This window comes from Pinus tabuliformis, chromosome 8 (genome assembly GCF_031772625.1).
Source record: "Pinus tabuliformis cultivar Carrire ecotype Pingquan chromosome 8, CPIR1, whole genome shotgun sequence".
NCBI classification, from domain to species: Eukaryota; Viridiplantae; Streptophyta; class Pinopsida; order Pinales; family Pinaceae; genus Pinus; species Pinus tabuliformis.
In genome coordinates, this window is record NC_142294.1 from 535,601,980 (window position 1) to 535,746,158 (window position 144,179).

Sequence of the window (144,179 nt, forward strand, 5' to 3'; positions counted from 1 at the left end):
TGTTTAAGTACAATCCACTTCCTGCTCTGCGCACACAGCAGCAGGGGTCTGTGCACATAGCTGCGGAATCTACCAGGCCTCTGTGCACCCAGCTGTGGAGCCTCTATCTAACTAATAACACCCATGACTCGAACTTACAGACTCAGAGCGAATATTGCTTTCACAAACCCATAACACATCAATATCCAAAACCAAAATCTGACCTTTAACCTTAGAGCCCTAGTCTATTTATACATTTGCATGGTCTGTGGACCATGGGAAAGCCAACTCGCTCTCTATTATATTAGATTATTCTTGGGTGGACAACCCTTTGACTTGACTCATTACAATTCATGCTTTGTTCACTTCACGGAACCTTTAACATACTTTTACCCAAAATTGTGGACTTTAAGCCCCAAAACCGTTACGTGGGGGGATCCGCTGCCCAACAGGTCCCCAACACAATCATCGTGACTCGTCTCAAGTCACTCGGCTAGTATAAAAATCTTCGCGTGGAGGTCATCCAGCAACTTCTGCGCTTCACTTACACTCACAACAAATTCTTCTGCCATTTGTTGTACTCGCTGTACGCGAGCCACCGATGCATCCGTATCAGTTTTAGTTGCTTGTCTGGGTTCATATACTACCTGCATGTGTGCTAACTTTTCATCGATGTTGGTGGAGACCGCGAATGCCTCATCAAGCCAAGGCTGGATGTGTTATTTAAGCACTGCTTCCTTTTACCGAGCGGTGTCAACTTGTGCCTTAAGAACCTGGGCCTCCCTCATCTTAGCCAATTGCTGTGTAATAACAACCATTTGCGTAGTCCCCCTGACATTATCATAGACTTGTTGTAACTCCTATGCTTCTGTCTCTACCTACTACAGCGTTGGGTCTTCCTGAAGGGATGTGATCGTAAAGAGGGACTGATCCAACAATCCCGAGCAATCTTGGACAACGCGTTCTATCACTTCCAATCCTACTTGAATTTCACAGTGGCGCTTCTCTTGAGCTTCCGGGGGTGTAGTAGGCTGCGCCTTCATCCTTAGCTCTGTGATTTGTAAGTTCAATTCCCACTGGACTGGTGCAGCCTCCTCTTGGGCCTTACGGAATCCTGTGGTCATATGATGAATCTTGTCGGCTATTAGGAGTTCCGCTGGCACAACCAACTTTGGTACACTGCTACATACCTCTGCCACAGCCTGTTCCAATTCCTTGTTGTGTACGACCAATTCATCGTGTTGTAGACTAACCTGCTCCATATTTTCCTTGTGCTCCATTAAGCCTTGGAGGGCGCGGCCTTCCCGAGCTCGGAGCTCAGTGGTGACCCCATCCTGTAGCTGGTATAGGGTTTCTCTAGGAAGGGTGGCTAAATTCAACACCCAACTTTGCATGTCACCTTCGGCTTCTACTAGAACAATGCCTGCTAGTAACACTAAAGTGTTCCTTGTGTGGGCGTGCACCATCTGCTTTGCTACAGATGTATCATCTGCTAGGTTTGGTATCATCTCTCCTGGGGGTCACACCTATAATGCCTGCAGCTGCACTCTGAGTGCCCCCACACAATTGTTTGCTCCGTCATCAATTCCTCCAGAGCTCCCTTAGTGATATCGCGCCCTGGTTTGCTGCTAAGAAGATCGCTCTCCAAATTCCTTGTTATCTTCATCTTTTTACATGCAGGGGGCTGCTCCTGAACGTGCAGTCTCTTAAGTTGGGTCGATGCTATGGTTAAGCCTGTGCATTCGTGTGTCTCCACTTCCCCCTGTACATCTTGCTCCATGGAAATTTCCTGAGCCTCCACACTCTCTTTGGGAGGGGGAGCGATGGGTTCTGCTGCTAACTTGGTTGCCCCCTGTTGCATGGACACTTTCTAGCGCATTATTTCTGCCAACTGTGTGATGTGCATCTTGATTCCCTTCTTCCGCTGCTAAGCTACACTCTTTTCTAATTCAGCCATGTCCATAGCGAGCCATTCTGGATGCCACGCCGCCATTACTTCAAAGATAACATCATCTATTACAATGAATGGGATCTTTACCCATGTGTGAGTTGGATCCTTCCATGCCCGTATGTACAGATTATGTATATCCACCTTGAACTCGGCCGCACCTTGCAACCTGTTGTATACTGTCAGGGATAACCATGGTCTACAGTTAATCCATGTCCAGATACTATCCTCCATGAATATCCAAAACACCTTGATCTCACGAACCCTCATGGCGTCTTTTGTAGCCCAAAGCGAGTTATACGACACGGCTTCAAGTAGGTTCTTCTCAATGTTGGGAAGTTCACTACCCTTCGGCAGCTCTCCTGCAACTAGAAGGATTGATAGTAGCAACCATGCGTAATGGAAAGTCTTACCTTTATCCTAGGGTTTCTTACAATTCGTCAAAAATTCGTCACAGAGAAACTGTGCCTAGTTGAACTGAACCCCTTCTGCACACTGCTCCACAAGAATAATGACAAGGGCTGGCACCTCATCTATTCAGCATTTCCTCATGAGTTTACTGGCCAGTAACTGGGTGGCGACTCGCACCTCTCGGTCTTTGATGCTTGCAATTACATACCTCCACTTCCACTTTTCCAGCTTATATTTAGCCTTCATTGCTTTTGCGAGACCCACATCGCTACTTGTTCTGGCTATGTCTGCGGGGTCGTTCCCTTTAGTAGGCAGTTGGGTAATTCAGTGTACTAAATCATTCATGATGGGAATCAGTTCCTCTAGCCAGAGATACCCATCATGTACTAGGCATAGTAACTGTCAGATCACAAAAATCGTGATGGTTGCGCGGTGGTAGTGGGGTATCCACCTCAGATTGAGTAATCCTACCTTATCCACACCCCTTAACCATTTCTTCTGTAGTAATTTAACCTCGGCCAATTGGGGCAACTTCTCTTTGTTCGCAAGATCCCAATCTTCGAACTTGATATTCAGTACTCGACCCAGCGGCGGACCATCAAACCTTATTTCATCCAGAAGAAGTGGAGTCTGGAGCGTACTCTTCATGGCCTCTAGGTCCTTCGGTATCTTGGCCGTCCCTTTCCATGGAGAGATATATGGTGGTAGCGACGGTACTTGGAAAACAGTTTCCTCTTCCTCATCCTGTGCTTCAATCTGATCGATCAGGGCTTGCAAATCTTCCTCTTCCTCCTCGAGTTCAGTGGCGATTTCTTTGCCCTTTTCTGCCATTAATAATTTACTGAATCACGAGGATACCCAGACTGGCCCCATAGTCTGCTTATCATTCTGGGGTCGCAGTGAGCATGGGGACTTTGGAACCTCTGGGGCAATAACTGCTTCTTCTGGCTCCTCCTGGGTCAGATACAGCTCTTCCGCGAACCGGGCTCTAGTTCTAGACATGGTACTCATGGGAGGCTTGGTAGCTGGGTGTTTGTTGTTCTGTGCTGGCTCAAATCTCAAATATGCAAGTGTTGTCCAAGGGTTTTTATAGGATCGCGTGAATTTGAATTTGATCCTTCCATCCACTTCTGAATCATTAATATCATCTTGGCGGCAGATATTTTTGTATCTCTCTCGGAATTCCTGTCTTAATGGCCCGCTGCCTGCTCATTTCTGCCATAATTCGGACTCCTTGTCATGAACAGTGATGTCAACGGTCACCTCCCAGCCTACCCACACGGCAGCGCAGCCTCCTCTGCGCAACCGCAACCTGACAACCGACTAGCCCTGCGTGGAGTCTACTTTCCACATAGCTTTCCTGCAGACTTGTTTATAGTCCCGCACTTCCTTTAAACTGCTTGGAGCGCTGAGACTATGCTTCTCATAGATAGTCAAGTGGTCACACCCAACATGTGAGACCTTCGCTTCCCTGGTAGCCCGGGCTATGGGCACTCTTCAAGTATCTTTTTATTTGGTAGCATATCACGTTCTGCGCTCCTTTGTTCAATATGGTGTGGTCGTAGCCATGATAGCAGGGTTGCAGCTTGTTCTAATGCAGTAGTGGGGCCGACCAAGCCTGGTCCCCTTAGTTCCGTGCGATCTACTTGTGTGACTCCAGCGTTTAATTTTCTGATTTCTTCATCCAACATTACGCTTTTCCTCCCCAACCGTGCCCATTCTTCATCGAGCCTCTGAAGTATCAAGCTCCTGCGCTGAATGTCTTCCTGCCAAATTCTTTTACCAAGGTTCTCGCATCCTGTGAGGGCTGCAGTCTGGGGAGATTCCACTGTCCTCCTGATTCCATCTTGCCTTATCAATGATATGATCATCTTCATCCTACTATTGTTGCTTATGGTCCTACATGCCCTTCGAACCCTTCATACGTGTAGTTTTATTTGGCGTACTTTGTTCATGTTCCCACTTATTTTTCTGATGGCTTTGTCAGGGATAGCCGAGATAAGGCATCACTTTTCATGCTATCGCGGCGGGTTCTGATTTTTTATTCTTAGTTGGTTAGGCGGTTGTACCACATACACCTACATCCTACGCCGCCGATGGACACGCAACCCACTTTGTCCTCCAAACCTTACATGCGCCTGCCTTCTACTTTTGCGCCGGTTTCTCCTAGTCTTTTGATGAGTACTCCACCCATGTGCAGGTGTTTGTACAGCAACCCTGTTTGTGTTCTCTGCCACTTTTGTTCCAGTATTGCCTTCTCATATCAGTCTACAGGCTCCTCCGCGTTTTTTGCACCTGCATCTGTTGGAAGTTCCCTTGCTTCTGTCATTATGCGACATAGTGATCTAACCATTAGATTACAATTCATCATTGTTACCTCAATCAGTCAGTTCTGCCATCGCTCTATTTCTTCATCAGAGTCTGACGTTCAGGAACTATCACTCTCTTGTGAAATTCTTCCGTTCGTCGTGGGATTCTCCCGATCCTGGTCTTGCGCCATTATATGATAAATGCAGCCTAGTTCATCATCATTGTCTACATTGTGCATGGGTTCGGTGTAGCGTGCACCTTCGGCCGGATCTAGTGGGACTATTACACGGAGGGACTTTTTCTCAAATGTCATTTTTCATCTTTTTAGGTTGATGACTCCATTCATGTCCGTGGCCCAATCTATTCCTACCAAGGTAGGGTAAGGGTTACTGTCATCCATAATTTCTGTTACCTCAAAATGTGTTTGTGTGCTCACACCTTCGATGTCCACTATGACTCCTTGCAATCTCCCCATGGGCAAGATCTTTTGTTGGTTCGCCATCTGTAATTGAATAGGAGACCATTGTAGTGCGGGCCTGCCCATGCGTTCCCAGGTTTGTTTAGGTAGCACATTCACATCCAACCCCAAGTCCAGGACAACCTAATCCATCTCATAGTCACCAATCTATGCAATCAATCACATCTCCTGCCTAGTGTGAAACACATGCTTGCCTAGTTTCCGGACCATGCACAGTTCGCCCGGCCCCGCACACCTAGTTATCAGTTCTTGCAATCCCTTAACTACTTTACTGTCCCGTAGTAGCTTCATGCAGGTTTCTAAAACGGTCGTTAGCATAGAGAGATCCATTTCTGGCTCAGTTTGATCCTTACTACCTGAAGTAGAGGCCTTCGCAAATCTCTTCTTAGCTTCCATAAATGTCTCCATTGCACATTCCAAATCCGGTTGCTTTACAGGGGCCTTGAAAACCTAGGTATCCTCCTCATTTTGCTTCCCATTATCCGCCCCTGTGGTTGCACCACTTCTGAGTACCATGTTCACGTTAGGGTCCTCTTCACATGGTTCAGCCTTCATCATTTGGACGTTCTGTGTAGGAGTAGACTGAAGCACCCCTTTTTCATGCATCTGTGTGATTAGTGTGGGGAAATCTACTACTTCATGATCAAACTAGTAATAGTACAGGCAACATGTTCTAGTTGGGTTCATAGAGTCACATTCATAGTGCCCAGGTCCTCCACAATTGTAGCAGATTAATTGTCCCCGCCCTCGTCCGGGTCCCATTCCTCTTCATCCCTGTCCGTGTCCCTGGTATCCATCACGTGCTATTGTTGCGACAGGATCCTGACCTCGCGCCTCAGTCTACATCCTATAGGCAGATGTTCGGTCCATCAACAATTCATAACTCCGACGATCTCATTCATCATGGCCCACTAATCTACAAAAATTGCAAAATAGCTGATGGGGGGTCTGTGTAAATTTCTACAATAGATGACAGTTGTCCGTTGAGTGTTTTCCTCCCACTTGATATATCGCACACTAGAGTGCGGATGCCGCACTTAGCCCCACCTGTCCCTCTAGTCTCAATGGCATTGGTCCTGCGAAATAGTTTGTGAATATCGGACAATGATCCTTATCGTGGCCTTGGCCTTTACATTTGATGCACCATACCTCTCCGCGCGCTGCTAGCCATGGTGCCTTATCCTATTTTAAACTTTGCATCTCTAAGCATAGGTTTTGTAGTTGCGCTTGGATTTGTTGAACTCCCAACCCAGGATCCTGTATTGGAGTTTCATGCAACCACATCGCTATCTCTAAGGCTTTAGCCCGGGTCGATATCTTTTGCTATGATAGCGCCGTTCGCAGATGTGGTGTCAAAGACACCACAAACCACGCATGGTGCTGCGCATCCATCAGTGTCATGTTAGCTTCACGAATCGTACTCTTCAATCTCTGATCCAAATCCCAAGGGGTTTCACCTGGCAGCATCATGATTTCTTTGAACCCAATGATCGACTGTGTCTCTGATTTCGGCCAGCTAAATTCTTTGTTTAATGCATCTTAGATCGCTGCTATTCCCACGTTTGGGTGATTGCTAGAATAATTTATATACCACATCAATGTGCGATCCTGCAACGCGCTTACTAAAGTAGCCTTTTTGATGTTATCATCTATAACACCTTGGGCTTCCCATACTACCTTTACCATGAACCAGAACTGTTCTGGTTCCTCATTTCCTACTCCTCTAAATACAGGCAACTTGATCGCATTTGCCATTCCAACCCTCAGTGGTGGCGGAGGGGGTGTAGGTGAAGATGGGGTTGATGTAGGCAAAGTGGGTGATGGCATGGATGGTGGTGGTACCAGTGGAATGCGTTGCTTTATCAACCAAACCGCGCTTCTCAGAGAGAACCCAGCAAGCTCCTCCTCGCTTCCTTGTGGCAGTGAAATCAAGGGACTGTTCTCTATGCCTTCGATCCCTTGGTAGCCTCTTCTGCTTCGCGTTACCCTAGGCATCAATGGATTCGCATAACCTGTTTTTCGCATAACAACATTTTAATCCAAGTATTCAATGATTTGATGTACTTACCCAATGGTGCCTTAAGAAAACGTCTTTCCGCTTCGTTGTAACCGGTTGTGTCTATCACGAATTCAGTGATAAACCCTCCTATTATCCGACCCAGCCAATGATCTACCACTCGTGCGATCTCATCTTCAGACACCTCTAGCATGCGCACCAACTCTAGAGTCCACACTATCGGGCGATCAAGCTTAACCCTTCCCAGACTGTCAATTGGCCTCATGATCCACTCATACAGTTCTAACGAGAAGGTCACGAAGAAGATCTCGTGGATCTCCATGTATATGTAGTGATCCAGCCACCTCTCCTCAAACAATTGCGGGTTTTTGTTTTCCTATACCACGAATTCATGCAGCTTCTGATCCAATCAATCTTCAATCTCTTTCTTCATAGGGTTCCAACATTCTGACATCAGACATCCCTTAGGTAGATCCCAGTCCTGGCAATGGAACCATTTGTTGGTTTGTTGGGGCCTGACCCAGGTTTGAAAGTGTTTTAGCCAAACAAATCCTGCACTACCGGCCCTTTCGGTAACAATCCATGGAGTGCAGACTGAAGTCTCACCTGAGGTAGTAGGGAAGGGTGTTGGAACTAGGTTTCTTCACCCTAGGGATGTCTTGATGGGGACTGGAAGGGTCGCGAACCGATCTGCACACCCGTGCTCCTCTACTCGTTTGTTAGACCTTTGCGTAGCTCGGCAACGAGGTACTTCTTAGACTCTTATTGTTAAATGTGGTTATTATAGATATGATCTAATACTTAAGGTCTTTAAGAAAACATTTAACAATTATAACCAGTGTGCGCTAGCATAATTCTTAAAGATAGGCATAAATTCATGGACCATAGCAGATGCATAAACTAGAATATAAATAGATCTGCAATATTTCAGAACCAACTTATCTTTATAAATGTCTTTGTTTTAGTACAATCCACTTCCTGCCCTTCACACACAGCTGCAGGGGTCTGCGCACACAGCTGTGGACTCTACCAGGCCTCCACGCACCCAGCTACAGAGCCTCTATCTAACTACTAACACCCACAACTCAGACTTACAAACTCAGAGCGAATATTGCTTTCACAAACCCATAACACATCAAGATCCAAAACCAAAATTTGACCTTTAACCTTAGAGCCCTACTCTATTTATAGATTCCCATGGTCCGCGGACCATGGGTAGGCTGACTCGCTCTCTATTATCTTAGATTATTCTCAAGCGGACAACCCTTTGACTTGACTCATTAAAATTCATGCTTTGCGCACTTCGTGGAACCTTTACAATACTTTTACCCAAAATTGTGGACTTTAAGACCCAAAACCGTTACACGGGGGGATCCGCTACCCAACACCATTAAAACAATAGTGTGCTCCTCCTCTACTCAGATCTGAGTATCACAACTCTCTTTGATACTGTTAATTAGAACAGATCTGCCATATATATGGAAGGATCTCACTATGGACCACTGAAGATCATGACGAAACTATGTGTGGGGAAAGGGAGAGGCAAATTTTGATCTGGGATTCAATTCCAAGACCTTTCGGGCAGAAAATTGTTACTTGTGAAAGGTATGTATCATGGCGAGGAATGGTAAAGGCAGTTTAGTATAGTAAATGGTGGGAAGAGATTTTTCAACAGGTGGTGTGGGAACAGTCAAGTGTGTTAGCGAAGTGGCGAGTGATAAATGGGAAATGAGGACCATATAACAATGGTGTTGACACATGCCTGGCCCGAGAGTCATGGGCGACATGATCATTCTCCCCACTGCCCAGATTCTCATAATCAATGGTGCCAAAAATGGCACAGCCAACTGGCAATCTTCCCGGGAGCCTGCATTGAGTCTGTTTCTCTACACACCCACAGAAGCATTGGGTGATAGGTTCACAGTCCTGGCTCCCACTAAAATCCCAAGGATGTATCATTCCACTGCCAATGTTCTACCTGATGGACGTGTTTTAGTAGCGGGGAGAAACTCATACTATGGATATCGCTTCTCTGGTGTCCCGTTTTGGACAGAGATGAGAGTGGAAGAATACATTCCTTACTATCTGCATCCCCATTATGATTCCCAAGAGGGTGAACATCACTGCCATTTCTACGAGAGAGATCAAATATTTCTATGAGAGGGTCAAGTTATATTCAACGAATTCTTAACCTTCATGAAATAATGAAAAAGAAGTGACCAGAACAATAGCCAAGGGAAGCAAGAGAACAATGGCATTTTTTTAATCCAAATAAAATGTTAGTGATTCAATATAGCACAATAATATTTTATTTAAGTTTAGAAAGGCATCATTTATTCCTGATTCATCTTGTATCTATCAATGTCCTACAATTATATTTACAAAAAATAAAATATACAAAAGATGCACATGCATCTATCTTATATTTTACAGAACCAGGTGGTGACAATCCTCACTTCAAGCCCACATCAAAACTTGGCAAGCTATACGTAGTACTAATATGGATAAGTTGCTAATTTTCAACCCGTGCATGCCAATTGAGCACTGCGAGAACCTCTGGAATGCAATCTCCTTGACAGGACGCCAAGGATAAATAAGCAAAGGCCAAAATGTTTGTTCGCCTCAGCCATGAAGTAGGGTAGTGGAAAACAATGTGCTTCACAAGGGTAGAAACCTTTGAAGTTTAAACCAATGATCTGTAAGCCTATGAAACTACAGGATGATTCACGGGGGTCGTATCAATTGGATAGCTACCCAGTACTCAGAGGAATGTTGCAAACTCCTGTAGGTGAGTTAATGCATTTTGTGCTCGTATATCAATCATAGAGGCTTCAAAGTCAACATATAATAGATAGTCAAAGTATTTTGCAGTCCCATTGTTCCTATCATCAACCGCCCTCAATGCCCACTTTCTTTCGGGTCTACCTTCTGTTAGTGTCAGTATCTTCATCCCTCCATCAAAGATCAAATCCTCTTGTTGCATTGCATATTAGGTGTCTCACTCAGTCAGCTGCATTCCATTAGGAGCATGGATCATCTGACGGTAGTGGTTTGTTGTACATTTACCCTCATGTCCTTTACCTGCTGGCCCATTTCCATTCATCAAGATCATCTGCAGTCACTTTTTGTCTTTAAAATTCCAAGAGTCATTTTTAGGGTTTCACTTTCATTAGGTCTAGGGTTTCATCAAAAAGGTTTTCAGAATGTCCAATAACAGTCAGCAGGTGCATGAGGAGGTTCAATACAGTTCCAGTACCAAAAAATTTCATAATCAATTGCTCAGAAATGTGTTTTTCCTCAAAATTCGGTTTTGAGGAAAAATAAAGTATTTTAAACTTTTATTGTATAAATTGATATAATTTCAGTTCTTTCATATGTAAATCACTTCAGTGGCAACCCTGGTCACCTTGCCAAGCCTCAGTAGCTCCATCCCCTGCAAAGCAAACAAAAATCAAAGTCATTCAGTTCATCAAAAGGCTCAAATAAAGTAAACTGCTCAAAAAACAGAGTTGAAAAGTAAAGTCACATTGCAAACATTATAAAAGTGGGTTTTATGAAACAAAAATTAAAAGCTCTTGTGTATAAATCATTCTTCTCAATTCAAAAGCTCATTTTCATTCAAAGAACAAAGTGTGAGCAAAGTGAAGGTCGTGTTGAGCAAAGGAAGCGAACTTGGAGAAAAACTGTGCAAAATTGGAGGCGCGGCGCACTGGGTGAGAGGCGCAGCACATAGGGTCGCCTTTCTTAGTGTTATTTTGTACTAGCGTGGCACACACAGGAGGCATGGCGCATTGGGTTTGAGACGCGGTGCATAGAGATGCCAAGCCCGATTTCCCCAAAAACTCCCTCAAATTGCCAAAATCACTCAACTTTTCTAATGCGCAAGTAAGTCAAGATTTTTTCCTTACTAGTGAAGGAGTTTTTCTTAAAGTTTATGGTGGTTGTTTAAAAGAAAATTCAAACCCTAATACCTTGTAATTTCTCAAAAGCCATTGCCTAGGGTTTGTTCTTGTCATTTTGCTGCCAAGTTTATTCTTCGAATCCTTCATTTTTTCACTCCACTCATTTTCTCAGCTTATCCAGCCATTCCCTAACTCCCATATTCAGTCATCCCTATCCCCAATTCCCATTTTCTCAAATCCTACTACAAATGCCCAAACCCTAATTATTATCCCTAAAGCTTACATATCACTCCCTAATCCCCTATTTCCCAAACAAAACCCTATCCTAAAAGTCCCAAAATCCCTCATACTCTCTCCCTCCACAGTCCCTCATATACTTTTACCCTTGGTGGCAAAAAATTAAAAACACCATAAATCTCCTACTACTCATCAAGAAAACTCACCCACTAGCAAACATGGAGTCTGATCCTTCATATGACCATGATGAAGAGACACACGGTGACTCTCCTACAGAGGTACATGCACCAAGGAGATGTCATAAGGGTGGAAAACATATACGAGAGGAACCTACCACACTTGCTGAGCTGTAGGCCTGCCCTCTTGCTATCACATGCTTCCAACACCAATCCTGTTATGTGTTCTGTGAGATAGTTTCTAGAGTCCAATATCATCATGAGTTGGCCTGGTTGTTTGTGCTTCATCTACATAATGGTCAAGCCACTCTAGCTAGCGTAACATTCACTTTAACACCAGAGTCTATTTCTCTAGCAACTGGCATTCCTAATATTGGAGAGTAATGGAACAAAAGGCAGCAAATTGATAGGGAACATTGTGAACCATACATCAAGCACGGTTATTTGAGACAACTCAGCAAAGTTTTTCCCTTTCGGTACCTGAAAGATTCATATGCTCCTTTAATGAAATTGATAATGAAATATTTCAGCTGTGAGGGTCGGTTTTCTCGCCTATATTCCTACCATATCATACTATTGATGCACTTTACTAGGGTGAGAATGATGAATCTCCCCTACTTCATGTGCCGAAATATTGAGAAGATGACCACCCTAGTACAACAAAAGACTCCTCAGCAGAAGTTCAACAGTATATATCATTTTTCTCTCATTAAGATTGTGGTCTTGCACCAGCTTGGTTTGCCTTGCATCACATGGGAGGATTTCATTTCTCGTAAGTTCTTCATAGCTCTTCAGGGACCTCTAGAGGCTTTTCATGAGACAGGTGGACCTTCACATCAGCATGAGGGTCATGAGACACAGACCGCTAGTATGTCGGTGTTTGTCACCTATCAAAAGGGCACTAGACGGTTGTTTGCAGTAGCAAAGCGAGTATTATCTCCACCCGGGGTGGAAGGGGTCTTGCTTCCTTCATTAGCACAGCAGGTTCAAGACAAGGGCAAGAGGCCATTACAAGATGAGGGGCCTTCAGGTGAGCAAGAGACTGATTTCATTCTCATTGAGGGTGATGATACTGATTTGGGCCCACAAAGCTCAAATCTCAAAGAAGTCATCCAAGAGCAGCAGGCGGACATCAATGCCTTGTCCCTCAACTTAGAAAGAGCTAAGTGGATAATAAAGTACCTAGAGCAAAGAAACAAGCAGCTTGAGGATCAACAAGTGATTATGGAATTGTAAAACATACGATAAAACTGCCAAGTTGCCAAAAGGAGGAAGGTGAAACTCACATCACTTGAGCAAAAAATCAATGCCAATCGAGAATCATGGCTTGAAAGAGCTAATATCCACTTAGAAAGGTTGTTATAGAAGGTAAATAGGGAGAAGACATTATTGAGGCATATGGCTTATCATTACATGGTGAGAAACAAAGTCTGCAAGGCAAGAATCAGGAGCTTGAAAGCAAAGTTGAAAAGGGCATTTAGGAGGCGAAAAAAGCAAGATAGACTTCAGATATTGGCTGAGGCTTCCTTGGCCCAACATAGCACTTGATGGAGAAGACTCAGCCCAAATTTCAAAAAAATTGGGACACTTTTTTCAGTTTTGAAAATTTTGGGCTAAAACCCAGAATTTTCTGCCCTATGCACTGCGCCACCTGGTGCTCGCTTTTGATGGGAGCCTCCAAATGACAAAAACTCGGCATTTTTGGATTTGGCATGAAAAAATATGCTTTCCTACCAATGTCCAAGAAATTTTTATAGGTTTTGAGCCCTCAAAAAGGTCAAAAACACTCAAAAAATGACCTTACTGCCCCTATTTTGACACACAGGAAGTAGTGTTGGAAGAACTCAGTTTTGGAGGGGCAAATGGAGGCCAAATTCAAAAATTCCACTTGAGTCGGAATTAGACAGGTAGACCTTTCCAACAAGCACACTTGGAGAAAATTTGGACACCGGGAAGGCCTCCAAAAGTGGCTGCAAACAAGTGTTATGCATATGGAAATTAGCGTGGCACATTGGGTAAATTTTGCTCAGTTTGACCAAGAATACTCTATTTTTCGCCTAGCTTTTTGACAGATTGACTTTTCTCCTTCTCAATGTCAAAATTGTGATGCAATTTAATGTGAATTGATGGATATTGATGTAATTCTGTCAAATTTTCACTTATGGAGGTAGATTCATCTATCAAAAATTTGTTTGAAACTGAATAAATCAGTTCGCTAGTTTCTAGAGGCAAGCTGTTCCACTGCCTAATTTCTAGTTCTCAGTTTGGACTTAGTTGGAAAAACTCCTAAATTTATGAGCTCGACCCCTAGAGACTAGGATGAGTTATGGTTTTTCTATATCTTGTGTTTTTTCAGTCATTAGCATGGTTGGACTTTCAAGAAAGCTTGGAGCTTCATTGTATACTCATATCAGCAGTTTTGGCTAAGGAATAGAGACCAGGGTTTGCAGCACTCTTTGGGATTCATGTGGCAATTTGTTTTGGTATAGTGCTTTCCTATGTAATTATGAATTTACTTATGTTTCATGTATGCCATTATCTATCTTGCTTCTTCTTAACTAAATCAAATAAGGGTAAGGATAGAATCCATTGAAATTGCAGTGCTCTACCTAGGGTTTGCTTTAGCTTTTGATGTTTTTAGCTGTTTGAAGAGGATCCCTGAGTTTTCTTGCCCTCTTCAACTCCTCACCTATCTAATCTCTCCATCTCATTCGATTTGAAGTGTCTAAATCAGTTGCCTACCTTGCCCCATAGAGATCTCTACAAAACTGAGCCTCATTCCCAGACCCAAAATCTGCCTTTCCATTTGAGCCAGCAAAACATCTTTAAATTCAATCAAACTCTTTTGCACACATACCTAGCCTAAAATCAGTCAACATATTAGTCATCTCAAGCCCTCATCGATTATATTTTGCTGAGATTGACTAGGAGAGAGCCCTCTCCCGTCCTAGTAGGTAGGGCTAGCTACCAGGTTAAGCGTGGTTTGATGTTGCCCTAGATCCTACCTTCCTCAGCCTGAGGTAGATTTAGGCTCTAACACCTTCAATCTTGATTAAATTAATATTTCTGAAAGCAAATATAGCAAGTGCCTTGAAAATTTCCCTAGGTCTATCCTCAATAGTGAATACAATTCTTGTCTTGAAAGGTCTGTGAGTTCGTGGAATTATTGGATCCCTAGTTAACATTATGAAGCGAGTAAAATTGTAAAAATCATCCTGGATCCCATTTAAAAGAATATCAAGGCCATAAATCTCTGGAGCTTGAGAACTTGCAACAACTCTTGTATCTCTGTAATTATGGGTGGCTATAAACTTAGCAACACTTGCTATGTCATCCACATTTTCCAGTGCAACACCCAACTCGGTTAAAGCCTTCTCACATTTAGCAAGAGCCTGGGGATGACTCACAACAAGAGAATAATGGAGTTTCTCAGGAAATTGGTGACAAGATGCATGTTGTCTATAAGAAACAAAATGCAGATAGGGAGAATACTGTACAGACTCTCCACAACTTGACTGAAGAGGAAGCTGTCAAATTCAATGAAACTTGGGAAACGCATGCAACAAGTTCTCTCCCTGGATCAAGAAGTAGATCAAGGATGCTGGAAGGCAATGGTAGTGGATCATCTAGCAGACCTCAACTTCGCTTGCCCTCTATTGAAGGTCATTCATATGCATGGCCTGGAGTTAGGCGATATTAAGATCTTTTGTTGTTTAAGAGGTTACATGAATGTGTCTATCAGGTCCTTTAGAGAATGGACACTAAGTTGGTGATGAGATAGAGTAACCAAAGAAACACCTAAAAAGAATATGAGAACTCTCTTTTTCGTGTTCATGGTGCTGCTCTAGAAGATGATTATGATAAATTGTTTTTGTATTAAATGCTATGTTTGTTTAGGTTACTAGATATGAATGATATCCCTTTTCTGATACCCTAGGGTTGCCTCTAGTGCTTGAGAAAGGCCAAATCACGTCATTGTCGCTTGGAAGGTATGGTGGACTTCACTGTGATTAGATTTAATTTAGGTCTTGTCAAATTTTCCATTTTTGTTGTCAATTGTTTCATGCTTTTAGGGTTGATTTTCGATTTTTTGGGGCTGGTTTCGGTGTTGTGGTTGTGGAGAAAAAACTTCTTCTATGGAAAGTTGTGTTTTTCTATAAAATAAAGTTTGCAACTCGCTAGATTTACTCATAGCCCAAAATAATTGAAGCTTCTTGTTTGAGCGATATCTTGGAAAGACAAATCTTAGGTGTTATTGATTTACTTACAAACATCTCTTTGAATAACTAGAAATTACCTTAAATGTTGCTATATATAAACCCTGTGACATTGTTTTGCTCGTACATGCTTAAGATGTAGACCCCCAAAATTGATTTTCTATGCTTTTATGGGTCATACTTTATTTTTTTGTATGCATTTTGAAAATTTGTTTACACAATTTGAATTTTTGTTGCCCCCAAATACTACCTAAACTGGCTTTCTCTATTCAACAATCCTTTTTGTGATTAGGAATAATTGGAAATATCATTATTTTCCCTAAATCATTTATATATATTTATGGAACTGAGAATTACTGTCGAACATGTATTGTTGTTGATGTCATTGAAAGATCAATATCATGAAGGTTGTAGCATGAAGCTGTCACCATTTTATTTTATCAATTAAAATATGAGAAGCTGAGATCGTAATTGTCTAGGAATCACTTATATTGACTTGTTACACACCTCCCTCAATAAAATGGAAACAAGTTTGGAGAGCTCTTGATTTAGGGGTATACATAAAATATTTGGGATGAGGTTACCAAATGGTAAGTGATGCAGTTTGTAGCTGTCTTTTCTCCCTTTTCTTATTATCTATCGAAGTTGAAGTAGGTGTTGTTGAGTCGATCTCTATATCTCTAGGTTTGCATTATTTTTTTGGTACGAAATCATAGTCAATTTCTAAACATTCCTGTGATAGCTACAATAACATCTTCAGTGTAAAATTCTTTACCCTATGTCATACGGTCAAAAACGTACAATGTATGAAACAACCAAAATACATATTTCAATGCTCCTCAAAATATTAGACATGCATGGAAACTTTGATATTTTCAGAAAAACTCCCAAACAACAACTTCATGGGAAAACCTTGCAACCCTAAATTTGAAATATTTTCTTGCATCCCCAAAATAGCAATTTGATGGTGAAATCTTACAACCCCAAACAGATCTACCTTTCTTCATGTCTCCTTCAAACAGAATACCTTGATCCACTTTGCACAATGTTCATCAATCTTTGATATTTTCATCTATAGCTTTGGCTCCAACATTCCCTCAATCAATCTTATCATAATCTGTTGAGGTATCTTTAGTGGTTGCAACCATTGCAACATATTTGGCTACAACTTCTTCAGGAGGGGGATGATCAAACTTGCAAGTTGCACCATACTTGCAAGTTCCAGTTTTCATATACAACGGACATGTAGCCTCACCCTCTCGTCATGTGAAGCCTGCAAGAGTCAACTCCATAAGTTGCTAAGCATGACGTTTGTCAAGTGCTCTAGGGGAGGATGGTCAAATTTATAGTTTACACCATATTTTCAAATCTGCAATTTGATTTCTTCCAGCCATGTCCTTCCTCAACGAGCATTTCCTGCCTTACTGCCTAACTTCATACACCTACCTGGTCCTCCTAGGCATGCACATATTAAACTTGAATCAACTCAATCATTAGGTTTATCCTGACTCGGTTTGTGATATGTAGTGACCGATCCCATCCAACCTTGATTTTCATAGACATTTCCTTTTTTTTTTTCTCATAATCCATTTCTAATTATTGGGTTTTTGGATGATAAAGAATTGGATCGGGTGGAAAATGTTCCCATATCCAAACCATCAAAAAATATCCCCCACCTCAAGTTGGTGCTGTACGAAGTGCACATGCCTTTACTATTGATACATTAACATTAACATTAGCACTATACATAATAAAACTTGAGGTTAGTATGAATAGAACTTAGTTGCTTGCATTCCATTTTGGTGTATATACATGTTTCTTTGTAAGTAAGTAAGTGCGGTGGGGTTATCCCATAGACCAAGGGGGGAGAAATGGAGGTACGAAACTCCTAGGGGGAGGAACTATTTAGGGGCCCAACCTCAGAGAGGAAACAACACTAACTAAGAAGGTAAGAAAGAAGAATATTAGATCTCACTCAAAATTCAACAAACTTAACAATTTTCAGGATTTAAGAATTTTAAAGGAGGGCTTGGTTGGTTTGCTTTGTTTGAATCTCCCAACCCTGATTTTAAACTTCACATGTGTTTTTAGGGTGGTTTTGGATTTTTATTTTTGATTTTGATTTGGATTTCATTATTTTTATTTTTAAATTATTTGTGGTAGTTGAAGGAGGTTGTGCTTTCTATTTTTTCCAATATCAGAGAGTAGAGATAAAAGTTCTATAAAAGAGAGATAGAATGACACAGATACAAGTCCAACTCCAAAAATTTGTTGTTTCATAGCAGCAATAGGTTGTTGGGAATGACAACAACAATCTGCCTAATCAATTCCTATCAACGTTTCTGTATGTGGGGAATCTAGACCTCAGTGTTACCGATGGCCAGATTTATGGGCTCTTCCAGCAGATTGGTCTCGTTCTCTCTGTTTGCATCTACAAAGATATCAACACCAAGAGTTTTCTTGGATACACCTATATCAATTATGGCATTGCTAAAAATTCCAGCAAGGCTTGAGATTTGCTGAATTTTATGCCTCTTAATGTAAAGCCCATTTGGATAATGTATTCACATCGTGATCCTAGCATCCGCAAGAGTGGATCAACAAACATGTTTATTAAGAATATTCACAAAGTAATAGAAATTAAAGTTCTCTATGATACTTTCTTTATGTTTGGGTCTATTCTCTCTTGTAAGATTGCAACAGATGTATTAGGACAATCTAAAGGATATGGATTTGTGCAATTTTCCTACTAAAATGTCAATGAGTAATTTGGAGCTCAATTCAATGTTTAGTAATAGATTTTATTCCTGATGCAAAGTTGGATCGTTTCTGTTAAAGCTCCATCCTTTTTACATATATATGTTTATGCCACAATGTCCCTGGTAGTATGTCCTTTCAGGGATAGTGGTAAAGCTTATTTGATGTAATTCTTACTGTATACTTTTGGAGAGATGGAAATTGGATCACATCCACCTTAGTTGCACTGAGAAAGAGTTGAGGTCCATGCTAATAGCCTAGACATGGGTGGGCATTGTAGTGTTTGTATGTCGATGTGATGGGACATTAAATATAAACAATGCATTGACTACATGAATATGATGTTCACACACACCCATCTATATTCATGTTTGATATTGACCTGGGGGTTCCTAAGCTTGAGGATCTATCAAATGCACACAAATCACCGAGTTCTGAAATATATAAATAGGAGATATGCAACTTCAATCTTCACAAACTGGGAAGTGCATCTCAGACTCAGGTCTATATAGATTTGTGCTTTATGTAGGGGCAGTAGAGCATGACACACATCCAAATTATTGACCCATTTATGGGAGTTGTTGGGTCTATTAATCATGAGGAGCTAGGAATTGATTTTGGAACCAAATGGCAAGAAGAGAAACTACAACAAGACCATGAAGAAATATTCCTATGCATTGTTTAGTGGGTCTCTAACACCCAAAAAATGTGGCAGTGTTGGTGTTTGGGTCTTTAGATGTATTTATTTCTAGAAATTTAGGATATAATGATTGTAATCTTTGTGTACAAGGGAACAAGCCTACCTCTATGTAACAAAGATAGAGATAATGTTCTTAGAGGAGCCTTAGTATGCCTGTGGCATTAATCATTGGCTAGAAACCATGGTTTGGACCTGTGTGTTGCATTAAAGATTAGAGGAGGAGCTAATAAATAAAGGGATTGTGTTTATGATGCCACAGGTTGTGTATTCATGTTCATTTATGATATGCTAGAATTAGGTATTAAATATCTCTTGATTCCTCCAATTATAATGTTGTGTGGCAGAATGTAATTCTTAGTTGCTAATAACACTTTTTTAGATCTTGAGAAGTATTATTGGACTTACCTGTGAGCTAGAACAGGGTGTGTAAATCTACACATGTGTAGACTGGAGGTGTCTTCATTAGTTTTGTAGATATGTGCCTGTAGAAGCCAGAGACACCCATTTGGAGTCAGTTCCAAATTTGTCTAGTGTACAGTAAAAAAAATTGCATCAGTTTTGATATTAGAGCAACCCCAAAAACATCCTAGAGGGGAATCCATTTGAACTGGGAAAGGAGAAGCATGAGGAATGTTGGATTTAGAATGATGTGAATGATCACTGTGAAGACGAATGGTAATCGAAGCCCAATTCCAGTAGGATGAGTTTAAATATGAATAGGATAATGTGAGAATAATTGCTAGAGGTGTTGATCCCACATAAGGTTAGCATCCTTGGGCTCATGTAAGTATCAAACTATTATCTTCTGATATGAATTTCTTCTTGTTTAGTTTATTTTATTAGTAGGAGTAATAAAGAATTTGCCACTGCTACAAAAATTTTGTGGATCCATGCATTGCCACAAAATTCACGCATTTCTATAGAATTGACACACTGCTACGGAATTGCTAAAGACAAATGCATGGGAAGTTATTGGGACTGTCAAAGGGAGATTCACCATGCACTACCCCTAGGAATTCATTAAGACAACTCAGGAGGAGGTGAAGTGCCACTAAGACTGTTGGACTACCACATGAAATTAACAGTTTGAGGGTCAATTGTAAATCTAGTGAATGAACTAAAGAGAGTTTAGTTCCAACAATTTTCAATGGGAGAAGAGAAGGTTCAACTCCAATTATGAAACATGATAGAAGGTTCAACTCCAATTCAGAAATAGGATAGAAGGATCAACTCCATCTCTACAATATAATAAGGGGTTTATCTCCAACGAACTAAAAGAAGAAGAATAAAATGAATACCAGCTCACGTTCAGGGAAGTTCAAGACTGATTGGAAGTTTGATCATGCTAGTCTAAGATAATATGAATTGTTGAGAGACTACAACCTCTAGATTGCATTTCACAAGCTCAGATAAAATATTATTCAATAAGGGGTTAGGTTGTCATTTTATTTTATGTTATTTCCATTATTAATTATATCATATTTAGTTTTGTAGCATCTGTATATTGTGGCTTCTTAAGTACACTACTTTTGTGGTCGCTGCACTCTGCAAGTGCCAATATAGTTGTGTCGATGTATTAGGGAATTATATAACCATATCATGCATGGAAGGTTAAAATCTGGTTCAAAATTTGCAGAATTATTAGAACTAATTCTCTCTTAAAAGTTGGTTTCCAGAAGATCAATTCTTGTGCAATTGTGGTAGCAAGGAAACAGGTAGAGGGTTGTTTCAACTTGAATTTACTGGAAGAAGAGTGGTGGGAGGTAGTGTAGAAAGAAAATGAGTTCCTAACAGATATAAAGACTCTACCCTCTTTATATTTAGGGACTCCACGAGCCCTTCCCAACCCAAGGTTACATCTGTTTGCTACATTAAAGTGAAGTTTAATCATCTCATCCTTAGGATATGATGAAGTAACATATGGCATCACATGTATGGATATGAAAGTAAGCATTTTCCTTACTATCCCTAAGGTTGGTAGTGTGCAAGAAGCACCCAAAAGAGTAGTCTGAATATGAGAATGGAGCAGCTGAATGCTTTTGATGCTCTTAAATCCATTAGTGAGAGTTCCAAAACATTTCATTTTGACAACGAAGCCCATGGGTATGGTCGCCTAAAACCTGTAAGTAGTTCTTATGAAATCATGGTTGTAAATTTGTAATCCATAATCTGCTTGCATTTTGTAGGAAGTACAATATATATATCCAATTATAATTTTTACTTTCCAATGTTCCTTAATTTAGGCCCTCCAATTGTAGTGTTGCTAGTATTAGAATTTAATTAGATATGATAGATTTTATCTTCCATGCATTTGTGGAATGATTTAATAATTTCCTTACTTACATTATACTTATGGATATACAAGTCAATTTATACATTTGGTCATGGGTTCATATGTTAGTGTGTCACTCTCTTAGATCATTTTATAGTGTATCATGTGGATTATGCATTGAGGATGATATTTCCAAAAACAGGGAGTTTTGGGAGATCTATTGGGACGGTTTTGAGGACATTTAAATACCCACTATCAAAAATAATGCCCATTTGGTTCCAATTCTCAAATAAAAATATTCACCAAGTGGTTCTACATTCAAGCCGGGACAAAGGTATCTATGCATTGCATGAGTGAATACTATGTAGTATGTTTTTGTAATGAGGACTAATTGCCTTCACAGTTTTGACTCCCATGTTTGGTAGGTTTGTGTATCCTATATCAACTCTTTCTTTTGGGAGAGTTATAACATCCATGTAGACAAGATCTTTAAGATCTATTATCTAAGACTTGTTACTTTTTTTAAGTTACATTAGATCTATTATCTATGGAAGTTACTTTTATTGACTTATATTATAACACTATGTTCTAGAATCTTTGTTTTTAAATTTTATATTTCTTTAAAATTTTATCTTTTAAAAATATTTTTGGTTGTCCAATTGAAATTTGGGGTTAACTCCTAGCCATCCTTGAAACCCTTCCCCTCACCCCATCCTTGAAACACCATGCAAAATAGCCCAAGTTGTTCATAAGTTGTAGGATTTTGTATGCAATGTATTAATTTATTCAAAAAACAAAGATTTGCCCCTTTTTCCCACTTATCATTTGAAAGTTGACATCATTTTACTTTCCTCCCTTGATTTTCTCCTTGGGTTGACCATCCAAAATTTCTCTAGTTACTAGTTTACCTCGCATCTTCCTTACCCCTTTATTTTCCATCCATTCATTTTTTCAAATTTATAAAGTATAATAAAAGGGATATGGAATTGTATCTCGGGTTCTATTAAAACTTCCATCTTATCTTATGAGTTTTCCATTTTCACATAAGACCTTCAATAAATGGAAGCACACATCAATAAAATATGTAGGATCAAACTTTGAGGCTTTGTGAAAATGAATCAATTATTTATTCTTTCTATTTCTTGGAGTTTGATGGATTGGGACAGTGGTGGACCATGTTTCTATGCTTTCCCATTTAAGTTGTTTGTTTGTCCCGTTGTTCACATGCATTCATTTTTCCAAATTTATAAAGGATATGAAAATTGTATCTCCGATGCTATTATAAATGTCATCTTACTTTTTGGGTTTTACATTTTCACATAAGACCTTCAATAAATGGAAGCACAACTCAATACGGTATGTAGGATCAAACTTTGATGCTTTGTGAAAATGTTTCAATTATATATTATTTATATTTCTTGAAGTTAGTGGATTGGGTCATAATAGCGTACCATGTTTCGATGATTTTCTATTTGTCTGTTTGGCCAGTTGTGGTAGAATACTAAAACTACAAGTTGTTATATGGTTTCTAGATAGTTAGCTCAGGATTGAATTTTTTCAATGAAATTACTTAAGATGGTAGTTAGCTTGTTCAACATAAAACTAATTCACATGGTGTTGATGTATAGGGAGATTTTCTGTACCTATTCCTTGAGACAAAGAATTATATCACAATGTCAGGAGACATTGGTGTGGAAAAAAACATTAATCAAGAACCACCTGGAAACATTTAGGCATTAGTTTAGATGAAGAGTTTCATCTTTCTTATCCTTATGTTTTTCACTATGATAGGTAGGTGAGTAAATATATATCTTATTAATGTGATTTTGTAAACATATGTTTCGAAGTGAAGGATGTTTCATTGGGGTTCTTGTTTAATTAGAACTAAAATTTGACTTCTTGAAATATAGGTAACTTATATACAATTATTATCTCACTTTAAGTATAAGATTCTTATTGATACATGCATTTCTTACAACCATTGCTTGCATTCACTCTTCTATGTTATTGATATTTACACGCTCAATGAGCCAATACCTAAATGGGTAGGACATGTACTCTCCTCAAGGTACGTATATGTCAACGAATGGGGTTTTACCATTCACCCTCCCCATTATTATCATGGAAATGTCCCAAGTCATGGTGATTGTAATATAAAGTTATCAAAGTGTTTAGCTTGAACCCCATAAGCTGTGATGAGAACATGGGTGCGTAATAAGCACAAAATTATGTTCAAGCTCTGAGTCTCACCAACTCCAAATCAAAATCAATTTTCACTTTTAAAACTTCATCTTGTCAAATATAAATGAGACAAATTATTTAGTAAATGGTTTTGTGAAAATTTTGAGTGACATTAGGATTAATTAGTAAACTTTTATAGTAGAAAATTGTGGTGCTATGAAAGAACAAATCCATTCCTTGGGCTTTTGGTTAATGCATCTTTTCTTTGTAAAGAAGGTTGTTAATATTTAAAGAATGTTTCTGGAACCTAGAAAGATCAACATTATTTTTTTGCTTGTTTTAAATTTGTTAGCTTGAAATCATGTGCTTTGGTCATTTTATCATCCTCTTGAGGGTACACTTTAAAATAACAACACTTTTGATGATGTTTAGGAGCACTGGTATGAACAAAATGGTAATAAGGGTGACATTTTTCTTGTGTAAATATTGAGATTTGTTTATGATTTCTACTTGACTTTTTCCTTATGAAAATAAATTAGGTTTCTCAATTTTCATTCCTTTTTCTCATTATGTCATTGTTGTCATCTATTTCAATTTTATAGATATTTTTTCTGCACACTTTCCTCTTACACTGTTGTTTTGTATATGCAGATATACATGATTCTTGAGATTAGCCAGAAAGGGGATCTTCATCTTTATCGGGCATTGAATTTTCCTCTTGAGTGGAGAGTGGAGAAGGTGATTCTTAAGAAGTTTCTTGTAGAAACTTTCTTGATCCACTATAATGCTTTTTCTTTTTTGTATTAGATGTTAGTAGGTTTGGTGCAGTAAAAAATGGAGGGTTGCAAATATGGTATGCTAATTCACCACTTGGCTCTTAAAACATGGAACTTAGTTTGCATGATTATGCCTAATTTTTTTCCTGAAGGTTGAATACTAAGTTCCTAAGGTGTTCTTTTCTATAGTGACGTTTTATTTACTTTCTTTATACAAGTCATCTAGCTAGATGGTGGCCACTATCTCCCAACTAAAGAAAACTTGTTCGAGTTTCTAGTAGGGATTCCTATGGTTTTTAATGTTGTGATTCTTTCACCTCATGGTTATTTTGGGCAAGCAAATGTTTTAGAAATGCCCAACAAGACATCGATGGACAGGTAAACAAATTTTTTTATAATTGTAATGTCCATTGCATGATATCCTCTCTTTATTGTTTGATTTTATTTTGAATGTTTCTTTTTATTTTGTTTTGTCTTTTAAATATGAAATTGAAAATACTTGGTATCATCTCCATTCAAATAACAACTAAAGTTTGAGGATGAAATTAGTATTACACTTCATTAATTGAAATCTTTTTACCTCTTTTGTGTTAACATGTTTTCATGGCTATTAGAAAAGTTTAATTTCATGTTGTTATTTGAGCACATGTTGTTTATATACTTGACCAAGTTCATGTGTTAGATAATGAAATGTTGTTGCGAATAAAACAAGGATTAGACATCACACCTCAGATTATTAGTTTTCACAAGTTATCCACAACTTGATATTTTTAGCATGTAACACAGTTGACATGAATGTGCCTAAGCTTTCCCTGAAGGTTGAATACTAAGTTACTTAGGTGTTATTTTCTATGGTGATGTTTTATTTTCTTTGTTTATATAGGTCATCTAGCCACATAGTGGCCATTATCGCCCAAGTGAAGAAAACTTGTTCGAGTTTCTTGCTTTGATGGGAGAAAATGGCTGTGACATTGTTGATGTTGAGGTATATGTTGTATACCTCTTTTATAGTATAGTTTAGTTTATATTCTAGTGTTCATTGTCTTTCATGTCTTATACTCTGTATTGTATATTCTTTTGCTTTCAGAAAAGGAACTTAGTATTGATGTTAAGAAGCAATAATTGAAGAAAGAGGAGAACAGTAACACTGGAGTGACAAATGAAAAAAGAGAGAGAGAAGAGAATCAGTCTAGTGATATCCTTAGAGAAAATATCCCACATAAGGTGCGCACATAGAGACTAATGGTCAAGTCTTCATAGTTGGTGAATTCACGTGCAATATTGCCTTGGCAACACAATGATAATGTTTTAAAGTGATGAAACAATATTTCATGTGTAAATTGTAGTCCAACCAATATTAAGTTGGAAACTCATATTGTAATACTTGACATTTCATATAATATATTTTTTGTGGTTGAAATTATTTATAGTTGCAGTTGATATTGTTTAGTATTGTAATTAACATATGCAACTTTGCGTTTTCATATTAGATGAACATGCACATTGTATGATATATATATATATATATATATATATATATATATATATATTAAATTTAGTCACAAAGTCATACTAATTAATTTATGTTGATTAATAATGAACACAAAATTAATCTAAAACTACTAAATTAATAGTTTATACTAATTAATGATGAATACAAGTAAAATGAATATATCACTAAATTAGTCGTTTATAATGGTTATTAATGAAAGTAAATGAAATGAATATAAACTACTAAATTAGTTGTTTATATAATGAATATGAAACTACCAAGAAAAGATAAATGACTACTGCAATTGATAAATTTGTGATTACAAATTACGACTACATTTTGCATATATACGACTACTAGTAGCTAATTTACAGTATCTTATAACACAACCGAAATTTAGTCATATTTCTTTGGTCATTAATTGGTTTTAAGTGATGACTAAATTTTGCATATATATGACTATTAGTAGCTAATTTATAGTATCTTATAACATGACCAACATTTTGGTCATATTTTTTTGGTCATTAATTTGTTTTCTACAGTGATCATATAGTAGTATATTTTGTTGTATATTTGGTCATTAATTGTGACAATTAATGACTAAATCAATGACTAAATATGAAACTAGATGATAAAATTGAGACAACCAATTAATGACTAATCTAAAAACGAATAAAAGTTGGTCACATTATAAGATATTGTAAATTATCTACTACTGGTCACCGACTGACAAATGGTCGTTTATATGCAAATTTTAGTCATTTTTTTAGTAACTAATTAGCCATTTTGTACTAGTGTATAGCAACTTCATCCAACTCTTCCTTGGTTTATATTTTCTTCCATTTTCCTCCTTTTCCTTCCTTTGCCTTCCTTTCTCCAAAGCTAGAGTGATCCAAAAATGGTCTAAGTGTGAAAGAGTATGGGAGAGTAGAGATAATAGAGAGAGAGCTCCAAAACTAAACTGACAAAAGTTGTGAGTTGATCCTCATAATCCTTTTTATTAATGAGGCCTCTATTTTCTTCAATTTCCATTATTTTCCTTTAATTTCCTCCTCACATGCAACCTATGACCTTTCGCCTTCCTTTTCTTCTAATTTCCTTTATATTCATAAATAAATTGCCAATTAATGTCTCTTTCCTTTCCAAGGCCTTTTCCATTGCCTTTTCCAATTTCCTTTAGCCATAATAAACCAAATGAATACCCACTAGGATGTTTTTCCCAACATTCAGCTTGGAATACATGTTCCATGACCTTGGCCTTATTTTGCCTTTATTACATGAACTTTTAACCTAAGATTGTTACAACATTTTTCTATTAACAAGGGGACAAGATATTTAAAAAACATGTCCTCATGATCATGGCTTAACAATTAAATATCCATGCTAGAAATGAAGCACAATTGGCATAATTAATTACAAATTTAATTAGGGGATCAAAATGGGGACATTACAAACCATCTCCCTTTAAAGGACACTATCCTCAATTCTCTCTTCATATTAGAAAAAATCTCTATGTCTTCCTCCTTCAATTGCTTAAGCAATGTCACCCTTTGCATGGTGTGGACCACCTTCAAACTTCTAGCATTCAAGCATATGCCTATAACAATCGTATATTATAACCACTTCTATGCATAAGTTTTCCATTAACATTCACAACTCAAGGTAAATTATACACTTAAACATAATACCTTCTTGTATGATTATGTATCCACATCCATATGGCCACAACAAATAGAACTTAGCTCATTGTTCTCTTGAACACACCCAATGTACTCACAATCGAAGCTAGCATGTTATTTACTCAAGCCACCTATCTCTTGTAGTCACTCACCCTCCAACCTTATGTATCCCATTATTTTTTACATGGTCACTTGAGCAACCCATCATTTGCTAAGGATTCATTACAATAAAGGATTATTTATAGTTATAGGGTATTATATCCAAGGTGTCCCCTAGCCTACTCTAAAATAGCATAGCACATGTCAATGATGATCATGGAATATCATAGGGTTCCTGAGTCACAACAATAGCCTCTTTTTCATGCTTTTTAGATCAAAATACATGATCTATCCTCCCTAGATAGATCCATTATCTCACCTGCATCATGTCCATTGAATTAGCATGAGCTATCATCATAGTAATTTCAACAAAAAATATTTTAAACTTGTTTCACACACATTCAATTCTAAATTTGTTTCATATAGGAAATTAAATTTTCCAAGTATGATATGCCTCCTTGTAATATTTCAATATTGTAGTAGTGGTAGCACCCAGTATTCATTATGGACTTATACTCATTGCCATATCCAAGACCATTCTACTCGTAACTTGAACTTTCAATCAACCAAACACATGTGGGTGTTTATATACATAGTTCTTGTGCAATGATTTCAAAATTACCATATATTAGAATTTAAATTATTTTCAAAGGAGTGAAACAATCATTCATCATATATGCAATATTAACATACTAAACATTACATAATTCCATTAGGTATTTCTTCCAATCAACCTATGTGTTAATACTCATGCATTTTTAATCACCTTCACTATCAACTCTCTTTCCTGGAGTATTGGAAGGACTTCCCTTCCATAAATAGGGAATCATGTCAATGTCATTCAACATAAACATTTGTCTCCTTAGTGCATTCTCACATTGAGTTATCCTTCATAATTTAAGCTCATGTGTTTTACTAATTCAATCATGATTTATAAAAGTGATGAATGCAACACAAATATTTCACGAATATTTACACACCTACAACTTCCTACCACTACCATAACTTACTTGGGTATTAATGACATACATTCCTCTAATCATTCTCTTATCGATAAATATAAAAAATATACTGAAAGGAATTCTCACCCAATTCGTTTTAGATTACATGCTAGTTTAGTATAACCAATTTCATACATGGCAATAACTCCAATGTTGGATGATTCATATTAATGAGCAATATGTTATATAAAACAATTTATGCAACCTTTGGTCTCATATTCCAAGGTAAAGTGACTCTTTCTATCCACCTATGACTCTTCATTTTCTATTATTTACAACATTTAGCATTAACAAAAAATCCCAAGGGATTATGTGTCCAACATTCTCTCACTTAATCCAAAGAGGTGTTTGTGAGTCCTAGAATCATCCTAAACTTTTTAAACTTTTCTCTTCTAAGTGATTTGGTGAATATGTACACAATTTTATAGGTTGTGGATCAATCTCTGAAATGAATGGTCTTGGACTCTATATGATATTGTATCAAATGATACTTTGTGTTGATGTGCTTGGTTCAATCATAGAATTTGGGATTCTTGGCCAACCTGATTGTAGAAGTATTGTCAACTATAAGAGGATTAGAATTCACTTGTTGATATTTCAAATATTCAAGTATTTTCATCATCCACATAATATCCTTTGTTTCTTATGTTGTTGCCACATATTCTTCCTCTGTTGTGGAATATGTTGGAACTAACTATTGTTGTGACTTCTAGGAGACAATTGTAACACCTCCTCCCACATTTATCCACTTTCACCAGCTTAACCGGGGTAAACATGAGTTGAGGGTCACTATGGTAAGACTCAACCTCCTATACGACCTTAAGGAAATGAAGTCAATAGAATAATACCTTACACACCTCCCTCGAGTGCTATAGGACCCCCAAGAGATAATCCACCACTCCAGGTGCCCAACCCCTGATTTAACCTACCCTTTCAATGAATTAAACCCCTAGTCACTCCCATGACAAGGAATGCATGCAACTGGAACCCTCCAGTCGCTCCCACAATGCCTGCAAGGGAGAGACTTTAGTCTTTTTCAGCCAGTTCTGTGTCAGAGACTGCGAGATTTAAGCCACTTTTTTAGGGCTAGTCTCCAAATCACTGATTGGAACTTGATGAGACATTCTAAGACAATAAATGACACCAAGACAAATCCTCTAACACAAAACTTGATCAAGGAATTGACCTAATCAAGCCCAACCTTAACAATCATTCAATGAAACACATGATGAACATGTAACATACAGGTCATGAATGAAAGTCTAAACATAAGGATCTTAAAATTTATATTAGGTTTAACAAGAAGGGTCACTACCTTCTCTCCTTAGTTATCTTAACACCAATTAGGTATTGCTGTCGTTATTTATTCGGTTATGAGTGAAAGTATGAAAATATCTATGACTAAGATCTGTCATAAAAAAAATTCTTATAACCAGCATATAATGAGATAAATAACCATAAGAGAACATGCATTAAATCCACATAATAACCAATACATTTCCTTACCAAAAGCAAGAGAAACTTAACTTTTGTTAACCATAGGAAAATACCAACCGGGTTTGGGACTTCCACATTCCACTCAACCATAGATTGGATAAGCCAAATCTCTCTTCAACCAATCACCCATGTGCCATATTCCAAGCATGAATGTGGGATCTCATGGGATAAACCAATCCATAAACAACCAAGGGAATCCAGAGGTTAAACCACCTCCACCCTCACCATACCATGATCTCACCTAAACCGGTCCCGAGATCACAAAACCAAACCGAGCTTGGATACCTTTGAATTCCTTCACCATCCTTGAGGAATTTTCCCATATCCACCATTAGGCTTTACCGTGTATCCTGCCATTACCATTCATGGGATTCTTAGGCCTTTGGGAATTTTCCTGAGACCACCTCACTCCAGATTCTGAAACCATCTGAGAATCCAAAGCTCAAACCAACAAAGAATCCCATTACACCATGGCTATCCAGAAATTACAAGTTTAGGCTAAAATCCACTGTTGAATACTGGAAAAATCCATGTCAATGACAACAAAATAACCACATACCAACATGCACATACCATGCATGTCAAAACCATCTAGGAAATCACACATGCAATATGTTACCTGCAAGTATTCCTGTTGAAGCTACTTGACCCTTGCTTTCCTTGTCCTTCTTTGCTTTTCCTTTCCTTTCCTTTCTGTTCTTTTTTACTTTCTTTCTCCTCTTGGTGCTTTCTCCTATTTGAGATAAATTCTAACACTAAACTGAAAAAAGGCTATGAAATGATCCTCAAACACTATGGGAATTTTGAGGTCTAAAATGGGTCTCCTAAGGAGATTATAAAATAATAGTGAAAATAATAAAATAATATTAGATTACATCATCAAATTTTAGAGGGAAAAAAGAAAAAACTATTTTTTCAACTTGTATTTTCAATTTATCTCCCTATCGGCTTACTCAAATTTCAAGCGGAAACACTTGTGGATGCATAATTTAATTCCTCATCCAAGGAGTACCCATGTTGCATACTGTCGATGGACCCTGCTACATGAAAATGAGAAACACATGAAAAACGTGATTGCAATCACGTTTTTTAATGTATTTCTCATTTTTTGTGTAGCAGGTGTTAGCACTCCAGGAAACTCTCCTAGGTTGTAAATTGGAGATGCCTGGTAACATGTAATTTTCAATATTGTTCTCTGAACTATTGGAATAAACGATGGTTTAGATCAAGTTAGATAACCATTTTAGCTCTATTCTCACTCAAGACATGCATGAACACCCCCAATAACACAAGGCTTTAGACCACAAATGCTCAATAGTTTGTAGATTTAATGGATAGATGGAGAATACTAACAGTGCCGACATATTGCATACATGAACATATATGAATGGCTAGCTACAGGTAGCAAATGAACTTACTGACTATATTGGCATATGCATATATAATAACACATATAAATGGCTAGCTACAGGCAGCAAAGAAGTTTGCAAATCTAATATATCAAAGAAGAGATAAGATTATAGTTATCTGGCCATAAACACAAAGAAAACCTGAACAAATTGTTCAAGTGCAAGCATGGAACAGAAGAGAAATGGACATTGAAAATATAATAGCCAAAGAAGCTTGTATTACTAAAGAATGCAGATGAGAAGCTTGAAGGAACAGAGGAATAATCTCCAAAAGTTGAACCCATGTTACATCTACTTTTGTGCCCTTTATAAGCCCTCTACAATGCTCCTGAGCTCTCTAGAAGGCTCAGAGTCTTAACCTTGTCTGATTTGTCCCTTATCCATTTGATTCCCTCAATAGGCAGGCATGGATCGGTGGTTTTCCTATTCTGACAAAGGAATAACCATATTCATATATTTTGGGCAGCCTGCTATGATGCCTCGGACCTCTCTCATGCTCAAGATGTCCCATCATGTTTGTTATGATGGCTGCTATGCTAGCAGGACTGTTAATTCTCCATGATTTTGTTTGATTTGGGTTGTGGCAAGAAGTGGACCTTCTCCTTCCCCTTCTGGGCTCTTTTTGTCGGCCACTGCCTCTCTGCCAAATCCTTCTTTTGGTATGTAACATGACTACAATACTTCTCTAAGTATGGTTAGCTACCTGAATCTACAATGGAGTGGCTATCGTGCCTATGAAATCCCTGCACCAGTCCCTTTCAGATGATAGCCATGAATTTTTTTCTGTTGTTGTGGCTGTTCGGGTCATAAACAGCGAAAACGCTACAATATTGCTAAATCCCACCCATCACTGTCCCTTTTGGGCCTCAAAGGTCTTAGAAAATGGTTCACTCTTTTCTCGGGTCTGCCCTTGCTGCCATCACCAATCACACAAAGCTTGCTCCTGTGTATTTTCCATTTTTTCCATGTGGGAAAAACATTTAAAAACGGGAAAAAGCGGCCCTTGCAGACCTCAATCTTCATAAAATATTGCTTCCCGGACCCTTTTGGATCTGTGTCTTATCGCATATCACAAACCCAACTTCCCTTTGTATTTCGCTCATGAAACGAAAATACACCAAACCATTGAAAACGGCCTTAGCGTGGACCCTTGGTGAAGCACCACTGTGATATGCCGATTTGTGATCCTGCGATGCGAAGTGGGCCCTACAACCCTTGGTATGGCACCGATTACCTCTGATAGAGATCTTGCATCGCTAATTGCAAATCGGAGTCCCACTTGGTCCACGTTTACCCTGCCAGCTTGCCTCCGTCGATGTGATACAATGATGCGATTTGATCACAATCACATATCACTATATGTAAAGGCCCTGCCCCCTGGTCTTCCCGATCTGTGATCCACCAATTAGATCTGGGCCATTGATCGGACAGATCGGACGGTGGCTATGAATTGTTGGGTTTATGCCTGCGGAAAGGTTTTTTGATTTTCGAACTTTGGGAGTGTTTTGAATCCATTTTTGATCCCTTTGTCAGTGGAGCTAACACTGGCTCCTTCTGGGCATGAAAGCCTCCTGTGAGGTTTCAAGAATCACAAATCAATGCCTTTCCTATGAAAACAAAATTAAATCATCGCCCTAGTGTTCCATTAGGAATGGAATCTATTTTGCAAAAGAAAAAAAAAAACTGGAAAAATATATTTACAATGACAAGGCTTTAAAGCCTTAAATGAAATAAAGTTTCAAGAACCGCCCATTTACTGGGTTACCAAAAGTATCTCTTCCTTCCAGATTGTGCAGGATGAATGTATTGTTTTGCTGAATTTGAGCGATGACAAATGGACTTATCCATAAGGATTCAAACTTGCCATGGTTGCCTTTATTTTCCTTCAATGCATCCCATTTGAGCACCCAATCACCAACTTGGAAATTGTCCACTTTCGCCTTCCTGTCAAAGGTTTCTTTGATTTTCTTCTGATAAGCATTGGACCTCTCAACCAGCTGCTCTCTGATCTGTTGTAGTTCCACCAGGCTATTCATTCTTCTTACCATGTCATTCTCTTCATCTTGTTCTTATTGCAAGAACTTAGCCATGGGGAGAATCAGCTAGATCGAGAAAACTGCATCAGTGCCATAAACTAGTTTGAATGGGGAATTCTCTATGGAATTTTTGATGGTAACTCTATCATCCCATAGCACAATCTTCAATTTGGAGTCCCAACTCTTTTTGTTGTCCTCTAATAGTTTTTTGATTACCCTCATCAGACTCTTGTTAGACGATTATGCCAGGCCATTGCCTTGAGGATAATATGAGGTAGAATGAACCACTTGGATTCCCATGGATTCAGTCATGTCCATCAATTCTTTTGCCTTAAAAGTTGTTGCGTTATCAGTGACTAGTTTGGTTCGGCAACCAAATCTAGTGAAAATATTCTCATTCAAGAACTTGATGACAACTTGATGATTGGCATTCTTAGTGGGTATAGCCTCAATCCACTTGGTGAAATAATCAGTGGCTACTAAGATCCATTTGTGTTGGCCATTGGAATGTGGGTTTATTTCACCTATGAAGTCCAAGCCCCACTGCTGGAAGAGACCATTGACATGTATTGGCTTCAAAGGCAGAGATTTTAGATGTTGTCTTCCTGCAAACCTCTGGCACTTGTCACACAATTTTACAAAAGAAAACACATCAGAGAACAGAGTAGGCCAATAATATCCAGCCCTCAAGATTTCGTGAGCTGTGGCTTTCCAATAATGATTCCCACCACGGATGCTAGAATGGAACTGGTGTATGACCTCCATAGTTTGTTCTTTATCTAGAGACCTCAAGAGGATTCCTGATGGGTCTTTCCAATAAAGCAGATTTTTGTCAATGGAGAATTTGGCTGATATGAGTCTAATGGTATGAGCTTGACTTGAGCTAAGTCCTAGAGGGACTTCCAGCTTCTACAAGAAATGAACTATGTTGGAATACCATTCACATGTGGGTAGATCTTTAGCCAAGGACTGATTCTACTTTTGCTCTTCTGATGCTCCCTCTGTCTGCTCATCATCTGAATTCAGACCCATGCAATTTATGTCTAACAAGCTGCAATTTTCTTCAAACATGAGCTTAGCCAAGCCCTGGCCTTTGACAAGCTTAGTGGGCTTCACCTCTATGTCAAATTCTATGAATTTTTCAATCCATTTTGCCCTCTTTCCTTCAATATCTAGCTGAGTTAAGACATATTTTACCGAGGCTGAAGGTACATATGCAAATACTTTGGAATGCAGAATATAAATTATGAAGGCCTTTAAATATTTTAAGAGAGCATAAGATTGCTTCTCAATGAGGTCATACCTTAGTTCAGCATCCCTTAGAGTTTTGCTGAAAAAGGCCACAAGGTGCTCTATGCCTTCATCATTTTTCTGCAATAGAACTACCGCAAGTGTATCATAAGAGGCAAAAGAGAAGATACAAAACTCCTTAGTCTAATATGGGCTGATTAGAGTGGGGGCTTCCATGATAGCTTGCTTGATGGCTTCAAAAGAGCTTCTTGAAGCATCTTTCCATTTGATTTCTGCTCCTTTCTTTAGAATGGAAATGATGTGCTTTACAAGCTCTGCAAAGTTTGGAATGAACCTCCTTATGAAGTTAATCTTACCCAAGAAGGATTGAATTTCCCTTTTTGACCTTTGGATGGACAATGTCTGAATGGCTTGAACCCTCACCAGATCAATCTTCACACCTTCAGCAAAAACAATATGTCCTAGAAGTTTGCCTTCTTCTAGAGCAAACTGCGACTTCTTTGGGTTAACTAAAATTCAAAATTGTCTACACTTCAGGAAGACTTTCTTCAAATGTTGTAAATGATCTTTGTGGCTACTGGAGAAGATTGTTATGTCATCAAGATAAATAAGGGAAAACTTGTCCTTCTCTCCCACAAAGGCTATGTCCATGGCGCTCTGAAACGTAGCCCCAACATTCATCAGTCTGAAAGGCATCTTGGAGTACATGAAAGTACCCCAAGGAGTAGTGAAGGCGGTCTTTTCCTAATCTTTAGGATGTACAACAATCTGATTGTAACTTGAAAATCCATCGAAGAAAAACATGACTCTAGCCCCTGAAACTTTCTGCAACAAGTGTTCCATCTTAGGCAGGGGATAGTTATCTTTTTTAGAGCACTTGTTCATATTTTTGAAGTCGACGCAAAACCTGATTTCTCCATTTTTCTTCCTTACCACCACAAGGTTGTTTATACACTTCGAATACCTTAGGGGAATTATGATTTTGGCATCCAACAGCTTCTTGATTTCTTTCTCGATCAAAGGTAGTAAGAGAGGGCTGACAGGTCTTAATTTCTGCTTAAAAGGGGTGGTGTTGTTTCCAGTGGGATCCTACGCTGAATAATGTCCGGGTCATAGGTTTTAAGATCGTTGTATTCCCATGCAAAAATATCAGTGAATTGCTTCATGACGGTGAAATACTTGGAATTTAGGGCAGAAGGCAAATGAGTGTTAGATTGATGAATTTCAGATGGGTTGGGCTCCGTATATTATGTTTACAAACAACAGACTCATTCTTTGTTTTAGCCGACTTGTTGGGCACGTCGTTATGATCGAAAATATTCTCTAGAGGCACCAGTCCCTTTGGCATGTGATTACTGGGCAGTTGGACGATGCTTTCTCAGCTGATTTCACTTTTTAGCTTGGACTAGTTGGATTCTTCCATGTTCTCATTTTCTTGGTTGACATGCGTTTGAGCAAATTCCTCAACCACTTGTAAAAACCTGTTAATTTCCTCATCATCTTCAAAAAATCTCCAATATTTGACATTTTCTGGCAGGGACGGTCTATATTTTTCATGAACTTCATATGTTAATTTAGGAGGCAAAGGAGGAAAAAACGTGCTAGTAGAGACAACAAGGGAGTCGACAAGTTGGTTCTTCATTCTTGGAATATAAGAAATGCTGAAATATTTGAAAGAATATCTGAGCCTCCATTCCTCATCCCTGAATGCTTTCAGCCTTGGATGCTTTTCTTGGAATATTTTGTTTACTTGCTGAATGATGAGGTCTGCATCTCCAAACACTTACAGGCCTTTGATGCCCATTTCTTTAGCAATGCTTAAGCCAAAAATCAAAGCTTCATACTTTGCTATGTTGTTTGTGACCTGAAAGGTTAATTTGAAAGACAAGTGAATGTATTCCTGTGTTGGGGACACAAGGACTACACCTACACCTGCAGCTTCTTTAGAGAAAGCCCCATCAAAGAATATATCCAAATCTGTGGGTTTCCATCCTCTGCGATCTGGCAAACTGATTTCTTGAGCTACGTGGAGGCCAACTGAGGTTCTTCAATATGAATAATACATGCCCCAAAATTAGTATCCACAGCATAGATGGGATGATTCTTAGGGTTCTTCTCATCGTTGATGATATAAGCCAATTTCACCTCCCTGTATAATCTCTTGCTTTTGCCTCCGAAAACTGGGACAATAGCATAGGACAGATCATTTTGTAATGATTCACCTAGTCTCTTGATCCAACCTCTGGAAAGTAACATGCCAAACTTGGGTGGTACATCTGCTACCACAATATCCATCATCACGCTTTTCATGGGAAGTTGGGACAAAGTGATGGCTATGTCCTTGATTAATCCTAGACATTTCACTTTTCTAGAGTCAAAAAATAACAGGTCATGGTAAGGCTTGGTAATGTCTAGACCCAGCTCATGCATAATAGCCTTGGGCATTAGGTTATGGCTAGCTCCAATGTCCAAAAGGCAGTTGTGAAGGATTTTATCATGAATAGTCAATGAGACATAGAATGATGGGGAGCTATCCTCACCATTTTCAATCATTAGGCTGAGAATAACAGCTGGCTTGTCATCTTGTAGACTTACACAATCATTGGATTCTTTGATGGCTTTAGGCTCAAGAGCCTCGAGGATGGATTTTTCGAAGGGCTCATTTTTCACTAATTCAATCAGAGGCATAGGTATTCTTAGCTTCTGAATTTCTGATTGAAAAATGAAAGGGGAAGGAGACTTGTTAAGGCCTCTTACCTCATGAGTTGGAGCTTTGAGGGTGATGGGATCAACTATTGGCTGTTTTTGCTTATTAGCTTGATGTACTGCCAGCGCAACAGTTTTTTGAACAAGAGTTTCCTTGGCATTATTCATCTTTGACCACAGATTATATATGCGATGATCTTTAGTTTGTAGGACAACTTCATCATCCCATTCTTGGTTGATTTGGTCATTACATAATGACTTTTCATAGGTAGCCGAGGTCAGAAAGGAAGCATTACCCTTGTCTTCCAGACAATGGATCTCATCATCTTCTTCGAACTGCTCTTCTTCCATGACTGCATTTTGAAAAGGAGCCTTCACCCTTTGGTCTTCATTTTCATTTTTGTTTCTTTGCAAAATCTGCAACTGCTCATCTGTTCTTCTATATGGATTTGGATTTGGATTTCTTGGGGCAAAGTTATTAGGCATTCTTCCTTTCCCCGGTTGCTGATCAACCTTCAATTTAGAGATTTCAGAGGCTAATGACTCGATCATTTTGGTCATTTTATCTATCTTAGGATCAGAGGATGATGAATACTCGTCCCTCTGTCTTCTTCTATCAACATTTCCCATGAGTTTCTCTACAGCCATGATGTTTGATTCCACTTCCAAGGCTGCATCCTGCATGTCAGCCAAAGTATCACATCACCTCTCTCTCAACAGTAGGCAGAAGTCAGAATCAAATGCACTGGCATAGGTGAGTTTAGTAGAGGTAGTAGTGGATTTTACTTCGGTTAGTATCTTGTTGTACATACGGTTAAACCTCTTATTAAAATTAGACAACAACTCACCATTTTATCTCTTTAAGTTTCCAAACTTAGTGTGGTAGTAGAGGAGATCCTTCTTATCCCCCCAATTCTTTAGGAATGCATCATCTAAAGCTTCAATGTCTGTTATAGATCTTGGGGTTAGTTCTCTGAACCATTTTCTAGCCTCTCCATCTGGGCTTTGGACAAAGACTCTCATCCACACATCATCTTCACTAATGTCCATATTATCAGCATAGCTATAAAATGACTCAAGATGTTCTTCAGTAGTAACACCTTCGGTCCCAGTGAACTTAGGCATATACTTCTGGTATTCTCCAGTAGGCATAGCACTCAAAGGAGTGGCCAGTATTAGGGGTCCATACCTAGTGGCTATGATTCTTTCCATTTTGGTAGGTGCTTGTGGACCTGCCATAGTTGTGGTGGCTAAAAGAGTATTGGCAGTCTGAATGATAGAGGGCTAAGGAGTGACTAACGGGACTAAAGGAGTATGATGGATAGGAGGTGAGGTTTCCTTTAGGCTTAAAGCAAAAGGAGAACCTAAAGAACAAGGAGCTTTATGCATCTCTGAAAGTTTTTCTTCACTACTAGTGTTAGATGCTATACTCTCAACATGTATTTGTTCTATTACAAGCCTTTCTTGATGCGATATAGGAGATTGTTTAGGTTTACCTGAACCTGATGCTCCTTTCTGCAATAACTTTCTTTCTTTGATGATCTTTTTAGGATCAGGTGCTGGGTCAGCTTGTAGTTTTTGAGGATTTCTCCGAGTATGCCTCACAAACTGAGCCAGAACTATGAAGTGGAGTCGCCAGATAGATGATTACAACCCAAAAAGTGCCCAGACATTGTCTATCATCAAAGCTAGATCTATGTTGTTTCCCAGGGAATCTGAGCTTCAGTTTCCTATCCCCGGCAACGACGCCACTTATGTTAGCACTCCAGGAAACTCTCCTATGTTGTAAATCAGAGATGCCTGGTAACATGTAATTTTCAATATTATTCTCTAAACTATTGGAATAAATGATGGTTTGGATCAAGTTAGATAACCATTTCAGCTCTATTCTCACTCAATACATGCATGAACACCCCCAATAACACAAGGCTTTAAACCAGAAATGCTCAATAGTTTGTAGATTTAATGGATAAATGGAAAATACTGACAGTACTGGCAGATTTCATACATGAACATATATGAATGGCTAGCTACAGGTAGCAAATGAACTTACTGACTATACTGGAAGATGCATATATAATAACACATATAAATGGCTAGCTACAAGAAGCAAAGAAGCCTACAAATCTAATATATCAAATCAGAGATAAGATGACAATTATTTGGCCTTAAACACAAAGAAAACTGAACAAATTGTTCAAGTGCAAGCATGGAATAGAAGAGAAATGGGCATTGAACATATAACAGCCAAAGAAGCTTGTATTACTAAAGAATGCAGATGAGAATCTTGAAGGAACAAAGGAGGAATAATCTCCAAAAGTTGAACCCTTGTTACATCTAGTTTTGTGCCTTTTATAGGCCCTTTACAATGCTCCTGAGCTCTCTAGAAGGCTCAGAGTCTTAACCTTGTCTGATCTATCCCTTAGCCATTTGATTCCCTCAATAGGCAGGCATGGATTGATGGTTTTCCTCTTCTGACAAAGGAATAACCATATTCAGATATTTTGGGCAGCCTACTGTGATGCTTGGGAGCTATCTTGTGCTAGAGATGCCCCATCATGTTTGTTATGATGGCTTCTACACTGGTAGGACTGTTAAGGCTCCATGATTTCATTTTATTTGGGTTGCGACGTGCAGTGGCCCTTCTCCTCCCCTTCCGGGCTTTGTTTGCTGGCCATTGTCTCTCCGCCGAATCCTTCTTTTGGTATGTAACATGACTACAAGACTCCTCTAAGGATGGCTAGCTAACTGAATCTGCAATGGAGTGGCTATCGTGCCTATGAAATCCCTACACCGGTCCCTTTCAGATGATAGCCATGAATGTTTTTCTGTTGTTGTGGCTATTCGGGTCATAAAGAGCGAAAATGTTGCAATACTGCTAAATCCCACCCATCACTGTCCCTTTCGAGCCTCAAAGTTCTTAGAAAAATGGTTCATTCTTTTCCCAGGTCTGGCCTTGCTACCATCGCCAGTCATACAAAGCCCGCTCTTGTGTATTTTCCGTGGATTTCGCCATGTGGGAAAAACATTTAAAAAAAGGAAAAAGCGGCCCTTGCGGACCTCAATATTCATAAAATATTGCTTCTCGGACCCTTTCGGATCCGTGTCTTATCGCATATCACAAACTTGGCTTCCCTTTTTATTTCACTCATGCAATGAAAATACACAAACCACTAAAAACCGCCTTAGCGCAGACCCTTAGTGAAGTGCCACTGCGATATGCCGATTTGTGATCCTGCGATGCGAAGTGGGCCCTACGACCCTTGGTATGGAGCTGATTATATCCGATAGCAATCCTTCATTTCTGATCGCAAATCGCAGTCCCACTTGGTCCACGTTTACCCTACCAGCTTACCTCCATTGATGCGATACAATGATGCAATTTGATCTCAATCTCATATCACTATATGTAAAGGCCCTACCCCCTGGTCTTCCCAATCTGTGATCCGCTGACTAGATCTGGGCCATTGATCAGCTAGATCAGACGGTGGTTGTGCATTGTTAGGTTTACACCCGCGGAAAGGTTTTTTGATTTGAAAACTTTGGGAGTGTTTTGAATCCATTTTTTATCCCTTTGTCAGTGGAGCTAACAGCAGGGTCCATCGAAAGTATGCAACATGGGTACTCCTTGGATGAGTAATTAAATTTTGCATCCAAAAATTACTCCTGCTCAAAATTTGAATAAAACCTTAGGGAGATAAGTTGAAAATACGAGTTGAAAAAGTAGTTTTATTATTATATTATTTTTTATTATTTTTAGTTTTTACTCCAAAAATGGTGAATCATACCCCATGGTTGACATCATCATCTTGAATCCTACTGGTTCTTATAAAGTTCATTTTGGTTGTACACTTTTATTAGGAGGCCCATTTTAGATGTCAAAATTTCCCCAATGATTCTTTTTATCATTGATGCCTCCAACTTCTTCATTTTTCCTCTATTTTCTTTCAATTTCCTCCTCACATGCAACATGTGACCTTTCACCTCCATTTTCTCTTAATTTCCTTTATTTTCATAAATGAAATTCTAAATAATGCCACTTTCCTTTCCAAAGCCTTTGTCATTGCCTTTGCTAATTTCCCTTACCCATAAACACATCAAGTGATGCCCACTAGGATATTTTCCCAACATTTAGCTTGGAATAAGTTTCCCTTTCCCATGGTCTTATTTTACCTTTATTGACTTTTATTACATGAACTTTTAACCCAGTGCTATTATAGACCCCTCTCACTTAGGGTAACACCATTCTTGGTGTTAAATCACACCTATACCCAAAAAATCTACTGAAAAAAAAAAACATACTGCCTCTAGAGCTTTATAACCCAGCTCGTTGTAGTATATACAATGAAAAACCTGCTAAATATATGACAACCATATTCTATACTAGATATTTATAACACAACTCATTACGATATTTAAATTAACAAACGCATATACTTATGCACATTTTCTTCAACCTACAAATAACCCTACTGTTTATGGAGCTTTATAAATCCATCTCAATATAATATTTGCAATAGTATACACATATACATGTGCACATACTCAACCAAATAATAAAATGATATGATGCCTACATCCGCAACAAGGGACTCCAAAGGTCCACACCTCCACCCTCAAAGTAATACCAGGATTCATCTCCTTCCGAGGAAGTCTAAAATCCACTTTCAAAGTCAAACATGCATCCAATGTCCAGTGCTACAATCCTGCGCTACTTGTCCTCTCAATGAACAGTTTTTAGTTCATTGTTTCAGGGCACACTCCCAATGCGAATCTGATCCCATATAGTAATGCTAATGACCAAAACAAATCCATTCCCTGACCTTCCCTTCTCTAATACATAATCCCTCAATAAATCCAAGCATCCCCTTTTGTGTAGTCACCCACCTTCTAATTTCCTTGACATCCCCTATCCCAGGCGATCCATCCCTTGACAAGGCTTTGAATCGGAAGGTCAAACAACCAAGGTATATACCTGCCTTAAAACCATCATATTGGTCATAGCATGCTCATGGAAATCAATGGACACTATTAGGTACCAGTGTCCCATAATGGCCCTACTCCTAAAGTGATTTACCAATATATTGCTGCCTATTCCAATTCCTTTTGTTGTTACTACTAATTCTTGCAACCAGTTCCAACCAACCACCCAAACTGGGAATTTCCAACATGCTTTCCTATACCAAGCACAAAACTGCCATTATACCCAAAAGGAATTAACACATATTTCATTAAAACTAGAAATATTTTATTACAAGGACATCACTAGAATTGAGTTTTTTTGTTATTTTTAAACTCTAGATCCATTGTTTAATTCCATATTTAATGAAATATGTGTTAATTGAAATAAATTTAAATCATGCCTCATTTGTAGCTTGTCAATAAGGCACACTTGCAATTTTGTTTACTTCCTATCACAAAAGTCAAACCAGATCTTTGACCAATCATCATGTATAAACATACCATGTTCGGTTAGCTCAAAACACAACCATCATAAATAAAAATCATAAATCACATGTAACTAGCATAAATCAAAGTCATATATCACATGGAAATATAAAATTGAAATAAAATAATGATACTTATCTTTCAAATGATTCTTTTGCTTCTGCCTTTTTTCTTTATCCTTTCTATACATACATTGAATCGGTTGCCAAACCCAACAAGCACCCAATGCCTTCTCTTTAAACAACAAGGTAATCCAGAGACTAAACCACCTCCTCTGCCAATATAAGCAACAAGGGTATCCCCAGACTAACCCCCTCAACCCTCAATAACAACAAGGCCATCCCGAGACTAAACCGCCTCAACCCTCAATAGCAATCAACACCTAGAGACTAAATAGCCTCAACCCTCAATAGCAATAAGGGTATGTTGAGAGTAAACTGCCTCAAACCTCAGTAGCAACAATAAGGGCTAGATAATACCATACATGTTTGTCCCATCACACTGTACAACACATACACATACACAATATGTAATGCAACACATACACCTACACCCGACGTACAACACAACACATACACCAGCACCTGATGTACAACAAAAAACATACACCTACACTTGGCATACAACACCACACATACACCTACACCCAGTGTACAACACGACACATACACCTACACCTGGTGTACAACAAAATACATACACCTACACCTAGTGTACAACATGACATATACACCTACACCGAGTGTACAACACAATACATATACGTACACATTGTACAATACCACGAATACACACGTTGCGATAAAATGACTACACAATACCCATAACACCATACCAAATATACACAAAAAAAATATGTACAACATGTACCCAATACCACATGTACAACATGTCCACAATACCCCTTGTACACAACGCCACCTGCACAATGTGCACACAACAACACCTACACAACATGTGCACAACATCACATGTACACTGCACCACCTGCACAACGTGTCCACAACACCACGTGTACACAGCACCAGTTGTATGACATGTACATATCACCACATGTACACAACATCATCTAAAAAACATCTACACAACACCACATGCATGCAACACCGCATGTACCACATGTACATAACACCACATGCACACAATAATACATGTACAATCATGCACACCACACCATATGTACACAACACCACATGCACACAACACCACATGTACCACATGTACATAGCACGACATGCATGCAACACCACATGTAAAATCATGCACACTGCAACACATGTACACAACACCGAGTGTACCACATGTACACTGCACCATATGTACACAGCACCACGTATACAACATGTACACTACATAAAATGTACATAGCACCAAATTCACAACATGTACATTGCACCATCTATACATAATACTGCATATACAACATGTACTTAGCACCATTGGTACCCATAACTGCTTGTGAAATCATGCACACAACACTATATATGCAACATGCACATAACATCATATATGCAACATGCACACAACATCATATGTACACAATACTACATATGCTACATGTACAAAACACTGATACTACACATCCTAAGACCACATTGTCATTACCAAGAATCCTTGCTTCTAGTGTCTTATCCATGCTTGTCCCAGCATGTCGCGAATCATACTGCTTTCATTTCGTTGATGTATCCCTCAACATTACCTATCCATAACATAAACATAGACATAATATAATCACATAATGTCCATTCACATCCACATGATACTGACCTCATAGATCTATCAGGGATACCCTTCCCACTTCATTCCTCGTAAACTAGGAACCTCTTCATGCCATTCACTTGCATTAGCTATCATTCCTCCACAAGAATGATCCTTGATGACCCTATCAGAAAAATGGCATACATACATACATATATATAATCATTAGGATAAATCAATCATGATCCCTGATGACCTTTTTAGAAAATGAGATACATACATACATATATACACATTATCATAATCATGATCACCACATAATTACCAGATGTCATAAGGTCTAGGTTAAGAGAATTCCCTTTATTCATGCAACACATGCACAACATTGAGAACAATAGTCCCCAACATATCCAAGGCATTTAACACCTCAAACCCATTTACCTTACCTTTCCTGTTATCTTTCTCATGACTATCTTGCCACCATCCATTTACCCCAACGGACCCCACCAACCGATTTTCATACTCTTGCCTTCCACTACCCTTATACATGCACCAAGCTTCATCCGAGTCTTATATTACATATTGGACTTCATTCATATCTCCCCCAACTCCACTAACTTTCCTCTTTCCCCAACCAATCCCCACGTCCCTCAAAACATAAAAGGAAAGAAACAAAAGAAACCAAGAAGGATCCCATGAAAACCAATAGCAATAGGACACCACAAACAGTGTGGTATGGCCATACACTAGACATAAACAAAGCCACAATCAAACACAACAAATCACAAAAGACCAAAAGCACAATACTAGCAACAAACGCCATGACTCAGTCCGCAAGGCTTCCCAATACTTCCAAAGGAAACCTCAATATGAGCCTTCTCCAATATTTCATGGAAATCTCTTTACCATGCAATTCCATGTATCATACTTCCATAAACACATAACTGTTAGTGTATAAATAACAATATTCTAGTTATCTTACCTTAGTGTACCAAGCACGCTACCTTGTAACTGTGACACACATGTGAACCACATGTTCCAAAGATCAAGACATCATATCTGTTAATTTGAAATCAACTTTTACCAAGTATAACAACCATGTCATCATCAACAATCAATTCACATTCATCAGTCATAATACATAATGCTACAATTATCACCTACTTACACTCATGTACATATCAGTGGTTCTTAGCACATATGTGTTAGTGCAACCATATCAAACAAGAACATTCCTTCATGCAATCTTATAGATACAAACTCATATCATGCAACTAGTGAAACATTCAAATGACATATAGATGACATAATAGACACCAAACACTCAAACACCAAATAGATGACATAATCAAGCATTCAAGCACCAATTATATGACATAAGCAAACTCATACCAAATAGGCGACATAATCAAACACGCAAACACCAAATAGACGACATAATCAAACTCATACCTCAATGTAGCTCAGGGGAGGATATCTTGTTTTCACAATCAATATAGATTAGCATGATATAAATTCACAACATATCAACCCAAACATAATTAATGTCATGATATCCATAGCAATAACTAGCTAACATGTTCACATCATAAACTCATAAGCAATTGTCATGCATGCATAACAATCACATATGCACAATCAGTTTAGATTATTATGACACAATATCGCAAGCATATTGACTCATACCTGAATTTTGTAACCCAAACCATTTGCATAAGCCCAATCCAAATTAGCATGATACATACAACATCAAGATCCTAAGTACAATTACCATAACCATCATGCATACTACCATAATGCATATAACAACAAGTTACTATCCATCATGACTATCAAATGCATATGCATATGACCACACTAATAAACTAGCATCCATCATGCAGGTAACCATAACGACAATAGAATTACAAGAATGTACCTAACCCTAATGTGTATAACAACCATTGACAAACATACATGCATGTCAAACATACAATACCTATATGACGACCTGCTCTTACCCCAAAGTCTAGTGCTGAAACTCACTCTAATGATCTGAATCTCCTACTCTATCTCAAAAAATGTTAGCCTCATAACATACCAATGGAATCCTTATGACATAAACTACATGCAATGAACTCATGCATGACAACCTTAAGCATGATAATGCATGCATAACAACATGCATCTAGCCCATCTAGTCCAAGTGTTGAACCATGCTCTATTACCACTCTGAAACACCTCCTCCCACATTTACCCAACTTCACTGGCTTTCCTAGGGTAACATGAGCTGAGGGTCACTATGATAAGACTCAACCTCCTATATGACCTTAAGGAAATGGAATCGACAAATAAAGACCTCATGGACCTCCCTAAGGTGCTACAGGACCCCTAAGAGATAATCCACCACTCGAGGTGCCCAACCCCTAAGTTAACCTAGCATTTCAATGAATTAAACCCCCAGTCACTCCTATGAAAAGACATGCATGCAATTGGAACCCTCGAGTCACTCACATAATTCCTTCAAGGGAGAGACCATAGTTTTTTTTAGCTAGTTCTGTGTCAAAGATTGCGAGATATAAGCCACTTTTTCAGGGCTAGTCCCCAAACCATTGCTCAGAACTTGATGAGACTTTCCAAGACAATAAATGACACCAATATAAAGGCTCTAACACAAAACTTGATCAAGGACTTGACCTAACCATGCCAAACCATGACATTCATTTTGTCATACACATGATGAACATGCAACCTACAAGTCATGAATGTAAGTCTAAACATAAAGATATGAAAAATTATATGAGGTTTAACAAGATGGGTCACTACCTTCTCTCATTATTTGTCTTAACACCAATTAGGTATTACACTCATTATTTATTCGATTATGAGTCAAAACATGAAAAGAGCCATGACTAAGATATTTCATAAAAACATGCTTATAACTAGCATATAACCAAATAAATAGCCATAACAGAAAAATCATTAAAGCCACATAATAACCAATAGATTTCCTTACCAAAAGAAAGAGAAACTTAGCTTTTATTAACCATAGGAAAATACCAACCGGGTTTGGCACTTCCACATTCCACCTGACCATAGGTTGCCTAAGCCAAATCTCTCTTTAGCCAATCACCCCTGTGCCATATTCCAAGCATGAATGTGGGATCTCATGGGATAAACCAATCCATAAACAACCAATGGAATCAAGAGGTTAAACCACATCCACCCTCACCATACCATGATCTCACCTAAACCGAACCCTAGATCACAAAAGAAAACCAAGCTTGGATGCCTCCGAATTCCTTCACCATCCTTGAGGAATTTTCCCATCTCCACCCTTAGGATTTACCGTGTATCCCACCATTACCAGTCAAGGGATTCCTAGGCCTTTGGGTATTTTCCTAAGACTACCTCACCCTAGATTCTAAAACCATCTGGCAATCCAAAGCTCAAACTGATAAAGAATCCCATCACACCATGGCTATCCAGAAATTTCAAGGCTAGACAAAAATACATTGTTAAATCCTAGAAAAATCCATGCCAATGACAACAAAAGAACCACATACCAACATGCACATACCATGCATATTAATATGTTACCTACAAGTATTCCTATTGAAGCTACTTGATCCTTGCTTTCCTTGTCCTTCTTTGCTTTTCCTTTCCTTTCCTTGCTTTTCATTTTCTTTCCTTTCGTTGTTTGCTTACTTCCTTTCTCCTCTTTGAGACAAATTCTAACACTAGACTAACAAAAGGTTATGAACTGATCCTCATAATACTTTTTATCATTGATGCCTCTAATTTCTTCATTCTTCCACTATTTTCTTTCAATTTCATCCTCACATGCAACCTGTGACCTTTCACCTCCCTTTTCTCCTAATTTCCTTTATTTTCATAACTTAAATGCCAAATAATGCCACTTTCCTTTCCAAAGCCTTTGTTATTGCCTTTGGCAATTTCCCTTAGCCATAAACACATCACGTGATGCCCACTAGGATATTTTTCCCAACATTCAAATTGGAATAAGTGTCCCTTGCTCGTGGTCTTATTTTACCTTTATTAAATTTTATTACATGAACTTTTAACCCAAGACTATTACATAGCTGTTGGTCCAAGACTCATGGGATAACCTAATTTATACACTTCATTTTCTTTGTCTTGGTCAAAGTTTGAATTAGAGTATCCAATCAATTTGAATCCATCTACATTTAAATATTTTAGTCCACATTTTTAAGTTCCCTTTAAGTATTTTAGAACTTTTTTGTAACATACCCATATCACTCATAATGTTTTTTCATAAACTTGGAAAGAATCCCCAAAATAAATGAAATATCTAGTCCAGTGGTAGTAAGGTAGATTAGACTTGCTACAAACTATCTATACTTGGTTGCATCCTCAAATCCCTTCTCTTGTTTTTATGAGAGCTTCAAATTATTTTCCATTGGAGTAGGAAGAGGGTTGGGAGATGAATATGTACTTTGGATGTTAAGTCACTTAAATACTGAAGAAGTAGTGAAGATGTACCAAATATGTCATCTCAAAGCTCCTATTCAATTCTTTCTTTATGGATATAATACAAATTTAATTGTTCTTGTCATCAACACATCATCTACATACACTACAATATGTACACCAATTTTTCTAGCTTTCTTGACAAGCGAAGTTGCATCATCAAGATCAAAGTGTTTGAAATTAAATTTTAGAATATGCTTAGTGAATTTTTCATGCCAGGATCATAATGGTTTTTTTAGGCCATATAAAGATTTGACGTGTTTACATATTTTATATTCTTTCCCCTTCACAAAAAAAAAACTTCCAAGACATTAAGACATTATCTTTCAAATATTCATTCAAGAAAACAAGCATCACATTTATTTGATGAAATTTCTGTCCATTATGAGTTACTACGGAAAATAGAGTCTAGATGGTGGCCCATTTTTTTATGTGGGAAAAGGTCTCCCCATATTCAACACCTTCTTTCCATGGAAATATTTTTCCATAAGCCTTTCTTTGTGATTTTCAAGTGAGCCATTTGATTTTTACTTGTTCTTATAGACCCACTTGCAAACAATTTGTTTTTTACTAAATGTAGTATCCACCAACTTCCTTGTTCCATTATTTATGAGAGCATCATAATTCTTTTGCATTGCTTATCTCCACTCATCATGAGAAGTAACTTTTGTAAAGGAAGTTCGTTCAAAGTTAGTAAATAAATTTAAAACACAATAACATGAAAATCCATATCATCAACTAAATCAAAGGTATCTACATCACCTCCATCTTTTTTAGTGGAATATTTGGCTCCTAACTTTTTGACCTCATCAAGATGAACACTTTCAAGTGTTTTAATGAGTGATTTTGGGGGACATTTCTGAGATGGTCTAGGTTTCTCCACTAATTGACATGGGGCTACATCAAGATTCTGCCTTTCAATCCTCTCAATCACGTCTTTCAAAGGATCTTCCTAATATGATGAAATGTTTGGGACTTCATGAGGGGAAGATAGTGCTTCAAGATGAGATTCCAAAGATTTATCCAAGATAGGTATCCCCCATTCAAGATGAAAAATATCATTATCAAATTCATTATGTGTCTTTACATTAGTGAATCTATCAATATGATTAAGTTGTTGGTCAACAATATTGTTAATGTTGGAAGGTTAAAAAAAAATTACACCTTTAGAAAGAATAAAGTTATTGTTTACCTCATCGTAAAGTCTATATTCCTAAGTTGTATTTGAATCCCTGAAGAATATAGATTTTTGACTCCTCACATTGAGATGATTTCTTTTCTCCTTAGGAGTCAAAGAATAGTAGGTGGAACTAAAGACCCTGAGATTCCTTACAGAAGGAATGTTTCCATATCACATTTTGTGAGGAGTCATATTCTTAAGAGCATGAAATGGACACCTAGTTTTCACATATACTATACAAAGAATTTTATCAACCCAAAATATCAACTTTATATTTTTGAAAAACATCATGGAGTGAACCATATTTAAGATAGTCTTGTTCATTCTTTTAACAACACCATTTTGTTGAGGATTGTGTGGAATGGTGGCTTGCTGATGAATCCCATGTTGGAAAATATAATTTTCAAATTCATTAGATGTATATTATCTTCCATTATCTGTATGAAGAGATCCAATGAGTGATTGTGCTTCATTTTGAATCCATACATGGAAATTTCTAAAAGTTTCAAAAGCTTGAGATTTATTTTTCAACAAGTACACCTAGCATATTTTGGTATAATCATCAATAAAACCCATCATATATTTTTTTCCATTAGTAGATGGGACAAGCATAGGGGCACACAAATCAGAATGTATCATTCCAAGTTTTCTACATGTTCTATAAGTAGAGTCATGAAAGGGTTTTTTTTTGTGGTTTCCAAAGATACAAGCATAAAATTGCTTCATCCCAGGTATAGTAGGAAAAACAGAAACACCATTCATTTTCAATAAACTAAGGTTGTTATAATTAATATGTCCAAATCTAGCGTGCCATGGAAGGCCAAGGGAAACTTTAAGGATGTGATATTTTTCATAAAGTTTATAAATGGAGGTGAATATTATATTCAATGTCCATTTTAAGGTAGGTGAATATTCAATTTTCTCATGGAAAATAATATCAACTCTAAGAATAATTCCTTATTGAAAAAATTCATATGGTGAAATTCTCACAAAATGTGTTCCAACATGGTTTCCCTTTCCATGGTCATCAATTCCTTAAACTCGGTCTCCTATAGGCCCATTCCCATTTTTCATACTTTGTGTGACTCTTGCTCCTCCTCTCCCATGAGCTTTCCCCCTACCTCTAATACTTGCATCTTGCCTCCTTCTATTCTCCCTTTACCCTTTCTTAAAACCCTAATTAGGGATAGAGTTCCTAATAGTGTTACTCCCTCTTCCCCTAGAAAGAAAGTGGTCAATTTCTCAAGTTTTGTTTTAGATAGACACATTTGTAATATTTTAGGAAAAGGATTAATTTTTTCTATCACCCCTAAAAAAATACATATTGAAGATATTATGTGGAGTACTGAGTTTGGTATAAAAGATTTACCAGAAAGCACTAAAGAAGTAATTAGGGAGGATTGTGTTGTTATCCTTAGATTCAGAGCTAAGCCTCCTAAGAGAAACAATAGTAAGCTTGTGTTTCATTTCCTTAAAGGCTCTTAATAATAACCCTAGAATTGTTGTTCTTAAAGCTAATAAGGGTGTACTATTATTGAAGAAATGGTTGATTATGTGACAAAAATGTTGGACCACCTTAATAATAGTGGGAGCTATAAAAATTTTATCAAGGGTCCCCATAAGAAAATATCAAGGGGGATTGCAGATGCTATCTTATCATATAGTGCCCTCAACCATATAAGGAAGAAACCAATTGAGAGAAATCCCCTCACACCTAGAATCTATGGCCTAACCAAGATTCATAAAGAAGATCCCCCCTTGACACCCATTGTTAATATTATAGGTGGGCCCACTTATCTTCTCGTTGAGCACTTGGTCCAAAAACTTAAACCCCTTGTGGGCCTCACCAGCTCCTTTGTTAAGGACTCCCTTTATTTTTCAATGAGATCAAAGATATCAAGCTTGATCCCTCTAAGATTTTTGGTCAGAATTGACGTCGTTTCTCCATTCATGAAATTCTCATTAATGAATCCATTGATGTTAATAACTTCATAACTAATGTTGATATCACTAAGTTAGTCACAATTTTCCAAAATGCCACTTTATTGAGTTTTCAGTGTGAATTATATGAGCGAACTTATGCAGTTTCCATGGGCTCTCCTCTCTCCCTAGTGGTGGAAAACCTTCTCATGGAGGAATTTGAAACTAAGGCGTTGGCTTCTTCACTCTTTTGACCGAAGATTTAGAAGAGGTTCATAGATAATAGCTTTATTATATTTTTTCATGGTCATGATAAGTTATAATTATTGAAGCACAATCTTAATGATTAGTTTTATCGCATACAATTTCTTTTATAATTTTTCTCAAAAAAAATTATAATTCGAGCAAAAATTGGGTGTAATAGGTCAATGTGCTCTCAAGGTTAAGAAGGCTAATCATCAAAAGGTCCTAAATTTTCTCGGGCTCATGCAAGGTTTCATTTACAAATATTGGGCCTTTCGGCCTAATCTCCAAGATTTTTTTAAAACAACATATATGCCTTATGACAATCCACAAGTCAACACAACACAATATTAAAACCCAATGCCCAAGTCAAGCGCCAAGCCCACAGTTGAAGAGGAGAGTATAAAGTGCACAACGCAGCAAATACTTTGTGGCTAAGGAGTATTATAAATAAATTAATTCAATATCTTCGCATACATGTGGGATTAAAGCCATGGAATAAATAAGAAAAAATATAAAACAATGTCTGTCCAAACTCTATGCACCCAAATCATAGTGCCAAATGACAGTAACAAATTTCTTTTTCAATGAGAGACACCCGTGCCTAAAATTATTTTCACCTAGTCATTCTTATTAATGACATGAAGCCTTCAAAATACAAGCCATGTGTGAAGTCTTCTAGGGAGATGTCACCAACATGTAAGGAATTGTGTGCAATTTTTAGGAGGATACTAGAAATAGGGCATTCATCTACTAGTCAACCTGTCGATGCCAATAGTCAATATATACACCTACACAAGATTTGTGTAGAAATTATATGGGAGGTCTTCACATATAGAAACATAAATCAACACAAATATCTTTTGAGATCATAAATTACCTCCAAAGGATGGTACAACTCATTATCATCCAATCTGTTGAAGTCACCATGTTTCAAATATTAATGCAAGTTATACAAAAGCAGCAAAATAATTGGATTATTTTCCTTCTTCTTTAGTTGGAGTTTTCCGACAATCAACTATTTTTGGTAGCAGGGTGCTATTACATATGAAAATTGGTTGATTATTTCACAAGATATTTATGAAGTACAAGTTTGGTTTAAATTTCTTGTGAAAGAAATTCTCAAGGGAAAGGCATAAGTTGTTGAAGACAACCATTTGAAAACCCTTGGAGTTGATTTGGAAATAATTTTTCTTCAATTTCAGGAAGAAGGGAGAACCTTAATTTTGTATGTTGGGCTAGATTCTACAAGACATTACTGATAAAAAGAAGTAATTATTAAGGTCTAGGACTTTGGTATTTAATGAGGTTTCATGTGTTCTTGAAACTAGTTCTAGCTAGGATGATTGGTTGGATCCTTTTAAATCTCTGGGTTGCAACAAAAGCTTTCTAATCGAGCTATTCATTGAATCTTTTAATGATCCTTTTTTTTAGATATTCTTTTGATTATATGTTCTGGATTTTAATAATACAGAGTTTCTTGTTGCAACGAAGGTACACAAGGTGTTGTACAATCATTTGTATCCATTGGAAAATATTTTTCATGATTCGCCAATAAAGATATTCCTGCACATCCCAAAGGTAGATTGAAATCAACAGTTGAGCATTTTCAGGCATAATATCATCAAAGGATCAAAATTGAAGATTTACAGGTACATATTATCAGTTATTAACCATGTGTGGCAGAGGTTTTCAAGTAGAGAACCAAACAGCCAAATGTTACAGACATATCTGGCAATCAAATCCGATTTTTTATGGATGAGAATCAACAGTGAGATGGTAAACTCAAGATTCAAGGGTTATTTAGAGATTTCAAGACAAGGAATAATCAAATTTCCAACTATTTCTATATTGGAAGGCACTTGATTCCATAAATCTTGCAAGTTGTTCAAAACAGTTCTTTTGTTATTTTTATGTATAAGCTAATTTCCTACTAGTAACAACTTATGTAATCTATATATATTTGAGCATTTTGTAATGGGAGAGGGTGGGATTTTGAAAATTTAGAGACCATTATTGTGTATATCTTTATCTGATATTAATAAAAGAAATTCAAGTAGAAGGACTTGACTCATTACTCCAAAGATTTGTATTATGATGTTTTCACAGTCTATTTCTTAGTGTATGTTTTTCTTTCTAAATATTTCATATTTTTATTTCCTTAGTATATGAATGAACATATATGGAATGGGAATTCATCTTGTGATTCTCCAATTCATCGGAATAAAATTCATCTTTGATTCTCTACTCTATCACATTCAGATATTTCTCCATGTATTTATGATATTATTACATAATTCATTGTTGATAGTGTTATGTTTTAATTGAAATGCTATTTCTTCCAATCACCACATTGCAACAATCTTAGGTCTAGTGGAATATTATATATCTTACATTTGGAAAGTAATGTCTCATAAAACAAATATTTAAGACCTTTGATTGATATTTCATGCTCGACTCCATGGCCAATGGTTTATACTTTGTTCAACCCAATCAAACCCCTACATTTCCAATTTTACAAAAGACCTAGCCATTGTACTAATTGAATAACTAGTTGTTGTGGTGACATTGAGTGATTGAGTTATAAGAGAGAACCATCTCTGAATTGGAAGGGATAACTTCCAATCTCCAATAATAGTTTAATGTTAGTGTTGGGCTTTCCTTTCATAGTTGGGAAAATTATGGAGTGATAACATTTTGGCACCATTGCCGAGGAGAGAAAGTATTCAAGTAAATTACCTAGAGAATGACAATGTTTCAGATCTAATCATTGATGGTGAAAAAATATTAGACATAATCAGGCTCTACATCATTCACCTAATGACTTCAATCAAACTAAAAATCAAATTCCAAGACTCCATTGGAGGATGAGCCTTATTGACAGAGACATGAAAGGACATGTTGATGATGTTGGATGTCACCAACATGTAAGGGGATATCGCCAATGTGAAGTCACAAATAGACCTCACATCGTTTGGTGTGGGAGTCCCATCAAACTATACCATATGGCCACCATTGGAAAGGTTTGAAAGATATTCCCTAGTTACAATCACAGAAAAGAGATCACAACACCGCTTTGGGAAGAAAGTGTAAGATTTGTGAGACACCTAATGTAAGGTGCACGAGGGAACTTCCATGACTAGTAAAGGAAAACAAGCCAAGTCAGGTTAGAAAAGAAATATTACTATCCTAAAGGGGGGACCCTGGGATAAATTGAAAGGAATGTTGATTACCTGTAGATTAGTCCACATAATAAACAACAATCATGAAAGAATAACATCACTTATTCAAAAATAGTCGCATCTAAGCAATGAATTAGTTCATTAAACTCATTATGTAATTAAGGCAACATATACTGTAAACATAACAAGAATAGTCCTATTATATCTGTGATACATGTATGAAGAAGTGTCGGCTCATTGAGCTTCTGATTATGAATGAAAGGTCCCAAGAACATTGTTACATGAATGAAACTTTATATCCAGCAGTGGAACATGAAGACACAACTTGATTCTCCAAAGAATGATCTATCTCCTATGCACTACAAGAGAAGCGAAGGCAATTCACCAAAATTCCAAGTCTTAATCTTGAGTATGACAAGTTATTTATAACTAATGATAATGAACTTTGAGCTTCCTCATGACTCTTTAAGTTCTATGATTGTTCATATTCTATGCATAACTCTTTACATTCCATGCTTTTCACATTCCACATGTATATTTTGGACTTCATTACATAACATTTATTACAAAATACAATTAACTTATGAGACAGTGGCCTAATAAGGCAAATTGAGAATAGGACAAAGTCTTATCAAATAGACAAATAATTTGCTTCCTCATGGAGCTCATTTGCGATGTATGTGTTCCATGATTTGAACTCCGTTGAGATGACTTTGACCCAAACTGGAAATTCCCCTATATAACACATCTTCACCTCTAGTGCCTCCATCAATATAGTATTGGAGCTCAACTGTACATTATTCCATGCCATGAGAGATTCATATGAGCTTTGACTCGTGCAATGGCATATTGTAGAATGATGTCTTTGGTAACCTCTAAGACTTCCCATTCCAATGCTTGCTTGATTTGTTATATATATTGTCTGTTCTCCTGGAAGATGATTTCCCTACCTTTGATTTCTTCAAGTGATCCTATTGTGGTCATCTCACGTTTCTGTGTTAGGGACTTGAAACCATTGTGCAGTCGATTATAAGAAGAAATAGTACTAATCGAATGATCTACAAGACACATGTAATTATGGTGGTGGATTCTTAGCTGAACTCTATCCATCTATGTGACAATCTTGTCTTTATTTTCCAATTGTTGTGGAGCATCCGGGTACTTGGCAACCCATTCTTAAAGTTGTTCAACTACTCTATTTTCCACTTTCAATATTTTTACCACTTCTTGTGCTTTCTTATGAATGTGAACAAGAGGAGCCACCACTTGTTATAGAAGTATCATCTAATCATATAACCATGCCATGGTGTCCTCCACTAGCCCCAGCTCCACTTGCATGGCTGACTTCCATTCTGAGGTGTTGTAACTATGTGAAGATAAGTGTTGATTCTTTGTCACAAGGTGTTCCACCTGTTTCTTCAATGAAACCAGTTCTTTCCTCAATCTAGCATTCTCACACTATAGATATTCAAAATTTTCTTGCACTGTTGTATTGAAAGAAATGTTTTCCACCATGATTACCCTAAGAATACTTTTGGTACCGAAAGTTATCACTTTTTCTATAAATATTGAGACTAGGTTTTGAGGATCATTCGAGAAGTGCCTTCGTCTCTATTGCACGATCCTCTTCTTGTGTTGGTCAAATGTGACACTGCACAAATCCATGACTGTCTGCAAGTGGAGGAGTGATTCCCATTTCTCCAAATGGAATATGACCACCTGTGAAAGGAGGTTCTTCAGGGGAACCTGGTTTATCATCCATTAGCTAGGTGGTATCTTCTTCCTCTAACTCTTCCTCTATCTCCTGAGTCCACTATTCTTCCTCCAGTATATGAGATGCTTCTTCCTCTTGGGACTGTCTTTTTTGTTCATCTTATATTCTTCTCCTTTCCTCTTCTTCTTCCCGTTGTTTCGTGAGCAACTCATCCTTGATAAAATTTAAAAATTGAAGGTTTCTTGAAAAAAATTTCAAGCTAGTTTATGTATTGTGGGAAATGGATCTAAATTTCAAAAGCACATAAACTTATTAAACTTTGTTAAGTTTTTCAGATTTAAATAGAGAAATAGACAACAAACAGCATCACAAAACAACAATTTGATGATGGAGTTCACCCCTCCTGGGCTACAACTTCAGGTCCAGCTTCTAATGTTGGCCCTTTAAATATATTCTCAAAATGTCAATTACATCAACATAAAATGCTCAAACCGAAAAAAATAATGTTTCCATTGTATTCAGAACACCCAAAAGCCCCTGTGTAAGCTCTTCTTGTGCTAAAAATTGCTGAAAAATGGGAAAGTTAGACCTCCTTATTCATTTTCCTTCTATTTTCTCTGCAAATTTACAAAAATGGCTAAATTAGCAAACGAAATCCTCCCTTGGTGTATCTTCCAGGTGACAAATTGGTGTAGGTTTGGTGTTGATTCCGTTGTAAATGGTGCAAAATGTCAAACTGTTAGTTGGCACCCACACCCTATTCCTTCGCCCTTTTGTTTGTAATGTGCTGCCAAATGTAGCCAAGGGTACAGGCTAGATGCCACATGCCCAGTGGCTCCACGTTATTATTCATATGATGGACCATGTGGCTACAAGCTAGGCACCACGCATTAGCCCTCTTATGCATCACTCATTGGTGGTTGCGTGGTGTTTGTTCAAACCAGAGGCTAGGGATTCCCGCCGTATCCCTCTTGCATGGAGCCATGGACACCTCACCTCCACATGACCTGGGATTGGGACCACATGCCCCGCCCCTTCTGCCAACACCAAAACTGCTTCATTTTAAATATAAATTCACCACTATGCATTAACAAAGAATTTTGGTGGTGCAATGGTTCGAAGTTTAGTTGATAATTATGAGTTTGTGCGATCGAATCCAGTAAAGGCCTATCAGACCAATAACCAACTTTTGGGACATTTCCCGAGGCCATGTTGCAACCATTCATTGGGCCACGCAACACCCTCTCATTGGTCAATGTGGTGGCCTGGGGTTGGCCCAAACCAAATCTCCTTCAACTAGTAACATCGTGCCACTTTTCAATCCCAGATTGGCTCGTCTAACCAATGTACTACCTAGTCAGCCTATTGACATCATCATATGAACTGCCCAATCAACTGTACAAGTTGACTTTTTAGTTGTTTGCCAAAAAATTCAAAATGTGATAACTTCCTCATACAGTGTTGAATTAAGGTGATTCAAGCGTCGTTGGAATCAAAACAATGAGCTCTACGACTTGGCAAAAATTTTAGGATATTATGAGCACTTTTAGTTTTGAGCATATTTTTTATCTCTGGGATCATTTGTCCCCACTGAAAGATTTTGGACCACCAAAAGTCTATTTTTAGTCATCAAGTAAGTGAGGTTACAACTCCCTCACTTTCCCAATCTCAATACACCTTTCTTTACTTGGATTGGTACCTGTGAACCCCACTTCAATATACTCCACATTGCCTCTGCATAAAGTCCTCATCCTCCTGTCAAGAGTTGAGTCTTTCTGCAACTAATTTAAATATTTAGGAGAAAAATATTCTATAGATGGAATCTGAACATTCTCTCCATGATCATCAATCGCTGGAGGCTCATACAATCTCAAGTTTTCCACATTCACAATAGAATAAATTTGCATGTAAGGTGGAAAATCTAATCGGAAAGCATTGTTACCAATATTCTCCAAGATTTTGAAAGGACCATATCTTATTGGTTTGAGATTTTTACCTTCAGCTTGATGTATTTCCCTGTCGATATAAAACCAAAATTGATCTCCCACCTGGAAATCATGATCAACCCAATGCTTGTCATGTCTTACTTTGTACTTGGTATTGCTTTTCTCTAGTTTCTCTTGGACTCGTTCATGCACTGGATGAATTTTTTCAATGAAATTCTTAGCTTTTTCCATGTCACTATGTCCATCTATTGCGATATATTTACCAAAGAAGAAATCCAAATGAGACTTTGGAAAATAACCCAAACAAGCTTCAAATGGAGATACTTGCGCAGATGAATGCTTGGCACGATTGTGGGCATGCTAGATGTAATGCAAATGCTCATCCGAAAGTTTAGGATTCTTACCACAATATCCACGAAGGAGGCTCACTACTATTATGTTCACTACTTTTGTCTGGTTGTTAGTTTGTGGATGAAATGCGGTGCTCTTCTTCAACTTGGTGTCCATGAGTTCCCATAAACTTGACCAAAAATTCCCAACAAATCGTGAATAGCGATCAGAAATAATAGAAGTGGGTAACCCAAAGTGAACCCATAAATTTTGGAAGAACATCTTTGTGGTTTGTTTAGTTGTAACTTTTTTCTTACATGGCATCAACACACACATTTTTATGAAAATATCCACAAAAAAAAATATAGATAATCATGACCTTTCCTATACATTGGTAGTCCCCCTATAAAATCCATAGAAATACCTTCTCAAGGACGAGAAGGAATAGGAAGCGGAGCATACAAACCCAATTTCCTGTTGCTATTCTTGCTAATAGCACACATGGAACATCCTCTTACATATCTTGAAACAATTTCTTTCATACGAGGCCAACACCAATACCTTTAAATTTGTGCAATTATTTTTCCTAAACCAAAGTGACCAACAGAAAGAGAAGTCTGGCCTTCCCTTATGACATTGACTCTTTCACCCAGTGGAACACATAACTTGCCAAGATGATACAAAAACTTGTTATGAACATGATAATCCAACTCTTCAACATGATTGCCTTGAATCAAAGTTACATAAACATCTTTAAAATATTCATCTTGAGCATATTGTTCAATATAACGTTCATGCATGAACGAGTTATGCTTAAGAATGACATATGCATTAACAATAGGCCTTGATAACATATCAACAAAATTGTTGTATATACCTTTCTTGTACTTTATTACCAAATTAAATTCCTTTAGGAATCCCATCCACTTGAAACTTCTAGCTTGTTGTAGCTTGGTTTGTAATTGTAAATATTGCAAAGATTAATGGCCAGTATGAAGAATCATTTCTTTACCCATCAAATAATGCTTCCATTTCTTCACACTTTGTACCAAAGTATACAACTATTTATAATAAGTTGGATAGTTAATTACTGCATTGGTAAAGGTTTCAAAATGATAAAAAATAGGCTTACCATGCTGCATCAAAACTGCTCCCATAGCATAATCACTTGCATCAGTTTGAATCTCAAATGGTTGCTTAAGATCTGGAAGTGCTAAAACTAGTGTTGTACTAATTTTCTCTTTCAAAGTGTCAAAGGATTTATGTTGCTTTCCTCCCCACTGAAAGACATGTTTCACATTTTTCAAAGCATGTAATGGTGTTGCAATGAGTGAGAACTTAGCTTTATATTTTCTCCCATATTGGCCTTCTCCCAAAAATCTCCTAACTTTTGTTACATTATTGGGTTTAGGTCAATTCACAATGACTTCAATGTTTTAGGGATAAATCTTCAACTCACCCCCTCCTACAATATGAACCAAATAAAACAAAGAGATTTTCCCAAATTCACACTTAAACATCTTCAAATACAACTTTTGTTTCTTCAAGACATCTAAAATTTGTTTCACATGATTGACATGTTGTTCATGAGTCTTATTGGAAATAAAAATATCATCTAATAAGACTATGAAAAAATCATCAAGGAATGGTCTCAACACATCATTCATAACTTTCATGAATGTTGCAAGTGTGTTGCAAAGCCCAAACAACATCATAACCATTCAAAGAAACCTTGTTTTGTCTTGAAAGTAGTTTTCCAAATATTGTTTTCAACAATCCTTATCTGATGATAACCACTTCTCAAATCTAACTTAGTAAAGTAAACATGTTCCTTTAATCGATCTATAAAATCATCAATGTGAGGAAGAGGATAGTGATTCTTTACCGTGATCTTGTTCAAAGCTCCAAAATCCCCACACATGCACCATGTACCATATTTATTTGGAACCAAAATAATAGGAGACCCACAAGGAGATGTGCTAGGCTTGATGACCCCTTTGTCAAGAAGCTCTTGAATTTGCTTCTTATTTTCAGCATTCTCCAAAACTAACATTTTGTACATGCCAATATTTTTAAGTGGTACATCCTTCTGCAAGTGAATCTCATGTTGGATTCCTCTTTTAGGAGGCAACCCTTCAGGTTCCAGAAACATCTTGTCATAAGTGTTAACAACTTCAACCAATTCTTGGTTGAGTTTTGAATCACATGCTGTAAAAGCTTCAGATTCAACAGTATATTTAGCTTTAATCATCAACAACACAAATTCCTTACTAGCACTTACAAGCCTTATCATCTGACTAACACTTACAAGAGATAAGTTCATCCTCTTGCAATGTGCTCTAACAATATAATCAACTCCATCTTTAAAAAGATAATATTTGTTCTCATGATGATAAAATATGAATTTTCGGTCATATATGTATGGAATCCCTAAAAACAATCTGCATATGTCAAGTGGTACAACATCAAGATCTACCTCATCTATAAACTTTGCAGTGATGGCGAATTTGAGTTTACACTTCCTTGTCACTTGCAATTTGGCATCATCACATGCCCAACCCAAAGAGTAAGGTTTAGTATGAGGTGTAGTTTATAGATTTAGTTTCTTGTCAATTTCTTCAGAGATAAGATTTACTTGGGATCCACTATAAAACAATGTATCAAATTTTGTATGTTTTGTAATGATCTTGATATGAAAATTCTCACTTCTTTCTTTATCATTTTGGGACTCAATAGACTTACTAGAATAACTAGTACTTGCATTAGGATCTTTACCTTTTATTCCCATGGCTATGATTTTGGTTTCATCACCCTAATTAGATCCTAGATCTTGTTGAGTTAGCATAAATCTTTTGTTTCCCCTTGTTATTGAACTTCTTTGGTCTCATTTCTGGATGTAGTTTCTAACAATAGTCTCCATCGTGGTCCTCTTTTGAACAATTTTTACAGGTAAATTTCTCTCCCTCTCTCTTGACTGTATCATTCTTTTTCCCTTTTCCTTTAAACTTCCCCTTTCCTTTCTCTCTAGATTTTAAAGGTTTCTTTCTAGTCTCTTGAGGAACATTCTTGCCTCTTGATTCTAAATGAATTTCCTGAACACATACTTCATCTAGATTGGTGGGATTAAACATGAGTATAGTATGTGTCGAATAACTATGTAATCCAGCTATGTATTTAACAGGATTATCTTGTGAAGACAAATCAACACCCAAGATTAAAGGTCTCCTTCTAGATTCTTATGTGTAACTTTGGACACTCTAACCTTTAGATTGTCTAAAATTATGCCAATCCATAATTTCTTTTTGTATGTAAGCTAATGGATAAAATTTCCTTCTTAATGTAGCTATAAAATCATTCCAAGAATAGATAATTCTACCACTTTTCTTCAAATCTTCTTGAGTTCTAGCCTCCCACCATATGAAGGTTGAGTTCTAGTTCCCCATTATACATAGGCGATTCAAACTTGACATAAAGCTTAAGGAAAGGAGACTTTGCATGTCCTTTTGGAGATTTGGGAGGAATATATCCATGAGGTGAAGACAAAGGTGTAAATGGAGGTGAAGATGGAGGTGATGGAGGTGGAGGCTTGCTCCCATCACCACCATTACCTTTTGGATGATTTGAACTTTCTCTTTGAAACTCGTTTTTCTCTCTTCATACAACACTTTCACCATCTTAGACATATCATAGAAATACTTTTTGAAAGCTATCTCATCACATCAGCTCTTGTCCTTCTTCATGTCCCATGACTGGTGGATTTTGAGGAGTTTGTGACCTCCTTGAACCAATTTAAGATTTTTGTTCTTTAAGCACTCCTCCTCTTTTCAATTTAGATTGTAAGCATCAAGAAAAGACTTGAAAAAATTGTCAAACCTTCAAAACAACCATGCTATAATACCAAACTAATATGAAATTAAAAATTGAAAGTTTCTTTAAAAAGTTTGCAAGCTATTTTATGTCTTGTGGGTAATGGATTGAAATTGCAAAAGAACATAAAATTATTAAAATTAGTTTAGGTTTGAAAATTTAAATACAAAAAAATAGACAACAAGCAGCATAAAAAAACATTAATTTGATGACGGAGTTCACCCCTCCTGGGGTACATATTTAGATACAACTTCTAATGTTGTCCCTTTAAATTATATGCTCAAAATGTCAATTAAATAAACATACAATGCTCAAACCGTAGAAATAATGTTTCCATTGCGTCCAGAACACCCAAAAACACCCGTGTACACTCATCTTGGGTTCAAAAAGGTTGAAAAATGGTTAACTTAGGCCTCCTTATTCATTTTCCTACTATTTGCTTTACAAATTGACAAAAAAGGAAAAACTAGAAATGAATTCCTCATTTGGAATATCTTCCATGCAACAAATTGACATGGGTTCAACGTTGATTCCGCCATTAATGGTGAAAAATTTCAGACCATTAATTGGCCCCCACGCCCTATTCATTGCCCTTTTTTTTCAGTCATGTGGCACACAATGTGGCTAGGGGTGCAGGACAGAGGCCACATGTCCCTCGGCTCCACGTTTTTTGTCATATGATGGGCCATGTGGTAGCCGGCTAGGCACCACACACGAGCCCTCCTCGTAGCACCCATTGGTGGCTACATGGTGTTTGTTAAAATTGGGGGCTAGGGCTTCCCACATCGCCCTTCACCTGGTTCCACAATCACCTAGCCTCCACATGACTCGAGGTTGGGGCCACATGTCCTACCCCTTCCGACAATGCTAAAACTGCTTCATTTTAAATATAAATTCGCTACTATGCATTAACGAATTCTGGTGGTGTAATAGTTTGGCGGTTGGTTGATAACTGTGAGGTTGTGTGATCAAACCTGGAAAATGACTATTAGCCCAAAAACCAAATTTTGGCAGATTTTCTGAGGCCACATGGCAGCCTTTCAATGGCCCACATGGCGTCCTTTGATGGGCCTGCGTGGTGGCCTGAGATTAGCCCAAACCAAATCTCCTTCAACCAATCACATTGCACCACTTGTAAATCCCATATTGGCTCTTCCAACCACCATACCTCCCATTCAACCCACTGACATTAGCATGGCGTCATTTTACAAACTACCCAATCAACCCTGTAAGTTTACTTTTTAGTTGTTTTCCAAAAACTTCAAAATGTGATAGCTTCTTCATACGATGTCGGATTGAGGTGATTCAAGCGTTGTTGGAATTAGAATGATGAGAAATACAACTTTGTGCTAGTTTTTGGAGATTTTGAGCATATGTTTTTATCCCCAGGATCAATCTTGCTTCCTCTTCTCCTCTTCTTCTACTTCTCTCCTGTGTTGTTCCAGTTGAGAAACTCTTGTGTTAAAAGGATCAACTTTCCATTTATTGTTTATTTATCCTATCGAATCATACTTCATGATTTTCATAGGAGCTACACTCCTTGCTTGAGGGGTTATCTGTTCTTCCTCCTGGATCTGCACATCTGGAGCTAGTGGATCTTGGGATGAACTGGTCTCCATTCCTAGATGTGTCTTTTTTATTCATTGTACTAATTGTTCACTTGTCATATTCTGCTATAGTTATTAATGAATACTCCAAATTGAAACCGATCCTTTCACAAAGTTGCCTGCACACTCTCCTGGGATCATATTCATGAAAGTCCTTAGTTGCAAAGTGCAAGTGATTCAACTCCTGTATTTATGTAATTTTCACCTTGTGGTTCTTTAACTCATACTATTTGATCCTCAAAGGAAAGGTGGTCCAAGGGGATTTCTTTCTCCTATGAAGGACTCTTGACAATTCCTTGTCCAATTGATATGTTACTTCCTGCATGACCACCTTATTGGTGGCATACCACGACATGAGATTAGGAGATATATAGCATCCTAAATAATGAATGTATGTGCCCTCAGGTGCTACAAACCAATATGTGATATCTTGTAATGACTCCACCTAATCAATCATGCAAGGAGGATCGATCTCAAATATCATGTGGAATATAACTACAAAGAAGTTCTCGATAATGGAAGTAAACTGGGAACTTGTTCTCAGGGGTTGAGTTCCAATAGATTGCTAGGAAAGCATACTATGCACATATTCCATCTAAAATAAATGTAGACATATAGAATTATGATGCTTGATTCACCCTCAAAGATGCTTTTTCTTGCCCCACATGATGCTGTAACTCAAATGAAAATATATCTACCCAATTGAAAGCTTTACCCTGGGTAACCACAACATTGAGCATAGATATCCAATTTTCCTCAAACACCTCAGCATTCTTCCACCCATGCAACTGAGAGCACATGGAAATGAGATACTGATATACATATTTGGGAATCATGGTCAGATAAACTGCGGATGGGCTGTGGAAAAACGTAGCAGGCTCTTGACACCAAGGTTTGATGATATCACTTGTGTCAATATTGACATATTTGATATAGAAGTCATTATTTTGATATTCTTTAGGCCTAAGCATCGTGTAGTAGGTATGCATGTCTTGTCCATAATAAGTGGCAAGCTTACTGCCACTCTCACTGCAAAGCACAAGATGAGAGTCATCCATATGTGTAATGATCCACTCAATCACTTCTTCACATGGGATGACTGAGAATCTGCATGTGATCTTATGCATCATGTACCTCTTGATATTGATATACACTTCCAAGCCCTCCAAGTTCTCAGGAAAAGTTTTCTACTTGAATGTGTCTTGTATGTCACTCCAAGTGACCTCATTAGACTTATCAATGAAGCATTGTGTGTCTGCATATAAGGGAATGGTTGGCTTCATAACTTCTACTACTTCCTTAGTGCTTACCTCTGAAACCTCTTTGGAGGTCACTTTACAGGGAGGCGTGGCTTCAACAGATGATGAAAGGGTGACAATACTTGTAGCGTGAACACATGTTTGTGGAAGCACACTCATGATGATAATATTAGCTCTATGAAATATCCTAACTATTGTAGAAATATCTTATAAAATGTTATTCAAAGAGCCATTAAATGTAATGAAAATGTAAATATATCAACAAAAACACATAATCAATTTCATGCATAAGAAAATAGGTATGCAAATAAGGACCGTGCATTTTCAAAGAACGAAGGGGGTTAAGATTCATTCAGGGATTTGTAGTGCACTCATGTGATTAATCAAGGGAAGACAAACCTTGAGGGTGCATTAACACACTCTGAAGAGGAAAAGGGTTGAGCCTTTGGGCCTTCAAGCCTTCATGGAGTGCTCACACTCTCAAAGAGACAAAGAGGGCACAATGTCACACTCTAAAGAGATGAAGGGACGAAGCCTCAGGCCTTCAAGCTTTCAAGGTGCACTCATGCACTCAGTGGTAAGGAGAGAATACTAGCGCATGCCAAAGGGTTGAAGGAAAAGCATTCAAGCCTTTAGGGTGTGCTCATGTGCTCAAGGAGGGGTGCAATTCTTCATGACGGAGTGTGCTCGAGAGGGAAACTTGTCTTCTTTTAGGAAAAGTTTTCAAATCTGATGGGGCTTCGGGTTCCAGAAGTGCACTCTGCCTGAGGAATGGCTCAAGGAAAAGACTAATAGAAATATTTCATGACAGAAATGAGAAGAATAAATATCTACAAGATTTTATAGATTTTGTCACACTCATGCTAAAAATATGAAAGTTAAAGGAACATGTAGAGTTTTAGCATGAGACAATATATTAACACTTATAGTAGCAAGATTGAAAAAAACCCCCAGTAAATAAATTGAAAAACAAAGAACCGCTAACAAGCAAAGAAATATTGACAGTAAAATCATGAAAGGCAATGAATAGATTCAACATGCAAAACTTACTTAGCAAGAAGATAAATGAAGAGTTTCTTGTGTTGGCATTATTGCATAGGTGTTGTCCTTGATGGAAACTCACATATATGATAAACAGATGTATCCACAGGTCAGTTAAGAAATGATAAAGTGATGTATGATGGAACCCACATTGTAACAGGTCAATTTAGAGGTAACAAAGTAATGGCACAGAGAAACAGGATGATGGGACAAAGGATTACAAATCAAAATCAAGAAGTTGAGAAAAGAGAATGTTTTAAGTTGTATACGTTGTTTAACCTTGTCCAAGTTGTATATGCACGCGTGTACATAGAATAAAAGGCACGTATACATATACACATAGTTTCATAGGAGGAAAAGCGTGTATGGGATGGAAAATTAAGGTTAAAGAATACCAAGGGTCCATACCATGGTTAGCCCACAATATTGAGCAAAATAACGATTACTTGATCCCATCTAAGAGTACCATAAGTTCTAAGTGTTGTTTTGGTGCATGGTATTAACAAAGGCTCTAAGTATATAAGGAGGAGGGGATCAAAGGGCTAAACATGCAAGTGAAAGGGTTTTTCGTGAATACTTCTATCTGAATTATATTTTGTGTTGTAAGGGTGATGGTTATGATATAGATCTGAAATATCTTGTAGACCCTTGGATACAATGTTGGATCATGATCATGTGACCTGAAATGACTTATCATTATATGATCTAATCATGGATAGGCTATATTTGAGTGCTAATGCATGGTTTATCCTTTAAATGCTATGATTTGGGTATACCTGAACTCTTGAAAAGATGCGAAGTTATTAGTCATTATTTGCGGATCTGTACGCAGGTTCACCTCGATGAAGGCGCATATACATGCAGATTGAACACTACCAAGTAGCGTAGCCTAGGAAGTGCTTGTTGTTTAGAAGTGACTGATCTATTTGATCAATAATGATGTTTTACTATTGTTTGTCAATGATTTTTTCATTAGATCTAAATTTAAACTAATTGTAAAAGTAGATTGAGTTTGGTTGACTGATTGACTGAATAAGAAGGGTGATCTTTGCTACTATTTGTTTAGAACTCTATAATATGAAAGTAGATCATCAGAATGTCTTTTGTTAGCACAGTTTTTGGTTCAGAAGTTTTATGATTCAGTATCTTTAGAGGTATATGTAGGTTGGGTTACAAAAAGTGGCGTATAAACATAGTTTGTCCTCATTGAAGTAGCGTATACATTCTTACATATGATTTTTGAGGTTGTAGTTGGTTCTAGTTGTTGATGCAGTGATTTGGGTTCAGCTCTATGTTCTGTTAAAAGTCATCTCACTATTCAGATTGATTGATTATGTTTTACTTCAGAGTTGATGTGTTTCAGTGATTGGTAAATGCAGTATTTGATGGTTGTATTGAAGTGGTGATTGATTTTGAGCTTCAACGTTACTGACGGGTCCAATCTGAAAATTTGATGAAATGTGGCCTACATATTGTGTTGATGTGTACTAGTATTATCCAGTTTGAAAATTTATGAAACATGGTCCCTAGAGAAAGAGTGAAGGTGGTAGAATTTTGTAGGCTGGTTCCTACGTACTGGTGATCATATCAGCTAGTACAAGAGCTAGGGGGTTGGAGCTCCCTTCTAGTAGAAGTTGGAAAATGAGTGAAGGTTGTAGCCTTCAACAAGTAGATGCTTGTATATTGAAAAGAGTCTACACTAGTACAAAACTTGTAAACACATTTTAATAAGAAGATTGAAGACTGAGACGATAGCAGTGGTGGTTTTTTTCCACATTGGCTTTCCACCTAAAAAATCCTGGTGTTCATGTGTGTTGCTTATGTGTGTTGATTTATTATGTTCTTACTGCATTTCTTTACTTCTTAGTAAATGCATCACACTCTAGTTCAACAGACAATGAATTAGCTGTTTTACAAGTTTATTATCTATAAGTTGGTTTCATTCATTACAATTGTGGACATATGTTGTTTGGTTTCTGTAAAATCACTTATACAGTTTGAAAAAGAAAATTATTATTATGAAAGTTTAAATACTAATTCACCGCCCCTCTCAGTATTTATCCCAACAATTGGTATCAAAGCAAGTCCTTCAAAAGAAGCTTGATTGCTTGAAGGAAGATCTTTCAAGATGAGCAATCAAGAAGGAATGGCATCTATCAGACCACCAATCTTCAATAGAAATAACTTATCATATTGGAAGATAAGAACCAGAGCCCATCTTCAGTCACTTCGAGTTGATGTTTGGGAAATTATGGAAGGAGGATACCAATATCCAACAAAAGTCCCCACAGATCCAGCAGAAAAAAATCATATGAAACCAATGCCAAAGTCATCAATGCATTATTGGGAAGTCTATCAGAATCAGAATTCATGAAAGTCATGTAGCTCAATACAATTAAAGAAATATGGGACAAAATCATTCAGAGCTACAAAGGAGACTCCCAGGTAAAACATGCTAAACTCCAAAATCTCAAAATTAAATATGAAACTCTCAAGATGCATAGTGATGAAAGTATTTCTAGTTACTTTTTACGAGTAGATGAGATTGTAAATCGTATGAAGAATCTAGGTGAAGAAATAAAGGAGGCTACTATAGTGGAAAAATTTTAAGATCTCTATCTTCTAAATTTGAGTGAAAAGTATCTGCCATTGAAGAGAAACAAGGTCTAAAATATGTTACTATTGTTCAACTTCATGGAATTTTAACTGCCTTTGAAATGAGGAAAGATGGTCGATCGAAAATCAGAGAAGCTGCTTTCAATGCCTCTGCAAAGGGAAAAGAAAAGGAAGATATCAAGGAATCAGGATATATATCAGAAGAACATGAGGTAAAATTTGTGAAGCAACTTCAACTGGGTTCTAGAGGACTCAGAGGTAAGCCTCCCTTCATATGTTTTTCTTGTGGTAGAGTTGGTCATTATGTTGCTAATTGTCATCATAAAGATAACCATGACAAAGGAAAGGATTATACAAAAGGTAATAGGAAAGAGTTTGTTAATAGAAAGAGTTATTATACTCATGAAGATAGTGATGGCTTGTCTAATAGTGATGCAGGTGAATATGATCAAGATATTAAACTTCTTATGGCTTATGAAAATGATAAGTTTATGGATGCCTTAGAAGAAGAAGATTTTCTTGAAGAAATCACTCAACTCAAAATTTGCTTGGAAGAAAAGAATATAGTCATAGACACTTTGACACATCAACTCACAGAAAGGGAAAAGCACAATGAAAAATTAGAGTGTGAAGTAGTGAGTCTAAGAAAGGAACTTGAGAAGACAAAATCTCTTAATCTTAGATTTTCTAAAGGATCAAAAACCTTAGATGAAATCATCAAGGTTTAACGTTCTCCTCTTATAAAGACTGGTCTTTGATACACTAGAGAAACATACCAACTAGAAAAGTCTTCAACCATCACCAAAAGCTATCATAATGCAGCAAAAACTAGTCAACAATGTGTCAAACCTCAGCAAAATCCTAAAGGTACTCCCTAGGTAAATCATGCTCATTTTATTCCAAGGGTGAACATCAATAGAAACACTAACCAAAAGGTGAACAATACCAAAAGATTTTATGTTCACAGAAACTTTTTATTTATTGAAAAATGATTTTCATGCCATAACTTTCGTCATAAGGCTACTCAAAGTGTTGCTTACAAAACTATCATGACTAGAGAAGCAAGAAAACAAAGAAGCATGATAGGAATCAAGAAGTGATCTTATAATAACTTTTCACCTATTGAAGATTAAATTGAATATTCATTTTTCAATAACTTTGGCCATAAAGAATCTAAATGCAGGAGCAAATTTCAGCCAACATATCAAAAAGAGCAAACATCATCAAACTCCAAGGTATGGAAAAAGAAGCAATTACATTCAGAAAGATGTGGCATAGATCTGTTTGTATAAGGGCAAGAAAATCAAAGGTACATTGATAGCGGATGCTTGAAACACATGACATGTGATAAAGATAAACTCATTTCCTACAATACTTTAGGAAAGGAAAAGAATGTCTATTTTGGAAATGACACACCAGCTGTCATTAAGGGTAAAGGTTTTGTTTATCTAAAAGAAAAGGTTAATGCTGGAAATGTTATGTATGTTGATGGATTAAAGCATAACTTATTGAGTGTTAGTCAAATGTTTGATTAAGGAAATGAAGTTGTGTTTCGATCAGAAGAATGTGTGGTTCGTGAGCTTGACACAGGAAAGACTGTAATCAAAGGTACAAGAACTCCAAGCGATCTATACATACTAGAAGGAGGTCAAGAATAATGTTATCTAAGAAAGAAAAAAAGAGAACTGGTTATGGCACAGAAGATTAGGGCATCTGAGAGTTTCTCAAATAAGAAAATCATGCAGGTTTAAGGTTGTTTGTGATCTTCTAGATATCATCATCCCAGAAAGTACCATCTATAATCCATGTCAATTCGGTAAGAAAACCAGAGTTCAATTCAATGCCAAAGAAGGATCAACAAGTAAGCCTCTTGAACTTATTCATACTGATTTGTGTGGACCAACAAGGAAAAGGTCACCTCATGGAGAAGAATACTACATTTTATTTATTGATGATTTTTTTAGATTGTGCTGGACTAGGTTACTAAAACATAAACTGAAAAGTTTAAGATCTTCAAATATTTAGTTGAAAATGAACTAGATCTAAAAATCAAATATCTCAGATCTGATCAAGATGGAGATTTCATATCACATGAATTCTTTGAATTTTGTGAACAACATGGAATAAAGAGACAGTTCTCTGTTTCAAGAACTCCTCAACTAAATGCCATGGTAGAATGAATGAATATAACAGTTCAACAAATGGCTCGAGCTATGCTTGATGAGTCTGGAACTTCTGACACCTTCTGGGGTGAATCTGCACATACTGTAGTTAATATTCTCAACAAAGTTCATGTTCGTGTAAATAGTGATAAAACTCCATATGAACTTTGGTATGGTAAGATTCCCATTGTAAAACACTTTAGAGTTTTTGGAAGAAAATGTTTCATCAAAAAGACTGATGAAAAACTTGGTAAGTTTGAACCCAGAGCAGATGAAGGAATATTTCTTGGTTATTCATCTAGAAGTAAAGGATACAAATGTTATAATAAGAGACTTCTAAATTTTTTTGAATGCATTGATGTTGTAATCGATGAAGCATGCAGAAATCCGAAACAGGTGACATCAGTAAAAGAAGATGATATTAATGAAGACGGTGAATCCTTTCCCGTATCAAATTGAAATGACATAGAGGAAGAAACAAATGAAGCACCAGAAGAAGATACATCTAACAGTGAGAAGGCTCCATCGAGGTATGTTCAAAATAATCATCCAGAATCTCAAATTCTAAGAGAAAAGGGGCCTCGAGTACAAACAAGAAGAACTCTTGTAGGATCTTCTAGTTATATAGCCTTATTGTCCTCCATAGAACCAAAAAATGTAAATTAAGCTAGCCAAGATGAATGTTGGGTTAAGGCCATGGATGAAGAACTTGACCAGACTGAAAAGAATGATACTTGGGAATTAGTTCCTAGACCTCATGATAAAAATGTTATAGGGAAAAAATGGATATTCAAGAGTGAGTTGAATGAAAATGAATAGGTGATTAGGAATAAAGCAAGACTTGTTTGTAAAGGGTATGCACAACAATAAGGTATATACTTTGAAAAAACTTTTGCACCTATAGCTAGACTTGAAGCCATAAGAATGTTTCTTGCTCTTTTATTTTTTTCAAAAATTCAAAGTTTATCAAATGGATTTAAACTCTACATTTCTTAATGGAGATCTAGAAGGAGAAGTATACGTTGAACAACCAGAAGGATTCAATTTTGGAAATGATGCAAATCCAGTATGCAAACTCAAAAAGGATTTATATGGATTGAAGCAAGCTGCATGGGCATGGTATTATCGCCTTGACAAATATCTTCATCAACAAGGCTTCACAAAAGGATCTGCAGACAACAACTTATATATAGAAATTGAGAATGATAAACTGCTAATTATTGTTGTTTATGTTGATGATATCATCTTTGGAAGTAATGAAGAATCTATAAGTCAAAACTTTGCTTCTATTATGCAGCAAGAATTTGAAATGTCTTTGCTTGGAGAACTAACCTATTTTCTTGGTCTACAAGTGCAACAAACAAAAGATGGCATCTTTCTCTCACAAAATAAATATCTCAAGAAAATTCTGAAGAAGTACAAAATGGAAGATTTCAAACCAGTGTGTACTCCAATGGTAACATGATGTAGTATCAGTTCTAATGATGATTCTCCTTATGCGAATCAACCAGAGTACAGATCTATGATTAGAAGTCTACTTTATCTAACAGGTATTAGACGAGATATCATGCATGTAGTAGGAATTGTTGGAAGATTCCAAGCCAATCCAAAGGAATCACATCTTCAGGCAGTAAAGATAATATTCAAATATCTCCAAGGAACTCAAGACTTTGGTATATGGTATCCTAAAGATACAGATATCACCCTTCATGCATATAGAGATGCGGATTGGGATGGAAATGTTGATGACTGAAAAAGAACTAGTGGAGTTGCATTTTATATGGGATCATGATTAGTATCATGGTTCAACAAGAAAAAAAAATTGATTTCCTTACCTACAGAAAAATCAAAATATGTGGCTGCTGCATCTTGCTGCATACAATTTCTCTGGATGATGCAAATATTACAAGATATTCAAATTAAATTTTCTCCACCCAACTCCATCTGATGTGACAATACAAGTGCGATTAGTATTTCGAAAAATCCTATTATGCACTCCAAGACCAAGCACATACCCATTAAGTATCACTTTCTACGAGAACAAGTGCTTGAACAAAAGGTTAAATTAGAGTATGTTCCCTCCAAAGATCAGGTTGCTGATATATTTACCAAACCTCTTCCCAGAGAAGCATTTGAATATCTCAGACAAAAGCTGGGAGTTGTTTCTACCTCATCTTGTTGTTAAAACCGATTTGACATGTACAAAATTAGAGGATTGTTTTCTATATGCAGATTTCATGAAGCAGAGTCACGTATATATACGAGTTTCTATGCCAACAATAGCATATGTGTTTTTCTGATAGAAAAATAATGGGTCAGACTCAAAATCAGTTTTTGACATGCCTGTTCAGTCTGATGTTGATGGATACAGTCTGCTGATATGATTTTCTCATTGATGTTTATTTGATTGATGAAGATGCCTTGATGAATGAATTGTTGACAATGCACAGGTAGCATAGGTTCAAGGGGAGCATTAGCCTTCAAAATATTATGCATTGTTGGCATCATGGTTGCTAAATTCAGCTATGGCCTCAATTACTAATATCATTTGATAAAAAGGTCATGTAAAGACCTCTGTTGTAATTATGTGTCTCTTTCTGTCATATTCTATTATGGATGAGTCCTTTTGGACACGTGATGTAATTTGTACTGCCACTATGCATGGGAATGATGATGTAATAATTGCAATTTTCAGTCATGTATGAACATTTGATGTATTCCCAATTGGTTGGGTGATTGATGTATGTATGAGTTATTGGTGATAGGATGTTCATACTCACATAGTTGAGTTATAGAGTCATGCTATTCTTTTAAAAAATATTTCTGCAGACTCTGCATGTGCTCAGGGGGAGAATGGACGGTATAGTGCATCTTAGCATGTACTAAGGGGGAGAATATCTTGGTCCGCCCTTTTCCCTTAATGTCAAAGGGGGAGAGTATCTTTGTGTTGTTTAATATATATAACAGGTTCTACAACTTGAAGTGATAAACACCAATATGGTTTCCATCAAGTCCAAAGGGGGAGATTGTTGGCATTATGGTATAGGTGTTGTCCTTGATGGAAACTCACATATATGATAACTAGATGTATCCATAGGTCAATTCAGAAATGATAAAGTCATACATGATGGAAACTCACATTGTAACAGGTCAATTCAGAGGTAACAGAGTAATGGCACAGAAGAACAAGATCATGGGACAAAGGATTACAGATCAGAATCAATAAGTTGAAAAAAGAGAATTATTTAAGTTGTATACGTTGTTTAACCTAGTCCAAGTCATGTATACATGAGGGTACACATAATAAAAATCACGTATATGTATGCACATAGTTTCATAGAAGGAAAAACACATATGGGATGGAAAATTAAGGTTAAAGAATACCAAGGGTCCATACCATGGTATTAGCACACAATATTGAGCGAAATAGTGGTTACTTGATCATGTCTAAGAATACCATAGGTTCTAAGTGTTGTTTTGGTTCATGGTATTGATAAAGGCTCTAAGTATATAAGGAGGAGAAGGTCAAAGGGCTAAACATGAAAGTGAAAGGGTTTTTCATGAATACTTCTATCTGAAGTATATTTGTGATGTAAGGGATATGGTTATGATATAGACCTGAAATATCTTGTGCACCCTTGGATACAATGTTGGATCAAGATCATGAGACCTGAAATGACTTATCATTGTATGATATGATAATGGATAGTCTAGATCTGAGTGCTAATGCATGTTTTATCCTTTAAATGTTATGAACTGGGTATATCTAAAGTCTTGAAAAGGTATGAAGTTATTAGTCATTATTTGCATATCTATATGCAGGTTCACCTTGGTGAAGGCCATGTATACACGTGGATTCGACACTACCAAGTAGTGTGTTCAAAGGAAGGGCTTGTTGTTCAGAAATGAATGATCTATCAAATCAATGCTATTGTTTTATTATTGCTTTTCAATGACTTATTCATTAGATCTGAAGTTAAACTAATTGTATAAGGAGATTGAGTCTAGCTGACTGATTGATTGATTAAGAAGGGTGATCTTTGCTGCTATTTGTTTAGAACTTTGTAATATGATAGTAGATCTTTAGAATGTCTTTGGTTAGTACAGTTTTTGGTTCAGAAGTTTTATGATTCAGTATCTTTAGAGGTATACACAAGTTGGGTTACAGAAAGTGGTGTATACATGCAGGTTGTCCTCATTGAAGTAGCGTATACATTCTGAAATATGATTTTTGAGGTTGTAGTTGGTTCTGGTTGTTGATGCAACATTTTGGGTTTAGCTCTATGTTCTGGGTGACAGTGATCTGATTGTTCAGATTGATTGATTATGTTTTTCTTCAGAGTTGATGGGTTTCAGTGATTGGTAAATGTAGTTGTATTTAATGGTTATTATTGATGGGTCCATTTTGAAAATTTGATGAACGTGGCCTACATATTGTGTTGATGTGTACTAGGAGTATCCAGTTTGAAAATTTATGAAACGTGGTCCCTAGGGAAAGAGGGAAGGTGCTAGCCTTTTGTAGCCCAATGCCTACGTACTGGTAATCATATCAGCTAGCACAAGAGCTAGGGGGTTAGATTTCCCTTCTAGTAGAAGCTAGAAAATGAGTGAAGGTTGTATCCTTCAGCAGGTACATGTCTGCATATTGGAAAGAGTCTGCACCAGTACAAAACTTGTAAACACTTTTTAATAAGAACATTGAAGACTGAGACGACATCAGCGGTGGTTTTTTTCCACATTGGGTTTCCACCTCAAAAATCCTAGTGTTCATGTGTGCTTCTTATGTGTGTTGATTTATTTTGTTCTCACTGCATCTATTTACTACTTAGTAAATGCATCACACTCTGATTTAAGTTCAATATACAATGAATTAGCTATTTTACAAGTTTATTATCTATACGTTGGCTTCATTTATTATAGTCGTGGACATATGCTATTTGGTTTCTGTAAAATTGCATATACAGTTTGAAAAATAAAATTATTCTTGTGAAAGTTTATATAATGATTCACCCCCCCCCCCCTCTCTTAGTATTTTTCCCAACATCTTGATCCAAAATTGTGTGCCCAACCCAAATGAGAATGATTATGAGAATGAATGATTTTCTGGGTTGATTTAGACAAAATTACATGCAAAACTATCTCATTCATGATCGCCACTTGTTGACAAGTGAATGAGACAGTTAAGGGAAGTTAAGTGGGCTCCTATTTTCTAGGAGTCTGCCCACATGCAACAAGGAAGCTCATGTATGCATTCAAGAAGGGTGCATGTCTTCATGTTGAAGGAGTGCACTCAAGGAGGGTGCATTGGCACATGTCAAAGAGACAAAGAGAAAACCTTTAGGCCTTTGGGGTGCACTCATACACTCCAAGAGGGTGCACTTGCTTAGCATGGAGGAGTGCACTCAAAGAGGGTGCAGTTCTTCAGCCTGAAGGAGTACGCTCCACAAAAGAGCAAGTAATCGCAATCTTGGAGATTTCTTTTCCCTTTTCAAGTGATTTTTCTTGTTTTTGTTTGCTTTTGTGTGCTTTTCAAGTGTGTGCATGGTGAAAAGGCTAGTTTCTAAGTCAAGAAAAGTTGTGAGTTCACCTAACAATGAACAATATAACACAATAACTTCTAAAGGTCAAGTGACAACACTTAGGAAATTTTAACTTAGGAAGATGTGACACTAGGATAAAACATCAGAATATCAAAACAAACAATGTGACGACATTAAGGGGCTTGAAACAATAGTTCATGTAGGCTCCAAAGTTGACTTAGGGAATTGTTTTGGAGGGTTGTTGTCGTAGCGATAACATTTGGTGACATACTGGGTGAACCCCAACTTCTCTAAAATGGTGTCATTTAGGAACAAAGTCTCAATTCACTAGGAAGTATTGAGTTAATTAGTGAGTTACCATAGCTCCCCATTGTTACTCAATTAAATATATAGTCTTCCAAGTTTCCAACTGCTCGGTGTAACATATCATTATCTTGTCATGGTAAATAAGGGTAATATATCATGGCAAGTTAAAGACAATCAGAGTGTGAATTTTACATCTTTAGCGTTTCTCTACTACCAGCAGGCCTATATAGTACCTCGGTGGAATCACTTCAAGAACACAAACATTGCTTCACTGCCAATGAGCCTAGACAGTACCCCGACGAAGTCACTTGCTTCACCTCCCTGCAAAAGAAGCCTTTCTCTTCTTTCACCTTTCTTTTTTATTTATTTTTTCATAGAACTATGCATAGGCACTTATTATTTTCAACACGTGAAAGAGGTATCCCAACTTATTGAGAGTAGAATAGATTTCTCCTTTAAAGACATGTTTAAGACCTTTGATGCCTTTTTCGCTAAAAAAATTCCCCTTATCCTACTTTACTCATATAGATAGGCAAGAACACACTATTCATAAATAGACAAGACCGAGTGTAAGAATGATAATACTAAATTAATACGGGTATCATGGTTTACTTACAGCTTCTCAGTTGAAGGATTTTATTTTCCATCAAAAAATTACTTGTTTTAAAGATATGAACCAAAAAAACAAGAGGGTAGAAGATAAGCCAAGGGTTGTGCATTACCACAACTTGCCTTTCACAAAAGATTAGCCACATCATCTGGAAGCTTGGAACTAACTTTATATAAGGACCAATAAAACCAAAATAATAGAATGTATGGATGAAAATGTATAACGAAATGCAATGCATCTAACTAAATGAAACCTATCCTATCCTAAACTAAACAGTATAGGGTCCGGTCATGTGAAATGAAATTTCCAATGCAGCCATAGAAGTTACTCGTGACCTTTGGGTCATATGTGATCGTTTAAAACTAGAATGGAATACAATGCAGTGAAAAGGATAAACAATGCAAACATATGCACTGACAAATAGAAATAGGAAGTGCAATCACAATGGTGTAACACACTTGACTTCTCTATCAAAGGAAAAAATCGATAACAACAGTAACTACCAGGTTAACGACCATACAAGGCTCGATTATAAGCATGTAAGAATAGGACATGAGACATGGGTCCCAACCAATAGGAGTCTTAAAGGGACTCTACAATAGGACCATGGAAACAACCTTTAGGGAAATCTTGACAAGAAATACTGACCAAAGACAAATTCATATCAAAATCAAAATTAGCTGGTTGACCACAATTCATGTTGTCATGCAAGTTAAAATCTCCAATGGATGATGTAGAAGGTAAGCCAGATTAAGATATTTGACACATTAAAATCACTCTTCGTTTCCACATTACAAATTAAATATTTTCTTGAGATGGGATGTATTGATTGAATATCAATAGTCACTTTAAAATTTCTCCCTTAAGGGTTTAAAAATTTAACATGTAGAAAATGAGGATCCCTCAAGAGGTAATCAACATCCCACGAGATGACATTAACAACAAGATCATGCGAGAAAATATTAAACTGATAGAAATTAAAAATACCGTCCAGGTGACAGGATACTGACATAACCAATATCATAGGTTAAAGTGTCCTACTCACCTGACTTAACTTTCAATTCTAAGAAAACAAGCTCAGCTACTTATTTAAACACAAGTCATTATTCAAATCATGAGATTTGTAACTTGATTGAGTGTCATCAGATAGATTTTCAATATTACCAAAAAAATATTTAATGATAATTATGTTGACTTCTTGATCAAAAGGAAACATGCAAAAAAGAAAATGTTCGATAATCGCATCAAACTCCATTTGAAACTTCTCTAGATTTGAATCTTCCTATGGGAACAAAGATTCATCCATGAAACTTGAAAAATCATCATCATACAATTCATAAAAGAGGAAATCAATAGGGTCATGGTTTTCCAAGGATTCAAGTTGGTTAATGGGTTGAGGATCGACGTGAGAAATATCAAAAATCCAAAGATGAATGATTAATACGATTAGAAAAATCATCATCAAGATAAATATGTGAAAGAAAAATCATCTCTTCATCTGCATTTAGTCTTCCGCTTCAGTGATTAATTTATATCCAACATATGGAACACCAAAAGGACGGGGAAAAGGAATGAAAGGAACATTTGATTCTTCTTCAGGATGTCAGAATTATTTGCTAATATAAGAACATGATGACTCAGATTCCAAATATTTTCTTGACATCGTAACTAAGGAATGAAACTTTTCATCTAAGAAATTCTAGTCTACATCCTCGTCTGGAAATACATAACAAAGATGAAGGAATTAGTCAACACAATGTTCAAGAGATTCATTTGATTCCATTCTAAGCTGATCAATTTCATTAAGAACATATTGATGTTCATATTTGTAAAAAACGTGATGAATCTCATTAACCAAGTGATTAAAAGATGAGATATAAGTAGCGGGTAAAGAATAACACAATTTCTTGGCACGACCATCAAGGGTAAGGGTAAGGGTAAATAACCTTGCAAGGATTTCTTCAAAATAAACACCACTTGAAAAAAGAAAATAAAAAAAAATTCAATTACGTAATCAAGGACGGTTGTTGTACCCTTTCGATCAAATTTCAAATGTGATAAGTCATGTAAAAATTTCATGAGGATTGAAATATCTAAAACTTCATAAAAGCACCTCCGGATAATGATCTAGGATGAAGCCATTAAAGGTAAGAGATTAAAATAGAATTCACAAGATCAGCTTGTCATATATCCCTCCTTTTAGTACCAAACATTTTGACGGTGTTGGATGTTACCAAAATGTAATGGGATCTCCCTGATGTGAAGTCCCAATTAGACCTCACATTGTTTGGTGTAGGAGTCCCATCTGACTATACGGTCCAACTATAGTTGGAAAGGCTTCAAAGATATGTCTTGGATACAATCACACACAATAGTTCACAACAAATCTTTAGGAAGCAAGTATCTAATATTTGTGAGACACCCAATGTAAGTTGCATGAGGGAAGTTCCACAGATGGTAAAGGAAAATGAGCCTATGGTTAGAAAAGTAATAGTACTATCCTTAAGGGGGGACCCAGGTGTTATCAGTGAGAAATTTTCAAAAAAATTTGGACAACTGGTTTGGTTGCAAAGTTTTATGATTAGTCCTGGTCAAAGTCATTTTGTTTTGTTTAAGGAGTCTAGAACATAGAGTGGAGTCTTGTTCCCATTAGCAAATAAGGTCAACAATCTTGTTTTACCTATCATTAATCCTATATTGATTCAAAGGTGTCATGTGTCAAGACTGTTTCAAAGATTTCGCTTTCAATTTCATTGGTTTGAATTCAAAAGTTGGAGTGCTAGAAATACCAATTTCTCCTGAGGTCATATCTGCAGTCGCAGAAGAAGAAGTTACAGTCCAAAGAAGAGTAACCAAGAGCCAGCTAGCTAGAGAAAAATGTAAGACAGTGGTTACTGAGGGAAGTCTAGTTTCAAAAGGAAGTTTGAATGATTTGCTTCAAGCTATTGACATTGAAAAATCTCCTATGGTTCGAGCAGACTTAATAGACGCAGGTAAAGGGCCAAAACCTCTTTAATGCTCAAATTTGATGATCAGGTTTCTAAATTTGTTTTTAAGGCAAGAAGACCTGTGACAAGGCATTCAAAGGGGATACAAGAGCACTGCCAGAGGCAAGTGAAACAGGGGAGGTAACAAAATCTCATGAAGAACATCTGTAGCTAAAAAAAATCACACAACAAGTAAGGCTAAGTCCGAAATTTTGATAATTTACCTTTTTGAAGTTTTCCTTGAAGAATGGTAGCTCTGCATTCAGTTTTGAACAGTTTCAGGGCAGATGAAAAAGACAATTCAAGAAAAGAAAGCTCAAGATAATCAAATTTTGGCATTAAAACTCTGTTTTTGTGATTACATAGTAGTTTCGTAGCGCGCTACAAAACTGCTGTAGATGATGCCTAATGAACAGTAGTTTCGTAGCACGCTACGAAACTACTGTAGCTGCATATCATAACTCAGTCGACCAATTTTGAGTGACCAGGGGGAAATATTTTTGAAAGGGAATTTCAAAAAAGGATCATTTACAAAGTGCAAGCATCCAGCAAGGGCGAAACAAGCAGAGGAAAGATATATATGAACTCTAAGGTATTTGTTATAAAAATGATTGCAGCTAGTATTGTTCATGATATTTCAAACAGCTTTGAAGAGGTTTTGTCTTCACACATGTATGTGGGAAAGGTCTACAGTACATGAAGAACATGGTAGTCCAATACATTTTTGTGTAATCAAAGAAGAACAGTAGGGATAATTGATTTCGAATATCCTTGAGGAGACCAAAAGCAGAAAAACAGGGCAGTTTCCTACTTTCCAGGAGTAGTAAAGAGATGAGACATTAAGGGCCAGCAAGGAGTTTCAAACATTCACCAAATCTACACTGAAGGAGACCATTTGTCAGAGAACGAGTTTTGATTGTAATAAATTCTATTACCAACATGATGTGGAGCTATACTCCTAATTGTCTTAGGTCTCTAAAACTTCCAGTTAGTAGTTAGTTGCATTTAATAGTTAGTTTAAAGTGTTAATAGGTGTCATAATAAAAAGAATTTGAGTTCCCCTCATGCTGGAGGAGGAATCTTAGTTATGTAAAGAGCTCTATATATAGCAGAACATCTGATGTACAAAGGGTTGGAAAATTATTCAGAAAAGCTCTCATATTGTGCTTTGTGTAAAGACTTTGTTTTTAGTAATGCAGTATTTGGCTTTGCTTCTCAAGAATCAGAAGGAATTCAATGTTTTGAATGTCTTGTATTGTCTTCTTCCTATTATCTACAGTAATATGAATGTGTGATTACTTATAAATCACTAACAGTGCTCTAATTTCCTTCGTGCATTTGTAAACTGTATTGGTCCTATGTGTATCTGGTGTATTCTCCATATGTTGAATTATTATGCCCTGACTTCTATGTGGAGCTAACATTATTATCAATACTGAAGCATGTTTGACTCCATAAGCCCAATGGATAATTTCTAATTATGTTTCCACCACTTACATTCCTTCATTTTGTTTCATAGAGTTAGCCATCTTACTCATAATCAAAATCTTTAATCTTGTGAGAGATCCCTCTCAGGTTGAGGAGGCTAAGCCTCAGCCTAAATTAGGTTTGAAATAGTTACTTAAAGTCTACCCGATCAGTAGCCTATCAGGGTCTAATTTTGAGATAACATTTTGGTGCGTCTACGGGGAGCTTGAAGTCTATTCATTCCCAAAATTAACAGGCTAAACTTTTGAAGGTATTAGGAGCTTAGACATCTTTTTGAGGCTGCAAAACTACCTTGGCGACTCCACACATCAAATAACAAATTGGAAGGTGACTCCACTACTATAAGATCAGTAGCTTGATGAAGTTCCAAGATGAGTTCCACTACAAGAATGAATGCCAGGTATGCTCCTATGAATCGGTCTCATATCCCTGGTTTTCCAAACCCTATGACAAAGGTTGATTGGTTAGAGGATCTTCAAATATTCAAAGATGAAAAGAAAGACAATGCTGCTCTTCCCTTGGTTAGGTTTCATATGCATGTACGCAGTCTTAAGGTTCAATTCCCTGAAGATTGTCTCATGAGGATGTTTATGACCACTTTAGAAGGAAAAGCATGGTCTTGGTATAAAAGTTTGGAAAGTGGTTCAATATATTCGCTTGCTAATTTTCATGATGAATTCTATGAGATGTATAAAGAGTGTCATCCCTCCTTGTTGCTGGTCCAAGATTGTTATAAACATTCTTTGAGTCTTATTCAATATTTGGAGGATTTTTATGATGATGATGAATTTATGGATGAAGAAATTTTAGAGGCTCTTCATAACAATACATTTCAACACCAGGAAGAAAGTATAACATCCCATGAAATGCAACATGAAAATCAGCAGGGGTTTACTTATGAAAACCATGTTCAATCCTCTGATATGAATGAGAAGATGCATCAAAATTGCCAATATTTTGATCATAAAGATTATGAAATTGATTGCAAACACCAAGAAGAAGTACTGGAAGATAGCTTTTATAACCCTCGGGCAGAGGAAAAGGTTTATTTTTTATGTCAAACTTCTCAGTAGCTTACAGCAATAAATGAACATAATAAGGAGGAAAATTACATTGTTTGTGAGAATCATTCAGAAAAGCAGTTGGATAACATATCAAAGGAATCTTGTGTGGTCAAGAATCAGTTGTTTGAATATGTAGAGTGTTATGATGATCATCAAAATAACCATGTCCTCTTTGACCCTATAAATGAATACATGGAAAAGCTTTGCACACCAGTATTTCACTTTCATTTGCATTATGAAGATCAGGTACATTATAAGTTGATTTGGTCATCTCACTATCATGGTTATTTTGAGGTCGGATGTAGTCAAGAGCCTCCAATATCAGAAAAGATAATTGATTGGATTTATTGGAAATATCATGTTTCCTGACCTAAAGTGGAAATTGCAGCTGATAGGGTAGGTAGGAATATGAAAATAAGCTCAAGGTAGGTTGATTGAGCATATTTTTTTTAAGTGCAGGTTGAGTCCCTCTTGCAGAAATCATTAAAGCTTGGAAAGAAAATTGGGCAACATTTCAAAATTCTATTCTAAAAGATGGATAGCAGCACTGGAACTGCAGGTTCTTAGTGTACCACAAGGGCACACTATCCCAAGTGGAGCCACTGTTATCACTGAAAATTTTCAAAAATTTTTGGACAACCGGTTTGGTTCCAAAGTCTTATGATTAGTCCTGGTCAAAGTCATTTTGTTTTGCTTAAGGAGTCTAGAACATAGAGTGAAGTCTTGTTCCCATTAGCAAATAAGGTCAACAATATTGTTTTACCTATCATTAATCCTATATTGATTCAAAGGTGTCATGTGTCAAGACTGTTTCAAAGATTTCGCTTTCAATTTTATTTGTTTGAATTCAAAAGTTGGAGTGTTAGAAATACCAATTTCTCCTGAGGTCATATCTGCAGTCATAGAAGAAGAAGTTATAGTCCAAAGAAGAGTAACTAAGAGCCAGCTAGCTAGAGAAAAAGGTAAGACAGTGGTTACTGAGGGAAGTCCAGTTTCAAAAGGAAGTTTGAATGATTTGCTTCAAGCTATTGACATTGAAGAATCTCCTATGGTTTGAGCAGACTTAATAGACGCAGGTAAAGGGCGAAAACCTCTTTAATGCTCAAATTTGATGATCAGGTTTCTAAATTTGTTTTTATGCCAAGAAGGCCTATGACAAGGCATTAAAAGGGGATACAAGAGGCACTGCCAGAGGAAAGTGAAACAGGGGAGGTAACAAAATCTCATGAAGAACATCTGTAGCTAAAACAAATCACATAGCAAGTAAGGCTAAGTCCTAAATTTTGATAATTTACCTTTTTAAAGTTTTCCTTGAAGAATGGTAGCTCTGCATTCAGTTTTGAACAGTTTCAGGGCAGATGAAAAAGACAATTCAAGAAAAGAAAGCTCAAGACAGTCAAATTTTAGCATTAAAATTGTGTTTTTGTGATTACACAGCAGTTTCGCAGCGCGCTACGAAACTGTTGTAGATGATGCCTAATGCACAGCAGTTTCATTGCGCGCTACGAAACTACTGTAGCTGCATATCATAACTCGGTCGACCAATTTTGAGTGACCAGGGCGAAATATTTTTGAAAGGGAATTTCAGAAAAGGATCATTTACAAAGTGTAAGCATCTAGCAAGGGAAAAATAAGCAGAGGAAAGATATATATGAACTCTAATCTATTTGTTATAAAAATGATCACAACTAGTATTGTTCATGATATTTCAAACAGATTTGAAGAGGTTTTGTCTTCACACATGTATGTGGGAAACGTCTACAGTACATGAAGAACATGGCAGTCCAATACATTTTTGTGTAATCAAAGAAGAACAGCAGGGATAATTGATTTCGAATATCCTTGAGGAGACCAAAAGCAGAAAAACAGGGGCATTTTGCTACTTTCCAGGAGTAGTAAAGAGATGAGACATTAAGGGCCAGCAAGGAGTTTCAAACATTAACCAAAGCTAAACTGAAGGAGACCATTTGTCAGAGAACGAGTTTTGATTGTAATAAATGCTATTACCAACATGATGTTGAGTTATACTCCTAATTGTCTTAGGTCTCTATAACTTCCAGTTAGCAGTTAGTTGCATTTAATAGTTAGTTTAAAGTGTTAATAGGTGTCATAATAGGAATAATTCGAGTTCCCCTCATGCTGGAGGAGGAATCTGAGTTATGTAAAGAGCTCTATATATAGCAGAACATCTGATGTACAAAGGGTTGGAAAATTATTCAGAAAAGCTCTCATATTGTGCTTTGTGTAAAGACTCTATTTTTAGTAATGCAGTATTTGGCTTTGCTTCTCAGGAACCAGAAGGAATTCAATGTTTTGAATGTATTGTATTGTCTTCTTCCTATTATCTACAGTAATATGAATGTGTGATTACTTAGAAATCACTAACAGTGCTATAATTTCCTTCATGCATTTGTAAACTATATTGGTCCTATGTGTATCTGGTGTATTCTCCATATGTTGAATTCTTATGCCCTGAATTTTATGTGGAGCTAACATTATTTTCAATACTGAAGCATGTTTGACTCCATAAGCCCAATGGATAATTTCTAATTGTGTTTCCACGACTTAAATTCCTTCATTTTGTTTCATAGAGTTAGCCATCTTACTCATAATCAAAATCTTTAATCTTGTGAGAGAACCCTCTCAGCTTGAGGAGGCTAAGCCTCAGCCTAAAGTAGGCTTGAAATAGTTACTTAAATTCTACCTGATCAGCGGCCTATCAGGGTCTGATTTTGAGATAACACTAGGGATAAAAATAAAGGCTTGTTGATTACGTGCAGATTAGTCCACATAAAAAACAACAATAATGAAATCATAACAACACTTATTCAATAATAGTAACATCTAATCAACGAATTCATTCATTGAACTTAGTATGTAAGTAAAGCAACATATACCACAAACATAACAATAATAGCTCTACTATATCTACGATACATGTATGAAGAAGTGCTAGCTCATAGAGATTCTGATTATGAATGAAATGTCCCAAGTACATTGTTAAATTAATGAAACACTATATCCATTAGTGGAACATGAAGCCACAACTAGCTTCTCCAAAGAATGATCTATCTCTTATTCTCTATAAGATAAGCCAAGGCAAGACTCCTAGAATCCAAGCCCTTAGCTTGAGTTATGAGGAGCCATATATAACTAATGAGAATGAAATTTGAGCTTCCTCATGACTCTTTAACTTCTATGACTGTTCATATTCTTTACATGACTCTTTGCATTCCATATGTGGATTTTCACATTCCATATTTGTCTTTTGGACTTCATCACAAAACATTTATTACAAAAGAAAAATTACATATGACATAGTGGCCTAATAAGAAAAACTAAAAATAGGAAAATTTCTTATCAAATAGGCAATTCATTTGCTTCCTCATGGAGCTCATTTGTGATGTATGTGTACCCTTCTTTATAATTTGTTGAGATGAATTTGACATGAACTAGAAACTCTCCTATTTAATGTAACTTCATCTATAGTGCCTTCATCAATATAGTATTGGTGCTCGATTGTAAATTATTCCATAGCCATGAGAGTTTCATATGAACTTTGACTGATGTGATGACACACTGTAGAATAATGTATTTGGTAATCTCCAAGCCTTCCTATTCTAATTCTTTCTTTATCTATTTGATATATTTTCTAATCTCTTGGAAGATAATTTCCCTGCCTCTGATTTCTTCAAGTGATCTTATTGCGAGCATCCCATGTTTTTGTGTTAGAGGCTCCAAACCATTGTGCAGTCAACTATAAGAAACAATAGTACTAATCGACGGTTCTCCAAGACACATGTAGTTATAATGGTGGAGTCTCAGTTGAACTTTATCCATATCTACAAAAATCCTACATTTCTTTTCCAAATTTTACAAATCACCTGGTTACTTTGTATCCCATTCTTGAAGTTGGTCAATTGCTCTGTTTTCCACTTTCAGGAGTTTTACTTCTTCTTGTGCTTTCTTATGAAAGCCAATGATAGGAGCTACCACTTGTTGTAGAAGTATAATTTCATCATATAATCATGCCATTGTGTCCTCCATTGGCCCTAGAGCCTCCTACATGGATGAATGCCATTCTACGATGTTATAACTATGTGAATATAACTGTTGATTCTCTGCCACAAGGTGATCCGCATGTTTCTTTGAAACCATTTCTTTCCTCAATCTAGCATTCTCACTCAATAGAGATTCAAATTTTTCCTGCACTGCTTTAGCGAAAGCAACATTTTTCACCATGATTTCCCCAGAATTCCTTCTGGTATTGACATTTACCACCTTTTTTTGTAGGTATAGAGACTAGGTTTTGAGGATCATTCGAGAAGTGCCTTCGTCTCTACCATATGATCCTCTTCTTATTCTGATCAAACATCATACTGCACACATCCATGACTCGTTTGTAGGTAGAGGAGTGCTTACCATTTCTCCAAATGGAATATGATCAACTGTGAGAGGAGGTTCTTCAGGGGAACCCAGTTCATCATCCATTGGTTGGATGATATCTTCTTCCTCTGACTCTTCCTCTATCTCCTAAGTCCATTATTCTTCATGTAGTCTCTGAGTGGCTTATTCCTCCTCGGACAACCTTTTTTATTCCTCTTCTATTCTTCTCTTTTCATCTTTTTCTTCCTCTTGCTTCCTAAGAAACTCATCCTGCTTCCTCTTCTCCCCTTCTTCTGCTTCTCTCATGTCTTGCTCTACTTGAGTAGTTCCTATGTTCAAAGGATTATCTTTCCATTTCCCATTGCTTTTTCCTATTGAATCATACTTGATCCTTTTCTTAGGAACTACACTCCTTACTTGAGGGGTTATCTATTCTTCTTACCAAATCTTCACATATGGAGCTAGTGGATCTTAAGGTAAACTAGTCTCTATCCCTGAATGTTTTTTTTTATTGCATTATACCATTTCTTTACTTTTTAATCTTATCCTATAATTATCAAAGAATACCTAAAATCAAAATTGATCCTTTCACAATGTTTCCTCCACACTATCTTGGGATACTATCCATGAAAGTCCTTAATTGTGAAGTACAAGTGATCCAACTGTTGTATTTTTGCAGTTGTCGCATTGTGTCTCTTTAAGTCATACTACCTGATCCTCAAAGGAAAGGTGGTCCATAGGGCTTTATTTCTCTTCTGAAGGACTCTGACAATCCCTTGTCCAATTGATATGCTACTTCTTGCATGACCATTGTATTGGTCACATATCATGGCATGAGATGAGGGGATACCTGGCATCCAAAGAAATGAATGTATGTGCCCTTAGGTGTTGCAAACCAATCTACGATATCCTGTTGTGACTCCTTCACTTGATTAGCCATGCAAGGAGGATCGATATCGAATATCATGTGGAATATAACTATAAAGAAGTGCTTGACCAATCTATTGTATGCACCTTTGAAGCTTCATTCTGACAACACTCTGAAGTGGAAGTAAACTGGGAACTTGTTCTCAGGGATCTAGTTCCAATACATTGTCTAGAAAGCATACTACACATAGATTCCATCTAAAAGAAATGTAGACATATATAATTCTAATGCTTGATTCACCCTCAAAGATGTTTTTTCCTACCCCACATGACGCTGCAACTAAAATGACAATATATTTTCCCAATTGAAAGCTTTACTTGGGTAACCACCATATTAAGCATATATATCCAATTTTCCTCAAACACCTCAACGATCTTCTGCCCATGCAACCGAAAAAACATGACAATAAGCTATTGATATATATCACTGAGAATCCACGTCGGATAAACTTCATATGGGCAGTGGTGAAACTTAGTAGGCTCTCGACACCAATATTTGATTATATCACTTGTGTCCAGATCAGCCCATCTGATGTAGAAGTCATTATTTGAATATTTTGTAAGCATAAGCATCTTGTAGTAGGTATACATGTCTTCTCCATAATAGTTAGCAAGTTGATTGTGACTCTCACTGCAAAGCACACGATGAGAGTCATCCATATGTGTAATGATCCACTCAATCACTTCTACATATGGGATGAATGGGAACCTGAATGTGATCGTATGCATCCTGGAACTCTTGATATTGATATACACTTCCAAGTTCTCCAAGTTCTCAACAAACTTTTTCTGCATGAATGTGTCTTTTATGTTGCTCCAAGTGACCTCAATAGACTTATCAATGAAGCGCTATGTGTCTGCATATATGGGAATAGTTTTCTTCTTAACTTCAACTACTTCCTCAGTGCTTTCCTTTAAAACATCTTTGGAGGCCAGTTTATGGGGAGGCATGGCTCCAACAAATGATGAAAGGGTGACAATACTTGTAACATAGAAACCCATTTGTGGAAGCACACTCATGATGACAATATTAGCTCTATGTAATATCCTAACTATTGCAGCAATATCTTAGCAAATTAAATTCAAAGAGCCATTAAATGTACTGAGAATCTAAATCTATCAACTACAACACATAATCACTTGCATGCATAATAAAATAGGCAAGCAAACAAGGAGGGTGCATTTTTAAATCAAGAAAATATTCTAATACACTTTTTTCATTTACATCAAACTCGTTTTGAGGAGTTCAGAAGCATTAGGGTGGCCCTCATGGCATGTACTATAATGAATTTTTTTATTACTGAAAATTTTGTTATAATGGATTTTTTTATTACTAAAAATTTTGTCATTTAAAGAGCAAAAGGTCATAGGGAGAGTTTGTGATCCATGGATACACAATCCGGAATAGGGATTATGACTGCCCAATTTCTCCGCATTTGAAATCCCTTCACTGATATATTTCAATGGGTTTTCATTATTTGGAATTTTGTTTAATTTTATTTTCAATTTAACTTATCATGAGTGAGATTTATCTTCAAATTGTGAAGGCAACGTTTCAATTTATTTTATTCTTGGCGTCACAAGCTTGGGAACAAGAAATTTTCCTTCCTTCATTCGTTGATTTAGTGGATAGTAATCATTCATCCTAAAGATTAGGTGGATGTTGGTAGTCTTAGTTTTCCCACATTAACATCGTTATTTATGAAGAAATTGGAAAATATTTTAATCGTGAAATAAATAAGGGTTTAGAACATAGTTTAAATTAAAAAGATTATTTTATTATATTTAGTAAATTTAGGTTATTATGGATGTTATAAAGTTTAATATAGATGTCCATGTATTTTCAATAAAAATAAAACAAAATAATTATGTTATATGTTTTTTATTATAAATTATATTATTAATAAAATAATAAATATTTATTTATCTTAATTTAAAAATTAAAATTAAAATATAACAATTAAAATATATAGTTTATTAATTTCAATTTTATTTTATTTCATTAAAAAAAACCTAGAAATTCATTAAATTATATATATTTGCAATCAATCATTCATATATATATTAAAAAAGAAATTTATCATGTTAATATTAAACCTAGTAAAAAAAATACAAAAGAGAAAATAAGTGTATATTATATAAGTAGAAAAGAAATACAAAAGAAAAATAACTGTACATTATACAAGTAGAAAATAAATACAAAAGAAAAATAAATGTACATTATATAATTTAATAAAATAAGTTTTTTAATGCTGATGTCATAATGAACAATACTTGTGGTCATGGTGGATTGATTTGTGTGATGCTTTAGTTAGGCTTCCTATTAGGTTTAACAACAATGTTCTTGTAACTTTTCTATGTCTATGATGACAAGCACACACTAGATTAGTGGCTTTTCATAGTAACTCCTATATTAGATTAGAAACTTTCATAATAACACTTATTATTAAATTTACCAACTCTTACATATCTAAAACTTTATAAAATTACACCAAATATAAAACAATACTAAGCTTCCATAAAATTTATAAAACATATATTTTAATATTAAATTTAATAAATAACATTTTATAATATATTATATAAATCACCAAAAACTAATTTTAAATAGATATAAATTTTAAAATACAAAATATTAAAATCAATATATATATATATATATATAAACTTCCACAAATATTAAAGCAAAAAATATGCTTACATATGATGTATCATTGCACCCACTCACCTACACATACTAAATACACTTGGATATGGTGTAAATCACTACAAAACAATAGACACTTGCAAGACATTAACACAACAATGCCATACTTAATCTGATGTCTTATTGTCTTATTTTATGTATATAAAATACGTGGCCGTATGGTATACACCATGGTTAAAAAAATTAATGGTATTAGGGAAAAGAAACAATTTTATTGTACTTAGTAAGATTAGGTTATTATGAGAGGTATAAGGTTTAATGTGGATGTCCATGTATTTTTTATAAAAATAAAATAATTATGCCATATATTTTTTATTATAAATTATATTATTAATAAAATTTAAAAAGTTAATCTAAACCTCAATCGGGGTGCATGTTGGTGGATGAAAGTTCCTATGGGCAGTAATGAAGAGTACGGGTGATTTATGTACCATCACCCCCCCAACAAGCTCAAAGCGATGGGTGTGGTGGACCTTGGCATGAGTACATGAAAGGGTAATGGGAAAGGTGGTAGAGATGGCAAGGGAGAGGTGGGATGTATAGCAATTAAGGTGAGACAGGCATGTAATAATTGTAATTTGGCTTGTGGAGTAAGGAGCTGGAACAACAGAAAGGAAAGGCGATGACAAAAACAACATCAACCTTTGAGTGGAAACAGGTATGTATCTTAGATATTCGCCTTTGTAATGTCAGCCTGGTTTGATTTTTTCTGGGGGGAGAGGCAGATACTTGGGAAGGGTAATTGGGGGAAATGCAAGGGGAAATGGAGGAGGCATCGAGATACAGTAGTTTGGCTATGCATCTTTGTTTTAAGCCTGTCGGGATTTGACCTTGCATGTGGTTGTGTGGACCTTGCTTTGGGTGGTAATGGGAACTCGGGCTTCGCATATTATTGGTTGAGTGGGGCTGGTTGTTGGGGTTAGGTAGGCAACATCTCGGCATCAGAGGTTGAGGGTAGAAAAGGGCAGCTAATATGTTGGGTAGGAGGATGGACTAGTGGTTGTAACCATGGCAATCTATAGGGAACTAGGAGTAATTACCACGCTAAGGGACTAGCTAGGATCCTTATGGGGGAGGTCGGGCATGAAAAAGGCAGAGGAATTTCCTTGGCTTACTGGGTAGAGGGGAATGGGAAGGCACACCGCAGAAGAAAACTGGTCGAGCTAAGGTTAATCTCATTTGCATGGCGTTGGTAGGGGTTTGTCAATCACACTAATTATTTGAGGAAACTGGGAGGGAGGAGTGAAAATTTAGAAGGGATACAAAGTTCGGCCCTGTCTCAAGACTGGCTCTCTGCCCATCCTGCCCCTGGTACTACTAGCAAATGGGAAAAGACAATGAATGGGGAGAATGACGATATTGAAAATTCTAGTCAGGAAAGTAACCAAGGATATAATATGTCACGGTGCTTAAGGTTAACAACTCTTTCCTGTGAACATGTATCGAACCATGTTGATATGGATCAGCCAGCGAGAGGACGAGGATGTGGAAGATGGGGCCAGGAGCCTAGAAAGGCTGAGGACCCGAGCACATAAGAACCCCACACAGGAAGGAAATCGGTGGTGCATCTTATCAGTGAAGCAGCTGTGGCTACTGAGAGGGAATGGATGAAGGAATTCAAAATTTTCTAGAAGAATGGGAAGAAGAAATAAAGCAGGGTAGTGAGACAAAGGAGGAGATGGAGAATTAAAAGACACTAGTCCTGGACCCTGGGAATACCAGAGGAAGGATAACCCAATTCAAGCAGACATTATACCTCTACTAGCTAATGAAAAGCCTATTGGGTAAGGCCATGGAACAGATCTTAGTGGGGATGGTGGTCTTTCTCCAAGGGATGTCGAGTTACAAATAGGGTCTGCAGAGAATTTAGTTTCAACTCCATAAGCAACACATTAGACTGGACAGAATTGAAAGGCACATTCCATGTATCCTGGAATTGTCTAAGATGCCTAGAGAAACTTTCACGGATCCGACACCTGTGGAATCAGCATCGGAGGAGCAGAAGGTCTATTGAGTTTACCATGTTTATTTTTGTTATATATGCAGTTAGCATTTACTTTTAGTCATGCATGTCTAAGGATAGATAGATATATAGAGTTTGGTCATGAAACAAAGACATATATAGCTTGGCTAGAAAGATTGAAACTTTATTGTTTTTGGATGGCTTACAACGAGGATAGGTGGCCAACAGACTTGGTTTCCCATTGGGAAAGTTGAGGCCACCTAGCCAACCTATGTGGTGTAAATTTTTCAATTATAAATAGAAAATGAAAGGTCCTGCCAAGCTTAACAAAAAAAATAAATTAAAAAAATAAATCTACCTAGAGAATACTTTAACAGTAATAAAACAAGAATTGTTAATCCTCCCTATATATAATTGTTAATCCTCCCCAGATACTAAGATATTTTGTCAACCAAAAATCCAAAGGCATTTTCTCCATCATTTTATTCTTTCGAGGAGGGGGAAGAGTGTTCCCTAAATAGTTGGATCCATGAATCAAGGCTACAATAAAAAGTGGGCCTCTCTTTAGAGGCTTTGGAATGGATTGAGCCACTGGTATAGTTGAGAACCATGCAATATTACACAACTAAACAATGTTTTGTGTTCATCCTTAGTGGGCATATTGTCTTAGGATACTATAATTGCATCATATTTTCAATATATTTCTTTTCTATTTTCAATAGTTTCTAAGCATCTTAAAAGATTGGTGTAGGATTTACTACATACATGATATCATCATAACCTATTAACTATTTAGGCTATGCTATAAGAAACCTCGAATAATAATAGGAAACTCTTGAGTACACAACACACCTTAAAAATTTTCAATTTTTGGGTACTACTTTTCTTTCAACGCATTATTGTTATCTTATAGTTTAAGGAATTTATCCTTCTATAGACTTCAAAATTAGGATACTATAATTGCATCATATTTTCAATATATTTATTTTCCATTTTCAATAGTTTCTAAGCATCTTAAAAGATTGATTTAGGATTTACTACATACATGATATCATCATAACCTATTGACTATTTAGGCTATGCTACAAGAAACCTCGAATAATAATAGGAAACTCTTGAGTACACAACACACCTTAAAATTTTTCAATTTTTGGGTACTACTTTTCTTTCAATGCATTATTGTTATCTTATAGTTTAAGGAATTTATCCTTCTATAGACTTCACATGTTTCCTTTAACTATTGATGTGATGCTTCATCTTAGTAGGGAAACCAAAACAAATATTAGATGAAGAAGACCATTAAAGTCCCACATTCCAAGAGAAAAGAAGAAAAAAATCAAATATAAAAATAAAAGCTTAAAAAATCAAATTATTACGCTAGTTGTTAATAAACCTACTAGAGGTTCAAGAAAAAGTAGTGAAGTGTTAGTTTTCTTTAGGTGGTTTTCATAGGTTAGCCAAAATGTACCCATAATCTAGTCTTCTTGTGAGGCCGATAAGTCATTGGGGGTGTGTAGAAAAGTGTAACATAACAAGTTTTCTTTGAGCATCAATACTCATAGGTTGGTGTTTTCATTGGGTGTTGATAAATTTTTGTTTGACCAAAGATTTTATATGCCACTGTTGTTTTTTATGAAGTTCAAGATTCCTATTGACTCTTAATAACCTTCTAGAGTTCAAGGTTCCACACAACTCCTAAAAACATTTTGAAGGTCCAATCATTGTTTTGAGCCTTGATGGCTTTTAGAAGATTTGGGAATTTTTCAAGTGATGATAAAATCTTTCGTCCTTATTCCATATTACATTACCTCACTTGAAAAAATTGGATCTTTTTGGATTAGAATTTAAGTGCATTACATTACATTGTTTCTTTAGTAAAAATTCCAAATAAATAAATGTTTCTTCACTATAATGCGGTTAGTTGCTTACTTTGCGGAAATAAATGAAGAGAACTTTATTCTTATTAGCTTCCTAATGATCCATCAAGGATTTTGAGACAGGTGGGATTAAAATATATCTCACACAGTTACAACAAAAAATATTCAACAATGATAATGTTCTTTTTTCTTGTAATTTATTACGATTCTTCGTTTAGGTGTATTGCATGCTTTCAACTAAAGAGTTTACTAATGAAAATATTATCCTCTCTTCATTGTCCCCTATAATTATTTAAGACTTTGGGGTTAGTTTATTGTACCGAGAGAGCCATGTGTTATACATGGTGGAGGTTGGGTTCATTGAATCTAGCGTCCATTGAATATGGACATTAGCAAAGACTCTTGTAAACCAAGTTTAATATCAATGTCAGGTTGCATTTGTTGACGTTGAGGTGTTGTACTGAGTGAGGTTAAAGGATTTAAACACTTTTTGTCTCTATAGGTGAATTGAAGGTACATTGCACTGAATATGAATATTTACACGTATCCATTTAAACCTTCTCTAATATGTATATTTGGGTTTTGAATCTCGACTGTGTATTTTGACAACATAGAAATGGTTCATGTATGAAACCTGAATATGCATACTTGGGCTTCACAATCTCGATGTTTTTATCAAGCCCATATTTAGATGGGTTAAATGATATGCATCTTGTTGCATTTGGAATTGTTGTTGTTGCTTCATTATATTGCATTGCATTGTTTATTGCTATTTTGGTAACTCATACCTCTTTCGATGCAGAGAAAATTCCAAACCAATAGTGAAATCTCCAGAGGGAAAACATATCACTATTGAAGGATGTCACTCAGAGACAAAAGTGATATAGAGACAATGTATTTATAAACAAGAGACAGTTGGAATTTAGATAGAGCTATGGGAAAAGAAACATTCTAGTTGTAAGGTGGAGTTAGAGTTCCATGAGTAGTATTTCATTGAACATAATTCTCCACCCCTTATTATGGAGGAGTTAGAACCGAAAAATTTCCTACTACCTCATCAATTGAAGAAGGCTCACATGAGAAAATCTAATGGTACTCCTCAATGTGATTTTCATTTGACACTCTTCTCTTTTTTTTCTAGCAATCTCTTTACTGCTTCCCTTAAATTCAATTACTCGAAAGAACTAGACAAAAGACACTTACCTATTTCAATTAGTTGAAAAAAAAGTGTCTTTCTGATGGGTTTTTTGGAGAGGAATCTATTATTTAAAATATGAAGAAAATAATTCATTTTAAAACCAAAATGTACTATCACCAAGGAAGGGAGTTCTTACATTTAAAAGTTTCTACCATTCTTCTCACTAGAAAATTTGATTATTTCTTTTTATTGATGGGAAAATAAATGATCTTTGAAAGGCACTAAGGTCTTGAATTATGATCCTTAAACAAGTGACTAGATTCCCTTACTACGAGAATTTTTTTTTTCTTACTTTTGATTCTTGATGATGTTTGTTATTATGACTGGGGTGCAAAGTTCCAAAGCAATGGAATATTGGTCGTTCAAAGAAGAATTATGGCAAGATGATTGTAGATAATTTACTAATATAAATTTATCTGAACATAGATTTATTAAGCATCCCCAAGGGTTAAAAAAGGCCCAAATGTCCCTTATCCATAAAAATTGACGATTAATATAACTCTTTTCTCTATATTCAAATGACAGGTGAAGATGGATAACGTAAATATTATAATTATATACCATACTTAAGCTTCTTAGTAGTCTGTGACTTTGCTTTATGCCATTAAAGCATTTTGGTCATAAAGTGGAGTCAAAGTTCCATGAGTAGTATCAGAGGAATTCAACATTGGGAATGTGATAGAAGGAAGTCATTTCCTGGAAGGGTGAAGTCTACCCAACCTAGTCATAAAAACCAAGTGCATCCTTCATGTAGAAAAAAATAAGCATGCAAATTTCCTCATATAGAGGTCCTGAGTACTTTGCCCAACTACCTCATCCATTATGAAAAAGTGCATCTTACATGAAATCAATAACAAAGAAGTTGTTGCATAGCAGTCACCAAGATGGATATTTTGATTTGAGGTCTAGTAGTTCACTAAACATAATTCTCCACCCCTTATTCTAGAGGATTTGGAGCCGAGAAAGTTCCTACTACCTCATAAGTTGAAGAAGGCCCACATTAGAAAATCTGAAGAGATTCCTCAATGTGATAGTCATTTGACATTCACTTGCTCTACTCTTTTTTGTCTAGCAATCTCTTTCCCTGTTCCCTTAATTTCAATAACTCATAAATCACTAGACAAAAGACACTTTCCTATTTTAATGAGTTGAATGAAAAGGGTCTTTCTAAAGGGTTTGTTAGAGAGTAATTTGTTATTTAAAATATCACGAAAAGATGTTTTTTTGAAAACTAAAATGTACTATCACTAGGGAAGTGACTTCTTACATTTAAAATTTTCTACCATTCTTCCCAGTAGCAAATTTGATTGTTACTCTTTGTTATATGGGAAAATAAACTATTTTTTGTTTTTTCTTAGAAAAACGCCATTAAAGAAACAAAATTGCATAAAAATTGTACTTCTTTCATTTATGCTACCACATTACAAGGTTTCCTTTGCAACATATGGTGCAATTGGTAGTTATGAAATTTTAAATTGGTTTGGTTTTATGTATTTGAAAATGTATTGACACTAAATATATATATAAATAATTCAACTTATCACATATAAATTTAAAACAAATAGTGATGTTATAGAGAGTAGTGCGTTTAAATAGTTGTAGAGTATAGTGTGCTTTATTTAAATAGTCCTTTTCCAAAAACAACAAGAATGTTCCATAATTATAAAATAAGAATCATTATTATAATTTTTTTCAATCACCATAACAAGAATATTATATTAAATATTAATATTATGTTTTTTAAATGGATTTTATATTAAATATTAATATTATGTTTTTTAAATGGATTTTATATTAAATATTAATATTACATTTTTTAAATGCATTTTATATTAAATATTAATATTATGTTTTTTAAATGGATTTGATGTATAGAGAGGATATTTAAATTTCAATTTCAATTTTCAAATATAAAATAACTATTATGTATTTTTTATTTGTGATGTTTTGTTAAATATATTTTAAATTTTTTTTTGAGTATGAATAATTAATTAATTTATTTAAAAGTTAAAATATTAGATTTATAGTATAAAATATAATATTGAAAATGAATTTTATAATAAAAATAAATTGATAGTATATATATATATATATATATGAAATTTGATGCTATGATATAATATAATAACAAAAAAAATTAAAGCTCAAAACCTTAATATTAAACATAGAGTCTGCAAAAAGAATGTAAAATAGCTAAATTAATATGTGAACTTTTTAGAGTTATAACTCTCCCATACAAACTCTCTATTAAATGTTTATCATGGTTTTTAGATTTGTAGATATATCACATGTGTGGCCACCCTAAACAATGATTTTTTAAAAAATATTAAAAAATACATACAAATTTCATTGGAATTTCAGGACCTATAATATTGTTGTAATGCTAACAACATTTGAACCGTGGTAAATTAAAATAGATATAATAATAAATATTATATTTATAAATTTCAATTATTATTAATTAAGTTTATTTGACATATCATTAATTATAATAATAATAATAAATTGATCACAAACTAAAATAAAAATAAAATTATTTTATATATTTCACTTATATTTATTAATAATAAAAAAATATTTATTGGTTAATTATAAATAATTTATTAATAACAAAAAAAAATTAATTATAAATAATTTGTTTCGGGGTTTAATTAAGTAATTTTATTTTATATTAAGAGATAAAGTATGTGTGTGTGTTTCCTTTATTGTCTTTAAAAATATTTTAATACCAATTTTTTATTATATATACCAATTTTAAATTATATATATAGCCTTAGAGTTTAGTTTAATTAGTGGAGTCCCCATCGTTAAAACACCTTTTCTAGTGAGAGGTTAATAATTTAGTTTCTCAAAACCCTAGGTGTCATGCCCCTACACTAGCGGTACTCTTCCAACTCCACTATAGGAGGTGCGGCACCACTAACCACTTTCTTTTCACCAATACTTGCGATCATAGACTACACCTACTTTCTATACTTGGTTTATTTTCTTCTTTTACCAAGTACTTTCTTTCATTATAAAACAACAGTTAAACATTCATTAGCATTAACATAAATGCACAACAGTATAACTGGGAGGGGAAATTCCCTGTAATGAGCTTGCCCACAATAATAATATATATGTATGTTACAATCTTGAAGAAACCCCAAATTTACACTTAGAATATTTTTACATTCACCGGCACAACTCGGTTAGCCTAGCTCATCGGCACACCCACACGGTTGTCCAAAGGACTCTACCCAACTTTTCGTTTGCCTCCGCACATTCACCCGAATGTGTTCTGTTCAACTCGTCCAACTCGTTAAACTCATCGAGCGCTCCCACTGAATGCCCAACTCGCCAAATCTTCACCAGTGAGTCGTTCACTATGCACCCGTTCAAGACTCCGGACGAACCCCCGTTCACCAACTTGTGTCGTTCGGGTGAGCGCCCTGCCACGCCCTTGAACGACCTTCCGAATGGTTCTCCGAATGACCTCAAATGACCTTCTGCACGACCTCTGAATGACCTCTAAATAACCTCTGAACGACCTCTGAACGATCCTCTGAATGACCTCCGAACGACCCTCTGAATGACTTCCTGCACGTTCATTCAGCCTTACACGACCGTTTGTTCAGCCCTACACGACCTTTCATTCAGCCCTACATGACCATTCATTCAGCCCTCCGAATGACTTCCTAAATGACCTGTTCAGAATCTCATGTGCGCCTGCCCATGCGCCCTGGCTCACCCTGCGGTGCCCTCGACCTACACCTTAGCTCACACCTCTATTTTTGGCGTGAGTGATTCGGCCTACCAACCTCTTGCACTACGCCTTCTTCTTCAGTTCACCAACACTTCGCACTTCCTACTTCACGTTGAAGACTTATGCGTTGTTGATTTCTTGCCTTAGCTCCACGCCAAGTTTCTAACATATGTATGGTTTGCCATCCTTGAACCGTCATGTCCTTATGCTGGCCAACCACCACATAACTCCTTTCGAATGAGTTGGCTCACCCCTCGACCGACCTAACTCTTTACCTTTCGCACGTCAGTTAGTTGGTTAGGTGCCCCCACCTGGGACCACCTCACACTATAAACCAACCAACTTCCATATTTAGTCACATTTTCTCCCATCGCGCTTCTTCTCCCATCTCGTCCCCTCCGCGCGCTCTTGCCTGCAACTCGTGGACGGAACATTCTCCCCCACTTGAAGTCATTGTCGTCCTCTACAATCTCCCACCTCAACAACCATTTGTCACCAAGATACCCATACCAAGGCATATAATCCATCGGTATGTCATACATCAGAAAATCTTCTCAATCCATGATCATCAACCACATTCGCTGCAATCTCCACATGCTGCTCCTACTATGGAATGTTGGCCCCTCCATCTCAAGCTACATGCTTACTGCAACATATCGTGTCGACCTCGTCATGTACCATCATCGTGTGAACTGCTGTCATGATACTCCAACATAATGCCAACACATCTTCCATACACTGCTCGAGCCCCATGATTTGAACTAGTCGAGTAGCTAATCCAACTGTCATGCTTAAACCATGAGAATGCACATTCTCATGTCATCATCAGTCGTTTCTCAAACTCCTGTCACAACATCAACTCAATCAAGAATCCATCTCCATCCAAGTAAGCCATGCCCAGGTCCATGAAGTAGTCCTCATCTCATCTGCAACATGCTGTCCATGATGTTTGGTATCAATGTGCTGCATGAAATCAGTCGCATCTATCCAACATCAACATCCATATGTGTAGAATCCATCTCCTCAAAATGAAGAGATCTTCTCATCAAACCTGACCCTCGATGTGTCACATACAAGTTCATGGAGCAACCTCCATATATGAGATGTGCCATCCCTCACGTCTACCATAGAAACAAGTATACACCTATCTCATCTCCCATTTGCTGCCCATGACCATAGATCAATAAGCTCCCATGTGTCAAAAGTGGTTAAGTCTCAGCTCAACCCATGCCCAAGTGTTGCCACCAAGGCATCATCATCATTGCAACTCTATCACTCCAAAGTGTCTCATATTGATCCTCCTCATCAAGTCACTCTTTCAAGCACATCCATACATGTACCCAAAATTATGCACCCCATCCTGCATCATAGTCCCTGACCTCATCTCCTCAATCCATCAGATTCTCTAAGTCCACCATAATATGAAGTCCCCAAAAGACAACCACATGTCATCATGAGCTCCATGAGTCATCTCCAACCAACATCCCAACAAGCATACATGTCTCGGCCCAGAGGTCTCTGCAAGATGCGTCAGCTCTCCATGTAGTAGGAATGCTCCATAGTCTGCTCACAATTCCAACCAAGTCCATGGCCTTGTTATACAAGAGTGCAAAACATCTCCATCGGCTCATAAATAAAAAATATCTGTGTCACATCAGCAAATCCACCTGCACAACATCCTTGCCTTGGCAGTCCTCATTGGATGTCCATAAGTGACACCTCTACAAGTGCTTCTACATTATATCCCTGCATAAGACTACCATGCTCCATCTCTCCAACCTAATGTCCATGACTCAAGTTGCCCAAGTTGTTTAACTAGGTAGACCCATCACAACAATCGGTCATCCTCATCCAAGTCTGCAATCCTGCTCTAGTGAACTCGGCCACCGAACCATATTATCAACATATGAGTCTCTTCGACCATGGCTCCCCCACTGAAGGTTCCACCAAGAATTCCTCTTGGTCTCGGCCATGATAAGTCCACCCAAGTATCACCATACTCAAGTGTGTGCCCTCCTCTAATCTGTCCATGAGTCATGCCGGGCACTTAGCCAATTCTTCCATGTGGCTAAAGCGTGACCCATTTCTCCGCAATGATCATCATGTTCCTACCTTGTCACGGGTTTCTGTACCTTCTACCATAAGGTCACAAACAACCCCAACAAGCCCTACAACATTCAATGACCCTTGCTTCTCCATACAAGGTCTCATCATAGACATCCATGGTAAGATCCTCCCTTGCATCGACAAACTGATTTTGCTCTTCCCTAAATACAGTTCATCTACCAAAAGTCTTACTAAAACACAAGTATCAATAATACTTACTTCATCATGAGGCTTCTCCATGTGATTTTCCTCATTCAACAATGTCTGCAAACTACACGATCTTGGCCCAACTTGAACAATTTCAAGTTCATCCTCCATCATTGTCATATCTGCAACATCCTCAAATATCATGGCTTCCTCTTCTTCGTCATCGCAATCTGCAGCTACATCTTGCTCCATTGCCCAACCAAGTCGAATAAGTTCGTATTCAACATTCGTTTCCAAGGCTTCAAGTTTATCTCGAATCTGCGGGTTCCCTTCTTTCATTCACTTCAACCTGTATAAGGTCAGCAAGAGCTTCCCTTCACATTTTTCCAAACCTACCATGTCTTGTCATTCAACTTGGCCCAAGCAAGATGCTTCACCCTTGCTAAACCTATCACGAAGTGTAGTGGGATTAGTTTCTCTGCAAATCCTGCACCTCGTTCACCATCAGCTCTGATACCACCTGTCACGTTAGTGCAGTGGCAGTACTCTTCCAACCGCACTATAGGAGGTGTGGCACCACTTACCACTTTCTTTTCACCAATACTTGCGATCATGGACTACACCTACTTTCTATACTTAGTTTCTTTTCTTCTTTTACAAAGTACTTTCATTCATTATAAAATAGCAGTTAAACATTCATCGGCATTAACATAAATGCACAATAGTATAAATAGGAGGGGCAACTCCCTGTAATGAGCTTTCCCACAATAATAATATATATATAAGTTACAATCTTGAGGAAACTCCAAATTTACACTTAGAATATTTTTACATTCACCAGCACAACTCGGTTAGCCCAGCTCGTCGGCACGCCCACACAATTGTCCGAACGACTCTACCCGACTCTTCGTTTTCCTCTGCACATTCACCTGAACGTGTTCCGTTCAACTCATCCAACTCATCGGACTCGTTGGGCGCTCCCACCGAACGCCCAACCAACCAAGTCTCCACCGACGAGTCATTCACCGTGCACCCATTCAAGACTCCGCACAAACCCCCGTTCACCAACTCATGTCGTTTGGGAGGGCGCCCTGCCACGCCCTTGAACGACCTTCTGAACGGTTCTCCGAACGACCTCGAACGACCTTCTGCACACCCTCCGAAAGACCCCCCAATGACCTCCAAAAGATCCTCTAAACGACCTCTGAACGACTTCCTACACATTCGTTCAGCCTTGCACGACTGTTCGTTGAGCCCTACACGACCGTTTGTTCAGCCCTGCATGACCGTTCGTTCAACCCTGCACAACTGTTCATTCAGCCCTCCAAACGACTTCCTGAATGACCCGTTCAGAATCCCATGTGTGTCTGCCCATGGGCCCTATGGTTCCCTCGACTTGCACCTGGGCTCACAACTCTGTTTTCAGCGTGAGTGCTTCTGCCTACCAACCACATGCACTATGCCTTCTTCTTTAGCACACCAACACTTCACACTTGCTACTTCAAGTTGAAGACTTATGCGTTGTTGATTTCTTTCCTTAGCTCCACGCCAAGTTTCCAACATATATATGGTTTGCAATCCTTGAACTGTCATGTCCTTATGCTAGCTGACCACCAAATAACTCCTTTCGAATGAGCCGGATCGCCCCTCGGCTGACCCTACTTTTCACCTTTCGCACGTCGGCTGGTTGGCTGGGCACCCCCACCCGGGACTACCTCACGCTATAAACCAACCGACTCCCATACTTAGTCACATTTTCTCCCATCAAATTCTGCTCCTAGCTCATCGCCTACGCGCGCTCTTGCCTGTAGTTCATGGACGGAATGCTAGGGGTCATGCTCTCTGGTTGAGCCCGCAGAAAGTGATCCCTTTAGGTGGATCTGCCCGGTAAAAATATTCTATGGAAGTAGCAATCACCGATCTCCAAGGTCTGCAAACTATATATATATATATATATATATATATATATATATATATATATATATATAGGAAGAGAAGAAAACATTTAAAAAATATTATAATTTTAATCATAAATAAAATATTTCAATGTTCAAATACTTCCAACCTTTTTGGCTAGACAAATATGTATAATTTATTCAATTCTTAAAGCATAGTTGATATATATAATTTAAATGATCTATATAGAAATAGGTATTTTTTATTCTATTGATAATTGCTTTCTAATTATGGGTATTTTAATTCTTTCAATGCATTAAAGATACTAATAGTATGGACAATATGAATCACAAATAAAATATTGCAATCCATATGTTGAGTAAAATATGTTAAATTTCAATTAGTATGCATTATATAAAAATTGAAAATTAAAATTCTTTTCGGGATAAAACATTTTATTGGAGTGTTGCTAAAAAGAAATGAGATGTGTAGTTCTTTCTATGTTTACTATGAAGTTCACTTATATATAAGAGACCCTTATAGATCTATCTTAATTCTAGATTTATCAAGCGTCCAAAAAAGATCAAATTTTTAGAGATTTAAACATGTTTTAAAATGCTAACCTTGAAAAAATATTTTCACCTCAAATAATTTGATCTCACCTTACACTTGATACATAGAAAGTTGAAATAAATATATGCTAGTTCTTATTTTTCAATCTTTAACTTTATAAAAATTACAATTTTGACTTACATTATGTACCAATATTAATCCATACATTCAAGAGTATTTTTCTAATTATTTTTATAGCAATAATGTAGATATATTTATATATAGCCCGTACATTCAAGCCACAAATACATTGCTATTCTAGTTATTTCCCATCAATAATGTAGATATATATTTATATTACTAACTTCGTTATATTGACGTTAACCCTAACTTAATAAAAAAATAAAAAATACTACATTATATGCTTATCTCATAATTGACATCGATATACCAAATTTGACTTGGCATAGAGCCCAAAATTGGTGTCTTTGTAATTGTTTATAACATGGGTATATCTATGTTACTAATGTCAATATTTCATTGTTAACTTGAGCAACAAAAAAACAAATATTGATACCCTATCATTGAGCTTCCTCATCTTCTTTTGCATTTCTTCAATGCATAGTAAAATTTCCTGCTATGTTTGTGAGTAGTCGACCAACACATTTTCTATTATTGTCTTCAGCTACTGATATAGGTCAATAGCCTACATATAATTCATTTTCCAGGTTTTGGTGTTTCTAGAACCCAACTTCCTACCCTTTTCCTGGCTTGAGCATCAGATAATATCAATCATATTTCTATGCTTGCCTCTCTTTTCGCATTTTGATTTTCTCTTCTGACATCAAGGGGGTGGATTGCACAAATATTTCCTTTGGAACATTTAACTATTTATTGTGCCCTTGAACTTGGAGGGTGCTTAGAACTCCTCACATGGTGACCCTCCAAACCAATAGTAAGTGGCATAGTGACACAAAATATGAAAGAGCTAGGGAGACTGAAACCTAACAAGACTAAGGTAGTATCGCTATAGGGAGAAACACAGTAGAACCACAATGACACCTAGAGAATAATTCAAGACAAGGGATAGAACTAAGGACGACCTTGAAATCCAAGCCAAAGGGAGAAGGTGGTGAGAAACTTTGCCAAAAATGGAGTAAAACCCACACCTTCCCTTTTGAAATCAAACTAAAATTTGAATCCTACCAAAGGTCCCACACCTTGTGGAAAATGGTTAATGAAAGATGATACAACAACAAACCTAAGCATTGTAACAAAGGCATAAAGTAGCAATAATAGGGTCACATGCTAGAAAACGAGTAGACCTTTTGAAAAATAAAGTTAGTATTGATAGACTTGAAATAATAATGTGCACCACGTGCTCCCCTATGAGTTGAACCTAAGTGTAGAATAAGGGAATTATTTGGCCAATTTTCCACCTGAATCATATTGCTGGTCACTAAAAATTGAGATTGTAACCAAATACCACAATGGAACACAAGCCTCCTTAATGAGCACTAGAAAGAACAAACTGCCATGAGACCAAACACTATAATACAAGCTCCCAATGCCAAAAATATTCCCCCAGCTAGGAAGAGATTTGTTTCAAAGAATTTAAAATTCTCTAGGTAAAGAAAACCTAGGAAAATTCAGTGCTCAAAGAGAAATTGTTCCTAAATACAAATAGTTTCCTAACCAAAATCATTTGGATAATTCCATCTATCCATACTCACAACCTTTTCCTTGCCATGAGAGATATGTTATGTCACTTCCTTGAATAATGGTGACTCATGATGTGAGAGGCCATCAAACACATCATCAAGACAAAACATAGTGCAAAAAGAAACCTTACTACATGTGCAGGAACCATCTTCATATACAATTTCCATGTAGGTTGATCATAGATCCCCACCTCCCTCAATTATTACCTCACTTAATCATTGGTTGTACCCCCATTTATGAGCACCAACACTAGGAGTTAAATAACACATTTGTTAAATAGTTGATTTACTATTGAATAAATATCCACAGTATATAAAATTTTGAAATGCGAGAAATGTGTTAGTATGTTTTGAAATGGTTCATTAACTAATAATTTTATGTCAAATTTTTGTTTTCCATTTGTTTTAAAATTTTGTGTATATGATTCTTGTTTGATTTTACATCTAGTCCGATCCAATAATATATACGTAAGTTATGGATCTTTTGATATGAGTTTTTTTATTTTTTTTAAACTAATAAGTTATGAATTTAACATATATTAATTTTATATTGAAATAAAATGATCAAAAAATATTATATTAAAATTTAATTCTCTAGGATCTAGGTGTTTTCTTGATGGTGGAGCCTTGTTAGAATGGGCAGGACAAAATTCATTCCTAAAATGATCTAGACCTCGATGTGGCGATCATGTGCCACAACCTCTCCCTAGGTGATAGATGCACGAGCTATTACAACTTGTCTAGCTCATTCCTTCAGTGTCTACATTGTGATCTACCTCACAACTACTCTAATGTGCCAATTAATGCTAATGTACCTACTCATGTCCCATCCTTGTCGTATCCGCTTACATTCCTTTATGTAAATATTAGCAGATGATATGCACAACCATTCCTTTTCTCTCCTTGTCATTGTTTCCAAATATCACTGCACAGGGTTCATCGATTCTTAGTCTACCATCATGGATAGAGAGAAAGAAAGAACAAGATGGGGAGGGGGGTAGAAGTCATAGGCGTCCACCTTACATTCCCTTAATTGACGATGACATAGAGTTATTTGACTTAGATGTTCATGTCTATATCCATTGTAGGGTGGCTTCCCTAGAGTTCGAGGAACAAAGAAGATTGGGTGATGGACAATAGGTTGTTTGGAACTTGTTGGCGCGACATCTCTATAGTATGGAATTAGCTAGAGAAGGTGTTGGAAAGGATGGAAAAAATAAATTCTCAACTCAGTATAACTCATCTCTCATTATGAAATATTTCTAGATCCATTGATATAGACTTCCTACCTGCTCCCATATCCTTGGTGTCCTCTAGTTCCTAGGAATGTTCTGAGGATAGAAATTATTCCCACCAATCTCGCTCCCCTCCTCTACTTGATCTCCCAACAGGAAAATTGCAAGACAAATGTCTTCTTGTCAAAGGTTCTCCAAACCATAAGCCTGAAGCAAAGGTGTACAACTTCCAGTATGTTATGAAACCAGCTCAAGAAAAGATAGAAAAGATAGATCAATGCCTTAGAATTCAGCCTCTTCGAGGGGGCAACCTCCTTTACATTACATAAATGAAAAATTCTTGGATGATTCAAATGACAAAACCTCCTTTCTATATATAGGAGTCTAAGGAGTCACAATATAATCCAACCGACCTAACAATAATAATATAAAGCCACAAAAATAACAATAGAGGGATTCTATGGGGCACAAAAATAACATGGGGGTAATAGGGGCACAACAATATAAATAAGGGGTATAACTACAATAGTAATGGGGTAATCACTAGTATTATAGGGACCCAACATGCCCCTCTCCTTCAAAAAAGTGTTGTCCTCAACGCTTGAGTAGTTCTGGATACTTCTGCATAAAATTCTCATCCTCCCATGTGGAATCTTCAGCGGATAAGTTCTTCCACTTGATAAGATACTCTGAAATTGATCGATTTCGTAGCTGTCGAGTTCTTGTTTCTGTGACTGCTTCCGGTTCCAATATAATTTTTCCTTCCTCGTCAAGTTCTGGCAATATTGTTTGAACTGGGAGCTTGTCGCCTATAACCTTCTTTAAACATGAAACATGGAAAACTGGGTGCAATCGAGAAGCTGCAGGAAGCTCCAATTTGTATGCCATAGTACCAATCTTTTGCAACACCTTGTACGGACCATAATACTTTGGTGATAATTTATTATCCTTCTTAGCTTGCTTTAGGGACATTTGCTTATATGGTTGTAGCCGTAGGAATACCCAATCACCTACATCAAAACTTCTTTCACTGCGATGTTGATCTGCCTGTTGTTTCATTCTATTTTGTGCCAACACGAGGTTATCCTTTAAGAGTTGGAGGACTTGTTGTTGATGTTCGATGTGATGTTCCACTGCCTGAACCTTAGAATTTTCTCTTAAATATGATGTGATGGATGGTGGTTGATACCCATAAAGTGCCATAAATGGGGTCATTTTTGTTGCTGTATGGAAGGAAGTGTTATACCACCATTCAGCCAGAGGCAACCATTTGACCCATTGTGTCTGTTTATCAGATACAAAGCAACGAAGATATCCTTCCAAACATTTGTTTACTATCTCAGTTTGCCCATCAGATTGAGGATGATAAGATGAGCTATGAGCTAACTGAGTACCAAGACAAGAAAATAATTCTGTCCAAAAATTTCCAGTGAAAATGGGATCTCTGTCACTTACAATAATCTTTGGGTTTCCATGTAGCTTTTGAATTGTTTCCATAAATGCAGTAGAAACTGTACTGGCTTTAAATGGATGTGATAATGCACAAAAGTGTGCATACTTGGTAAGTCTGTCAACTACCACCATGATGACACTCTTTCCCTCAGACTTGGGTAAACCTGTGATAAAATCCATTGAAACCTCCTCCCAACGTTGGCTTGGAATGGATAAAGGTTGTAATAGACCCGGTGTCTTAATTGTTTCAACTTTATTTTGTTGGCAAACCAAACATTCCGCCACAAACTTTTGAATATCTGATTTAAGGCCATCCCAAAAAAATTCCTTCTTAACCCTGTGGTAAGTTTTTAAAAATCCTGAGTGCCCTCCTAAGGGAGAAGTGTGCAATTCCATAAGAATCTTTTGTTTTAGCTGGGAATTCTTACAGAGGTATAAGCGATCTTTGTACCATAACGAATCATTTTGCCAGCTAAATGTATCAGACGTACTGGAATCTTGTTGTAGCTTTCGAATAAGTGCCCACACTTCTTCGTCATTCTTCCATTCCTCCCTTGCTTCGTTTATCCAATCTGGTTGGATAATAGAAATGGCGCACAACAATGCTTCCACATCCTCATCCTTTCTTGAGAGTGCATCTGCCACCACATTTTGCTTCCCTTTTTTGTAGATGATTTCAAAGTCATAACCCAACATCTTTGTGACCCACTTTTGTTGCTCTTCAGAGGATAATCTTTGTTCTAAAAAGTATTTAAGGCTATCATGATCCGTTTTTACCTTGAAGTGTCTTCCCATTAGGTAGGGTCGCCATTTCTTAAGTGCATGGAGTATTGCCAACATTTCCTTCTCATAAATAGCTTTGCTTAAAAACTTTCCCTTGATTGGACGACTTTCAAAAGCAATGGGTCTTTCATCTTGCATTAGAACAACACCAATTCCATTTCCTGAAGCATCACATTCCACAATAAAGGTTTTTGTGAAGTCCGGTGTAGCTAAGACCGGTGCTTGGCACATTGCCTCTTTAAGATGTTCAAAGGCCTTTGTTGCTTCCGGAGTCCATGAAAATGCATCTTTCTTCAATAATGTTGTTAGAGGTGCTGCTATTCTCCCATAATTCTTAACAAACTTGCGATAATACCCTGTCAACCCAAGAAATCCTCGCAGATGCTTTATGGATGTGGGGATTTTCCATTCCTTAATGGCTTTAATTTTGCTAGGGTCTACCTTAACTCCTTCATGAGATACAATATGACCCAAATATTCCACCTCCTGGACTCCAAAGAAACATTTGGATCTTTTTGCATATAATTGTTTCTCCTCCAATAGTTGTAGCACCCTGTCAACATGTTCAACATGATCCTTCCAAGACTTGCTGTAGATTAGTATATCATCAAAAAATACTAACACAAATTTTCTAAGGAATGGTTTGAAAATTGAATTCATCAAACCTTGAAATGTTGAAGGTGCATTGGTAAGGCCAAAAGGCATGACCAAAAATTCATAATGACCCTCATGAGTTCTAAATGCCGTTTTCGGAATGTCTTCAATCTTCATTCTGATTTGATGATATCCCGAACGAAGATCCAACTTGGTGAAGTAAATTGATCCATGCAATTCATCCAGTAATTCATCAATGACAGGAATGGGGAACTTATCTTTAATAGTGAGCTTGTTGAGCTCCCTATAATCTGGACACATGCGCCATGATCCATCCTTCTTGTGCACCAATACTACTGGAGCAGAGAAAGAACTTTGACTCGGTTGAATTATACCAGCCTCTAGCATTTCTGCAACCATACGTTCAATTTCACTTTTTTGGACATAGGGATATCTGTACGGCCTGATGTTTGGAGGAACACTTCCTGGAATCAGATGAATAGCATGATCATGATCACGCATAGGTGGGAGACCTTTGGGAGTCTCAAATACCTTGGAATGATTGTCCAAGACTTTTTGGAGATCTGGAGAAATAGATGATTCCAATGTGGAAACATCTAGCGAACATAATTGTGCAATTACACCTCTTTGCTCCTTTTTAGAAGCTTTGTCATACCATTAGAGCTGATTATCTTTCCTGGTTTCCCTGCAATACCCCTTAATTCAACTTCCTTTCCTTCCGTAGAAAATTTGATGAAAAGTTCTTGAAAATTAAAAGCTATTGTACCCAAGGATTGTAGCCATTGGACTCCTAGTACAACATCAGCACCTCCCATTGGAATGGAAAGCATTGGGCTAGTCAATACATATTCTCCCATGGATAGCTTGATATTATGGCACTTTCCAGAGCAATTTATTGTTCCTCCATTTGCAATCATCACTTGACACTCTGGTGCTGGATATAGGAAGCAATTCAATTCTTTTGCTACCCTACAATGAATAAAATTGTGGGTGCTTCCTGAATCAATCAACACTATTACCTTTTTCTTCTTGATTTGTCCTTCTATCTTGATGGTTTGAGGAGTGGTAATTCCCGCCAATGCATTACAAGATATGGTCGGATTTATTTTTTCTTCATCTAGGCTTTGTTCCTGGAGTATATCTTCTTCTTTTGACCTTTCTTGCTCCTTTTCTTCTTCCTCTTCACAATCTATGTAGAATAATTTCTTCTCAGCACACTTATGACCTTTTAGTGTATTTGCTATCACAACTGTAACAAAGCCCTTTTGCTCTTTTTTCTTCCAATTGTTGTGGTGTCAACCTTATAGGTTGTGGAAGACTAGGGGCAACAACACTTCCGTCTTTATAGTTGTGAGTGGTATGCTTCCTGGTTGCCATAATTTTGCTTTCCATTTTTCTTGCTAACCTGAATGCCTTCTCTAATGAATCAGGTTCCCAAAGGCGAACATCATGTTGGATATTATCCTTTAAAGACCCTATGAACACATCAATCCTATGCTCCTCTGGAATATCTTTTACCCTTATGTTCAATTTTTGGAACTCCTCAATGTGCTCCATTATTGAACCCTTTTGTTTGAGACTTATCAATTGGCTAAAAAAAGTGTTGCTTTTTGTATCTTCATAATGTGCTATCAATTCTTCCGTAAAAATTGCCCAAGTGATAAATTGTTTACGAGAGCAAAGCCATTGATACCATACAAACTGATTTGGTTCCAAATATAAAGTTGCCATACGTACCTTTTGTGTGTTTTGCACATTATTGAGATCGAAGAATTGCTCCATCTGTAATATCCATGTGGCGGGATCCTTGCCATCAAACTTCCTCATATCGATTTTTGGAATATGGTGGGTCTTCGATCCAACATTAGAGTCTATGGAATCATGATTAACATTACTTTTGTTCACATCATGAGTTTCCTTTACAACCTTTTCACCATTAGTAATTATTTCTTGTAGAAACTTTGTCAAATCTATCTTCAAATCTGCCATGTCTGTCTTCAAATCTGCCATGTCTCTCTTCAAATCTGTCTTCGAATCATCCATCTTAGCTTCCATGCACTTTATCTTAGATTCCACGCCATTTATCTTCGATTCCACGCCATTTATCTTAGATTCCACACCATTTATCTTAGCTTCTGTTAGCTTTTGTGAGCGTGACATTTGTTGCACTTGTTCTTGTAATTTTGATATATCATGTAGCATTTCTTCCTCTTCTTCATGAGTCATGCTAGAGCTTTCAGGTTCCTTACTAGGTGTTTGCATTTTCTTTCCTCGGGGCATCAGTTACCGATAATAATGCTTTACTATGCCCTTTGAATTTCGTTAAACCAAGCTTACGCAAAAATTTAAAAAAAACTACACACTTTTTTTCACTTTGTAGAAGCCTGATATTGAATCTGATGTATCTCTGTAATTTTGGATCATCTAGTTCTAAAATTGCAACTTGTAGTAGCCTTTGTGTCCTCTTTCCAATGCCACAAGTCTGACCCAAATTGGATTCTCCAAGGAAGAGTTATGTGAAATCTCCCACAGTGACTTGCTTCTAGACTAGTTCAGTAGAGCGAACTTGTACGACGTGCCACGAGTCACTGTTTCAACCTTTGGATCTAAAACATGCATACAAGAAACTACAGTCCGTCCTCTTTCTGTACCTTCTTACGAAATTTCAATCCGATCCCTAGAGAGGAAGTTATGACGATTTTCCCCAGGTCACCTTTTTTGAATGTAATTCAGGAGTCTGCAAAAAGACCAACTTCCTCAGATCATATCTCCGCAAATATCGCGCGAAAAGCTCTGAAATTTGGACCCAAGGTTCAGCGCGATTTCTTCTCAAATGGGTTTTTTTTGCGACTTCTGAAATGTCACAGAAAAAAATTTATAGCGAAAATGCCACGATGACCTGTTTGGAGCAGCGAAACCCTAGAATCCAAAGCTCTGATACCAAATGTTATGAAACCAGCTCAAGAAAAGATAGAAAAGATAGATCAACGCCTTAGAATTCAGCCTCTTCGAGGGGGAAACCTCCTTTACATTACATAAATGAACAATTCTTGGATGATTCAAATGACAAAACCTCCTTTCTATATATAGGAGTCTAAGGAGTCACAATATAATCCAGCCGACCTAACAATAATAATATAAAGCCACAAAAATAACAATAGAGGGATTCTATGGGGCACAAAAATAACAACATGGGGGTAATAGGGGCACAAAAATATAAATAAGGGGTATAACTACAATAGTAATGGGGTAATCACTAGTATTATAGGGACCCAACATAGTAGCCCCCCATCAATGCCACCCATATTTCCATTTGAAAATCCCTCTCAGCAAGACACAAGTTCTTATGGATGCCTCATTCTTGAGGAAAAGGTGGATGGCAAGTCTCTAGGAAATGAAAGCATTGAAAAAGGAGGAATCAAAAAACAACAACAAGTTACATCTAGCTCTAAGGGAAATAAATCAACCTAAATAGGTTTTCTATTTAGTTTCATTTGTTTTTGTTCCTCCTTATCTCACTACATGGCTCTAGTTTTGATGGTCACTCATGTAGGAATCTTGAAAAATTTCTAAGACCTCTATTCTCTTTGAGTGGTCATCTAGTTTCCCCTTCATGGGTAGATGGTCCACATCTATCTCTACTCATTTTGGTCTCGTCTCGAGACCTCACATTGACTCTATGATTGTATTCTATGTAACATATTTTTACTAATATAAAGTTTCTTACTTGCTTACAAATTATTTTTATTAAAATGTTTATAATTTATTTTACTAGAATAAAATAGTGTAGTTTAATATAACGTTAATTCTTTATATTTTTGTTGATGATTATCTACTTGCCAACATTCAAGGGATCTCCCCGGTATGAAGTCCCAACTAGACTTCACATCATTTGGTGTAGGAGTCCCATCTAGTACGATGGATCAGTTATCATTATCTTAAAGATATTTCTTAGCTCTTGCTTGTTAGCATGTGATAGTGGTTTGCTTAGTCTTCAAACAACGAGGTTCGCGTGCCTAGTGAGTGCTTAGTGCCACTTGTGTCAAAGTTCTTTCACTATAGAGGGATAGGGTGAAAGTGAGTCTCAGGTTGAAAGGGAATAGTCCCAACTCTACTAGAGACACACAACACAACATGACATGCACAACTTTTGACGGAGTAGTCCACACAGATGTGGCAGTCACAAACACAAGGTGAACAGATAGCACATACGACACCCAGTGGAATAGTTCACACGAGTGCGTCAGCCATTATAACATTTTTACAAGAATGAATATGTTGAGTGTCCGGTGGAATAGCTCACATGGGCAAGACAATATTAGCAGCTGATACAACACATTTCCAATAGCATGTGTATTAAAAAAATTGAAATAGTTCAATTGTCTTAATATAGGTTAAAGCAACATGCATTACAAGCATCCAAAGAATACTATTACAAATGAATATAATACATGTGTGAAAATGTGTTGGCATGTTAACAAGCTTCTGAATTAAGCTAAAGTTGCAAGACACATTTGTACTACATTACACCACTAACCCCGATAGCAGGGCATTGGAGCCACTGCTTGCTCCTTAAATAAAATATTATAGACTCTCAAGGCTATGTGGGAGGAGCTAAGGTGAAAAGTATTTTGCATGTTCAAATGAGGGGTATATATATCCAAGGGTGAAACTAACCCTTATGACTGTTCGACTTCCCTCATGACTCTCTAACTTACATGACTTTTCAACTTTACATGACTCTTCATGTGGGTCTCTTGGACTTCAACATTACATTACATTGATTACACCAGTATGTTCCACATTAGTGATGTGGCCGAGATGACTCATGACATGACTTGACATGATAGTGCTGGTATGTTCATGCTGATGTGTTGATGGTGGTGTCCATGTCAAGCTGTAGCGCTGCTAAGTGATGAGTGTTCTCTTGGTGTATCATAACTTCACCTCCACATGGAAGGGTGTTTGAAGTCTTCGATAATCTCAGTGTTTTCTTAATAGTTCATGCATGTGCATGTGTATCCTTCGCTTGCTTCTTGGTATGCTTCGTGTGTTCATCGTTCGTGAACAAGTCTCCTAGCATGTGCTCCTTGTTCATCCTGTTCATCATTGCGCCATGTCTCATCCATGTACCTATATTTGCAATCACTTATGAAGAGATGACATCAAATCCATAAATCCCCTAGTCTATCATGATGCCTCATCTTTCATTTTCGGGTGGAGGTGACCGGGAGAGAGGACAAGGCTCTGAAACTGCACAAAACACATTTCAAACCAAGATGCAAGCTCTGGGAACTGTCAATGAAAATTGCACAGAGGTCACTAAGAGGTTGAGATGGGCATTCTAGGTCAACAGTGACCGTCTGTGGTATCTGGCTCGGTTGGAGGGAATATCTGCACAATGTTTTCTTTGAGACAGTGCAGGCAGCAAGGGGACACTGGCAATGAAAATTGGGCAGATTCTTCGGGGAGGCTAGCAGCGGGCTGCGAGAGGCTGCTGGACAAAACTACCTAGAGATGAGAGGCTATCCTGCAGGACATCCTTGCGTAGTTTCTGGGCTGAGTAGGATGCTGAGAAGCTGGGATACAACCCATGAAAAATGGGTAGTTTTCAAGAGGAGCAGAAGGCCGACTGACAGGGTGACTGGCTGAAAAAATTGCACAATTTTTTAGGGTAGTACGGTGACAGGAAGCGGGTTTCTGTCCGACATGTCTGAAAAATTTATTTAGTAAAAAGAGGCAGGCCTGCTTGGCCACTTCTACGCAATTTTTTGGAGGAGTGAGGCTCAGGGTCACTGCCCGCTCAAACTCTCTAGTTGACTAGCTGGAGCCTTGATGGTTTTTCTTGCGGGTAGCGCAGATTGAGATGGATTGCTGAGAAACTTCTGTGTTGTTCTAGGTGACAGTCATTCGAATCGACTCCAGGATTGCGCAGTATAGACTACCTGGGAAGCATCCTCAAGCTCTGCGCAATTCTGGGTAGTAGTACATAATTAATGAGAGCTAAGACTTTGCAGTGTAGCTCAACGGAGGTCTGGCTATTGAAGAGTGGTTCGGTTAATAGAGTTTCAAGAAAATGACTAAATGTGTGAATGAGTGACTTCCTATATGAATGACCTTGTGAACACACACTCAACATGGCTTGATGACAAGACACCTCGAACCATCAACACAACATACACTTAGTGTGACTGACCGACGAGTGCGAGAGACAAGCGCGACACTTTTGATAGATCGTTCAACAATCGCGACGACACATGCATGACAATGCTTACAACATCTTTTGTGAGTGCAACAGATGTTTATATAGCAAGAAAAAATCAAACACAACCTTCAACATCACCATAATGAGGTCGCACGCATGACATAGCAATAAACATGTCGAAGACGTCAGTTGGTCAAACAAGTGAAAAGGAAGCAAGACATGTAGAAGAAACACATAAAATGACTTTTCATGTTTTCACACATGCATGTTACTAAGGACAGGATGATATAAAAATGACAAGCAGTTCTGCAAACACAAGTAAGAGGTGTACTTCGAAAGGTGTTCTTTACTTACCATACTTACCCTCAAGATAATCATGTATCTATTGAAGTTTGCATGCGGTCCTAATATTTTCCATTATTTGGTTCCTTGGTCCTTCTCCTTGGAAGCAATTTCAACATGTCACCTTTTCCTGTAGTCATTGAGAGGTAGATCTTCACAATCTCAATAGACAGTGACTACTGCCAAAATGAGGCTCTGGGAGGCTTGTTTTCACAGTTTTTGCATGCAAGAAAGATAGGGCAGCTTGGACAAAATTCCATAGTTTTAGGGAAAAGGCACTGCTGCGAGATGGGGGTCTTGGGAGAAAACCTCTGCGCAATTTCTGAGTGTAGTGCAGTTGGATTTCTCTGCCATTTCTGAGTTCATTGCTAGCTGGGGTCTTTGTGAGCTATGGGATTTCAACAGGAAAAGGAGGTTGGTGTCCGTATGGGCTGCGGGGTTTCAGCACACAAGGGAGGTTGGTGTCTTTGCGCACTGTGGGGTTTCAACAGGCAAGGGAGGAAACTTAGTGGTTGTAGAATAAAAGTGCACAGTTCTAGGAAGCTGGATGAGGCTAGGTTGCATGGGAAAATGGCTAAGTGTGAAATCAATGGAAAATATGTAAATATTGATAGGACTTGACTGTGATTGCACACAAGCACTTAGTGACACAATGTAGACCATCCAAAATACATAAGACATACTTTTCTTGATGTAAGAACCTTCGTGAAAAAAGTCCATGAAGTAAGTGTGAAACGCGTCTATGTGATGACAACCACTCATGCGCACATGCTTTCCCTTGAAGCAAAACAACATTCCCTTTGTATGACAAAAAACAACCCCTATGCTCGAAAATGACAAATGTTGCATAAAGGTGAGAATGCAGACAACTCTTAGGATCAAGGAGGGGAGATTGAAATCATCAGCTTGCTAATAAGTGACCAAGGATGATCAATCGCAGGATCCAAGGTAGGCTCTGAAATTTGCATGCGAGCCAAAATTTTGGAGGGTGGTTGTAGTTGCTACAATGCTTTTGGAAGTATTGTTCGATTATTTAATCATCATGGTTTCCACACTAGCTTGACTAAAAGATATAACACCTTCCATACTCTTGATCGGTCGGCACACATTCCAAGCCAACTCAACTCACTTGTTTCGATTGGGGATGAGGGGTATATTGGTTCACAAGTAATATAAATGTCATAGTTTTAAATTTCATCTTTGGTGTTGCTCTACTGCCAGCAGGCCTGAACAGTACCCCAACGGAGTCACGCAGGAACCCAAGCATTGCTCCGCTGATAGCAAACCTGGTCAGTACCCCGATGGATTTACTTGCATCAACTCCCTATGCATGAAACCTTTCTCTTATTTCGCCTTATTCATTTTTCATTTTGTTTTTTTTTTTCAAAAAATTGTGCATAGGCACTTATTTATCTCAGAAGCGGAAGAGGAATCCCAACCTATTGAGAGAAAAAGAGGTTGTTCCTTTAGAGAAGTATGTTATGTATACCTATGACATACTTTTTTAGGTTTCCCTCCTCATCTTACTCTACTTGACTTAGCTAAAAAGGGTTAGCCCAAAACAACCAACTAGAGTAGGTGGTACTAGTTAGAGTGCAAGCATTGTGTTTTCACCAAGAATCACTCTGAGTAGAACGTATTTTCCATCAAGGCATCATTGAATGAAGACAACTATTTTTTCATAAAGAGAGAGGAAAATAGATAAACAAATGTTGATAGTTGTACAAGTCCTCTTAGATTTGTCCAGATTGTCTTGAGAGCAAAAGATGATTTCACAAGAGGCTAACCTACGGGTACAAGCAAAGAAAGAAAAAAGAAAAAAGTAGAAGTAAAGAGAAAGAAAAACAAGTAAGGAAATCAAGCAAGCAAGAAAACCAAACCAAGTAAGCAAGCAAACAACCATGCAAACTAGAAATCAAAGCAAAGCAAGAAGCAAAGACTACTCCTACTCCTACGCTAAACAGTGCATGTGGTTAATCACATGAAGTGATATTTCCAATGTAGACACTGATGCATTGGTTGGCCCACATTGGTGAAGGAATTGTTCGTGAAAATTGTAGTCAAGTGAACAATAAAACATGAAAGATATAACAATGAAGACCAACACACTCCGATTTTAAATGTGTCCACAGAAAAGACACATTTAAAATCCATGGTGCCATGACACACTGCATAGAGATGATAAGCATGTGCACTCTCTTGACTATGACAAACAAGAAAACATGAGAAAAAGAGACAACTTACGCCTTGCAAGTGTGTTTTATGTGAATGATTCCTCTAATGCGTAAGTAATGGGATCATGTGATTCTAGTGGAGGAAGTGAAAATTGGGTGTTGGATTGATCCTCTGTGAAAACCAATGAGTGATGAGGAGCCTTAGGTGTTTCACAAATTTTCTAATTGGAAGTGTAAATAACCTTAGGATAGTGAGGGCCTAACATAACCATCATCCAGGGCTGAAGTGCCTCGAAAACCTACAATGTTTCAACTTCGTCAATAGATAGATTACCGGAGACCATTGGCTTAGACAGATTAATCGTGAGTGAGTCAACATTGTGATCAAATGAAGAAGTACAGAGATGGCAACAACCATGATCGGAAAATTCAGGATGTTCGTTGGCATTCTCATGATTTGATGAATCATGGTAAGGGGAAGATGAGAAGCAAGGATGTTCACCCTCTGTATTTCCAGAAAAAGTAGATGAAAATTCAAGTGGATTCTCAATGAATGATTTGTTCTCTCCACTATCGAATGATAAACTGACATCGACTATGTTCTATGAATGATCATAAGTAGGTGCATCTGTGGATGAATTTACAAAAGGGAAATCAGAGATAGGAGAATCACCAGAGATGTTAGGAAAAAGAAGAGGAGGTGCAGACAGAAGGAGGTCATCCTTTACCGTGGGTTCATGTTCAGATTCCTACACACACTCATCATGAATGATAGCACAGGTTGGCTTCACAACATCAACTTCATTGATAGCTCGATCCTCATTCACAACACATGTGGGGTCTGCAACAGAAGAACAAAAGATAGTATAATCCGAAGGATAAATGGAATGCAGACACAGAGGTTGAGCAAACAAATCCACGTGACAACCAGCAGGCTTGCAAGCCAAATCTGTGTAGATATCAAAGGAAGGTGGGGTAGGAGGATGTGATAGTTGAATAGACGTGTGTGCACATTCTGCCACATAACTCTACGGGGGGAGTTGTTTGCTGAGGGGAAGGCGAACATTCACTTGTGACGATGACTATGTCTGCTTATGATCGTGCAACTCCATCACCCAAGTATGCTGAGCGGGGTTTGAACTTTTTCGTCTCATTGGGATAGATTGATTTGTGAAGGAAATATTAAAATATGTCCATGTGATATTTGCATTTCATTTGAATTTTCGGAGCTTCAAACATGAGTAGACGGAAGTGCCCCAAAAATTCCTCTAGAGATTCCTATGGGGCCTTCCATTGCTGTAACATTTTTTTATCAAGTGCTTCAGGATCGAAATGGTTAAAAATAGATTCTATTATATCACTAAATTTCTTGAATGAGTTCATGGAGTTATGAGGCAGTATGCTACATCATGTCAATGGGTAGTTGTGAAGTGTGTGTGTGAGTAGTGAACATACCTCTATTTCAATAAAACCTTCCATGTTCTCCATAAGCGCATGGAAGTCATCTAAGTGCTCAGGCCAGGCCACTTTGACTTCACCATCATACATGATTTTTGATAATTCATCCCATAACTCTCTCTTGAGATGAAAGATATTTTCGTTGGACAAACATTTCAGACAGTGAACTATAAAAAACTCCATGATAGATGTGCAAAGATTCAAAACAGATTGTGAGGGCTTAGCTTGTCATCTGGCCCTCCTTCTAGTGCCATAAATGTTAACAGTGTTGGACCTTCCAACATTTAGGGGATCTCCCCGGTATGAAGTCCCAACTAGACCTCACACCGTTTGGTGTAGGAATCCCATCTGGTACGATGGACCAGCTGCCATTATCATAAATATATGCCTTAGCTCTTGCTTGTTAGCACGTGAGATTGGATTCCCTAGTCTTCGAACAATGAGGCTTGCATGCCTGGCGAGTTCTTAGTGCCACTTGTGTCAAATTTCTTTCACTATAGAGGGAGAGGGTGAAAGTGAGTCTTAGGTTGAAAGGGAATAATCCCAACTCTGCTAGAGACACACAACATAACATGACATGCACAACTTTTGACAGAGTAGTCCACACGGATGTGGCAGTCACAAACACAAGTTGAACAGATAGCATGTACAACACCCATCGGAAGAGTCCACATGAGTGTGATGGGTGTTATAACAAGTTTATAAGAATGAATCTGTCAAGTGTCCAGTGAGATAGACCACACTAGTCAGACAAGGTTAGCAACTAATACAATAAATTTCTAATAGCATATGTACTAGAAAAACCGACATAATTCAATTTTGTTAATACAGGTTAAAGAAACATGGATTACAAGTGTCCAAAGAATAGTCTTACAAACGAATACAATATATGTGTGAAAACATGCTGGCTTGTTAACAAGCTTCTGAATTAAACTAAATTTCCAAGACACATCCATAGACCATTACATCACTAACCCCAATAATGAGGCATTGGAGCCATTGCTCGCTCCTCAAAGAAAAGATTACAAACTCTCAAGGTTGTGTGGGAGGAGCCAAAGTGTAAAGTCTTTTGCATGTACAAATGAGGGGTATATATAGCCAAGGGTTAATATAACCCTTGTGACTGTCGACTTCCCTCATCACTTTCTGAATTACATTACTTTTCAACTTTACATGACACTTCATGTGGGTCTCTTGGACTTCCACATTACATTACGCTGATTACAACAGTATGTTCGACAGTAGCAATGTGGCTGATATGACTCATGACATGAATCGAAATGATAGTGCTAGTATGTTCATGCAAATGGTGGTGTCCATGTCGAGCTGCAACACTGCTGAGTGATGAGTGTGCTCTTGATTTATCATAGCTTCACCTCTGCATTGAAAGGTGTGCAAAGCCTTCGATGGTCTTGGTATTCACTTGATAGTTCCTACATGTGCATGTGTCTCCTTCACTTGCTTCTTGGTACTCTTTATGTGTCTGTTCGTTCACAAACAAGTCTCCTAGCATGTTCTCCCTTTTCATCCCATTCATCGTCATGTCATGCATCATCCATGTACCTATATCTGTAATCACTCATGATGAGACGACATCAAATCTAGAAAGCTCCTAGTATACCATGATGTATCATCTTTCTTTTTCAGGTGCAGGTGACCAAGAGAGAGGACAAGGCTCTAAAACTGTGCAAAGCACATTTCAGGCTAGGATGTAGGCTCCAGGCACTGTCAATGAAAATTATGCATAGGTCACTCGGAGGATGAGATTGGAAGTCTGGGTCAGCAGTCACTGTCTGCAGGATCTGGCTTCGTTGGAGGGTAGATTTGTGCAATTTTTTTAGGGAGATAGTGTAGGCAACAAGGGGACACTGGCAGTGAAAATTGCGCAGATTCTCTGGGGAGGCTAGTAATGGGTTGTGGGAGGTTGCGGCACAAAACTGCACAGAGCTGGGAGACTGGCTTAGAGGACATCCCTGTGTAGTTTCTAGGTTGAGTGAGATGTCAGGTAGCTGGGAGACAACCCATGAAAATTGCACAATTTTCAGAACGAGCAGTAGGTTGATTGACAGGGTGACTGGCTGAAAAAACTTCGCAATTTTTTAGGGCAGTGTGGTGACAGGCTGCGAGTCTCTGTCTGGCATGTCTATGAAATTTATTCAATCAGCAAAGGTGGGCATTCTTTGCAGCTTCTATGCAATTTTTTGGAGGAGTTAGGCCCAGGGTCACTACCCGATCAAACTCTCTGCTTGACCAACTAGAGGCTTGATGGTTTTTCTTGCAGGAAAATCATATTGAGATGCCTTGCTGAGAAAATTCTGTGCTATTCTGGGCAATAGTCAATCGGGTCAACTCCAAGATTTTGCAGTGCAGACTGCTTGGCAGGTAGCCTCAAGCTCTGTGCAATTCTGGGCAATAGTACATGATCACTAAGAGCTGAGACTGCACATTGCAGCTTAGCAGATGTTCGGTTGTTGGAGGGTGGTTTGATCGACAGAGTTTCAACAAAATGACTAAGCATGTGAATGAGTGACTTTGTATATGCATGAACTTGCAAACACACACTCAACATGACTTGATGACAAGACACCTCGAACCATCAAGACAACACACACTCAGTAGGATTGACCGACAGTGTGAGCGACAAGCGAGACACTTATGATAGATCGCTGAATGACCGCAACCACACTTGTGCGACAGTGTTTACAACATCATGTGTGAGTGCGATAAATGTTTACATAGTGAGCACAACTCAAACATAGCCTTCAACATCACTAGAACGAGGTTGCAAGAAATACATAACAATCAACATGCAGAAGATGACAGTTGGTCAAATAAGTGAAAGGGTAGCAAGAAATGTAGAAGAAACACGTAAAATGACTTTTCATGTTTTCACACATGCATGTTACTGAGGACAGGATAATATGACAGTGAAAAGCAGTTCTGCAAACTCAACTAAGATGTGAAATTTGACAAGTGTTCTTTACTTACCATAAGTACCCTCAAGATGATTATGCATTCGACGGACTTGCATGTGGTCCTGATTGTTATGCTCTTAACCTGCAAAGAAATACCCAAGCGAAGAAAAGATACCGAGAACACAGAATATGCGAGAAAAATATACCCAGAACACAGAATAGCAATGATTTTATTATTCAGAGAGAAATGTTCACAGGCCTCTTCGAGGGGGAAAACTCCAATAGAGCAAAGATCGATTACAAAAAAAGGCACAATGCTCCTCGCAGGGAGTCTCTATCCTTTATATATGACTCATACATGCAATACCACGAGCCAATATCGTGGGTTTTATTAATACCATCTATCTAATACTACTGCCTATTTACCATCTATCTAATACTTCTGCCCATTTGCAACTAACTGTGGTCCCGTCATTAATTGCGGGTTAACCACTTACAAATATTAATATGGGCTTTATTGACTCTTGACTATGACGTGATCCCAAGACATAAATAAGGGGGTTAGGGTGGGACCCTAACATGCCCTCCCCCTTAAGACTAGCCTTGTCCTCAAGGCTGAAGCTGCGGAAACTGTTGAAGAATAGTGGCTGGTTCCCAAGTTGCATCTTCCAGAGAGGTGTCTTTCCATGTGACGAGGACCTCCTTAAACATGTGGCCGCGCAGGTGCTTGTCTCGTGTGTCTAGAACCTGTTTAGGTTGAAGCCAGATTGACCCTTCTTCGTCCAATTCAGGTAGACTGGTTTGAACTCGGCAATTGTTCCCAATCACTTTCTTGAGGCACGATACATGGAAAACTGGGTGGATTTTTGCTGTAGGTGGCAAAGCCAACTTGTAAGCCACTTCTCCAATGCGCTGAAGTACTTGGTATGGTCCATAGAATTTTGGGGAGAGCTTTTGACAACCCTTGTCTTTGAGTGATGTTTTCTTATATGGTTGCAGCCTCAAAAAGACCTGATCCCCTTCTTGAAATTGGCGCTCTGAATGATGTTGGTCAACCTGTTGCTTCATACGGTTCTGAGCTTGATGAAGATTCTCGCGCAGATGGGCAAGCATGGTTGCGCGGTGTTGTAGGAGTTGATCCACGACTTGTACTTTGGAGCACCCCGTGAGATAAGAAGTAGGGGAAGGCGGAAGTTGTCCATAGACTGCTTCATAGGGAGTCATTTTGGTGGTGGCATGATAGTTGGTGTTATACCACCACTCCGCCATAGGTAACCACTGTACCCAAAGGTGTTGCTTTTCTGAAGTGAAACACCTAAGGTAGGTTTCTAGACATTTGTTGACGGCTTCGGTTTGACCATCTGTTTGCGGATGATATGAAGTACTCAGTTTGAGTTGAGTGCCTTGTATTCTGAAGAGCTCCTGCCAAAAATTACTGGTGAAGATTGGGTCACGGTCTGATACAATAGAAGTGGGCATGCCATGCAATTTGAAGATCTGATCCATGAAAGTTTGAGCAACCAAGGTTGGTGTAAATGGGTGGGGTAGGGCACAGAAATGAGCATACTTCGACAGTCGGTCCACAACCACCATGATGACTGACTTGTTCCCAGACTTTGGAAGACCTGTAATGAAATCCATGGAAACCTCTGTCCAAATTGACGCCGGAATGGGCAATGGTTGTAATGTGCCTAGTGTGTTGACGGTTTCCCCTTTGTGGTGTTGACAGACGTCACATTCTGCTACGAAAGTAAGGATGTCCTGTTTCATGCCGGTCCAAAAAAATGATCTTCTGGTGCGAGCATACGTCTTCTGAAAGCCCGAATGTCCTGCAATGGGAGATGAGTGCAATTCTGCCAAAATGCGACTTTTGAGGGTGGATGTTGGCGATATTATGACTCTGTCCTTGTAGCAAAGAATATCATTCTGCCACGAGTAGCCCTTGCTGGAATTAGGATTTACCTGCAATTGAGAAATGAGTTGGGAGAGCCCTGGATTTGAAAACCATTCCCTGCGAGCCTCTTCAATCCAGTCTGGAATGGGGAGGGAAATTGCGAGCAGAGTACTTTCCTCCTCAAATTGGCGCGACAATGCATCTGCTACCCTGTTGTCTTTCCCTTTCTTGTAAATGATCTCATAATCATATCCCAGCATTTTGGCTAACCATTTATTTTGTTGAGGGGAAGATAGGCGTTGCTCCAAAAAATATTTAAGACTGTGATGATCTGTGCGGATTTGGAAACGTCGCCCCAACAAGTAAGGTCTCCAGGTCTCGACTGCATGTAAGATGGCCATCATTTCCTTCTCGTAGGTAGATTGGCCCAGATTCTTCCCACTTAGTTTTTGGCTGGTGAAGGCCAATGGTTGCCCTTCCTGCATTAAGACCGCTCCAATACCTGTTCCCAAAGCATCACATTCAATGACAAATGATTTGGTGAAGTCTGGTAGTGCTAAGAAAGGAGTGGAACACATGGCGGTTTTTAGAGCGGTAAATGCCTGTTGTGCTTCCTCATTCCAGAAGAAGGAATTTTTCTTTAGGAGTTGCGTTAGGGGCTTCGCTATGCGGCCATAGTTGCGGAAAAATTTACGATAATAGCCTGTGAGACCCAAAAATCCTCTCAAGCTTTTCAAGGTCTTAGGTTGAGGCCACTCTTGCATTGCCTGGATCTTTTTGGGGTCCACCTTGACACCTTCGCGCCCCACAATGTGGCCCAAATACTCAACTTCTTCCATGCCAAATGAACACTTAGACACCTTGACAAATAATTTATGTGTTCGGAGCAGTGGCAAGAGTAGATCTACATGCTGAAGATGTGCCACCCAAGTGCCACTATAGATGAGGATGTCATCGAAGAAGACAAGGACAAATTTTCTGAGATATGGTTTGAGGAGGTGATTCATAAGGCTCTGAAAAGTAGAGGGGGAATTACAGAGACCAAATGGCATGACGAGGAACTCATAATGGCCTTCATGAGTTCTGAAAGCTGTCTTGGGAATGTCGACTTCCTTCATGCGAATTTGGTGATAGCCTGAGCGAAGATCCAACTTAGTGAAGAATTGAGCCCCATTGAGTTCGTCCAGCAAATCGTCAACCAATGGGATGGGAAATTTATCTTTGACTGTTAACTTATTGAGGGCCCTGAAGTCGGGACACATCCGCCACTCCCCATCTTTCTTGAGGACCATGACCACTAGGGATGAATAAGGACTAATGTTGGGACAAATGACACCTACTTCCAACAATTCCTTGATGATTTTTTCTATTTCATTCTTTTGGGTGAACGGATATCTGTATGGCCACACATTTGGGGGTTGGGCCCCTGGAACCAATGTGATGCTATGATCATGTTCCCCTCGCGAGGGTGGAAGTTCATGAGGCTTGTCAAAGACCGTCCGATGTTTATTTAAAATCTGTTGCATCTCAGGATGAACTGGCGGAGACATGGTGTCTACTACCTGGATGGCATTAAATTGAGCTACCACTCCATGATGGCCCTTTTTTCACCATTTTTCCATCCTATGCGAGCTGATGATAGAGGGGGCTCCTGCCTGAAGTCCACGGAGGGTATGTGTGGAGTTGTTCTGCTTAAAACTCATATATAACTCCTGGAAATCCATTGTGATTGGCCCAAGGGTGCGGAGCCATTCAGCACCTAGGACAATATCGCATCCCCCCATGTGTATGGCAAACATGTGGGTTTTCAACTGATAATCCCCCATTTGAAGTTTGACATTTTCACAGCAGCCTTCACATTTCATTGTGCCCCCATCTGCAATTTGGACCTGGAAGTTAGAGACTGCCTGTACATAACAATGCGCTGCTTCGGCGATTTTTTGATGGATGAAATTATGGGTACTTCCACTATCAATCAAGACTATTATTGGGCGATGTTTAAGAAAACCCCTGATTTTGAGAGTTTGAGGGGAAGAGATTCCTGCCAACGCATTGAGCGAAATAACTGGGTCATCATATACAATCTCCTTTTGGTTGTCTTCTTCGATCGCCTCCGGTTCCTCAAGAGGTGGATCTTCCTCGGTGGAGCTGTAGTTAGTGGCATCTATTTGAAAAAACTTGGGCTCCTTGCATTTATGCCCAGGGGAATATTTTTCATCACAGTAGTAACATAGTCCTTGCTTCCTTCTCTCGGCCATTCCCTGAGGTGACACCTTTTGGACCTTAAGTGTCTGAGTCGTGGTATGAGCTTGTGGGGGACGACCTTTAGTGGGGAAATTGGGGCGGTTGTATTGGGCTGTTATGGCACGCTCCACCTTACGGGCTACCTGGCAAGCCTCCATCCATGTGGGAGGGTGGTGGAGTAGAACTTGAGCTTTGATGGCTTCTTTAAGACCACTGATAAAACATTCCGTGTAGAACTCATCTGAGAGATGCTCAGTGCGGAAGGCCAAGGCTTCAAAAGCGGTGATATATTCATCCACTGTACCCGTCTGTTGGAGATTAGTGAGACAGCCCAAAAAGGAGTCTCCCTGTTCAAAGCGATCTCGAAGAGCTTTGGCAAATTGGGCCCAACTCGAAAAAGGTGCATTGCGACATTGATACCATTCCGACCATTGCCATCGTTCATTGTCCAAGTACATGGTCCCCACTCCAATCTTAGTCCAATCATCTTGGAGACGATTCAATTTGAAATATTGTTCCATTTGTGCTAGCCATGCGGACGGGTTAGAACCATCAAATTTCTGCATATCCAACTTGGGAGGTCGCTGACTATCCAACTTAGGAGGTGGTGGGACATGAGGAGAGTGGCTAGACTCACCCTCATGGTGTATATGGTCATTATAGGGTACCTCAAGAGCTGGCTCCTTGCCCTTAGCGAGTGCTTGTCGTACCAGGCTCGATAGGTCATCAAGCGTATTTTTGAGCTCGTTCATATCTGTTTCAAGTTTGTCTAGTCTTTCATTGGCCATTGCTTGAGCTCTAGTTTCTACCATACACCAACTTGATGAAGAATTGGGACCGCCAAATTTTTTTTTTCTAAGAAATTGAATGGTACCACCGTGCTCAGCTCGTTGTCCTGATGCTGATGGGCTAGGTCACAAATAAGCACTTCGGAAGATCTCAGACTCCTTTTTTTTTTTTTTGGAAAACTCCTAACGGAGTTTTACTCCTTCCTGATCAATACTGCAGTCGCCAAATCCTCAAACTGTCAATGCCGCCAAAATTCCTGCGAAAATTATATCCAGGTACAGGAACCCTTCACAACTACTCCGATCTGGTGGATCTGAGATATCTGAATGGTGGAACAACTGCTACTGCTGATCTGGAATATCCAATCTGGTGGATCTGAGAGATCTGAATGGTGGAACAACTGCTGCTGCTGATCTGGAATAGATGATGTGTGATCCCCGATAGAAAGGGAACTATGGTCTTGGGGAGTGTCAGGTGCTACAGATCGCAATATACATAAGGGTATGACAGTAGTACTCGGCCATATGTTTCAGGGCTCTAACTAAGGAGGATCAACCGTACCCTTAGCCGTACAACCCGACTACCCTATCGTACGGGCGAGTAATCTCTCCGAGTGCTATTCTCGGTGTATTGTAGCCACAAGACGGCCGAAGGTTTATCTATGGCGAGGTTTCAAGGGAGCTAGGGGGCTTCCTATATACCCAGAGGCTACGTGGAAGACAGTCCGTGCGCGGTTCTGTCTAATGCGCTACTACTCGAAGGGGTACCCACAGGGGTTACAAGGGAGTCCAACAGACGTGACCACCTCTTGTATTTCCTGCGTGCATGCCTCCCCAAATCCACAGGTTTATGCGCTTAATGACAAATCGCGTGGTTTAAAGACGCCGGAACACGTCTCTAGCCAAAAAAAAAAAATTGCTAAAATTTGGAGATCCCACCGAGCCCCGGAAAGTGCTCTGATACCACTTGTTATGCTCTTAACCTGCAAAGAAATACCCAAGCGAAGAAAAGATACCGAGAACACAGAATATGCGAGAAAAATATACCTAGAACACAGAATAGCAATGATTTTATTATTCAGAGAGAAATGTTCACAGGCCTCTTCGAGGGGGCAACCTCCAATAGAGCAGAGCTCGATTACAAAACAAGACACAATGCTCCTCGCAGGGAGTCTCTATACTTTATATATGACTCATACATGCAATACCACGAGCCAATATCGTGGGTTTTATTAATACCATCTATCTAATACTACCGCCTATTTACCATCTATCTAATACTTCCGCCCATTTGCAACTAACTGTGGTCCCGTCATTAATTGCGGGTTAACCACTTACAAATATTAATATGGGCTTTATTGACTCTTGACTATGACGTGATCCCAAGACATAAATAATGGGGTTAGGGTGGGACCCTAACACTGATCCTTTCCATTACTTGGTTCCTTGGTCCTTCTCCTCAACTCCTTGGAAGCGATTTCAACATGTCACCTTTTCTTGTAATCACTGAGAGGTAGATCTTCGTAATTTCAGCGAACAGTGGTTGCTGCTAGAATGTGGCCCTGGGAGGCTCGTCTGCATAGTTTCTGCATGCAAGACAAACAAGGCAACTTGGACAACATTGCACAGTTTTGAGGCACATGAGACTACTACAAGATGGGGGTCCTAGGAGGACACCTCTGTGCAATTTCTGAGTGTAGTGCAGTTGTACTGCTCTACACATTTTGGAGTGCCGTGTTGGCTGGGGTCTCTGTGGGATGTGGGATTTCAGTAGGAAAGGGAGGTTGGTGTCTCTGCGGGTTGCGGGGTTTCAACAGGCAAGAGAGGTTGGTGTCTCTATGCATTGCAGTGTTTCAGTAGGCAAGGGAGGAAGCTTAATGGTTGCAGAAGCAAAGCACACATTTCTTGGAAGTTGGATGAGGCTAGGTTGCTCAGGAAAATGCCTAAGTGTGAGATCAATGAAACATATGTAAACATTGATAGGACTTGATTGTGATCACACATAGACACTTAGTGACACAACATAGGCCATCCATAATACATAATACATACTTTTCTTGATGCAACAAGCTTCGTGATAAAAGTGCATGAAGTGAGTGTGAAACATGTCTATGTGATGACAACCACTCATACGCACATGCTTTCCCTTGAAGCAAAATGACATTCCCTTTGCATGACAAACAACAACTGATATGCCCAAAAATGACACATGTTGCATAAAGATGAGAACGCAAACATCTCTTAGGATCAAGGAGGGGAGCTTGAAATCATCAGCTTACCAATAAGTGACCAAGGATGATTGATCGTAAGATCCAAGGTAGGCTCCAAAATTTGCATGCAAGCCAAAATTTTGGAGGGTGGTTATAGCCGCTACAGCAATTTTTAAAGGAAAAACTATACAAAATTTTATATATATATATATATATATATATATATATATATATATATATATATATATATATATATATATATATATATATATTTCTAAATATATATGTTTAGCTTACTATTATTATTATTAAATAATAAAAACCTACTCTAATATTAACAGATTATATAATTTGTGTACTTTTAATTTTTAAATAAATTTTAATTGATCTCATTTTAATACCCTTTCACCTTATTTAGCTTTTGCAAGTGTCGTTTTCAATTTTTCTTACCGTCCCAAGTGTCACTTTTGATTATGTCTGCTTCTATGTGTGTTGCACCTTCGTGCATCACTAGAGGTAGCTCTAGAACATTCTTTTGCATTAGATAATCATATCTATCATAAGAATGTTTGATATACACATTCCTATAGCTTAGGAAAGTTTCTAGTTGCAGTCGATGCTTTTGTCGCAAGTTGTGTTTTAAGCATCATAATGCTGCATTTCAACTATCGCACTTAGGAATAAGTGTTTCTTTTTTTTCATTTCAAGGTGTAGTTTTTGATTGTGATTCCTCTGCATTTCCTTGGTTTATATTGATGAAATTCATGTGTGTGATTTATGTTGAGTCTTGTTCGAATGTTTTTCCCTTTCTTACTCTACTAGTCCCACACTTTGCCATTTTTGGATCTCTTCTTCATCCTCTTATCAGGTGCAAGTTATGAAATAATTAATCTTTCACTAGGTGATGAGTACTTCTTATACATGAGCCTCATTGATGAAATCCTACCTTTTGGACCTAGGAACATGACCTAAGACCAAGTAGGTTTGATTTGTTCCCTGAACAAACATGTATAAAATAAGACTCTTAATCAATGCCATGATGTCAACTCAAGGTCCTCATGTTTAATATGTAGGATGTTCCATCTACATGTCTCACAGGGAAGGCATTCATTATGTTAAGAGCCATAAAGGGAATGTTCAGATAGGCCTCTCTTACCATATGTTCTTAGTAATGCCCCTAGCACTGAAAAGTGACTTAGTGCTCAAAGAGTAGAGAAGGATATGTGATTCAACTAATTTCATACACAATTTTCAAGTAAATCTTCTGTATATCAATAAATTCGATATGTGCGCAATTTTTGTGTATGCACAACGTTTGTATACATAACTTCAATATATGCACTATTTTCATGTATGCACAACTTCTATATACACAACTTCCATATATGTGCATATATTGAAGTTGCAAATATACAAACGTTGTGCATATATGGAAGATATGTGATACAGAAGATGCATATATATAAAATTTGTGCAACTTCTGTATATGAACATATCTTCTGTGTATGTGCAACCTTTGTATATGCACATATCTTTCATATATTTACATACATGTGCACAACTTCAACCTCCATATATACACAATTTATGTATATGTGCATATATTTCGTATCTGCGCAACTTCCGTATATGCACATATCATATGTATAAGTGCATCTTCCATATGCACATATCTTCCATATATGTGCATATGTGGAAATTATGTATATATGATAGATGCACATATACAGAAGATGTGCACATATAAGGAATTTAAACATATACAAAAGAGTTGTGAATATACGGAAGTTTCACATATACAGTAGATTCACATATACATAAGCTACATATATATGGAAGATATGTGCATATACAAAAGTTGTGCATACATAGAAGATGTGTGCATATACGAAAGTTATGCATATATGGAGGTTGCACAATTCTTATGTATATGAACAACTTCCTTATATGTACATATACTAAAGTTGCACATATATGGAAGCTATTTGCATATACAAAAGTTGTATGTATATAGAAGATATGTACGTATAGAGAAGTTTTGCATATACAAAATATATGCGCATATGCGGATGTTGTGCAGAACTTCAACCACTATATAGGTGTAACTTCCATATATGCACATACCTTTCGTATATGCTAATGAGACTAGGTATTGCAACAATAATGCTGCAACTCCTAGGGCTACCAGCTTTACTTATCAACTCAAGGTTCATACAAACTTGGAGGTGATAGTGCTATATGTACAAGTAGAAGTGAAGGTACTACCTGTTGTCACTTTTCGTCTGGCAAGAGACCCCAGGGGTTCCAAGCCAAACTTCTATAGGGTCAGAAGTAGCTTAGTTATTTTATGGAAGGACAGAAAATATATTCTAAGAGAGAGCTACTCTACTGCAGTAATGAAGAAAACAACATGGAATGCTAAACTTACACCATAACCTAACTAACCAATTAAATCGCTATGCTAAGCAGAATTGCTAAATTAACACTAACCTAATGCTAATTATCTAAGTTGCAGAAGTAAAGAGCATCAAAACTAGACTAAGGTGTAAAAAAGAAACTTAGGCTAAATCGAGTTTCAAGTGGAAAAAGCAATCAGAGGTCAAAATCAGTGAAAGGAGGACATGAGGTAGAAACAGTGCATAAGAACCATTGGATCAGTTGGGTGAAAGGCAAATGAACGGTGGAGATTGGATCGCGGGAGGTTACGTAGATAGATGGGCGAATAGGATTAACTAACAAGATGAATGGTGGAGATCTTATCGTGAAGGCTTAAGTTAATGGATGGATGAACAAGGGAACAAAGCAGATGAACGGCGAAGATTGTGTCACGAGGGATTAGGTGAGTGGATGGATGAACAAGGTTAACAGGAGATGAATGGCTGAGATCTAATCATGTGGGTGAAGTCAAGAGATGGATGGACGAGGCTAACAGGAGCAATGAATGGCTAAGATCTTATCACACGGGTGAAGTCAAGAGATGGACAGCGGAGATCGTATTGCAGGGAAAAGAAATGTGCAGAAATGAGGGAGCGGGTTTCTAAGGCAGTAAGTAGTTTCTCGCACACCCTTCAGGCTGTAAGCAGTATTTGGAAATTTCACACGATTAGCCTTACTGCATGACATGTAGCATGAGAAAACCAATTTTCTCGTGTTCTCTCTGGTGGATAACGTTCGTGCACTAATCTGTGTCAGATTGTGTGATAGTCGTTGGATCAAACAGAGCTGATCAACGATGGAGATCAGCCAAGCTAGTTGATGATCGAGTGAAGCGACAACTGTCAGATTAGGCAAGGCAGATCGACGATGGGGCTTTAAAGTGCCTAAAGTGATCGGGTGACGTGATAGCCATCGGATCAGGCAAGGTAGGTCGACGATGGGGACTTAAAGTCTATAAAGTAAGTGGTGGACTCCACACAAGGCAACAGTTGGAGAAAATAGTGAATCAGACGGTGATTGTGAAGGATCGTTGGTGATTGGATGGCAAGGAAGTGATGCATGAGGAATGTGTTGGAGGTGGTTTCAAATGAAATGACAGAGAAAACCAGTGTGGGTGAAAAAATAACTACATTAAACAGCGAACTCCATAGCCCATGTGAGAACCAGAGACCTATGTTTTTGGGGCTGCTGGAGGATCCCTTCCTCAAGTCATGGTCCCAGAGGGAGGAGATGAGGTCGAGACACCTAAGCACAACTTGATAGTGATCTTTTTACTCTAACTAACGAGTGAACTGAAAGAAGGCATAAGTGAAAGTAAACTACAACAAATGCAACTACTGAAGAAGATGAAAAAGAAAACCATGAATGATCTACGCTTTATTTCTATAATGAAAGTGAAACTACTTAAGCAAATAAACAGTGAAAACCATAAGGCTACTTAAGCAAATGAACAGAAAACCATGAAACTACTTAAGCAAATATATAGAACAAAACTCTCTGCTTGCATACATGTACAGTAAATAGGAGTTGTGGCTGCTTGGGTCGGGCCCTAACCCAAGATCTTCAACCCTCGAAGTTAACTCATAGCTTGCTTAAACATAACTCATTCTTATTAGAAAAACTATGGATTACAGAGCAAACTATCACAAGTCTTTGTAGCTCAAAAATAAAATAGAGCTTTACAATAGAAGTCTGAATCCTACTGACGTCCTAAGCCTCTCTATTTATACATCTGAAGTCTTTAACGACTTCCTTTCCACTAGGGAGGCTTGGCCTCCAACTCAAGAAAAATTTGTTTTTTGTCCTTTTCCTTTGCTTGGTTGTCTTCTAGTCCTCCAAGAGATGGTTGTTTGCACTCCAAGCTGATGGAGGAATATTCGAATGGAGGGGTAGTAAATGAGGAGGATTGACCTCCTATAATTACTCTCCCTTGTCTCATTTGAGTCTCTACCAATGTCTTTGCCATAATTCTTTGCTTTTATCCTTTATACCTAGATTTTCCTTGCTTTATCCTTTATTCCTATATTACATGCACATTAGACCACAAATTAAAATACCCAACTCTAACTCATCTCATAAACAAAATATAATCAAAAGTATGCAATAAGTTGTGATAATAGTTGGTTTGACTAAGCTAAGAGGCCAATTAAGGCGAATTAAGGCTCATATAATTACGCAATGATGAGGCTCATCATCACCCCCCTACTGAAAGTGTTTCTTATCCTCTTAGCAACTTAGTCAATGTCCATGTCCTTCATGGCTCTGGTAGCCTCTTTGACATCTCATTCTTCTGTTGTGGTCTCTTCTTCCTGTTCACAGAAGCCTGCTTACCTTTCTACTACATCCCACTACCTCTTTTCCTCTTCTTCTTTTCTCTGATCTTCAAGCTGTGTGGAAGTGTTTCCATCTCCATTAGCGGGCATGTATATTATCATCTCCTAGTTGCCTAAACATATCCTCAAAATGTGAAATTGTTTTCCCTTCAGCAACAAGATATCTAAGTGCTAGCTAAGGATCATTTTCAATTATATTATGGGTGTTGAATAGAGCCATGGGATTTGATTGTTCAACTCCGATGAAAAGAGGTTCATTTTTCTCTTTGGCCGATATTTTTTCATCTCCAAAGCCCTTGACTTCTCATGGTTCATCCATGATACCAAAGCCATTAATTGTATATCTCCTAGCTCTACATTAGGATCCCAAATATTCATGTCTGTGAGGGCTATGTTATGCAAGTAAAACTCATCCATTTTGGCCTTATCCTCTAGTGTACTTTGATCACAAAGATCAATAAACTGTCTACAGTCTTGAAATGGCATGGTGCTCCTTTGTGCTAGTGTTTTAATCTGAAATTGCAACCATTATTCTTTGAGGGAGAAAGACATAGCATTTAGCTGGCTGGCCTCCAAGGAGAGGCTGACCATACATGCTAGTTGGCTTTCCTTTTCCTGCAACTGTCCTCTCTATTTTTCTTATCTTCTTCCTTTTGTTGTTCTTTCTCATCTCCATCAGTTTCTTCCTCTGTTTTAGCATCATCCTCCTTGTGTTATGTTTCATCATGTTCCTCTATATTAGATTCTTCTTTTTTTTCCTCCTCCTCACTGACAGGAGGACTAATCATCATAGGTGAGGGTTTTGATGTCATCCTCTACTGGTAAGTCTCTGAAGACTGAACATTTTATAGGGATATTGAGGTTTTGGAGGGCATCCTTAAAGAGGATTCTGATCAAACCATGGTGGGCCAATTGTTGGGAATTCCCTTCCTTTACTTTTCTTCTGTAATCTATGAGTGATTGCATCAAGAAATAGGGTATGTTGAGTCTTTGGTGAACTGGTGTTTCTACCCCAAATCTTAATTCTTGAACCATTCTCAAATGGTTTCCATAACAATACTATATCTATGGACTCTTGCATTCTCTTTTGACTTATTAAAGAATTTTATTTTTTCCACCTTTTCACTTATAAACCAACTACCTCTTAACCTTTACAACTTTTGATCAACTGATGCATATGAGTGAGTGAGTAGGATACTTACCTGTGGTCTTGATGCCATGCTCCAGTTGTCAAAGATCAGAGGTGTTGCCGATGGTCATTCTTCTTCCTCCTCTACTATATGTTGATGTTTTATTAGCTTTTGCAAGTGTCTATGACTAAAGATCTGATGTTATTGTTACTACTATGGAGCTCCTGGATTTGATGTTGCTGCTGCTGTGGAGCTCCTAGATTTGATGTTGTTACTACTGTGGAGCTCCTGGATTACCACTTGGAAATGTTTGGTGCTTCCCTTAGAATTTCTTGATCATGTTGCTAGATGGTGCAGTGAGGATGTTGTAATGAATGGACAAAGGGAGTAGTATATGTGGATGCAGGGATGATGGCAATGGTTGAGGTGATTGTGTTAGAAAACACAATCTTCACCTAAATTGAAGCAATGAAGTGAAAAACAATAGAATTGATGGACAGATGCATGGTAAGGAGTGGAGAAGATGAATATATGTGAGGCAAGGTTCCCTTTGTATCTTCTCTTTGCTCCTTGCTTGTCTTTTTTACCCACCTGTAAAAATCAATTATGTTTTTTTTTTTTATTATTATATTTTTTTAAAGAAACACCTAGGCTCCCTCAGAGAGGTTTTCACCCTAGATATCTACCCTAGGCGCCTCAAGGAAATTTTTCACCCGGAGATCTTCTTACTCTTTTTCATTTTTTCTCATCCTTGGGCCGCCTCAAGAGGTTTTCAACCCAAATATGGGATCAAGTGCCTCATGGAGGTTTTCACCTGAATCCTTATTCTTTTATTTTTTTCCTTTTTCAGTGACCTGATGAGGGAGGAGCTGGAACTTTCTCTACCATCATCACCGTCTTATTGATACTGTCAATGAACTCTTGTTTTGATAAAGGCCTCTTGTACATTTTCAATCTGTGTCCATTAACTAGCAATAGAATGGCTTCTTCATCAACAGTTCTGATGTGTACTGAACCATTGTCATGGCATCTTTCCACCACATAAGGTCCGAGCCACCTTGTCCTTAGCTTGACCTTGAAGTCTTTAAACCTGGAATCATATAACAATTCCCAGTCTCCTTCTTGAAATTGCATCTCCTTGATGTGCTTGTCATGCCAGATCTTCCTTTGAAGTTGAACTATCTCTGTATGTAGGAGGGCCTGCATTCTAAATTCATCCAAGCCATTCAAATTTAACAAGATTTCTTTTTGTGCATGGCTGAGATCCAAATATAGTTGCGTTTCCATCCTCAATTTGTTATATTCAAACTAAATGGACAAAAAAGCCTTTTTATCATAGGGTGTAAATCCAGTGGTGGTCTTCCATGTTGTATTATAGGCCTAGGTGGCCTCAACTAGTCTTTCTGCCCAATCCTTCTTGCTGCTACTCACTACCTTGGTTAAGATGTTCTCCAATGCCATATTGGTCACCTCCACTTTCCCATTAGCTTGTGGATGATAAGGAGTGGAGGTCATATGCTTGATTTTGTGATGGCTGAGTAGTTCTTCAATCATGCTGGAGGTAAACTGGCTACCTTGGTCGGTGATTAGCTCTCTAGGGTATCCAAATTTGTAGAATATATTCTCCCTTAGGAAATCAACCACCTTCTCTTCTATTGTTGCCTTAATTGCCTTGGTTTCAGCCCACTTAGTCAAATAATCAGTACACACAATGGTGTGTTTTTTTACTTTGAGGTTTGATAGGCCTAATGAAGTCCATGCCCCACTTGTCAAATGGCTTGAAAGTCACTTGAGGTTTTAGGGGAATTTCATCTCTTGGAGTAGGATTTCCCATCCTCTGGCACCGATCACACTGACTAATGTACTCCTTCACATCCTGATGAAGAGTAGGCCAATAATATCCTACTTGAAACACTTTGAATGTTGTCCTCTTTGCTGCAAAGTGACCTCCACAAGGCCCATCATGATAGGTCAAAAGGATGTCAAAGACTTCCTCTTCCCTTACACATCTTCTTAAGATTTGATATGGGCCAAGTTTGAACACATTACACCCAATCCAAGTGAAGGGGGCGCTCTTTCTGACTATCTTGCTCTTTTCTTTGGACAGTAAGTTTGGTGGGAACTGTGATGATACCAGATAGTTTTCTATATCAGCAAACCATGGGGAGAGAACTAAAATAGCAAACAAATTCTCATATGGTAACTGATCATCCACCATTCCTTCTTCAGCTGTAGGCAGATTCATCCTATATAGAATGTCAACAACAACATTTTCCTTACCAGGCTTATCAACAATAGTTAGGTCAAACTGTTGTAATAAAAGCAACCATCTTATAATTCTAGCATTCTCATCTGGTTTATTAATTAAATATTTGATTGCAACATGATCAGTATGCACAAATGTTTGATAGCATGTAATGTAATGCCTAAATTTTTTCAATGAATGCACAACAGCAATGATTTCCTTTTCGGTCACAGTATAGTTTAGCTCAACCTTTGACAGGTTCTTACTGGTAAAATAGATGGCATAGGGAAATTTCTCCTCTTCCTAACCTAAGGCTGCTCCTATGGCTTTGTGTGAGGCATCAGCATGAATATGAAAAGGGAGGGCCCAGTTTGGGCCTCTAAGGATTGGTGTAGTGGTTAACTTACCCTTTATAATGTCTAAGGCCTCTTGACAGCTCTTTGACCATATAAACTCAAAATATTTGGCCAACAACCTAGATAAAGGAGAGGCCAACTTGCTGAATTCCTTTATGAACCTTCGGTAGTATCCAGATAACCCTAAGAAACTCCTGACATCTCTCTTCTTTTGTGGAGGTGGGACCCTTTGGATGATTTCTATTTTGTTTGGGTCCACCTGCAGTCCTTGTTGAGATATTGAATGACCTAGCACAATCCCTTCAGTCATTAAGAATTCACATTTTTCTGGACTGAGATATATATTCATTTCATTGCATTTCTGTAATACTTTGCCTAGGTTAGTCAGGGCTTCTTGAAAATCACAACCATAAGGTGTAAAGTCATCCATATAGATTTCCACTGTATCATGTACTAATTCAGCAAAAATACTTAAGACTGCTTTCTGGAAAGTGGCAAGAGCATTGCATAGGCCAAAAGGAAGGACCCTATAGGCAAAATTACCCCAAGGATAGGTGAATGTGGTCTTATCCTAGTCTTCTGGGCAGATTTGGATTTGGTTGTACCCACTGAATCCATCTAGGAAAGAAAAGAACTTCTTCCCTACCAGGCCATCTATCACTTGGTCAATGAAGGGTAGGGGAAAATGATCCTTCTTTGTGGCTTTGTTCAACTCCCTATAATCAACACAAATCCTCCACTTACCTTTTTTCTTGGGAAGTAACACTAAAGGAGAGACCTACTCACTATCTAAGATAGGGTAAATGAATCCCGCATCTAGCAGTTTTTGCAGTTCTTCTTTGACTATGTCTTTAAGAGCTGGATTCATCCTCCTTTGTGGTTGCCTGACTGGCTTGCAACCTTCTTTGATGTATATGTGGTGAGTACACACTGAGGGGTGTACTCCCTTCATTTCCTTATAACTCCAAGCGAAGGCTTCTAGGTGTTTTCTCAACATGTTGCATAGCCTTTCCTCTTCTAAAGCAGAAAGAGATGGATTAATGTTCAAAGTTTTCTTTGGGCCAAATTCAATGGTTTTGACACAGAGTGGGTTGGAATTGGCCAGGCATAAGTCAATTAGATGATTTTTTTGGGCTTCCCTTACTTCTTCTTCTAATGGCAGTGAGCTAGGATTTGGACTTTGGAGCAGGTGTTCAATTAATTCATCCTCATCTTGTTTTCCTCCTCTTATGGTTGCTTCCAAAGCATAAAGTTGGGCAGAATAAACTTCATCTTCTTCCTCCTCCTTTAACCATAAAGGTAAATCATGTTCTAGGGTAGGTTGAGTAGGAGGATATAGGGCTAATTATTTGGACATATGGCCATTCTTGATGGTCATATTCCCAGCTTTGCAACTAATGTAAGCATCAGATGTGGCCAACCATGGCCTCCCAAGGATGAGAGGGTAACGAGTAAGCTTAGCCCTAGGCTGGAGAACTAGGAAATCTACAAGGTACTCCCAGGAGTCAATGGAGACCATCACATCCTCCACAATTCCCTCACGTGTGACCGTGGAATGGTCTGTAAGTTGCAGAAATATTGTGGTCTTCCTTAATGACCCTTGGAGGTTGAGCTTGAACATGGTGTCCTTAGTCATCCCATTAATGGCAGCCCCAAGATCAATCAGAGTGTGTGGGACAATGGTGCCATTGATGTGCGCATCTACTACAAGGCTTCCAGGGTCCAAATAGTTTGGACATATTACTTGCCCCATCATTAAGTCAGACAACTACCCAATGACATTAATGGTAGGGGCATCCCTTTTTATTCTTCTTGGATGCTTGAAGCACTTCTCCTTAATCAACTTATTGTAAATGGGAACATCTTTGATTGCCTGGAGAAGGGGGATCTTTACACATAGATTTTTCAGTTCTCCCTGAAGTTCAGTTTCTTCTGGGGTAGGCTGGAGTGGTTGGGTTAATATCTCAGGAAAGGGTGGATTTAATTTAAGGTTGCTTTCCTCTCTTTCTTCCCCAACCTCCCTATGTGGAGAGGGAGGTTGGTTGTCTGGGAGAATTCTCCCAGATCTTAGGTTGATCTCCTGGATTTCTATAGCATAAGCTGGATATGATGTCTCTCCACTATATGCTTGTTGAGCCTACCTATTGTTTGAGTTCAGAATTGGCTGGGCATGCATCTAGGGTTGCTTAGGTGGAGCAGAGTGTAGGAGTTGTGGTTGGGCGGGTGGTGGAGGCAATAGGGCTGGAACATTGTTGAATTGGGGCCTCCACCCCTGGTGTGGGGTATTCCACTGATGTGTGGCTAAACATAAGGTTCAAATGACTGGCTGGGATTGATACGAAGATCCAGAGGACCAAGGAGGGGGTGTGGACCAGGAAGGATGAGCAGGGGGTCCCCAAGAAGGTATAGTTGTGGTTTGATTGGGGTTGTAATATGCATGGGATGAGCCTTGCATACCCTGCTGGTATGGTCTAGGCCTAGGAGGTCTCCTTTGGTTGATGTAGCAAAGCTGCTCAATGACCCATTTAGCTCCTTGATAAACAACTTTAAGTCCAGGTAAAGAATGGAACTTGTATGTGGAGTGGTTTTCTTTACAAACTGCGCAAATATTAATACAGTTCAATGGAAATTCACTCCTAGGATGCCTCCTAGTGCATCTAGGACAAAAGATGGCCAAGGCTCTCTCTACTTCCTCTTGATTCCTTTTGATGTTCATGGTGTCTAATTGCAAGGCAAGGGTTTTCATCATGTCACTTTTGAAATCTTCTAGAATATTTCCAATGTAAGCCTTGATGGATAAGTTGGAGGATGATGTACTGGCCATAGGTTGACTACCTCTAACCTTTTTCCTGGCTGCCCTAGAATGGTTTCTAAAGACAACCTTAATATCCTCATAGGGTAATTGGTAGACATCTCCTCCTTCTATCATATGTAAGGTATGTAGAAGATCCTCCCTTACTCCTCTAAGAAACACCAGCTTTAGTGACTCAGGGTCAAGTGTGCACCTGGCCCTTTTGTAACTAAGCTGGAATCCTTCTTCATAGTCTTCTAGGGGTTCATCCTGGCCTATGGTAATCCTGAAAATCTCTTATCTAGTATCCTTTGACCTACAGTAGTCCCTATATTTGTTGTTAAAAGTTTGTTGCATCTGAGCCCAAGTTGTGATGCTATCTCCAGGTAAACCCATGAACCAATGCAATGCTGCATTCTGGAGGGTAGATGGGAATAGTTTTAACTTTTTCTCATCATATGTATAGTCATAGGTTCGGCATATAACAACAAACTCAAATAGGAAATTGTCAAGGTCCTCTGTGGTCAGGCCATGGAAATGAGGTAGAGCAGAGGGGCTTATATGTTGAAATATGGCAACAAGAATATTCCAATTTAATTTGTCCTTGAATTAAATTGTAAATTAAAATCGAATTTATTCTTAACAACTACTTGGAAATAATTAATTAATTTATTTTAGATTAATTAGTTGGAGAAATTCAAGTTAGAAGTCTTTTTGAAGTCATGCAAGAGTTTTCGCTTAAATTAAGGAGATAAGATTGAGTTATATTTGAGTTGTAATTAGTTAACTCAGCTTATTGAGTTAAGTCCAGTTAAATTATTTCCAAATTGTTTGAGGAACTAATGGTGAGTTAACAATCAGTTGATGCATTAATAAACTCAACTGGTGCTACTCCAGTTAACTAAAGATTCCCTCATTATAATCTCAGGCATGTCTATTCTGAGAAAGACTCGGTTGAGATTCATGTCAAGGACAATGTACTATCAGTTGCATGTGTTTTATCAAAGAGAAAACTCATGCATTAAGTCAAGGATTTAATCCTTGAGGATTGTGAGTTTTGAAGGAGATCATCCACTGGGTGAGGAAGTGTCCCACTTGGTAATAGGAGAATCATCCAC

At 37.7% G+C, this 144,179-nt stretch overlaps 1 pseudogene; it reads right to left on the minus strand.

Moving 5' to 3' along the window:
• Nucleotides 1–9,847: 9,847 nt before the first annotated feature.
• On the minus strand, nt 9,848–103,457 carry LOC149236516 (arogenate dehydratase 3 pseudogene; annotated as a pseudogene).
• Between the last annotated feature and the right edge of the window lie 40,722 nt (nt 103,458–144,179).